General features: G+C 36.7%; 3 protein-coding genes across 5 annotated transcripts; 2 read left to right on the forward strand and 1 right to left on the reverse strand.

Moving 5' to 3' along the window:
• Positions 1-5,097: 5,097 nt before the first annotated feature.
• LOC133528754 (uncharacterized) lies at positions 5,098-6,780 on the forward strand. The gene has a single exon (XM_061866205.1). It carries the CDS (start codon positions 5,809-5,811, stop codon positions 6,778-6,780), a length of 972 nt encoding a protein of 323 aa, XP_061722189.1. The 5' UTR covers positions 5,098-5,808.
• Positions 6,781-6,842: 62 nt separating this feature from the next.
• On the forward strand, positions 6,843-14,081 carry LOC133528755 (uncharacterized). Its single transcript, XM_061866206.1, has one exon. The coding sequence runs from the start codon at positions 6,843-6,845 to the stop codon at positions 7,353-7,355; it is 513 nt and encodes a 170-aa protein (XP_061722190.1). The 3' UTR covers positions 7,356-14,081.
• Positions 14,082-16,499: 2,418 nt separating this feature from the next.
• Positions 16,500-100,645, reverse strand: LOC133528946 (uncharacterized). Of its 3 annotated transcripts, none has more exons than XM_061866463.1 (13): positions 98,762-100,645; positions 52,028-52,150; positions 37,338-37,485; positions 36,533-36,756; positions 35,883-36,029; positions 35,175-35,284; positions 34,753-34,867; positions 31,344-31,458; positions 26,157-26,291; positions 24,371-24,549; positions 23,902-24,040; positions 22,537-22,642; positions 16,500-21,170 (listed from the first exon to the last, which is right to left on the reverse strand). In XM_061866463.1, exons 1-13 carry the CDS (start codon positions 100,001-100,003, stop codon positions 20,969-20,971), a joined length of 2,985 nt encoding a protein of 994 aa, XP_061722447.1. In that variant the 5' UTR covers positions 100,004-100,645; the 3' UTR covers positions 16,500-20,968. The 3 variants fall into 3 exon arrangements, with proteins under 3 accessions (XP_061722447.1, XP_061722446.1, XP_061722448.1); XM_061866462.1 differs by having other exon boundaries at positions 35,175-35,287; positions 98,762-100,635; XM_061866464.1 differs by lacking the exon at positions 26,157-26,291 and having other exon boundaries at positions 35,175-35,287; positions 98,762-100,634.
• Positions 100,646-144,179: the final 43,534 nt, after the last annotated feature.

Genomic DNA, 144,179 nt, shown 5'->3' on the forward strand with positions numbered 1-144,179 from the left:
CGAGCAGCAGCCATAGTGTTGACTAGACGCTGACGCTCGGGAGACGCTAATGTGGGATACCCCTTAACTGTAATTCGATGGATTTAAATAATCTTAATGAAAGTTAAAACCCTAATATACTATACTGTGTAACAAAACAACGAAGGTTACTAAATTTAATGTGTGAGTTACGATTTTGAAGTATAAGTATACAATATTAAAATACTTATTGCCTTTTTTTGTATTAACAATTTACGTGGCATCTGATCTGACCAATACGGCGTGTTTTTAACCGACTTCAAAAAAGGAGGAGGTTCTCAATTCGACTGAATTTTTAACCAACTTCAAAAAGGAGGAGGTTCTCAATTCGACTGTTTTTTTTTGTAATAAGTTCATCGGGGTTAGCATCATCATTACTTTTAAAGTTAGAGTTAATATTATTTAAAAACAATGAATCTAAAATGTAATAAAACTAACTTAGCCTATGACTCGTTACATAAGTAACTAGCAGACAAAGGCAAAAATTAGGGGGCTGTCCCACCTTTATGAAACAACGCTCAAGATTCTATTAAATTAAAGATGAAAGTTTCCAAGATAGACTTGGTTGTAAATTGTTACATAAGTAAATTGTTTTAGTGATAGCTATAAGGAATTAATATATTGCCATCAAAACCTTGCCATTTAGGGCATGTTTGGGTTGTTTTTAAACACATTGTTTGCTCGGTTAATTTCAAGAAACTGTGACAGTGATTGGCACCCAAATTCCCAAAATTTTGTAGCTCCTGACTTATTTCTGTAGTTTTATCTAAAATAAAGTGTCTATGCCAACAAACTGATGAAATTTATTTAGTTAAAACGACTTATCCGACACTAATTCACTAAGATAACGCCGAAAATGTGAGAAAATATGCTGAAAATTGCAATGAAAGTTTCACATTTGCCTGTCGTTAGTGGTGGACATATGTCAGAAATTATGCTCCGCATGTGTTTGCTAACCCTGAATAATATATTTTTAAAACAATACTTAATAATCTTTGTACTTAATATAGTTAAAATTTAATAACAAAATGTATAGGTACTTCTTATTTGCCCACCCTGTCTAAGCAATTATTAGCAATTGTACAAAAGAGAAAGGGAATAGAGATCCGAAAATTTAATATTCATATCAAATTAAAATTATTACCTATTCAAATTAAATAAAAATAATGGTTACTCCTAATGTTGTCCTCCTACCGATGTTTTTGAAGGAACCTTAGGACACTTTAGATACGATTTTGGATTTCCTTGACAGAAACCACATAGTAGCATGAAACTAAAGAATAGTAAGGTAACAACTGAAATGAAATAAAAACTAGACATGTTTCCGTGATTTTTTTAAGTTTTTGGTTGGACTTTATCCTTGTAAATTATAGGTCCTCAATCTTATTATGACATTTTTCCTTAATTAAAACGTGTAAAATTCAATATAAATTCTATTATTTCCCGTTCGCCCCCGCTTACAACATTTCAAATAGCTACACGAGTTTACCACCGCCGACCCGAATGCTGCATACCTACTTTTATGTAAGACAACAAACCCAAGCTATGTGTCTTTGAGGTTCAAGTTCTTCTCAGAGGCGGAATTGTATAACATAGTCACCAAAGGAGTAGCGTGTAAGAATACGTGTGACATATATGACATTTCAATAAAATTGCTAAAGATAAGCCTACCTACAATTTTATCACAACTAGTTTATATATTTAATTATTTAATAAAAACTGGAACATATCCTAGTATTCTGAAAAATGTAAAAGTAGTGCCTATATATAAAGGCAAAGGGAATAAAGACGACCTTCAAAGTTACAGGCCTATAAGTATTATCCCAGCAATTGCTAAACTTTTTGAATACGGCTTAGCAAACCGATTAAGATTGTTCCTAGAAAATTTCAGTTTATTAAGTGACAGACAATATGCTTATAGGAAAAATAAATCATGTTTAGACGTTATTCGTCAAGCCCTAAAAAATATATTGACAGCTAAGGAAAACCAATGTCATGTCGCAATTATATTATGTGATATGACACGGGCATTCGACCTCTGTAATCATAATGTACTTGAAAAAAAATTCGAGCACATTGGTATCCGCGGCCCTGGTCTTAAGTTAATGCTGGACTTCCTGCGCCAGCGGCATCAATGCGTTGCTATAAATAATGGCCGCACTAAATCTGATAACGGGAATATTGATATCGGCGTGCCCCAAGGCTCGTCTTTAGCAAATTTGTGTTTTCTGATCCAGGTAAACGATTTACCTAAAATCGTAAATGGGGACATGTATATCTTTGCGGACGATGCCTGTGACATTATAACCGCCAGTGCAATTCCGTCTCTAGAGAACATTATAGCCTCAGAGATATTTAGGCTACAGAGGTGGTTTTCTGCAAATGGTTTAGTTTTAAATCTACACAAAACCCAAGTGATGCACATAAGCCTAGGGGGTAGGCCCCCGCGCCCACTAAGTGTTAACGTGGATGGCCACGTCCTTCCTCAGGTACATAGCACTAAGTTTCTTGGCGTGACGTTAGACACGGCCTTGAAATGGAATGCCCATATTGATGTCGTGTGTGGCAAATTATCTGGTGCCTGTTTCGCACTGAGCAGGCTGGCGCGTATATTGCCGCACCAGCAACTAAGGGCTAGCTACTTCTCGCTGTTCCATTCGGTGATGTGCTATGGTCTAGAGTTCTGGGGCACGGCTGCGGAATGGCAGCGTGTATTCATTTTGCAGAAACGTGCAGTACGGATTATATCATATGCCCCACACGGAACACCCGCTAGGCAACTCTTCGTAAATAGTAACATAATGACACTCACATCACAATACCTATTTTACATAATTAAATATATTAGAAGTAACATACACCTATTTCCAATAAAGACATTTAAAAGTTCACGGATTACACAAAAACACAACAATATGTTGGACTCGACATGTTGTCGACTTGCGAAATCCAACAAAACGGTATATGTTGCGGGGCCAGGTATCTATAATAAACTACCCGGCAACATAAAGAATATTGAAAATGACCTGATATTTTACAATCGATTAAAAAAATGGCTGACTACAAATGCCTTTTATGACATGTCAGAATATAATGATTTGAATTTTAATTTAATTTAATTTATTGGATGTATGAATTGTGTTGATTATTAATATTTTATATTGTTATATTTTATATTATTTAATTTGATAATTTTGACATGTCAGAATATTATAATAATAATTTAATTTAATTTATTGGATATTTGAATTGTTTTGATTATTTTTATACTGTTTTTATTTTACTGTAATTGAATTTGATTATTATTATTTATTATCTTAATTTGTACTCTTAATTGACATAGACCTAATTATATATTGTATTACCTTTTGACTTGTAAAATTTGCAATTTTATCAATAAAGGAATATGAATATGAATATGAATACCAACTTCGTAAATAACTTTAATTTTATTATCAAGTCTAAAATCATCACCAACTTCTACAAACTCCCTTAAAACAACAAACTAATTCAAAGCCTTTAACTAAATTCAGTTTTGTATTTGCGTATTGTTGTTTATGTACATATTACGTTTATTTGTTTATGTATTTAATGCAATTCAACACAGTTTCTCATACACTAATGTCCGACCGAAGGTTCGAATTCGGCTAAAAAACTGCTGGGATTTTCGACCGCACGATACTTACAACTGTCTACTTAATTTCAGATCGCGATCAGCTAGTTTCAATAATGATAAGTGATTTCTAATTAGTCTTTGTTAATAAATTCGTTTTCGATTGGACACTATCATACACTCCTCTGTAAAGGACCAATTACATCCGCACTTCCTGATATCGGGCCCGAAGTCAGTCCCGATATCGGGCCCGGTAATCGTTTTCCGTTTCACGGAATATCAGCACATCGTTAACAATATTAAAAAAGTAAAAATGGTTCATATGGAAAAATATCAAACATTGAACATTTTTGGCAATTAGAGATACTTAAACTAGCGCCTTTTGAGCTCCACACTAGCGTCTTTTGAGCGTCGGCGTCTAGTCAGCGCTATGAAAAATGGCGTCGCTGCGCAGTGGCGCCAACGTTGCGTCGAGCAGCAGCCATAGAGTTAGACGGCGACGCTCGAGAGACGATAGTGTGAGGTGGCCCTTAATATATGCAAGTATGTATATTTAACGGTCACAAACTCATAAAGTATGACCATGAACCAACACAACAAATTAAAATCAAATAAACACCAAATTCAAGTTCAGAGCTTACCATTAATATTCAACACGCTCAACAAGTCAAGCGATACACCTTCGTATACCCCATCCCAAAAACCTTTGAATCTCAGTTCTATCATCAAGAGTATACAGTCGAATTTTGACTGTGTTGACTAAGTGTGATACGAGTTTTGAGAAGTTACAGCATTCCCAAAGCGTGAAATGTGTAGTTTGAGAAATGGAATCGTAAATGAGCGGTTTGCGTAGTTCGCACCAGTTCGCACCTACCTTAATGCATTCAGTACTAACCGAAGGTACTTTGAACTGGAATGTCAAGTCATTTATCATGATTTCAATTAATTATCGTAGTTGGCAGCTATGGTTCGTAAGTAGCTTCGATGAGAAAAAGTTCAATTTGTCTGTGTTTTTTGGCAAAAATTTCATTTTTGGTATAAGCTTATATCACTGACTGTACTTTTCTTTCCACGGGCAACTTTATCACAGAGTTCCCTTAGCCACCTCCTGTCTCCTTCATCAGATCAGCTTCATGTCATCATAATATTGCATTATCATCCGATTTACTTAAGTGTGCGACATTTTAGCTTAATCGAAAGTGAGTTAAATTTAGCTTCCAAGAAGTGACTCACACTAATTAACATAACAGGGCAAGTTAATGAAGTTAAATAAAAGCTTTGTAATAAAAAAAATTAAACCAGGAGAGGTCTTTCGAAAATTCACGGATAACTATTGAAGGCCAAACAGACACACAAGCGTTTGTATTTGTAGTATTGGGATCGACAAATTCGTGTTGTACAGACAGCATTAAAAATAGCGGATCAAAAAACGCTTCATAAGTATCTATAACAGCTTAACAAAAACGGATTTCTTTAATATAGAACTACTGAGACTGTAAAAGATATACTTCGGAACGTGAATTTTATAAATTTATCTATACTTGGAAAAGTTACCTGAGATGTCAGATACTTTTGGCGCGTTGTTTCATCCGCTACTATTGATGCTGACTGTACTTATAGCGTGATCAACTAAAACTATACCAATAAAATGTAAAGTTTTATGTCAAAGTACAAAGGTACCGACGGTACTGTCTAACATTCGCGTCTGAAAAATTCATAGCATTGTCATCCTCACGTGCAACCAAGGACATTTGGCAAATTTTATGCGCATCTTTATTTAGGCGGTCCGGAATCGATCGAGTAACCCAGCATTGCACAAAAGCTTAAGTACAACCCCACTCCACAACCCATACGATGTTTGGCTCGCGGTGGCGTCTCAACATGCCACAACGATAAATTAACTTTTTACCGATACGAATACGGTACAACAGTCCACTGACGACGCTCGGAGAGCGCGCTTGCTTTCACCAGCTCTCACCCTAACCTAACTCAAACTGGCCGCTAAAGAAAGGCCTGAAGTACCCTTCCGAGCCCAGAGCGTCAGCCTAGCTGAGCGACCCAAGTCTAACTATGCACGTACCGTTCGTAGTGCGGACACTAGACTTAGGTCTGACAAACAATTCTTCCCACATCGACCCCCATCCGTCGATAAAAAGAAACCAAAACCAACCAAAGTCATGGTCAAACAACAAAAACGAAAAACCATCGAAAAAATCCCGTGCGCAATTTCTGTACAAACCCTCTCTATACCGATGAAATACGCTGACACCCATTCAACCTCCACGCAAAACAGAATCGATAGTCACAACAAAACTAAGTCTTCTAATCCCCCTAAACAGGTCGGCGAGAAGAGGCTGTGTCAAACGATCGGCGGGAAAGAGACAGAGAACAAGCTGCTGGTGCAGATCAGCGAAGCCGAACAAGTGTCGGACTTTGAAAGGATTCTTAATTCTAATGCAATATTGTGTGAGCGCCGCGGACACGTGTGGCGCAGTGTCGCCGCGCCAACGCCTGCCTCAGCCCACCGCCCGCGATCTTCATACTCCCTCCGCGCTGTGAGCCAAGCCTACCACTACCTCTTCAGGCAGCACGAGGACTCCCTCCAGCCGCTCATCGATCACTACCGGCAGACTCTCGCCGCCGACAACGAAAGCTTAGGGAACAACTTAGACAACCTTAACGACTTGCAAGAGTTCTACGAGGACGACCACACCTTGAAGAAGGAAATCGAAACCGCGACAGATCAATTTATCACAGAGGAAATCCAGGAGGAGCCGCGTGGAAAGCGCGGAAACTTTAATGTTAACTTGGCCGGTCTCATCGATCTTCACGTGACTGGGGAAGCGTGCTCGCCGGTGCCACACGAGATCGATCCGTTGCCGGACGTCGACCGGGGGACCGACGACGAGGAGGAATGGCTCGCACTGAGCATGAGCGCGTCCGATGACCAACAGGAGAATCGCGACTCCGTCGACTGTCTGGCACAAAACTTGAACAGCGTGAAGCTGAGCGATGCGAAAGTCCCTACGATAACGTTTAGTAACTGTTCAGACGGAGATAGAAGCGAGCTGCCGAATAATAAGGACGTCGTCATCCATCTGGCCGTGCCCTCCATTGATTGCATTGATGAGACGCGCCCGCCGATGTGACCTTAGCCCCGCTTGATTAAATCGTTGCCGACGCTCGCGCTCGCCGCGCGTTTCTATTAATCATGATTGCGATAGAGTCCGAACAACCTATCAAAGAGGTGCCGAAGCCCGAGTCAACAGGCACGCAAAAAACGCTGACGCGATCGAGTGCCGTCAGCCAGAAGTCTGTGGAAATCATGGTTCATCCAGAAGGTTCCAATAATCCTCTACACAGGTCTAAACTCGCGCCCCAGCGTTCGACGTCTGAGACCCAGTCTTCAGGTAAAAAGATTCTAAATCTTCGAAAGACGAAGAACTCTTCTTTAGAGTCGACGATGAGTTTGCCGAATCAGAAGAGCTTAGAGAAGAAACAAGGAAGTCTTCGGCATCAGAAGTCGATCGTGGCGCATTCTGACATAACGTTGAGCACTCAGCCGTCGATGTCGGATGACCGGAAGGCGCTGAGAGAGGCGCTGTACCAGGGTATCTTCCACAGACACAGAAGGACAATTTTCGCCGTTGGCTCCTTCCTCAGGATGCTAAGAAGTAAAACGTCCAATTATGACTCTATAAGATCAGACTCTGACGAGATATAGCACCAGTAGTGGTCGTAGACTAGTGAACATTGGTGCCACGAACTAAGAACGCTTTTGTAACCAGATTGGAGTTACTATGTTGATAGGGTACTTTGTAAGATTTTTATTTTGTATTAAAAAGTTCCTAATTATTTCTGTTGGTTTATAGTGATCCCGCTTGGAATCGTTAGGATTGTTGTTAAAGGATGAATTTCATAAGAATATACAGTTAAGATTCACTTTGACTGTTAATAGTTTAATTAATTCAATTGTGTAATGAGAATGAATTTCGTTACTCAATCGAATTCATTAAATAAAAACGAATTTAGCTCCTTAACTGTGTAGGGGTAACGTTTGAAATTCGTACTTAAACGGGTTTATTTTGCTTATAATGGACTGAATTATTAATATTTAGCCTAGAAAGCAGACATGGAACTATGTGCATGACTAAAGTTTGCAGTCGGAGGTGCTTCGAGAAGTTGGTTTTCTAAGAAAATATTGCACAAGGGAAAATTCTGTTGAAACTTTAAAGTAACATTACAACGCCTGCATTATTCGTCATAAAAAACATAGAACTAAACTACTTAAAACTTAAATGCTCTCAACTTGCAAAGAAAATAAAATACACTAGATTTTCTTTCGTTAAAACATCGACATAAAAAAACTTATTTTATTCGAGCGAAGAAAAGCTATTGAAGTACGACCGGTAAGGACCTCATTATTTGAATTGAATTGAATATACAATGTAAATTATATTTAATACGAGTAGTGTACTTGAATACTGCCTTCATTCTAACAAGATTATTCAGCATCATTCAAGTTAGCTTTAAAATTGAATACTATTTCAATATTTTGTCACCCTACTTACGTTATAACAAAGAAAATTTGAAATAGAGGTGTATTGTCAAAGAAAACTTTGTAGCCACAGTAAATTTACTGCCATCTTTCGATACATGACAGCGCTCGAAACGATGCCGCCATAACTATGGTATAGACCATTAGATGGCTCTATTAGATGGCGTAACTTTTTGATATTTAACATATTTAACACATATCAGTGAAAGACTAAGGATCATGTGTCGAAAGATGGCAGTAAATTTACTGCGGCTACAAAGTTTACTTTGACAATCCACTTCTATTTCAAATTATCTTTGGTTATAATAACGTAACTTGGGTTATAAAAAAGTAAATTTTGTTATTTACTTTACATGACATATTATACAGCACTATTTGACTTTTCAAACAAAACAAAAAATGTCCTTTAATATGTGCTAATCTGTTTACATACATTTCATCAGTGACAGCTTGCATGCGTGGCGCACGCAATCCGCAAAAATGCAAAAACTTGACATGTCATGTCATTTCTCGTGACTAACACGCAACTGTCACATGTCAACACATGAATCTCGATACAGTCAACAAGGACGTGTACACGCAAATATGTCGTTAGTAAAACTTGGTAGACTCAACGCGAAAAATACGAGTCGAGTTTCTTTGGAAAAAAAGAAGTGCTCGAAAACGTGAACTAAGGGTACTTATAATATGATAGAATATATTGTAAAAATAGTACCCAAGTATAAAGGACTCATTTATCAACAATTTGATGGAATCCATTGTGTTACAAGAGTTATAGGTAACCATATAAATGTATGATTATTTTTCATAATACAAATATGTGTAATTTAATAAGGTTACAAATGCATAGGTAAAAGTTCAATTTTTACTGCTTGATTTCAGTTCAGCAAAAACACTTTCCTGGTTAATAATTAGGGGTGAAAGGTGAAATATTGCCCTTGACACGCGATGGGAAGTGGGTTCGACGTTAACACTTCATTTGCGAGGTTTGTTTTGGTTTTTTAAGGTTATGCAGAATGCTAATTGGTTCAAGTAAACTTTTTTAACTTATTTTGGGTTAAGAACGTAAATCGTTTCTATTTGTGATTTCTCAATATATAACGTTCTGAGAGTTAGGTCATGCAACCTAAAATAAAGAAAATGGTTCGGTGAGAAATAATTTTGTAAAAAAAAAACAGTATAAAAATACGATTGAAGAAGGAAATCTTTACAGAAATATCCCCGGCCTAAAAAACACTAACAACGGAATACAATACTGTTAGAAAAGTTATTTTGTCGTAGTCTCGTTTTTCTAAAGTCGAGATACCTACTTGATTTCAATTCATGTACGAGTACATGTTATGTATGTTTTATTAACGTGAATTACCCCGAATTATTTTTTATTTGCGTCGATACTTACAACAAACGGAGGTTTTTAGCGTAGCTACAAAAACCCTGCTATGCGCTACGGCGTAGTACACGAAGCGTCGCTAATGTTACAAAAAATATATACCTAAGAAAACTAATTAATTAAGATACCTTTTCCAAACTAGCCTAACTAAAACTAGAAACGTCTCACAAGACATAAAGAAAACATGAGGTCATGCTTTTAGGATTTAACTTTAGATCATTTGATGTTATAAATACGTACCTACAGTCCTACACACACTTAAGGGTAAATTATTAATTATTAATTTTCGTGTTTTAATTTAATAGATTTTTTATGTAACGATAATTATAATTTATCACAAATATATTTGAGCATTTTGAGGTATCGCTGGAGCAATATCGTGGAGGCGGATCTGCGCGAACTTCGAGTTGACAATTCGAGAAGTCGCACAGGACCGAGAAAAGTGGCGCTGTCTTGTGTCGGAGGCCAAGTCTCATTTTGGGTCGCTGAGCCAACGGAGTAAAGCTGGCCATACACACTAGGGGTAGGGGTAGGGGTGTGTTGTATTATTTGTACTGTTTCTGTATTGAGGTGTGCAATAAAGTGTATTTGTATTGTATTGTATGCCTGCGCAGTTTTACCAATTGCATAGGTAAAACGGCGCGTGTGTGGTATTCGACTGTGCAGTTTCCTATACAGCTTCGCCTGTGCAGTTGAACTGTACAGGCAAAACTGCGCAAGCATACCTTAGTGTGTATGGCCAGCTTAAGTAAGTAAGTAAGTATTTTTCGTTACACAATGTATGGAATCCCTTACTAAGTAAAATTAAATGCAGGGTTTACTAAGGAAAGATGACATAAAGCATTACAAATAGAAACTACAAGTAAACATCGCTCAAGGTCGATCTCAAACGTGGTTAGATCATCGTTAGAAATATTTAATTGGTAATGTTACTTTAAAGTTCCACGATTACATAATAGGTATATTAAATAATATTGGTACTCTCGGTAGCAGATGTGGATAGAATAATTTGTGCAAATCGATTTGCGTCTTTATTGCAAAGATAACAAGGCTTCGATAAGGATCTGTCTGCTCGTTTGCCTCCTATATCATAAAATAATACGCTAAAATAAATTTGGTACTGATTGTATTGATTTTGATTACAGATTTGGAAAGTTTCCTAAATTTTGGATAATTTCATAAAAAAAAAATTACAAGAGATAGTCTGACCAGCGAATCGTGTGACAAAAAAATACCAAAATAATGCGGGAATTTTAGCACAAGCCGCACCTGGCCTCCTGAAATTAAATGACATCTTGAAACTGACAGCTTATTTGATAGGAAAATAAAAAATCGGTCAAGAGCATGTGTGTGGTCATGCTCAGTGCAGGGTTTCGTAGTTATTGTTCTGTCAGAACAGGCCATGTACATTTTACAAGTATAAGCAGCGCTTTGTACGTCTTTTTTTCATATTTTTTGGGCGCATATTTTTTTCTTTCTGAGCGATTATTTCCTAAAATATTAACTTTATCAAAAAATGACCGTTGAAAACCCGTATTCGTATTAAAATGCCTATCCAACGATACCCCACACTGTTGGATCAAAGCAACAAAAAAAAAATCTAAAAACTTTTCTTGAAAATTTTATTTTAAAGTTTTATTGCCATGCATGATTTATGTATCCATGCCAAATTGCAGCTTTCTAGCACTAACGATCACGGAGCAAAGCCTTGGATGGACGGACAGACGGACATGGCGAAATTATAAGGGTTTCTAGGTGACTACGCAACCCTAAAAAATTGTCATAACTATAAAGAATTTCGAAAAATTGCTTGTGACACCACTCTCTAGTCAGCCTCAAAATGGTATAGATTTTTTAAAATGGAAAGTCTCAGTCTTAACATTATTAGAAGGTTACGAAGATTCCATGTGGAAATTATGCAAATTTGGGAAAAAAAACCGACATCACACTATATTGAAAACGCATTCCGTCATTCTGGTTGTTTAACTTTAAAAAAACATAGTTACATTAAATGCACCTCCGATTTCGATGTTTTAAAAGGTTTTTGATGTAGTATACATACGTATATAAAGCGGTTATGTATATATCCAATATTTGGTATGTTATACAATTCCTTTGGGAAAGTGATGCTTCGAAAAATCGAATAGTGAGCTTATGTAGTTGACATTTTTATTAATTTGCTGATTACTTTGTGTCCTTGCATTTAGTCAAATAATTCGCGTAGAACATTCGCCAATTGGCTAAAGTTAAAAATGTTATACTTAAGATTTTAATTCTCTAATATAAACTCTGACGAAAATTATAATATGACTAAGTTTCGTTACACAAAGGAGTCATTTAAATTGTACCAGGCGAATTAAAGCTTTAAGTATGTACCTTTTTATTTTGGCCAAAATGTTCTTTGTCGATATTTTTGTAAATGTCGGACACGATTTTACATGAAAGTAGTCATTTTAATAATAATGTACGTAATCAAATCCTGGTCGAAGTTAGTCGAGCGCATTGTACGGGGTCTTCCGAATGTCGTCCACCCAACGAGCCAACGGACGCCAGGCACTCCTTTCGTCTGAAAGCGGCCACCATTCCGTTAGCATTTTGGCCCACCTGCCATCACTCTGCCTGGCAACATGTCCCGCCCAGCTCCATTTTAATTTGGTAATGACGTGTCCGACGTCTTGCACCTTGGTGCGACGTCGGATCTCGACATTCCTCACTCGGTCTTGAAGTTTGATGCCGATTCGGAAGACTGCGGGTCACTTCTGGATGAGATTGGCTCGGGACCGGGATAAGTGGCGTACTAGAAGAGAGGCCTATGCTCAGCAGAGGGAGATAAAAGGCTGATATGATGATTTATGATGATTGTACGGGGTAAGTACCTTCTCTGGAGATGTCTCCTGGTACAATTGTGGCTTGTGTCAAACTAAGCCGTGGAAGCCATAGGTGGCCTAGCCAAGTTGACGAACGAAAATCTAAAGTGTATCGGGGACAGATGCTACGAAAAGTCTCGTGACTGTCCATGTCCATAACTTTCATTATTGAATGCATTGAATGACTACTTTTATGTAAAATGTAATGATAAAAGTAGATAATTAGGCGGAACAATGGATTGTTGAGACACGTTTTGGAACATTTTATGCACTTTTTATATATTTGTACATCCTAAGGTTATTATAAAACGTGCTGTTGTGACGTAGATACTAAATAAACCATTTTATGTATAAAATATATGAAACATGAGCTTCGTAATATAGCTTTTTATAACAATAGTAATTTAGATTTTATTTTAAAACATTACTTTAATTTTATAAGCGTTTGAATGTTTAGTCAGCTATTTTGATCATAAAATGTCAGCCATTTGTAAAAATAGGAGATGTAAGGGAAAGTACGAATTTCACTTTAGAAACTGGGAATAAATGTCATATAAATGTTTGCAAGTTAAAGATTAATTAGATTACCCTTGTTATATTACGTACTTAAACTAACATTACAATTACTATATATATATTTTTTCATATGTCATATATTTTGTTTATTCTGCATTGGAAGTAAATTTTGTTCGGTAAATTTACATTACAAAGTGGAAATGTACATTTTGTTCGGTGAATTTACATTACAAAGTGGAACTAATGTACGTCCCAAAATTAATTAAATAATGAAATACAAACAAAATAGTTTTATGACCTAAATTTGTCAAAAATTGTTTTTTTTTTTGTGTAATGAAAAAATCTAATAAATGCATTTGATACTGGAATACAGTGAGTTGTTACCGAGCTAAGTTTTTTGGTACGGTTTTTTAAACCAACCTATTATACATATAGGTACCTATTATTTAATTTTAAGTTTAACAAATATTTTGTTTTGTTTAACTTACACTCGTTATACGTACAAAATTAATACATGGAAAATATAAACTTTTGAACAATTCAATGACCTTGATGAAATTAATTCCTTATTGTTGAATGTAAAAAGTAAACATGATGCACCGGGAAAGATTCTTCACACCTAATTTTGGTATAACTTTTTTTTATACTATTATTAATTATTTACTTATTTGATGGCACTATTCAAATACTTTTGTATGTAGGTAAGTAATTTTAGTTTTAAATTGATCACGAATAAAATATTAGATTCTGATTCTAAATAAACTATTGTAGGTACTTGTTAATACCTACTTTGTTATTTGTTAATCAAATTCAAATTATAATTTAGATATTTTGTAAGCAATATTATTGTTAACTCGTTAAGTTTATTAATTTTAGTGGTACTTAGTTGACGTAATTCTATTACAATAATTAAAATCATAAATCCAACCGTGAGCGGAATATTTGTTTAAATTATAAGTTCATTTTCTAAGGTTATAATCTGCTTATTTTTAATAAATACATTCCTATTGTTTTTGTACAAATAAAATATATATTTGATGAAAAAAGACTGCGAAAATTTAAAACAGCTGACGAAAATTTTATATGTTCTGTGAAATAAACAATGTTTCTTAGTACTGGCATGATGATTCTTTTTTACCCTTTGTCTCTATAGGTAAATTACTTCTATTTGATTACGATATAAGTGCAAAAAATAGGAAATTCACAACGAGTGGCGATAAATTAAAACATGGTCAAAGGGAGTGTTATAAATCGTCACAAGTTGCCATTTGCCTATTCGCACTTGTATCGTATAACATTTTACAGTATACACCGTGATTTTATTGAATTCTGTTAACTCCGGGGTATGGGTAAGTACGTTTAAGGAAACTAAATGCCATGGTAAATTAAAAAAATATTTTTTTTTTATAAAATGTAGTTAAATGTTGCATATAGCGTTCTTGTAACACGGGCATTACCTTTTAATTCAACTAAACAATTGAAAACTATGACATATCAATATCAATGTCATTTCGAACATCAATCGTCCGAGATAGTATTTACGTTTGGTAGCAAATGTACACACTCGTATTAAACACTAATTAATATGTAAAGGCCCTAAGGCAAGTTTATACGCTCGTGAGAGCCTTATAAGATAAAAATAAATTATTGATTATCTCCGAAATGGAGTTAATTAGAATACCGGTGTCTTTGAGAAAGTTACTTAATTTAAGCTCAAGAAAGCACCCTTGAAATTAACGAAAAAAAAAAACGCTGTATATCGCTTTTTAAATATTCCACATAGTTACAGTATCACCATACCTATGTACTGTAAAACTTTATTTCAGAGTCATATCCATAAGTTGGCGGCAGATCGTAATATCAGGGAGATCGTAATCGTTCCTATGTAATGTTTTGACGGTAATCACATTAACCTTTTTGAACGCCAAGAACACCTTAAGTCATCGAGTCATCGTTACTACATGCCCACAGCGCCAACGACACCTATAGGTGTTATGGCGGACGCTGTCAAAATAACCTTTACACTTTCGAGTGAGGTTTACATTAGCTGCCTTGCGTCCGGGATCTTGGCGTTTGAGTGATGTTTTCGTTTAAGTCATAAAGCATTCAAAGGTAGGATAGATTCGTTAGGATGCTTCCATGTCCGAAGGGCAAACTGTCCAGAAACAGCTACGCATTACGTGGAGCTCCGTCAAATCGGGGAATGAGACAAAGAGTTTCACGTTTCACGCCTAAGAATTTCACGAGCTGCCTGATCTAACGATCGCCCGCCGACACATACGTATAGTATATAAGTAATTGACTCCCACATACCTGTATATGTAGTATATATGTATGTTTCTCCATAATAGCAAGCTGAATTGGCCGCCGCACCCTGGAATGATAATGGTATTGTATACACTGGTAATTGATTATATCAGTATTACCTTCTGCTTCTAGCCTCGCAACTTGATTTCCTGTGGGCACAATATTATGTAAGTATCGTAGTCCAATTTTACTTGTTCAATGCGCAATTAAGTATGAATACCAATGTTGTTTTTGATTTTCTTCTGGGGTTTTCCTCCCAATTATGAAATTGTTTACCTCAGAACTCAGTCATTCAAATAATATTCATACCTAAATAAAGATATAGAGGAAAGCGGACGGTCGCTTCTCCAATACAAACATAGTTCCCATTTTGCTCTCTGAATATTAACATTATGGGAAACATTTTCGTATATTTTGATGTATGTTAATATATTAATTTATGCCTCTACCTTCCATAATTCAAATATTTAAATGCTTCTAACTCTTATAGTTGAAAATTAGGGGCATAGCTGTCGTTGATATACAGCAAATTGTGTCAAAATATTTTCAATTATTTTTTTGTATTTGTTTGTTTTTTTTATATATATTTTTTTAATTCAAAATTAAGAGACTTTATACGTCTTTAAGTAATAATATTTTAGTTCGAATTGATATTTTCAGTTATGTGTATTTTATTATTGTTGATGGGTTTTCTTGATTGTATGTAAATTCCATATTGGCATGTAAAACTGTCCTTAAACATGTCAAAGTTGAATGTTGACAATTTCTTTTAACGATAAATTTACAAATTAATTACCTAGATCAAATTTACCACCCAAACACAAAATAACTCTGTCATACTATCATAAATGATACACTAGCCTCGGTAAACAATGGTAAATAGCAGGTTCCTAACCAAATGCTGATTCCCAAATGAATTAGTTAACGGATTGACGTACTCTAATAGTTCAAGGTCACCGGTATAAACCGCTTAGATACTGGTAATTTATTATGTAAGAGACCGAAAAACTACTGGCAGTAAATTCAATATTGGTTTTAATTTTAACCAAAGAGTTATTGATTTTAAAGTAAGGATGCTAAGCACAAAGATATGCCTTCATTGAGCCGTTGTTGTAGCGATGATATATGTTAATATTCGTATCTCATTTTCGTAATTATAATAGGTATAACTTTGGGAAAGATATAGTTTCAGAAGCAAGGCAGTAGTAAGTAGGAATGAAACAAAACAAATAAAATAGGTGAATTTTTATTTTATGTAACTTCATTCTCTAGTTTAAGCATTGGCTTTCTAAAACAGTAAATATAGTCATATATCACCTATCGGCCGAAAATATAAAACTTTGGTACCTAGCTTAACTTCAGTATTCGATCTACATTGGTGTTACATTTCTGAGTATTTCAGATATACAATCACTCGACAAATATCCTTAAATATATAATATACTCATATACATGACAATCAGTCCACATAGGATCAGATTACTGTAATGGCTCCTTTACACGATGGGCCATCATACTGGCCCACTAAGATGGGCCAGCGTGTAGAGAGGGTAGTGGATGTCGCGACGGGATGGCGATGGGATGCCACGGTGTCGGGTTTTCGTCCGCATTTCAAAGGTAATGGGCCAGCGATGCGTACGTGGCCCATTCCATAGTGCGTGCTCTCAACCATCGCATGGCCATCTAGCTGGTCCAGCGCTGGGCCATTGTGTAGAGGGGCTATATAACTATAAATTGACACTTATTTACAACTTTGATCCTTAGTGCTTTCGATAACCAGTATGATATCGGAAAAAAATGGGTTTGAATTTTAAGAACGTACCCTAAACCTATTTTTAAATACACGATGTATTAGTTACTTTTGAATCATAACATAAATAAGAATCAATAGTTTTTTTTTATAATACAAAAAATCTTAAAAGTGACGTATTCAGAAACATATATGCTGAAATATGTTTGAATGAGGCTATTTTATGAAGTATACTTCGTTTCAAATAACTAAATATTATACAAGACCACAAAATCTGTGTCCAGCGAAAAACAAAGAAATATAAGACATACCATTTTATGACGGATAATATATATATACTTATACGATAACATGTACGACGGAGAGAAAGCATAAAAACATATTTTGTGATATTGAAAAATCACTACAACTTATAAAAAAAGTCCCCCCTTCGCGTCTGTTTGTCTGTATGTTCCCGACAAACTCAAGAACGAACGATTTTCATAGGATTATCACTTATTAATAGAGTGATTCTTGAGGAAGGGTGCATAATTTGTTAAGGTTAACCCGTGCGAAGTCGGGGCGGGTCGTTATATATTATAACATGATGAACATCAAAAATAATGTAATACCACTGGTATCAACAACATAAAACAGACAACAATACATATGAGTTCTATAGGCACAGTGTACAATATTGTGTTAAGTGTGTAATAGTAATTTTATTCAGACAGTAATTGTTATTTTAATTTATTGTATTGTAATTTTAATCTATTGTTTTGATGTATTTCTTCTTTTTAATATTCTTGTTTTTGACATAGTATTGAATTTTCTTGTAATTAATGTTTTTTTTAGTCGTTGACATGTATTTTTATTTGTATTTGTATCTTATCTATGGGCATGTACTCTGAAATAAATAATTTTAATTGATTTGAAATGAATAGTTTTTTTGAAACGATGTATACTTCCTTTACTCTAAATGACTTAGACTAGTTAACACGTTCTCTCCCCAAAACCAAAGGGTTAACAAGAGGGTTACAACATAACCTTCCCAAATTAATCATGAATAAACAAACAACATCCTTTTATCACATAAGATTTCATCCAAGATGAATATTTACACATGCAGCTTAAGGCACACGATACAGATTGGCTTCAAGCCTACAAGTAATAATGCCAAGGTCATAAGTATATATTTTCAACTTAACAAATCCATAGATTAAGCTGAATAAATGTATAGATATTTATGACTTCGACTATAGGTACACTGAGAGCTAGTGGTACGAAGATAAATAAATATAAATAAATAAATATATGGGGACAATCATACACAGATCGACTTAGCCCCAAACGAAGCAAAGCCTGTACTAGTCGATGGTATACATACGTATATACATAAATACATACTTATATACATAAAAAACACCCATGACCCTGCTTCAAATCCCGGTAAGGGCATTTATTTGTGTGATGAACACAGATATTTATTCCCATGTCAGGGGTATTTTCTATGTATTATATATATCGTTGTCTGAATACCCACAACACAAGCCTTCTTGAGGTTACCGTGGGACTTACAAGGAAAGGTACCCAACTGTCCGGTTCCGACTTGATTTATATTTATGTATGTTATAGAGTAGTCTAAAATAACGGACACGTATTTTATATAACAAAACACGTTTACATTTTTTTCCTGTACCCCTAGTGTAACTTTGATCGACATCATAACGTGACGAACGCGTTTGCGTTAAGTCTCATTTTGTATAGGATTTTGAGGTTCCAAAACGTCCCGCTTGGCGCGCTCTTTCGAAATCCAATACAAAATGAGACTAAACGCAAACGCGTACGTCACGTTTGGAAATCGAATTTATTTACACTAGGGGTACTGTTCTTAAACATATACTCAAATAAGCCATTAACTAGCAAGTTGCTCGAGCATCACTTTCTATAGGAGTTAGAAGATTTAGTAACTTTTTAGTACTTTGGAGGACAATTTCTCCCAATAGGTTGAGTTTGGGCAGCTAAAAAAAATACGTGTCCGTTATTTTAGACTACTCTATAACATATATAAATATAAATCAAATCGGAACCGGACAGTTGGGTACCTTTCCTTGTTAGTTAATTTTATTTATATTTGCTGTAAAAAATGACCACTTGCTCTAAATATAATAATGGATATTTACAGGGTTACCCAAAAATATAAGTTTATGTTAAATTAAATTGTTCCATATAATTATATTATCTTTTCAAGTCCCACAGTCTTTGAAACATAATTATTTGACGATTACAACACCGCATCGACAGCAATGACCACACCTTAGTGGAATTCAACTTTCCTTATTATATGTTTAGCAGAGAGAATTTGAAATTGAGGTGGACTGTCAAAAAAACTTTGTAGCCACAGTAAATTTAGTGCCATCTGTCGATACATGATTAAAACATTTAGGACGCCATTTGACTTTGATCCTTATCCTTACTAATATGCGTTAAATTTGTTAAATATCAAAAAGAGGCGCCATCTAATAGACCAAAGGTCACAACCTTTAGCCGATGCCCGGTAAGATGGCGCCACTTGACGGTGAAAGAATAAGGATCAAAGTCAAATGGCGTTCTATAAGTTTTAATCATGTGTCGAAAGATGGCAGTAAATTTACTGTGGCTACAAAATTTTGTTTGGCAATCCACGTCTATTTCAAATTCTCTTTGACGTTTAGTAATGCTTGAAACTACTACATTACATTTCATAAACTATATTTTTTGTTCCTTAAACTTTCATATAACATTATCCAAAACTATACTTTTCGTGAATTATATCTGATTACAAGTATCCAGGGCTTTTTAAAATCTCTTTTCTAACAGTCTAATTGAAAAAGAACTTATATCCCCGTGATTGTAATGCCTGTCCCTGTTATCATATTACAGAATCAACGTTTAAGCGGAGATCAATTGAATTTTCTATCAATCATTTTAAAGGACTTAAAAAAGTTCATCTTCTACTTTGTCGTATCAATAATTTAGTTATTTATCAAGGCCAATATCTAGTTCACAGTAAATAGCTATATCACATATATATACATGTTTAGACTACGTAGTTTTCTACATGCATTCAATATGTTACATAAAGTTGAAACTATTGATATTACATCAACTAGAGATATTTAATTCATAAATAATTGTGACGTTATGACTAACTTATGGAAAAATCTAATACAATATAGGTAATGTATGTACGAGTAATTTAAATAATATATTTTTATATTAACACTCGTTGTAATTACTTGTATTTCGCATAACATGCATTGAAAAACTATCTATCAATTATGGCAATTAAATTTTACTTTGGACGGCAAATAATCAATAAAGAATTCAGAGTAAAATGTGACGTTCCACGAGTAAAGGTACCTTTATGGCAGTCGGCGCTTATGGTATTAATAACGACGATTATTGAAGCGCCGACTACCATAAAGTACCTTTACCCGTAGAAGGTCATACATAATCACAAATTAGCCATAACGCCACTTTGATCAATCGCTTTGGTCATCAACATTTGGCACGTTGACCTAAAGCTGACACCATTTTACAAGTTATAGACGGCCCATTTCAGTCCATATCACATAGATTTTGCAGGACCACTTCCAGGATCCTACTGTCTATGAGGGCCTAGTATTTTTTCTTCAAAGAAAGTTTCTAAAGTTATTTCAAACTGATCATCAAGCCCTTAAGACTTTTTCATTTTAGATGCACTATCTGCATTTTAGATACCGATGGAGTGACGATACTTAAAAGACCTGAGCCTCGGAATACCCAACTGGAAGTGGCGTAGAACATGGCAGAGTGGCGTTCTCTTTTATCAGAGGCCAAAATCCTTTTTTGGTCACAGCCAGTAAGTATCTGAATAGATAGAAACAGTCCATAGTTAGACCATCTAAAACTCAAAGGGCTTTCAGACTCGTTTCCTATAAAGTCCGAGTCACGACTTCCTCCTAGCCTTGCCTTCTTCCGCGAAGATCTCGTTGAACTCGGTGAGGAGTGTGTCGACGACGTTGTTCTGCTGGATGCAGTCTATCGCGATGTTGTGCGCCTGCTCGGCGGGCGCCCAGAGTAACGTGGGGCCGAACACTATTGCGAGGTTCGCTGTGTGCATTCGATTACGCTCGCTGTACTTTGTTACTCTAAAAATAAAAAGGAGATACATTAGATTCAGATTTGGATTACAGACCTAGCTGCTAGCATGAGTTGCTTTCTCTCGCGCGTCTCCATACATCTTGTTAAACTTCAAGTATAGACTCGCGCGCGAGAACGCAACTCATGGTAGACGGTCAAGCAGGTAGATAGATGTTTTAGAAACCAAACCAAGTGAATATGTCACTGTCTGAAGACAGATTAATAACGTTTCTGCTAGAAATTAAATCCATAGTATAAAAAGAAAGCAAGGTATTTTCTAATTTGAGAGAAACTAACGAAACAATTCGGGAGTTTTGAGACAAGTTACAAGAAAAAAAAGGTTAAATGATTTTATAGAAGTTATTAATAAAAAGAAGCTGATATTGCTGTCACAACTTTTTAAAGACCAAGATTATATAAAGAAGATAGATAGATAGAATACTCTTTATTGGCACACCTCAGTAAAAAGATACAAGAAAAATAAACAATTGATTAAATGTAGAGGCAGACACCAGGCGGTCTTATCGCTAAAAAGCGATCTCTTCCAGACAACCTTTGGGTAGCGGAAATAGAGAAGTTAATCGAATAAGTAGGTGTTGCTAAACCGTTATGAAGCCTACATTCACACACACAATTACAGTGAATAAACATACACATATAAGGAATACAAAATAGACATACATAAACATACAGATACATATATATATAAAATTAACCGAAACATAGATAAATATGACAGCAGCATGTCAGCCACAGACTAAAAATAACTATGTACTATATAAACACTAAGGGAGAGATAAATAATGTTCTTTGAGTGATTTTTTAAACACAGCAAGAGATTGAGCGCGTCTAATGCCAACGGGTAAGGAGTTCCAGAGTCGGACAGCTTGAAAAGTAAATGAAGTGTTGTAAAATTTTGTAGAAGAAGATGGGACGGAGAGAAGCAGGCTGCGCGACAGCCTCACAGAATTTAGATAGTTAAAATACTCCTTGAGATAGCGGGGAGTTGCTGGAAGGAAAAGAATAGAATATAGGAGAGACAGAATATGAAAGTTACGACGAAAACGAATAGGCAACCACTTGAGCTGTGAGCGGAAAAGAGAAACATGGTCATACTTGCGTAACCCAAATATAAACCGGATACAGATATTTTGGGTGCGCTCAAGTTTATTAAGTTGCTTCTCCGTTAGATCAGGATATGAAACGTCAGTCAAAGCGTAGTCCAAAATGGGAAGAAGAAGGGTTTGGGCAAGCGCAATTTTGGTCGGTATTGGTAGAAGATAAATTTATTAAATCTATTCCACTAGGCATGTTACAAGAACATAGGTACTTACATTATAGTGACAATAATACAATAATCAAAGTAAAAGTTACCTTAATAGATGTTCCAGAAGGTATTTCAGTGTGTCTCGGTTGCACGGCGGTAGTGAGTTCACTATATCACGGAACTCTTTGATTTTCGCTTCTCTTGGTTTTATTGCTGTAATAAACAAATAATCATCATTAACAAAATGAAGAAGTTTAGATACCCTGTATATATTTCAAAAATGTCTTTATTTATGAATTGTGAAGGTTTATGTGCAAGATGTTTTCTAGATATTAACACTTAAGATAGACCATTTTACTGCAGTTTCGTCTAAAAAAAATAATTTTATGAAAAAGGTATGAAGATGATTTTTGGATTATTGTGAGATATTTAGGTATAGCATAACTTAAACAATTTGCAGGAGCGATTCGAAATTCAGCAAAAGAGCTAATTCTCAAAATATCAAAAGTTTATCTAGCATTTGTGACAGACAATCTCGATTGCGTTATATTCATATTCATATTATAAATCGTATATAACCTGTATCTAATCAATGTTTGCATCTCTTTCCAATATATGGTTATTCTAAAGACACGTAAAAAGTTAGAATAGAACCAAGCTAACTCTACATGGTTTTTGCAAAGACAGTGGGGATATGTCATCTCATTAATGTCTCTTTTTTTCAAGTCAGTGCATACTTAGTTTAGACTGAGCTTCAATGATCCGGTCAGCACGTGGATGTCTGCGTTCTCCTCGATCGACGACAGCTTGTTCTGATCGATCTAGAATAGTGATACTTACAGCAAGCTGCCAGCACCCTGTCGAACATATTGCAGGGTATCAGCGGCTCCTTCAGCTCCCTGAAGAAGAGCTTCAATGATCCGGTCAGCACGTGGATGTCTGCGTTCTCCTCGATCGACGACAGCTTGTTCTGATCGATCTAGAATAGTGATACTTACAGCAAGCTGCCAGCACCCTGTCGAACATATTGCAGGGTATCAGCGGCTCCTTCAGCTCCCTGAAGAAGAGCTTCAATGATCCGGTCAGCACGTGGATGTCTGCGTTCTCCTCGATCGACGACAGCTTGTTCTGATCGATCTAGAATAGTGATACTTACAGCAAGCTGCCAGCACCCTGTCGAACATATTGCAGGGTATCAGCGGCTCCTTCAGCTCCCTGAAGAAGAGCTTCAATGATCCGGTCAGCACGTGGATGTCTGCGTTCTCCTCGATCGACGACAGCTTGTTCTGATCGATCTAGAATAGTGATACTTACAGCAAGCTGCCAGCACCCTGTCGAACATATTGCAGGGTATCAGCGGCTCCTTCAGCTCCCTGAAGAAGAGCTTCAATGATCCGGTCAGCACGTGGTTGTCTGCGTTCTCCTCGATCGACGACAGCTTGTTCTGATCGATCTAGAATAGTGATACTTACAGCAAGCTGCCAGCACCCTGTCGAACATATTGCAGGGTATAAGCGGCTCCTTCAGCTCCCTGAAGAAGAGCTTCAATGATCCGGTCAGCACGTGGATGTCTGCGTTCTCCTCAATCGACGACAGCTTGTTCTGATCAATCTGGAATTGGGAAAACAAATATGAGATTTTTTATTGTAAAATCATCACCATCAATAATAATACCTATTTTCATCCACATAAATAATACCAGTCAAGACCTCAAATGTTGGATAATCTTTATTTTACCTCAAACGCAAAGACATAAAAGACCAACAAGTTTTTGACCTCTCTATTAGCGTTATTGGACCAAAAGAAAGCCATTCGTTCGGTTGAGGCTTAGCATTTCGTAGTTTCTTCTGTGGTCCGAACGTGAATTTGAATTTAAGAAACTTTCCCTGGGATCCCTTTGCTTTGAGACGCTGTAAATCGACTAGCTATAATAAAACTCACATCCAGCCGTATCTTCTGCACCTGACTCAGGTTCCCACTGGCCCTGTACAGCCCGTCGGTGCACATGTTCTCCTCGTTGCTCTCGATCTCCTTGATGCAGGCGACCACGAACAGCGGGACGCGCGGGTTCGCGTCCGCCGGCACCACCTCGGAGAGATTGCGGCCGAAGACAGGCTCATCTGGGGAAAATTTACGTAAAATTAAACTCTGTGTTTTTTTTATTTCACCTGTGGGTAATTTCACGAGACTGTAACGTCAGCTACCAATTCTTTCCTGTATTTACATTAATTAAGCAAATTTAAGTATCCAGATATCTACCTGTAGGGCTACGCCAGACATACAGACACTTAAATTTGCTTAATTAATGTAAGAACACACGAAAGAATTGTTAGCTGACGTTACAGTCTCGTGGAATTACCCCTATGTGCACATTATTTACATGTTTTATATCCTAGATATTAAAGAAACCATTTTTTTTATTTTTTTTATTGATGCCCATGCCCGATCTACTGCCGAAACTGATTTTGTATAAAATTGTTTGATAGGGCTGATTAGGTAGTAGGTGGGAAAATGACATTGTATTTTTTTAATTCCACTGTGTAAGTAATTAATTATCCGTTACGCACTTGAAAGAACTTAATTGTTAATTGTGTAAGGCTTAATAAAGATCTCTATTTTAGATTTTTTAATACAAAATCCACACAATAGAGGTCGCATTATTTTAAAAATAAAATAAAAAAACATTTATTAGATAATTATGATGACAGTAGTAAACTTGAAGGAAGCGGTCTTAGCTATGTAATAGATAAGGTGATAAGTGGGTCAGGAAAACCGAAAAAAACCAATCATATTTACAATTAACATTAGCGATCAGATAGAGAAAACTTGACAACACAATTATAATTTGTTATGTATAGTTAGTTATATATAAAATTAAAATTAAACTAGAAATAATTGTATTAATAAAATCAACCACTCACCGTAACCCAAAGGATTATTGATCCTTAGTTAATTAAGGTTTGGATAATAAAATAAAACACTCGCACCAATAAATGCTCTTCTTTACATTCCAACTTATAATACAAAAACAATGAAATAATGCTATTAAAATACACCCAAAACTGGTTAAATGATTAAAAAATCTCTACCAAAGCTCTACAAAACTCGATAGACGATAAAAAATTGTTTTAAACATTCCTAAACTAAAATGATATTATAAGTATATAAATTGAATACATAGGTAATGAAGAAGTAAGGAGAGTACATATTATATATTTGGCAATTAAAATGTTTTAAATCATAGTTTATAGTAAAATGGATTAAATACGAGTAAATAAAAAGAAAGATTATTACCCTTAAGGTTATATCTCCTTCATAATCAAATAAGTTTACCAAGTTCCTTAACTTCTTCATATTTTTGACCATTTCTACAATTTAATTGAATATCTTCTACAACACCAACTACACGTAGCATCCAAATAAACAAAACATTCACAACTTAAAATTCGTCAAAATATAGAACACCTTATATTTTCTGTTGAATTTAAAGTAGGTACCTATATTTTAAGTTTTTTTTTATTAGGATGTCTACAAATACTAATGCATTGCATCTATCACTAAATCACCAGTAAAATTTACACTACGTAACCTAAACCTATATTTTTGTTCCTCAGTGGATATGTATCAAACACAATCAAAAAACCATCAACCGAGATACAAAAGCCAGTGCAAACTGATAAAAAAAAGTGCAAGCTCCTCACACCAATTTAATAATTCTGATTCCAACCTTTGTAGATCCCTTTTTTGACAAGTTGCTCCATGGACGGGCGTTTGAGAAAGAACTTCTTAAGTCTGCTTCTGACGTGACTTTTATTCGGTGGCTCTGTGCAATCGCTGAGATCTTCGTTACTGCTACCGCCGGCTGAAAACAAAGAATCAAGGCCGTGTAAAAGAAAAAAAAGAAAGCATAGACACAAATGGCGGGAAAAATCGACGATTCTGTTCACACAGAGTTAGAATATAATGCATGAACAGATGTGAAAGCAAAAAGTCAAGAAGATAAACTTAAGCTGATGAATGAAGATGCGGAAAATAGGTATGTAAGACAGGTCCCAGCGTAAGTTAAAATTAAATAATCACCTTACTAATTAGTTTAAGATATTGAAGACACTCATATTTCTGAAGTAAGTAGGTAGGTATCTAATAACAAAAATGTGATGTATCTTTGTAGAGCGGAGTCAGGTATAGTAGAAAAGTGCTGTATCTTTCAAAATAGAATAGATTTACATTTTATAGTGTAAGATAGTGGGCATCATAAAAAAAGTGTACATTGCAAATATCAAACATAACCAATACTGTACTCATGACTGCGAAAGGCTGGTAAACAAATGTAGATGATGCTTGTCTAATAGATTTCGAGACAGTCATTGACTTGCCTTCCCCATTAAGAGTGCATAAAAACATTTGGTAGACCAATTCTGACACTGATGGTTGATTGATTTTCGAAACCTCTATGATTTCAATGAATGATTAAAATAATAAAGAGTATCAATTGAATATAATCACAATTAATTTCATAATTTAGACCATTATGATCGAGACATAATTTCAGTAAAGTTAGCAAGTCAACTGAAGAACCCACCACCACAGAAGAAGTGAAACGAACAATGTTAGAACGAGATACGACACAGTATTTGAAGATGTTTCTGACGAACAATATAAATTAGAAACAAACAACAGTCTAAGAAATAATAGGGACATACACAGTATCCAGAAATATTTGTAATAATCTATTTACCTTATGTTAATCCTGAGAACACTGTACAACAATGTTTATACATTTTGCAACCAACTGCAGAATTGCTAGAGAAGTTATTGAAGGCTTAGAAAAATAATGAAAAATAGAATCATTGGCGATGAAGGTTTCTTTTGCCTAAAGTTAACTTGGTTAGCGAATTGACGATTGACCTGAAATATACCTGAGTTGGTAAAACATAAGAGACTGTCTTTGAAGATATCGCTGTTATTGATAAAGTTCTGATAGATGATTGATAACGGTATCTCAAACGTAAACGTCAGGTTAAGGGGTTTTTTGATCTTGTGAAAGTGAAATATTAACATGCTAAAAATGCTCCTTTAAAAGACGTCATTATTATGGGGATGGTAAATGCATCTGCTAATTATTATCTTTTTCTAGCAAACAATTGTAAAAGTGTCGAATAAGAAAAATATATTCCAACGGTATTTTTTATTATAAATTGTGATTTCATTGTTAATAATATTATTGACAATTATTTATAATTATCTTTTGAAAATATTTGAGTATATGTACTAACATGTAGCAATAATGAACTGTACCTCGTTTACTAACAATTTTCTATGGAATGTAATGTTCTGAAATAAAGATATTTTATTTTTATTTTATTTAATTAATTTATTTATTTTTAAATTCAACAAACGTATAAAGGCTATTAATCATTCTAGGCACATTATCGTAACTAAATAATGATAATATTGATACCAACATAATCTATTTAGAATTTTGAACGAAATACGAGTTATAAATCAATCTTTCAAAAACAAAACGAATATAAATAGATAATAATTACCACAATGAGGTACCGATGTGCCGTTTTTATTGTATATTTCAAAATAGTTATATATAAAATAAATATAGGAAACAAAAATATTTAATATAGATTAAATCACGAGATAAATAAATAAAAAAGAACACATACGCGATGAACGTTTGCTGTCACTTCTTTTGTTGTCTTTGTTCTTCTTTTCTATTTTATCATGCTTATCACGTTTCTCGCTCAAATTGTGGGACGACCCGAAGAAATCCTTCAGTTTGGAATAATTCCCTTGTTTCTCTTCTGGAATTTTCTTTTCTGTAGGGCTCTTCTGCTTACTTTCTGTTGGACTCCTTTGGTTCTTATGCGTTGGACTCTTTTGATTCTTTTCCTTCGGACTCTTTTGGTTCTTTTCCGTTGCACTAATCTGGTTCTTATCTATTAGAGTGTTTTGGTTCTGCTCTGTTAGACTCTTTTCGTTACTACCCGTTACATTTTTATGGTCCTTAATTGTTAGATTCTTATGATTCTTTTCCGCAAGGTTCTTTTCCGCAGGGCTCTTTTTATTTGTACTCATGACAACATTTGAACCGCCATTGTCACTATAGGCCACTGCTAATATGACTTCGCATTCCATTGCAAAATGGTAGTGTCATTAAATAAACACAACTAATTCATCTATCGGTCTTGTGATAATCATTAAGATTAAAAATTTGTCAACCAGATAAAACAAAAAGGGGTTTCCGGATAAAAGCACTACAATTGAACTTTACAGAAACTAGACGAAAATGTATTATAATATAAGATCGAACCATAAATCATTAGTCTTGCGGCATTCTTTGAATGTCATCTATGTATCATTTCACTAATATAATTTTAATGTCACTTATTCGCCACTTCACTACTACAATATGTCTATGTACTGAACGAAAACCCGAGTGTTTTGGTCAGTAAAATAAAAGTAAAATAGGTTTTGAAATTAATTGTCCAATTGTCAATACAGAACTGATATACAGGTTTAGCACAGGATCTTTTAGTTATCGGATTGATAATGGGTGTGATAAGGGTAATTGATTCGTAATATGTACATGAACTGATAAGAGAAACGATATTGGTCCGACAATATCACGTTTTGTATTTCATTAGGAAATGAATACAGAAGTTCATGTTATTATGGACATATTCTACAAACAAAACGTATAAGACTATATGCATATAAAAACTTTACAACATCCAGTACATACAATAAAAATAATACATAGAGTATGTATCGTTCCAAATGACAGACTTGAAATAAGTCATCGAGAAAAGAAACAAATCCAGTAAATATTTGGCCTCAAATAAACCAAAACAAATAAATTATGTACAAAAAACAAATGAGACATTAATATCTTACAAGAATCAGTCCGCAGAAGTCCATTTGTAGGAATACAGCTGCACATTTTTATTAACGAAATGGCTTCTACACTATAGTTACTTTCGACCCAAGAAAACACAAATATTAGTAGGCATTTTCTTATAATTGACTTCAATTCACAAAACAACAACAATGAAATATCAAACGATAATAAGGTTTATGAACTCAATTATAATAAACGCCTTACCACTGTTAGGAAACTAGTTTAAACAACAATAAACGTTATTAGGAATTCTTCGTATAAGTAAATAAAAACAATCGTATAGCAATTAAAGACTCAGATAATTCACCGTTCACAGAACCGCCTACACTGTCGAATGGTTATAAATCGAATTATAAAATTCGCAAACCGCTATTCTACTCATAGGAATTAGACAATAAATACTTCTGAACTAGAGAATGACTAAATATGTCAATTAAACTGAATCTACTCACTGAATGAGGAAAAGTTGACTCAGTCGACCACAAGCATAATATATATCGTTCGGAATATGTACCAAGTACCAATTGAACAACAAAGCTGATGTGCTAATATCGTTTTTCCGGTTCAGGCAGATTGGTGGAGGAAAACAATGCATTTATCTCAGGCTTCGACGATAATTTAGGCAAAAACAGAGACTAGTGCAAATTTACAGAAAATTTACATATTATAGGCATAGGCAGTGGACCTAATTATTATTTAATTTTAACGTAAGCTTTTTCCGTAACTCACTAAACGTATAACTTCTCATCTCACAATGAATTGGCAAAATAAATACATGCATTAGTATATGTTTTGGTTCTTCTATTTATTACATAAATATTAAGTACATTTACAATTTTATGTCGAAAGATTTAATTGTCATTTATAATAATGATGTAATGACTCTGAAATCCAAATCTTACGAGCAAAGGCCAAATCTTGACGTCATTTATACCGATTTCTATCATGAGGATGTACTTATAATATTAGTGGATATTTTTAGAGGATGATCAAAGCTCAAAATTATTATTGTTAAAGATAACATAAGGATAATATAAAACTAATAAAAGACTTTCCCAAAGAATGTCTGAATAATTACGTTTGTTTCTCATTTTTTGAGCCCCTGATGTGTCATAAATTTCATCGACATCGTCAAACCAGTTTTCGTGAACTAATCGGTGAATTGCTGTTGGTATGGATGCTCGGTGGATGGCTGTTTGATGCGAAACGTACGGTTGATATCTTTCAGTATTGGAAAAAATAGTATTTCAGTATTGCAAGGAGGAGTTTTGGCCGAAGAGTGTCAAGTTCGGCCGGCTCCCTGACACTGCGGGGTTGCGGACTGCATCGCAGCCATAATTGTGTGTTTTTAGTTTCAAGATATATTTTATAATAGGCCAATAGTTGCCTGAAAGTAAAGATGTTCATTTCAATATCGATTGATTGTAAAGTCTAAGACAAATTGGTATCATGACTTTAACTGCTATACACATATATGGCGCTGCACATTATGCGATAAATCTGGTAGAAAAAAAGCTGATATTTGTCAATTCAGTTACACTTCTCTACTTCGTCTACTTCAGCTGTCATTAATTCTTAGACTTTCCATCATTATTTATTTATTATTGTAGTGTTTTGGGCCTTTTGGACGAAACAGCGATCTATCATGGCCAGTATAACTTTATTACTAATGCCCATTGAATCTAGGAAAGTCCATAATGCCCGTAATGTTCTATAGCTTATAGGGTTGAAATACTTGCCGCCCTAAGTAGGTACTCCTTTTTGACATTAGTGGTCCGCAGGAACAGAGAATGTGCATTTCTGTCTGCTCTGACTCCTAGCAGAACCTGCATGCCGCGTCTTGTTTCTTTCCAATTTGAAACATGACTTACATGACTGATAGATTTTAAATCATTGCTGCTGTGTTAGGTGGATCTGGGTAGATTGTTGTGTTCGGTGGAAAATTTATCGCAGTATAGGACCAACACAGGGGGGCAGTTCAAAGTTAGTTTTATAAAATACCTTTCTGTTTGCTCCTGTTGGAGTGTCTCGATGCCGGTGGCGTGCGGCCCAGGCTCTCGAGGTCCGTGTTGCTGCTTTGGTTCATGATTGACAGGTTGTCGTCGGTAGGTGGGCCCTGGGGAAAAGAGATGTTGTCAGTTTTTCATTTGTACAGATATAAGACAGGATAAGATAAAAGACATTTATTCGTGACAGTCACAAACATGTGAACAGGAGAATAGGAGAACAGCATATAAAGTGCGCATCGCGAAATTATATGATAGTGGTATTTATCAACGTAAAAGCGTCATATTAACAGGTTTTCGTCTCTTTCAATCGAGTGGTGTTAAAAAGTGGCACTTATTTTATCACGTGGATATAATTAAATTAAATTAAATATCCGTTTATTTCAGGCCGGGGCCCATAAAGAAAAATGTTAGTTACAATTCCTTAAATTATGTTAGCACCTACTCGTATACAAAAAGTAATTACAATGAAATTCTTAATAATTATAAATTAGAATAGATAATACATAACAACAATAATAATTATAATATTCCACAATAACCAAATAATTAAAATAATCAAATTAATAATTCAAAATATAATACATAATTTTTACACAAGGCCGAGCATTATTTGCCTCCATTTATCATAAATGGGGCAGTCAAACCTATAAGCAAACAGGCCCAGGATGCTGTTGCTGCTGCTTCGAACGCGACTGAGTAGGGAGGCCACTTTCTTGCGGATAATTGCGTGGAACCCATCTGTGTGCGCCTCCGCGAACATACTTGACGCGCTACAGAATCGGGGCAGCTGCATCAGCATCCTGAAAATATTGTTATATTGGACGCGCAGAACACTGGCAGCCTTACGAGTGTATGTCACCCACAGACTGCTCGCATAAAAAGATTGGCAATATGCCTTGAAAAGTGCCACTTTAACCAGTTTAGAGCATCGAGCAAATCTGCGAGCAATCATGTTACCCCTGACTGCCAGCGCTCTACGCTCCCTTTCAAGATCACTGTCATCTTTCAGGTCTTCGGTGACTACATGACCTAAATACTTAAATTGGGTCACCACCTGAAGTGCGCTGCCGTTCAGCTTAATGGGCGGAACATTCATTGGCTTCACTTTACCGCTCTTAAAAACAAGCAGTTCACTCTTGTCCGAGTTATATTTGAGCCCGTGTTCCGTCGCATAGGCTTCACAAATCGCGACGAGATCTCTGATTGACCTCACCGACGGCCCCAGCAACACCATATCATCAGCATAGCTAATGTTGTTAACGCACGTATTGTCTATATGACAGCCTGTATGTGTGTTGCTGAGCTCGCCTATGAGGTCGTTGACATATAGGTTAAAAAGCAGAGGAGACGTTAGTCCCCCCTGCCTCACACCACATTCCATGCCATACGAGTCTGACAAAGCCGAGCCCCACCTCACTTGATTCTGCTGATTACCGTACCAATACCTCAGGATAGATATACATTCAGCCGGTACACCCGCGCCCTCAAGTTTGTCCCACAGTTTGTCGTATAATACGGTGTCAAAAGCTTTCGACAAATCTAGAAAGCACGCGTATACCGGTGAGTTCCTATTTGTGTAGTATTTGACAGTCCCTTTGAGACACAAAATTGCCGATTCTGTAGACAACCCAGCCCGGAACCCGAACTGGGCATCATGCAGTTTTATATGCCGCAAAAGAATGTCATTTAATAGGGCATCAAACACCTTAGCGAGGATGGTGGCAAGTGAGATAGGTCTGTAGTTAGCAATACTGGCTACATCACCGGTTTTGTTCTTTATTATGGGGACTACAATCGTCTTCGTCATCTCATGAGGCAAGAAACCATGTCCCAGACATAAATTAAATAAAAGAGCGAGAATTCTAGGCAAATGCACCCCCGCATGTTTGAGGTGCTCAATGCTGAGACTGTCGTGACCCGGTGATTTCCCGCGCTTCATTCCTTGGATAACCTTTCTAACCTGCTCGGCCGTGAATATGACAGAACGACCGGTCCCACTCATCTCAGCACTGACCGCCCGAACCGTTGTGCGGGTCGTGCCCTGCCCGTGCGTGTCGGCTCGGACGCTAAAATGCCGTTTAAACAAGTTAGCGATATCATTAGAATCACTTATTCCTTCTATATCAGTAGGTTGGCCCGGTTTAACATTTAACTTGTTCGTCTGTTTCCAAAAGTTTTTAAAATCCTTACTGGCATGCAACGACGCTAGACTATCCATTTTTAGCTGTTCCTGTCTATCTTGGCACCATTTTAACTTGCGTTTAAAAACCTTTCTACTTTCACACATATTGCGATATACTGGGCCACACGTAGGTTTCCCAGCTTGAACCCAGATAAGAAAATGCAACCGAGCCTCCCTGTGATAACGAGCGACATATCTATTCCAGCCAGAGATATAACCACCTCTTCTCTGTGGCCTTCTCTGTCTGTAACACGCACTTGCCGCATTTGACAGTATTTTTATGACATCACTGTACATAATACGCAGTAAGTTTCTATGACCTTCACAAGAACAAACTCCATCAGCACAGTGTGTAAGTTCACATGGGAAATCAATTTTCTTCAACCCTTTATCACACAATCTCTGATATAGTTCCACCTGTTCAGATTTTCTTTCGCCCCAAATAACTCTATTACTTTTATTGTTAATAGGGCAACTCAACTTCGCCTTAACTCTAAACAAGTTACACTGTATAAATAAGGGCAAGTGATCTGACCACATAATGTCTTTTTTAATCCACACATTTTTGACTGTCTGTAAGGCAGCGCTAGTAGTAATACAGTGATCTAGCCACCTGGTGACTTTGAGATCCACCGCAGCCGCTTTAAATTTACTACTCGGTCCGCACGACGCCTTTCCTTGCTTACCAACATATTTGTTTACCTTCCTCGATTTTTTTGAACGTTGCTTTTCCCATACACCTTCTTCTCCGTCACTTTTAGATGACCCAGTTTCGGCTGCTTGAGCATATGATAGTAAACCAGAGATATTTAAACCAGTTTCCGCCGTTTGTTTTTCAACCGTCGTAATTTGCACCAGTGGGCACTCTGTGCAGTTGTTATCTGCCGTATATGCTGTCTCGCTCGCTCGATATAGCCATCCATAATGCGCCTGGTGATGATGTCTAAACGAATCTTATACTTTATTGTGATGAGAGCTAATCTTAGAAATCTAATGGACTGTCATATATCGCGGTGTCCCTTTGACGCCATATCGATATCTAAATTGAACATTTCATGGGCGTTTTAAAAGTTGAAGGTAGCCGGGAAATTTTAATTACTGGGAGTTAGGAGTCAATAATAAGGTTCAATGACACTTTACCCACCGTTTATGTTTAAGTACCTACTATAATAAATAAATTACCATAGGCACCAAGAAAGGCATTCGTGAAAGTACTTACAAGTTTGTATATGACGTTCTGTATCTCTCTGAGCCACCGTTTGGCGCCTTCTTCGCTGTCGTCTTGGAGGAGGAAGCGGTCGTGGCTGACCGTCAACTCGATTGATTTTGTGTACCTGAAATATGAGGGTGATTAGAGCTTAAGTATAACCAATCAGATTTAAGTGGAGGAGACTCGAGAGTGTTCAGAAATAACCTAATTTAAAGGATTTTAAATAGGTTTTCTTGAGACTAAAATGATTTACAGTTTTAAAACCCTCCGAATTCATCCTGAGTACCTACCTTAAGATGCACATTTTAAGTAGCAGTTAATACAAGGTTTTCGTGACTTGTTTAAAGGTCTGGACGCGGTGAGTTGGCGGCGTGCCAGAAGGCTTTAGCAACTTCTGTGGACACAAGGTTACCAGCTCCATCATGACTTACCTTCTGGTCTGCGTCTGGACGCATTGTATGACGTGTGCGTTCTTGAGGGGGAGGATGAGCTCCGGACGCGGCGCGGTCGGGCTCGGCGGTGTGCCAGGAGGCTTCAACATCTTCTGTGAATACAAGTTTATAAGCATCACTTTCAACATCATCTTCAGCTTCATCCTAAAATGATTGTGTAAATATTAAGCAGAAACAACTGCTTTTGACAATTATAAAGTTACGAATGAGGTTTATTCATTCTCCCTTTGTTTCTAATATTCTATATTCATCCTCGTTTTCTTAGTGATTTTCCAATTGCATCATAAAGGTCCCGGGGTCAACTTTTGGCCTAATCCCAAGAATTTGAGCATTCATTTAAGAAAGCGGGCTGCGGGGCGTTCTACCTAAGAGGGTAGATAATGAAGGTACACGATGTTTTCCTTTCCCAGAGAGCAACTTTTAAATATCGAATAACATTTCGTTCAAACGATCCACTCATAGGTACGAACCGAAATATCAAGTTCAACCGTCTGGGTTGAAAGCAGCATACCTAAACGCTGTGTATTACTTGCACTTTCCAGCGCTCATATAATAAATGGCAAACGGTAACTTAGCAGTAGTAGTAAAACACTTTATTGTAAAAAAGAACATAAAACAGGAAATAACGGACATCATTTGTACAAAGGCAAGGTAACTTTGTGATTATTCCATAAAATAGATACTGACTGAAGCCTGATACGTCCTGAGATCCTTGTAACTGAGCAGCGCCGACGGCGTGAGCACCATGTAGCAGTCCACCCAGTTTTTCTTACTCTTCTTGCCGCCCTCGAAGTATTTCGTGCGCTTCACCGGCCCTTCGTGGATTACGGTGAACTGGGGAACAAAAGATAGGGCCTGTAAGCAATACATTGAGAGATAAAAGAACCGAAAATATATTATCTCATTATTACCTATTTGCTATTCAAATGCTGCCTCCACTTAAAAGTTTTTTAACTGGCGTTAACATCCTGACGACTGGCGTATCTAGGTAGGTACGTACATATACATAGGCCTCAAACAAGGAATAAGGGTTTGTTAATTTGACAGAGATTAAACTGGTAAAATCAGCAATGACATCACTCTAACTGGATTTTTATTAGATAAAATCACATAATAGAACGGCTAATGTATTTACACGAAGTAAGGCTAAGGGTGAGATTTACTGTTGCAGCAGATGTTCTATTAGTTGCAAGAAGAAATCCATATAAAATATTTCTTTTACAATTGACAGGACCTTGCTGACTGATCGACGATGCGGATAAAAGCAAGTAGACTAATACATCCAGCGCAATAGGTATTATTGGTGGAAAATATTACAGAATTCTTGAGGTTCTTACCCCATCATTAATCATCATGCTGTCCGGCAGCACCGTCCTCGGCGCCGGCACCGGGGACCGCAGACCCCTCTTCGAAGGCACCAGGCTCTTGGACTTCCTGGACCTTCCGTAGCCGGAGCCTCCCCTGACCTCCACGTCCAGGCTATCTCCCGAGGAAGCTGAGGAGGCGGGGAGCGGCAAGTGGACTGGGCGACGAGCAGCTAGGAGATTCTCGGAGGAGCCGCCTGAAGGAAATATAATTTTTTTAAGTATATTGCTGCACCTTGTTCATAAAATTTAGCCAACCTCAAGTTCAGTTTTGTCACTTTCTACCAACACACAAATTTCAAAATGACAGTGACAAAAGACTATCAAAAAATATTTGTTACTGTCGTTTGTTCAAAGAGGATTTTGGTTTCAATTTAATTGCTGACAATAATGGGAACAGAAATGGCCGTAAAGCAAAAAAGTAAATGAAAAAAATGTTGTCAAAGAAAAGTCGGTGGATAAAAAAGTATTACAACGATTTAGAAATTGTAAAAAGGTCATATTTTTATGAAGCCTTTGGAGCAGTTTTGCCGACATGCTTAAACCACGGAGAACTTATGTTTCACCAGTGTGTTTTGATTCATCACATGGCTAATCGTAATGTGATATGCAATAAACTATTCTATTCTATTCTATTCTAATCTGTTTGACCATTTAATAATGATGCTTTAAGCGTTCAAAGTAAAGAGCAGTTGGGTCGCGCCGAAGCGAAACTAATCACGTGTTCATATTGGCTTTAATATGAAAATAGAGCTTTTGAAGTGTTTTTTGCACTTACTCATCTTTTTATGTAGCCTCTGGAACGGCGGGCTGCCGGCGACGCCGTAACGGTCGTCCATCCGCCGCGGCTCGAAGTTCCAGTCTTGCAGACGCTCATACTGACGCACTGACGACTTCACTGTCACTGGCTTGGATTCGGTGCACTCCTGGAATGATAAAATATGAAGGTTAGAAATTGTGTTCGATAATCTAGATATAAGTAGTATTATGTTTGAGAAGTTTTATATAAACAAATCTCAAAAAAATGTTTTTCTCGGGTCTATTTTTGGTTCTCTCCAACGCAATATCGTGACGATTTACGATGCTAATGAAAATTTTACTTAAATTCTTCAGATTTGGTGAAGACAATAATACATGTAATAAACAGAAATGACCTGATGATACAAAATCAATGCACCTGCAAAAAATGACCTTGTAATAAATTTAAAAACGAGTTTATAATCGTTTTATAATTTGTTAGTTAATAAAGTTGTTCCTATTTTATATTCATATAAGCAATTAAGAAACGACCATTTTTTTTTCTAATTTTCGCTTGCGAACGTAAAAGGTATTTGAACATGAACTTGATTAGACTGACGCAGGGGAAGAGGCTGAGAGTAAAGGGCCCCACTGATAACCAGTTCGCCGGACGATATCGGCCGGTCAGTTATTCGCAATTGTTAGCTTTTGCGAATAACTGACAGGCCGATATCGTCCGGCGAACTGGTAATCAGTGGATCCCTTAAGTCTTAAGGCTTAAGAGGTTCGTGTAGTTAATACTTATAGAGTCCATGTTTATGTCTAAAAAGTAAAAATGTAAGTGGCTATTTTAAAATCTGTCTGTTTCATACCACTTTTCCTTGTCGGTATTTATTTATGTATGAAGATGCAATAATAATAACATTCTAATTCAGGTATATAAGGAAATTCAGGTTTGTAATTTCCCAGCAATGTGCATATTTTAAAACCGATTTGATGCTTACATTATGTACCTATTTAAATAACAAACATTTAATAAGGAAAATAAATAATTGTCAACTGACATCAGGTAGGTATTAAGTTTAATTTTATGCTTTAATAGCAAATGTGGCATGATTACATTAATATTGAACATAGGTATTCGACAACTAAACGGAAGAACCTGAGGGCCTACCGCGAACCACGTTCGACGTGTTGCCTCTCTGTCGCACTTGTAAATTCAAACGTAAGTATGATAGGGAGGCAACACATCGAACGTGGTTCGAGGGTACCTACCTAAGGAAGGAGATCGGCATTTTTCCCAGAGGACCTCCTCTGGGGCCGTGGAGTCGTGACGCCCATAGACTTTTTCAGGGCCTAAATAAAAGCTTTATGGAGACTTCGGGTGAACCTAGGGATGGCTTATTCCTAGACCAAAGCACAGACCAAAGAATAGGCAACTATTCAGTGTGGGAATGTGGCCAGCCTTATAGGCACCCTTCCGCAGGGGACAGATCTAGGGGACCTAAGATAGATGGGTATAAGTTAAAATTATTTATTTAAGTAGTTTTGTTATTGTACTTGTTTTTATTTATTAAATAAAGTATAACTGAACATATTGAACTCAAATATTAAGTCATAAATAAGCTACTTGCCACTTATCTAACGAATAAAGTCATGGTTGGCGTTTCACAATCTTTCCAAATAAGCTTAACTGGGTAGATATAGTGCTAAGTTTTGCAGGGAGTTTTATCTGGGAGTTAATTTATTTGTTAATTAGCTATTCAATACTTACTTGGTCATTGTGAAACAGGCCCTATATACATATTATATGTTTATACTTAAACGACGATTCTAGAATATACATTATGGTTACGGTTTACGTTGTAGATGCTAAGAAATGGTGCATCTAGATTGCCTAGATTTTATTTTATTATATTATTTATTATACTACTTTTTGTGATGTCTTAATATGCCATGTGTATATCAAATTATTTGTAAATTCTATATCTTTTCTATGTAAATATTTAAGGATTTCTCTATATCTACCTATTATAAATATCGTTGTCTAGTACACATAACACAGCTTTATTGAGCTTACTGTGGGACTGGATCGATTTGTGTAACATTGTTCAATAAATAAGTTCATAATTCGACTGTTCCTTTCAGTCCTATTATATCAATAGGACATAAAGTGGAAACTATGTAAAGCCGTTTTTTATCACTGCGGCATTTTTCATCACTGCGGCATTTTTTATTACTGCGGCATTTTTCCTTAAGAGGGATACCGCGTGATCGTCCATAAAAAAAGAGAAAACGTTTTTCCACTTCGAAATATTATCCATTCTCCATGATTTTTAAGTATAGATATTATTGACACAATGAAAAATTAGATTTATAGGCTTTCCTTTCTTTCAAATATTGCAAAACAAAAAAAAAATGAAAAAGCGAAACCGAATATATTATGTTGAAGCGATCGACATCAAAATCAAAGTGATTTGTTAAGATTTAGTTAGTGGAAACCGTTTTATCCCGAAAATGGAATAGAAAAATTACCGTTATTTCGTTAGATTCGAAAAGATATTCATCCCTCTTAAACTTAGTTATCTACTCTGCTACAGCCTTTTCATACGCGTTGTTTGTTGGATAGCGCGCCATATGTTGCCATAATGTACCTACATTTCGTTCTTCTTCAGTAGTTCCCTCAATGCTGAGGATCGTGACCTGTTGAAGACCAGGTTCCTCCATAGGCTTCTGTTCTTCGCTAACCCCATGGCCTTCTGCACTTTTAATTGCATATGTGCAGTAATTTGAGCACACTCTATTAGAGGGAGGTCTCGTGCCTTCAACTATGCCCTTATAACGTAGGTGTTCGTAATAAGTATCTTTGTCAATCGGCGTTTTATTCGTAGCTCTTCCATTATGGTATATGTACATTTTAATGCTCGTTTTATTTTAAAACATATCATGCTTTTAACGGTTTTTATGAATAACTAACACATTTTCCTCTCCCTCATAAAATATTATCTGACTGAAATGTTACCCTTAATTCACAAAAACGATAAACTGTAAGTTTCCTGTATCATATTGATTAATAGTTGAAACATATACCTGTATTTAAATGTGCCTTGTGTTACGTTGAAAACGTAACTAGATATGTAAAGGAGCTACACAGATAGTATAATATTAGCAATAAATGATGCGTAATAAACACAGGTAAATAAATAATATTATAGGACATAATTACACAAATTGATGAGCCACACAAAAAGCTTAATACCTAAGGCTTGTGTTGTGGGTACTTAGACAATGACATAATATATAAATACTTAAATACACAGAAAACACCCATGAATCAATATCCGTGCTCATCACACAAATAAATGCCCTTACCAGCATTGTACCTGGAACTATTGGCTAGATAGATAGGGTCACTACTAAGCAAGACATGTCGTCAGGACGTTTGTAGGAGGTATGCCCCAAGGAACTCTATTGGGGCCTACTGTGTATGTGAGTATGATAAAAGACAGCAAAGTGGTGCAGTGGCAAAATGTGTGTTTGTGCGGATCAAGTCAGTTCAAAGTTTTCTTAGACGGACTCTATAGTTCGTGTCATCCACGATGACGTGCAGATTTGTCAAATCTAACCTTTATCAACATAACAATACGCTTCAAGGCACGCGTCTTCGTGAATGACACGATCTATACTTATATAACCTAATAAAAAGAAACGAAAGATGGACGATAAGTAGTTTTAAATTGCTTGTTTATTAATTTAATTGTAAAAATGTAAAATTATAATATTTTAGTATTTCCTCTTCTTATAGGCTTTAAGTATCAATTGTATAAACTCATTTGAGTCTGGGTTACCTACGAGACAGGCTGAGCCTAGTGTAGGAGCCAGAGCAAACTGACTAGTATACTTCCTAGCCAAGAATTGTATTTAATTAGGTTAATCTTAACACCTCTGTAAACATATTTGTGTACCTACAAAAAAAAAATTGAAGTTTTTTTTGAAGTTTTTTTGATATTTTTCTAAAGTTTAGATTAGAATAAAGCCTATAATTGAAAAACGTATAAAATGGGATTTCATAAATGATTGTCCTGTTGGCTGACATGCTAAAAATATTGTAATAATTATTTACTTACCTAGAGCAAGACGAAACTTTTTTACTTATTAAAACCGCCTTTTACCATATATTAAATACAAACTACAATTTAAATGTTATTTAAAAACATACCCCTCCATACCACGTCTTCTCTCGTTTAAATCTAAACATTTTCACAACACTTCACGTCAAATCCATGATTACACTGTTTAAACACTGCTTATTTGACTCCAGTAGACAGCTATAAGGTAAAATATAGAGGAAATCGAAATGAATGTATCACAGAGTGACGAACGCTTCAAGCTACAGCGGCACAATATTGGTTACAACAACATTACTATAGTGTAGTAAAACTATCGATAAACTAGCGGGGAAACGTCGATGAAAACTGAGGCGTTGACAGAGGCGAGCATGAGTCTGCGGACTGTGTGCAAATGACATTAATATGCGTAGCGTATGGGTGACGTGGCGTGGTGACCGTGAACTATGCTTACAATTGACAATTAGTGTGAGATGTGCTTTGTTAAAGCTTGTACCCACCGCAAAGAGCTAGATGCTCTTATGTACCTCTTAGTAGTCAGCAGAAACTAAACGGTGAGGTGGACAAAATATTCTGCATTAATTTTACACCCTTATCATTAGCTCCTCTCCCGCCAAGCAACTTGTATAAAAATATTTAAGAATTTTTTCCACTGGTTTTGCAATATCTTTACAAACAAAATTTAATTGAAAAGGAAGTAAAAGTGGAGGAAAGCGTTAATATATACCGAAGGTATTTCAAGGATGCTTTTGTGTTTAGACAGATGTGGTAAAACCAAAAAGGGTTTTATCTACTTTTATTGAAGCTCGCCGTGACCAACCTCATAGTTCGTTTTCATCGATAAAATTCATCGACTATCGTCGACACCGGTGCAGCCCTAACCCTTATCAGAGCCGACAGAACGCGACTGTTATCTCGCTTGTAATAAGTATGCACGTTACATTAAACTATATATTTCCCCACAGTCTACTCACATCAACAAAAGAGGAATCGACTTCAAAACACGATTATAAGAAGTCATCAGTTTATGGTCTTCATCAGCAGTTCCACTTTCCCAGAAAATGTTTTCTGTGAGCAAATTCACAAGGTTATAAATGAATATTAAGGGATATTCTTACACAAATCAACCCAGTCCTAATGATGTTGTATAACTATAGATAGTTTATACTCATACATAAGGAGCACAAATAAAAAAACCGGGCAAGTGCGAGTCGGACTCGCGCACGAAGGGCTCCGTACCATTATTTATAAAAACGGCAAAAAATATATGTTTGTTGTATGGGCCCCCCTTAAATATTTATTTTATTCTGTTTTTATTATTTGTTGTTATAGCGGCAACAGAAATACATCATCTGTGAAAATTTCAACTGTCTAGCTATCACGGTTCATGAGATACAGCCTGGTGACAGACGGACGGATGGACGGACGAACAGCGAAGTCTCAGTTATAGGGGTCCCGTTTGGCCCTTTGGGTACGGAACCCTAAAAATACTTCCATATTTATTTCTATACCTACGAAGAAACCTGTTTTTTTTCATGTAATATGCAGAAAACGAGCAGACGAGCCGCCTGATGGGAAGCAGTCATCGCCGCCCATGGACATAAGCAACATCGGAGAAGCCACTTATGCGTGGCCAACCTTGAGAACCCTAAATACCTGCTTTTTAACGAACCCCATGTGAAAACGCCTCAGAATTTTCGCATTCTATTCATTATTGTCATACTCGTTGTTAAACATCAGCTTGTCTCTTTCTCTTTCGGTGAGCGGGAGCTCGTTAGCACATCCACATCTCTCGCTTGCCCAGGTGCGACTAAAGGCTTGGAATGCTTATGAATGACCTATCTTGAGTTACAATAAATCATTGCCCAGTCCCACAGTAATCTCAATAGGGTTTGTGCTGTGGCCAGGTAGATAGGCCGGCGAAATATTTCATATGTAAATATATATTAATGCGGGTATAAATAGAAAACATCCGTAACTCTGGGCACAATGGGTGTTAAGCACACAAATATTTGCCCTTACCAGGATTCGAACCCAGAACCCCTGCCACATAGGCAGGGTTTGAGTTGAGGCTAAAGGAGCCCACTGACTACCAGTTCGCCGGACGATATCGGCCTGTCAGTTATTCGCAAAAGCTGACAACCGCGAATAATTGACAGGCCGAAATCGTCCGGCGAACTGGTAACCAGTGGGCCCCTTATGTCGCCGTTTTTAGAGGCCGAGGCCGTTGGACGAGTTACTTGTAAAAAATACCGAGACCATTATAAATATGCCCATAGTATTTGAAGAGGTATCTCAATTTCCTCAGAATCCCATCGTAAGATCTACTAAATGAAAATGGAACAAGAATTCTGATCAATTGAGTTAGAAATTTTGAAGTCGGTTAAAAAGAATATGGATTAACATTATAGATATTCTCATTTTAAAATGATATTTTGCAGCGGAAGGTATAATTCTGAGAATAAAAGTCTGCGGTTATGCGCATTTACGGATGGTACAGTTGAAAATAATAAATATCAAATAACATAATAAATAAGGAAACGTAGCCATAAAGACAATATATCGATAAATTCCAATCGAAAAGTAAAAAACGTATCGCGAAAGCCGATGACAGATGCGATAAAAAGTGACGTAATAATTTCTGTACTTTATTTAAGCATCTCATTAGCCCTTCACCAAAAAGTTATCTCTCTGTATCACTCTTCCATATTTCCATATTAGTGCGACAGAGACAGTTGCGTTTAGTTAGCTACGGAGCATTAACGATTGTTATCTTGTCTACGCACCCTGTAAACAGCAAATTTTGTTGAGGGTCTGTGCAGTATATTATTTTGGACACCTGGACTTGGCACTTCTGCTTCTAACTGTAGATACAGAATCAGTAAATATATGACTGAATGACCAAAGGCTAGTAAATATATGACTGACAACCTCTGCAATTAAATTCATACTATCTTTATTTTTTCTCTTCTGAAGTTAGGATTTTTTATAGTATGAATATAAAAATAAAATACAAAAACAAGTACAAGAAGAATAAAAAATACATATAAACATATCTTATATTTTTAGTCCATGATGTGCGCCTTCTACCACGACCACGCTTGCCTTCAATTTTTCCTTCAATTATTACTTTCAGTAGGTTGTATTTATTGTTTCTATATATATGTCCAAAATACGCTGCTTATAATATAATAATAATACTTGCTGCTTGGTAATATAAGAGACTGGTTAAAAGTGAAGAGCATAGATGGACTAATTCGCATGACTGAACATAGAGAGACATATAGACATATGGTCGCCAACCTCCTGGACGGAGATGGCACGTGAAGAAGAAGATATAAACATATTATAACAACCGGACAAGTGCTAGTCAGACTCCCCCACCGAGGGTTCCGTACTTTTTAGTATTTGTTGTTATAGCGGCAACAGAAATACATCATCTGTGAATTTCAACTGTCTAATTATCACGGTTCTTGAGATACAGCCTGGTGTCAGACGGACAGACGGACGGACAGCGGAGTGTTAGTAATAGAGTCCCGTTTTATCCTTTGGGTACGGAACCCTAAAAAACCTAGCTTAGGGTGCCGCCAGCAGCGGGGCAGGGCCCAAGCTGCCGGTATTCAGGGCCGCAGAGAGGAACCGCCGGACTATCCGCGCCGTGTTCAAATTATTATTTTTATTCCTTCAGTCAAACCGTACTAAACCTACTAGACAAGACTAAAGTGTTTCAAAATTTCCTGATGGTAATCAATTTCGTATAGCATAATATTATGTTGGAATAACAGCGCCATCTATGCGTGACACCAAGTTACATATACGATTAGTGTATTGGTATTTCAAGTAAGTATCGGACTATTGACACATCAGACATTTTTCCTATACAAAGTATTGGCGTAAGGGGAAATAGTCCGCTAGATGGCGTTGACATACAAAAATTGTGCAAAAACTAAACGTACAGCGCTTTGTATTCTCAAAAAAATCTAACGTTACATATTTAAATCTGTGAACGTTACACTGTTCAGCTTTTTCGCAGAGTATTTAAATATTTGGCGCCCCGGGCCAAAAGTGATCATAATGTATTTCATTTAAGGAAAAAGACCCTGTTTTGCCGCCTTTTGCAGCCTGCCGCCCCGGGCCATGGCCCCCTTGGCCCTAGTGTAAATACGCTCCTGCTTTGTCGGTTTCTTGAAATTTTAAACTTGATGTTACTAAAACTTTGTCAATGTCGTCAACTTAAACAACATCGAAAAAGCTATAAAATTAAAATAAAACCATACATATTTTACTTAAGTAATTTACATTATTTCTCTTCATATGAATCTCTGAATGAAGAATACATTTTATAATACAAAAAGGATTTTACACAATAAAATAATTTTACACTAAAAATTAAAACCTATTTCTAACTATAAAGTTAAATACAAATTGCCTCTGAATTAACCTATGTAAGTGAAAGATTCAAAACAGTAAATAAAATAAAAACATTTCAACGCACGAGGAAAAAAAAAACATTTAAAACAATTGAAGCTGCATTAATGTTTAACCCCCTTATTCAAATAATTAATAGAATCAGGCGTTACTTTGCGGAAATCCATGCTAATTAAAACAAGTAATATTACTTTGCTAATCCGCGAGAAAATAACGTGTTAGTCAATCAGTGCTAACCCGTTATACTTACTTGCGTATTTTTACATGCAATCAATGTTCCCACCCTCCCACCGCAAAAATAAATACGCAAATAAATATAACAACCCACCACCAAAAGTACAAAACTCGACACGTGTTTCGCCTCTCTACGAGGCATCCTCAGGAGATGCTGGAGATGTTGTCGGGTGTCATACCGTCAACATCTCCAGCATCTCCTGAGGATTTGCGTATTTATTTTTGCGGTGGGCGGGTGGGAACATTGATGTAAAAATACGCAAGTAAGTATAACGGGTTAGCACTGATTGACTAACACGTTATTTTCTCGCGGATTAGCAAAGTAATATTACTTGTCTTAATTTTTAATCCCCCTTATTCATAAAACTTTACGGGCCTGATTTAGTTAAATTTTGTTTTATTCCTTTCTGACAAATACAGAAATCAAAATGACAGATAGAGACAAACGATTCATAGCTAATTCAGGCCGGTAACGTTTATTAATAACGCCATAATGCTTTAAACAATTCCATAAGAGCCTATCGAACAAAACAGTAAATTGTACTGTTCCGAAAAGACAGTAAATTTTACTGTTTTGAGTAGTTAAATTTCGTTTATTTCTATCGTTTTTAGGTTTCCGTACCCAAAGGGTCAAACGGGACCCTATTACTGAGACTTCGCTGTCCGTCCGTCCGTCCGACCGTCTATCACCAGGCTGTATCTCATGAACCGTGATAGCTAGACAGTTGAAACTTTCACAGATAATGTATTTCTGTTGCCGCTACAACAACAAATACTAAAAACAGAATAAAATAAATAGTGTAAATAAATTCGATTTCGAAACGTGACGTACGCGTTTGCGTTTAGTCTCATTTTGTATTGGATTTAGTAAGAGCGCGCCAAGCGGAACGTTTTGGAAACTCAAAATCCTATACAAAATGAGACTTAACGCAAACGCGTTCGTCACGTTATGATGTCAATCAAATTTACACTGATCTATAAATTGAGCGGTTGTGTTGAGCCTACACTATCGAGAGTAGGACCATGAAGTATAAAACAAATCCTTCATAATATCTACCTATGTTGTGAAGGTTTACTAAAAAATATTTTATCATCACACTTGCTCGAAAAAAATCTTATATCATGCAGGTGTACTGAAGAACAAAGGCATATTGTTCCCACGGGAGTTATAGATTGTGAAAAAAATAGCTATAACTCCCTAGGGAGTTAAGGCTTTTTTTAAATTATGTCACTAATGCATACAAATTAAGTAGCGGAAATAAGTTTTACTCTTTAAGTACTGTCTTTTATAATTTAATATTTTTGTTTATGTTTAAAAATATTTAATTTTATTAATTTATTTTTACATAATTTTCAACCGTGGCTGAATGCCGAATAGATAAAATAAAAACAACATGTATTTATTATGTCACATAGTTTTGCTTACTATGTGACATAATAAATACCTCGTTACCTAATCTGTCAAGAAATGACAACATGGCGGACGAATGTTAAGAATTATTTCGTTTAAAGTTTAGTTTTTTCTTCGCAAGTGTGATAAAAAACATTGTACGTAACTCCGGGGGTAAGAATATTGCAAACTCGGGTCATTAATTCCCTCCAGCCTCCGGCTGTCAGAAATTACCATCCTCGCTTCCAAAATTTCACTTACCCCCCTCGTTGCACAATGTACTATTTTTAATTCAACCCTACGAACGCTAGTACGCAGACTAATGTGCGAGCAGAGGTAGCTAAAGGTAGCTAACATAATAAATATAGTATATGTATCTCAAAGAGCTTCAATTTTGCATGTAAAAATAACTTCGTTTTATACGCAGACTTGGTCAGGTCTTCAGGTCAGGTATTCTTTAAAGATGTATCTTACCTAAAAGTTATAGTTAAACTTCTCATTTAATATTACATTAGCGGACTGACAAAGTTCTAATAGATTATTATGAGAATTGAAATGTGTTCACTTGCTACGCAATTTACGATTTGTCATCAAATCTTCCATTCGAAAAAAAAAAATAAGTTGCCAGCCCTAATTTACCAGCGCATACTATGTGCGCAGCGCTTGCGCATAATTTAAGACAACGTTCGATGCAAATTCACCGTTGACTCACGCGCCCATAGCGTGGACAAATTTGGTACTGAACACAAGGGAACATAAAACAATTGAAAAGGGTCAAAAGTTTCGGGAAAAATAGCGTCTTTTCTGTAAAAAGTACGAAAGTTAACGATTTAGATACATTTTACCATAGAAATATAATATAAGTAAGCAAATAGTTCTAACTCCATACATCAGTTTTCTTACTAAAACCCGGGTTATTTCGCAGTAATACAAACTGTAGGTACTATACCATTATTTTGAAATAATAAAACAATGGCATGAAACAAAAAAAAAATGATTACTTAAAGTGAAGTTCAATAGAAAAGACAAATAATGTAAACAAATATGACAGATTTTGTTAGCATTTGACGTATAATCTAAAAGTTTTATTATGTAATAATGGGTCGAATTTTTCCCTCATATATGCAATTTCTTAAGGGCTTATTATGTAATTTGTGTCCGCTAGTATTTCTCAGTAAAATACTAAATCATATATTTTATGTAGTACCTGATATAAATATAAGGTGTTGTTATATAAACTGTTGTCCCTAACATAAAGGTAAATGCGTTTGTTTACATTATTTGTCTTTTCTATTGAACTGCACTTTACTTTTAATTACGTTTAAACCATTTACGTAAAGACAGGAATTACGGGCACCACTAATGGTGCCAACACAGCGGAACGCATCTAGTTGCGACCTTTGGCGCGCGTGATGCGAACTCATCAACCAATCGCCTTGCAGCATTCCATCGAGGCACACCAAACGCGAATGTTCAGTCCAAATTATGTGATCCGGGCCTATCTAGATTTTAAAAGTAAAAATCTTTGGTTTAAATCCGATGCAATAAAGAGTGTTATAAGATAAACATGTGTATGTGGGTTAAATAAATACTAGAACGCGTAAAATAAAATGTACAAAAAAATTAACAAGTATTTTTTAATTTACTTTTGTTACAATAAAGCAATTGTCTTTCCTAGTAATTGACCGTTTGATGTCTGTTGTAAACGCAATCGCGCTGACTAAATAGCAAGAATTTATTACCGTTGAACATGTAATTCAATACCTACGCATTTTATAGTTTATCTTGCGAAACTTAAGAGTTAAACAAACCCACCGTCAATAAACCGCTTATGTACATCTTGCTCAGCACAGGGAGGATTGGAAAGCTAGAGAGGAGGCCTTTGCCCAGCAGTGGGACACACAAATAAGCTAATAAATAAAAAAATGTACATATACAAGTTACGCTCTCAGTTTAAATCGACACCCTAAAATTACATAAAATTTAGCATAAACTATTATTAGCGGCACGAGTCGTAAGACATTTAAAAGAAAAATTGGATTATTTTTGTTATTTCACCGACACCTACAAAATTTCTACCGCTTTATGTATTAAAAGTTAAATGTCCTATTCGTCCTTTATGTTTTCGATGTATTTAATTACAATTAATGCAGTTTATTTCAATATTATTAACAAGTTAAAACTATTTTTTTTCGCTCCAGCCAGGATGGCGCCATTAATTTTAAAACTATCAAAAATCAATGAAAAATAAATCTCAAGCGTCTCCATGGGTCTTGTTTATGGTAAAATGTCGCCAGTGTTTAAAAACTGATGATAAATACTTATTTTTCAGAATTTGTCTATATCTATACCATCCCGTTACTGGTGCTACGCCCATTATAGGGGCGTTTACGATACCTACGTAACATATATCTATGTCTGGTACAGTCGCCATCAGATATATCAGAGCGGCCAAGCTGCTCACAAACATCTGAACACGCCTCTATTGTCAAGGCGATATCTATTGGCAATTAGAATGTGTGTTCAGATATTTGTGAGCAGCTTGGCCGCTCTGATATATCTGATGGCGACTGTACTACTAGTTTTCGTTGTAAAAAATATAATACAAATAAATTAGAACGAGTTGAAGTTTTACATAAGTAAAAAACTTCTTCAGATATAAGTAAGTAAGTAAGTAAGTAAGTAAATAAATATTCTTTATTGTGCACCATACATTTAAAAATAGACAGGAAATGAAAAAACACGTAAAATTTAGGTAACAACAGGCGGTCTTATCGCTAAGAAGCGATTTCTTCCAGACAACCTTTGGGTAGCAGGAAACTATGAACTTACAACATTGAACGGGTAGTGCCGATATACATATAATTCAACAAAATGAAGACGCAAACAATATAATACATACCTACATACTAATAAAATAAATACATATATACATACATACATTATATATTATACGATAAATAAAGGCAAGTTAAGGCAGCGAAAGGTAGATGTATGTTAAATACTTGAATGTTTATGTCAAATTTCATGTTATAGACGTTTTAAATACTATACAATAAGAGCGTAGGTGTTGCTAAGAGAGACAGGGAAATGACATGTACCTTACTCTGTCTCAGCGCAATGTGTCCGACGAAAAGGTAAATTGAATAACCCCTTTAATTGAAACTAATAGGGTGTGGCTACAAGACACCCATTGGACACAGTAATTGATTCGTTTAATTTACGTGCATACCACGATTGTCGTGACGGCTGCATTAGTAGCTACCTTGAGGACAACGATTTGTATAACATATATAAAAGATAATGTTTTATTGTTACGGTGGATTTTGAAAATTTTAATTATGAGCTCTGATTTGGTTAAAAATGTTTATTTTTCTGTTGGGGGATACAGGCCAGTAACAAAAGATTATAAAATAAGTTTTTGGCTAATATTTCATTTTTGGTACAAGCTTTTATCGCTGACTGATTTTGTTTTTCCACAGGCAACTAATACTCACGGAGACAATTCTAAAAACCCCAAACATCACAGAGTTCCTATGGCTACCTCCTGTCTCCATCATCAGATCAGCTTGATGGTATCATAATATTGCATTGTCACCCGACTTACATATGTATGCAAATTTGCTGTGGTGTTGTGTTGCAGTAGGCATTTTATATAGATTATGCAGTTTTCATTGGTATTCTGGAGCTGGAGCAAAATAGAATCCGGCTTCGGTCGGAAACTAGATATAAGAGGTATGTAACTTTCACGGATTTTGTACTAATACTGTCAGTAAATCTCTCCTCGGCGCCTTGTATTCTTTAAAGCGAGGGATGACCAATGGTGGTCGAATCTCTCGAGAATACTCTGTAAACTGTTCCTAACTTATCTAGTGTGATAATGTAGCTCATAGTTAGAAGCGACTGTGCGAATATCTCTCCTCGATGCACGGTACTGCGTGATGCGAGGGATGACCAATGGTGATCGAAACCCTAGTCTTACATGAAGGATTATTATCAAATCATCTATAATAACATACCTCATAGTTAGAGTCGACGGTGCGAGTATCTCTCCTCGGTGCACTGTACTGCGTGATGCGAGGAATGACCAATGGTGGTCGAATCTCTAGTCTTACTGGAAGGATTATTATCAAATCATCTATAATGACATACCTCATAGTCAGAGGCGACAGTGTGAGTATCTCTCCTCGGTGCACGGTACTGCGTGATGCGAGGGATGACCAATGGTGGTCGAATCTCTAGTCTTACTGGAAGGATTATTATCAAATCATCTATAATGACATACCTCATAGTCAGAGGCGACAGTGTGAGTATCTCTCCTCGGCGCATGGTACTGCGTAATGCGAGGGATGACCAATGGTGATCGAATCTCTGGTCCTACTTGAAGGATTATTATCAAATCATCTATAATGACATACCTCATAGTCAGAGGCGACAGTGTGAGTATCTCTCCTCGGCGCATGGTACTGCGTAATGCGAGGAATGACCAATGGTGATCGAATCTCTGGTCCTACTTGAAGGATTATTATCAAATCATCTATAATGACATACCTCATAGTTAGAGGCGATGGTGCGAGTATCTCTCCTCGGCGCACGATACTGCGTGATGCGAGGGATGACCAATGGTGGTCGAATCTCTCGAGAATACTCCACGGATTTCTCTGGGCTGATCCACTGGAACAAAAGAAAGGGTAATTAGGATACTGAGTAAGGAGTCTTTGCAGGGTTTGTTATATTTTATAGGGCTTATATAAGTAGCAACTATTGTTATATAAGCCCCATAGTTATTTTTGCAGTAACTTTAGTTTGTTAAAGTCAAAGTTTGTATATTCTTGACTGACATGACATAGTTACCTAAACTATATTTTAATAACTGTTTAAGCAACGCAGTAAAACTGGGAAGAACTCACACAAGGCAGAAGGCGTGGGGTCAAACCGTATCGACGGCCAAGACCCACTTTGGGTCGCTACGCGAACAAACTCTCGGCCTGATTCGAAAAATGAGTAAGACACGATTAAGATCTGGGAAAAATCTTAAAAGATCGATAACTAAATGACATGACAAAATTGACGTTTATTTCGATTCCGCAGTGTTCCCAATAAGATCTATCTACGATATTTCTAACGTCAAAGTGACATTGGTTGCCCGAATCGAGCTGCTTCTGTCAATTATACGACACACAAACGATATCTAAATGAGAACTTATCTAAACCAGAACTTATTGTTATCGTATCTCATTCTTCGAATCGGGCCGTATAGGTACCTAAGTAACAGGGCAAAAAACTTGCACTGATGTTGATATTTGATGTACAATTCGCTCCTAGGTACGTGTCCGTACATGTATTGACGCGAGCGACTCTAATAATAATATGATTCAAATATCATTCCATTCGTCAAAATTGGCTTGTAACATTGGCATTGGCCAACGGAATAAGTAAGTTTAGGCACACAAGATAGATACTATTTGCCTTGGAAACACATTAATATAAAGCACGGTTCAGCGCATGCCCGGCGCGGCGCCATGTTTCAGGATGCGCGCGCATAATGCGCACTGTGTGCTGAAATCTGAGCAGAGGAAGTTGATTCGCAATCCGCGCAAATGTCTGTTGGGCTGATGTGCGCAGGAGCTTGATTTTAAGATTACGATTGATTTTGTAAAGCGCTACGTTTATCTATAATATGGCCGCAGTGGATTAAACACAAGAAAAAGGGATAATAGTATAGTTAAAATTAGCGACCATCTTTGAGTCTCAAGATGAAAAAAAAAATCTTGCCTGCGTTTTTTTATACTACGTCGGTAGCAAACAAGCATACGGCCCGCCTGATGGGAAACAGCCTCCGTAGCCTATGTACACCTGCACCTCCAGAGGAGTCACATGCGCGTTGCCGACCCTAAACCCGCTCCCCCTCGTTGAGCTCTGGCAACCTTACTCACCGGCAGGAACACAACACTATGAGTAGGGTCTAGTGTTATTTGGCTGCTGTTTTCTGTAAGGTGGAGGTACTTCCCCAGTTGGGCTCTGCTCTAGATCTGGCGTGATAATTAGATTTTGATCCTTAATTTAACTTTGTGATGACTACAGGAGGCACACAATAAAAAAATTATGACCCACGCGATCATCGTAATTATAGATAAAGATAGTTTATTTTCCAAGTAGGCATATTACAATGCGCTTATGAACGTCAAATAAAGCTACGCCGGCTCTAATTAACCCTACACCTCTGACCCGAGAAGATTTAAATCCCTCCTAAATCGTAGGAGGGTATCCCAATATGGGACCGGCAAGAAACTCGGAGGGACACATCTTTTAAAAATTTTTGTTTAAATATGGGAAATTTATTACTTAAATTTATACCTTTTGAGTGACAAAATCAACGGCATAAAATTTTGGTCGAGATATAACTTTTTTGTAAACAAAAATATTTCAATTATGTATGATTACCTAGGGTCTATGACTACTTATTACTTATTCTGTGACCTAGATACCTAGATACTAGATTGTTGCAAAGCTTACGTTACTCTTGTTACCAGGAATTTAATAATAACATTTATTACGCACAAATATTGCATAATAATAACAGCAATTGACATTTTAGGGTCTCCCCAAACCAGTCGACGCGGAGTCGGCTTTCGCCGAGTGTTTTACACCACACTATTCGCATTTAGCCGATCGACCGTCTCCGCGGTCGGACACCTGCGTTTAGCAGTCTCATCCTCCTTGCGGCCGTAGAGACGCCCGATCGCCTGCGACTTGCTATCGCAACAGTTGTAAAGCGACGGTCGGCTCTCCCGTGCTCCGTCCTGCCGTCGAGACGTCAGACAGCACACGTACAGCCGTTGAGTCCGACGAACAGATGTAGGACAGCGGGTGATCGGCAATCGTAAATCTCATTTTTGGAGACTGGTTGTTAGTAACAAACAACCTGAGTTTGAAATTGAACAGACCTGTAAGATTATTTTCCTTGGTAATTGTTACATATTATATAATAACCTGTGATGATGGATATTTTACGTAGACGGGCATGGAAAAAAAGGCTTACCAGCATTTTTACCGTCATCGGCTCTGTTCGGCCGTCGTCAGCTATGTTCGGCCGTCGAAGACGCTGAACGGCTTCCGCCAGCTCTGACCGGTCCATATCGTAGGTACTCGGCCGTGATCGGAGCCGTTCAACTCTTTCCGGCACCGTACGGCAGTATAAGGAGATTTACGAATGCGAACGTGTGCGGTAGGCTGCAAACAGCGTCGTACGAATGCGAACAGCTTTACGGCAAAACGCCGTTTTCCCGTCGAAAGACGTCGTTTCGCGTGGGCCGAGCCGATTTACGACTTATTCGCTCTTATTGCGTTGACATAAAGCTTTTTCCGTACGCGATTTGCCGAAACGGCGTCGACTAGTTTGGGGAGACCCTAAATCTGCGTACCACCTCAAACAAACGGAACTTTTCACATCACTTAGGCGCCACTTTTAAAGAAACCACCAACATTTGTATGCAAGTATTTTAGTTCCGTCGTTATCCGACGGCAAAATTAAGTTTGTAAACAGTAATGTTACGATCATGGTAAGTGAAAACATATGATTACATGCAAAAAAAAATACAAAGTTTAAAAGGTTATTAGAACTGTTATGTAGGCTTTGTATAATAGTATTTTAACGAGCTGTTTTGTGTGGATTAAGAACTTTCGTAAATTTGTAGCTTTCCGTATCTGACTTTCTTGTTTTATGACATTTTCTACAAAACAAGTAACTGGACAGCTACCTCCAGATTGACACTGACATATTCGCTAGCGTAAGCGTGTGCATAACTTACTTCCTATACTTCTCGCTCGTGTAGCGTTAATTTATTTCTTATTTATATTTTTCTCGTCGACATGATAAATAAATATTAGTCTCAGCAACTGATAAGTATCGATGTCGATATTATCGACTTTCCCATTCCCGGGAATGGGAAAATGTTTGAGTCAAATTTCAAGAAAATTATTAAGTCAGTTCGATCCCCAGATGAAGCAAGTATTTCTTAGAAAATCTCTAAATGCAGAATTACAATTTTTTTAAAGATAACTTAAAGTCTTCTTTCAGAAAAATATCCTATCTACGATATTTAAGGTACTTTCCCTTGATGTCCCATAGTCTTGGGACGTCCTATAAATCATGCAATAACATAAATCATTTTTTTTACTGAGCATGAGCTCTAGAGAGGAAAGACCATAACGGATCCTCATAAAAAGCGAACGTGATTCACCCATTCATTCACTGAATGATTGAACTGTTTCGCAACCTGTTCACCTTGCGCGGGCGTTGACGTTGCTTCTTGACCACATCATTCATTTCATTCACATTCTTAATATACTAACAACCAAAACACTACATTTGATTATCAACTATATGTTCATTCGTATAAGGTGCTTATTTCATAAATCTTGTTTTCCTTTTATGACTTAATAAGTAATAAAAAAATATGGTTCTTTTTTTTCGATAGATTTTTGGAAAATAGCTTTTATTACTGATAAAATAAGGTCCCTTTATTGTTTTTCGTTGAGGCTGAATGGGGATTTTCACTTATGACTATTTCCGTCCGTTCCGTTTTACGATGACACGTTTTTTAGGATCGTTAAGGTGTTGCCTACGAAATGCGAAATGACGTCACTCATTGTTTCTTTATGTTTACATCATAGAATACGCCCATTAATATGGTAAGGTCGATGATAACTTGCCGCCCAGAGACTATGAAAGACGTTTTTTTAAAGATTTGAATTTTTAACAAATCAAAAAAGCGCTGGGGGCCTAGCGGTAACTCCCTAGGTAGTTATAGCTTTTTTTTTCACAATCCATAACTCCCACGTGAGCAAAATAGGCCTTTGTCCTTCAGTACACCTGCATGAAATAAGATCTTTTTCGAGCAAGTGTGATGAAAATTATTTAAAGGGGTTACCCCCCTTTACATATAGAGTTGGATCAAGTTAACTCTACATAGCGTTTCCTATACATTTATTGAGTAAGATGCATAAAATGTAAGACAATTTCGTGCTTCGAATTCGACAGATAAACGAGATGGCGCTGTACAGCTCCATATATTTTGCGGTAACTCTTATTATCAATAGTTGATGATTGACAATTCAGTGACCGCAAAACATATATAGACGACCGGTCTGGCCTTGTGGGTAGTGACCCTGCCTATGAAGCCGATGGTCCCGGGTTCAAATCCTGTTGAGGGCATTTATTCGTGTGATGAGCATGGATATTTGTTCCTGAGGCATGGGTGTTTTCTATGTATTTAAGTATTTATAAATATTTATATATTATATATGTCGTTGTCTAAGTACCCTCAACACAAGCCTTATTGAGCTTACTGTGTGTGGGACTTAGTCAATTTGTGTAATAATGTCCTATAATAATATATAATATAATATATAATATATCTGTTTTGGATGTCTAGCTAAGGGGTTTTTTCTTAGACTTTAGCTCTCTATTACAATCAATTGTTTGTTTGTTTGGTTTCTACGAAAACATGACGTTTATAATGACACTCCCTTACTTTGTTCCGTTTAAGTCGATACAAAATTAGCATAGTTATAGTTCGTGTCATCCACGATGACGCGCAGATTAGTCAAATCTAACCTTTAATAATATGACCATACAAGTCAAGACACGCGTCTTCGTGAATGGCACCATCTATAGCTCTACATGCAAAATATGCAACTCAGCAAGACATTCTATTTCCCTTAAACGTTAAGAACAAGACAGAAACCTTCAATTACCCTTCACATAGCTAAAGTATCTATTACAAGGGAAAGCACTATTGTCTGTGCGTCTGTCAATGCGCAGTACGTCGACCTAGGGCATTGTTCAACGATGAATGCTGACATTAGCATTTTATCGGTTTCACTTTAGCTGGTAGCTGGAGGGAGTTTGTTAATTATTTTAATTAAGAGGCTTGACTTGAGTGATCTGTCGATACCCCCCGTCGGGGGGGTATGAGGGGCCGCTACCGCCTCACGGCTGCGGCGGCTGTTGCGGGTCGCTTCCCCACCGACTGGTGGGGTGGTCTTATGGCCGTCGTTTTGGAGACGGTGTGGGTAGCTGGTGTAGGCCAGCTCTTCGCTGCCGATCGTTATCCAACCCTACGGCCCCTAACCTGGTGATACCGTTTGAGCGGGGCCAGATTATGGAGCCGCGGTGAAGGCGACCGGCAGCTTAGCTGGCGTGTGTGGCGTGTTGGATCCGAGTGTGGTGTGGTTAATTAAGAGGATTTTTAGCGATAGCGATACCGGATTAACGAGGTTCCGAATAAGCGAGGCTCTACTGTATACTCGTAGTTACCGGCAGTAACCAATCATTTAAAATCAATTACAAATCACACGTTTTAAAACCTACCAACACATTCCCCGATTTCGGAACTCTCATTAACACAGGAAGGTCAGTTTCGTTTACGTATGTAGGTCGACGCCCTGAGCACACTAATACTGACTCATAGATTAGATAATCAAGTGTTTTACAATGCCGTAAACGTTAGTGCCGGTAATCGTTAACTACCGTTTAAGAATGAGTTTTGAGAGATGTTAGATTTGAATCGATACGCGATCGAAAATAATAAGCGTTTTGGTAACAAAACTGATGTATGGAGTGAGCAATCTATCTTATACCTTTAAACGAGCAATTCTTGTATATATATATATGTATATATATTTCTGTGATCTCGGAAACGGCTCTAACGATTTCGCTGAAATTTGGTATATGGGGGTTTTTGGGGGTATACAATCTATCTAGATTAGTCTTATGTTTGGGAAAATGCGTGTTTTCGAGTTTTCATGCGTTTTTCTTTCGACGCAGAATATGGTCGCTAATTTCGTGTTGCCGGTCACTGTCCGTCTGGTCTAGCGGGTTAAGACGCGGACTGCTAAACGAGTGTTACGGGTTCGAATCTCGCCCGGTGACTGACTTTTTTTTTTATATGTTCAAGTTTATATATAATTTTTTAATTTTTATTGTTTTAGACAAGTTTAATTTAGTAAAAAAATGTAGTTAAGATTATCACCTATAGACCACCATATTAATAAATAGTTATAACCGAGCAAAGCTCGGTCGCCCAGGTACTGCTTATTTATTTCTCTATGGTTATACGTACAGTCAGCCAAGAAACTGGTTTACCACTTTTCGACTCCATTACTTGACAAATAGAGTCGAAAAGTGGTAAACCACATTCTTGGTTGACTGTACATTTATTAAAGTAAAAGTTAGAATCAGACAGAAGTTTTTGTGCCAATAATGAGTGCTTTAGAAAATGAAACATCGACAAATATGTTATCGATAAGTCAGTCATAGATTAATAATTAAAAGATGTAACCTCTACTTGCTGTAAATTACCAAGAAATTTCAAGAATGCAAATCAATTCCAAATCGGACCATAATTTCTTGATAACATATATTTGGTACTTACTTATATGAATAAAAACGTTAACAGTAGATCACAGTGTCAAAAGATAAGAAAACTACCAATGGGTGTATCGAAGAAGATATTGAACGTGAAAACTACCAATGGGTGTATCGAAGAAGATATTGAACGTGAAAACTACCAATGGGTGTATCGAAGAAGATATCGAACGTGTTATGGATTTCGCGGTAGCTATCTTTTTATACAATGTTAAAAATAAATATAACGCTAAGGTAACATCGTTAATAGACATGTCGATATTTGATTTTGTCAATCACTTTATTTTGCCATGAAAATGTCATCCAGAAAAAAGAAACAGTGGCACTCCGGGAGTGCCGACAGAAGTGAAAACTTGAATCCCATCTAAACAAATGCCAACGGGCATTTGTATCTATGTACATACATAACCAATATATGTACATACTTATATACAGTAACATAGTCGAGAGTTCTATGGTTTTTAGGTTTCACTTCAAAAATCAAATTTTCTATATGATCGTTGGAAATAATAGGCATGATACTAAATTATAATTGTAGTGTTTTCATAGGATTTCACATTTTTATAAGAATTTACGTGAGTATTAAAAAAAAAACGGTTTTCATTATTATATATTTTTTTTCTTCCAATGTTATTTAAGTAAAGGCTACAGTTAATCTTGAAATAATATCGACAAATGCAGAAGAATACTAATAGAATATTCAATATAATTGATTGAATTGAATTGATGAAAGTTATAGATTTCCGTTAATTTTCATTTTCTTATTGACTGCTATTAAGTATGTTGCACACACCTAGCCTTCAGTTATAAGCATGGTAAAAACGCTGTAGAAAAGCGCCAATTGCCGTTTGCTATAGGCAATACGTTGAATATTATGCTACTATCAGTTCTTGCGGTTCAAAGATGTGTTGAAGCGGCATATGAGGAGAGCTCATATAGAGCCAACGAAATGGAGTCTAGCCAGTGACCGTCCATGTTGGAGGCATGTTGTGCAGACGCAGGTGCGTCAGTTTGAAGCTAGGCGGCGCGCAGCGTGTTCCCTCTCTGTCGCACTTGTAATATGGTCCGTAAGTGTGACAGAGAGGCAACACGTCGAACGTGGTTCGCGGTAGGCCCTCAGAACTCGACGCTAAGCGCGACGAGCTGAAGGCCAAACCACCTGCGGCTAGGGCTGCCATCTCGAATTTCGCCAAACCCGGACTATAAGATTCAAAAAAACCCGGACATTTGGCGTAAATCGCATTTTTCCCCGGACGAGTCCGAAAATAATATTTTTAAAAAACAAGACCTTTAATTTTACATATAGTTTTAATGTGCTTCCTTACATGAAAAGTGTTCGGGTTTTCCCCGAACGGCCCCCGGACGGCCTCCAAACTAGGACAAATCCGGGAAAACCCGGACGGATGGCAGCCCTACCTGCGGCCATACTTTACAATTATGTCGGAGGGGTGCTGACCTGCAGCGAGTGTGGTCGCACATTTGCTGCAAAAATTGGCTATATCAGTCACCTGAGAGCGCACTAGTGACGCTCTCAGCGGTAGAACGCAGTCGCTGTGGTCGAAAACGGCTAGGAGATAGAGATGATGACTATCAATCATGGTATAAATAACTGTAAACGAGGTATTTGTGAATATAAACACACAATTGCATCGCGTTTAGTTAGCAGCTCGCTAAACACTGCTACCGTTAGAGCGGCGAACCGAACAATAGTGGTCTTGTAGTTTTAACGTTTTGTTACTAATCATCGTTTTTACGCGTTTGTACTGCCCAAGCACGCATAACAGCACTAACTCTATACATCTCTAAGGATAATTTGATAAAAGTCATTTAGTTCTGACATTCAGAGATATTTACACCTCTATATAATTTTAGATTGTTTTTTGTATCTGTAAGTTTTTTTTATTATTATTATTTTAGTTATTTTTTTGTAATTGTATTTTATACTTAATTGTTGATGTACTTTTTTTTTGTTTGTATGTAAATTCCATGTTGACGTGTGTAAAAGTGCCCTTGTGGCCTATTTGCTGAATAAATGTTGAAGTTGAAGAGGTTAACATATTACACATAGGTACTTCTTTTTTTTTAAATGGTACTTTAGACTTTTTTTAAAGCTTTTATTTAGTTTCACCAGTTGTCTGTCTGTGTGTGTCTGTAATCAAATATTGCAAATTACATTTTACCTCGTTTTCAGTTACCAATGAAGCTGAAAATTTCCATATGTACAGTCAGATGCAGACAGAGGTGACAATGCAATACGAGTATTAAGCTGTAACTCGTGTCGATTTAAAACACTCCTTTCGGTCGTGTTTTAATTTATCGCCACTCGTTTCGAATTTCCTATTTTTCGCACTTGTATCGTAATGTACTATTGTGTTATATGGATCATTTTGTTATCTGCAATAAATAATTTAATATTAATATAAATTGAATACGAAAACTTTATGAAATTATTCAAACACTTCTTTTCTGCTATTATGATCGAAAGAACTCGTAATTCTGAGTAGCAATAACATAAACAATTCCCAAAACTGAAAAAAAAAACTGTAGTGTACATCTTTAAATTCAGTCCGCGTACAGTCGCCATCAGATATATCGGAGCGGCTAAAGCGCTCACAAATATCTGAATGTGCCTCTATTGTCAAGGGATTAAAGTGCTTCTTCAGATATTTTTGAGCAACTTCGCCGCTCCGATGTATCTGATGACGGCTGTACCTATTGTATTGGTTTAACTCGAATGTAGCGACAGTCAAGTACGTCATCATTATCGCAATATGGCGTCGCGCGCGTCATATTCAAATTGTACCAACAAGTCCAAACAGATAACGCTATGATTCAATAATAGGAGGAAGCCGGAACTATCTGATCAAAGTCAAACACTGATTCACTGTGGAATGTGATGATGATGACGTTTTGCAATCATACCTATCTTATTATTTTTCATCATCGTGATGACCTATATCAGCAGATAGCTTTATAACAGTCTAAGCGTATAGAATAGCTTTGCGATCCTAATCAAACGTTGGTACGTACATTGCAGGAGAAAACGTTTTCCACTAACTAAATCTTACCAAATCACTTTGATTTTGATGTGGATCGCTTCAGCATAATATATTCTAGATTTAAAGGAATCACTTTAAAAAAAAATGTATTGTAATTTTTAATTATTATAATTATTCCATTGTGTAAATAACATACTAAAATCATGGAAAATGGAAAATATTTTGAAGTGGAAAAACATTTTCTCTTTTTTTAGACGAGTATGTGGCCAAGCCAAGCAATGAGTAATAACTACCATAGTTTTCAGATTGATATGATATCCGAGGGCTACCTACTTCATAATGTAGGTACAGTCAGCCAAGAAAGTGGTTTACCACTTTTCGACTCTATTACTTGACAAATAAAGTCGAAAATTGCTAAACCACTTTCTTGGCTGACTGTACCTACATTATATAAGATGTGGTTACATTACTAATAAACAGGAGCATTACTAACATTGTCACCATCTTGCCATTCGGACATTATCACGAGTTGATTCACCTTATTAACCCCTGACTCAATGAATGGGCTCCATTCAGCGTCCGTCCTACTCTAGCATTCAATATATTATAGAGATGGATGATTCGAGTTAATGAAGCAATTATGATTTAGGATCCATGTGGGATGTAGCTAAGTTTTGTTTTATTAAGAGTCTTGTCATATTAGCGCTTGCGTGGCTGTATTAAAGCTTTTTAATCAACGCTATTATAGCTTTTTCCTACTCCTCTACTGTTACCTGTCATTTATACATCCATTAACACGAATGTAAGAACATACATAAAAGGTTTCAAGAAAAGTCTATATTGTCTATTCCTCATAACAGCACTTGTGCTTTAAAATCGCTATAACTTTACTGCGATTAATGGCTACCACCCTAACAAAATCAAAACGAATACAGTGTCAAACTAAGTGTATTGCTGCAAACTTACAAAATATTCATTTGGTTGCATAGTAGAAACAATTGCTTCATAAGTCAGAAACACCGTCATCAATACCGCTGCAGAATACCTATATAGATGATCATAATCATATTTGTTTAACCACCTTCTTTCCTCATCTACTATGTGAGTTAAATTAAGATTAAAATATCGGTAGCAAATATGTTAGTACCTTATATATTTCATAGAATCATTCTATTATATGGACAATGTGATGGCGGATTCGTCGTTCCTAAAATTAGTACTTCAGCTACTAGACACCTACTTAAAGCCGGCCAGAAATATATGATCATTGCCAAGAGGGCGCTGTTATTCTCATGTATAGAGTGACAGTTCAGTTTAGTATGAAAAATTTAGTTCCAATGAAATTCCGCAATATGGCGTGTGATCATATTGCTGATCAGGCTTTACATAATTGTGCATCAATATCACGCGTAAACTGACTACACGACAAATTATGACAACGTTACACTCTACCGCAAACCAACTTATCTTATATCAGATTTTTTTTAAAGAAAAAAGTTAAACGCGATATTCATGTACGCGCAAAAAAAAACAATAGTTAGCTGCACGTCGGTAAACAATTCCAATATACATTCCTCAGTTAAACAAAAGATGTTTAAGCTGCGATTTTACAGGCATCTGCTGGAAATAATAGCTCACTCCGTAAACACGATTCTTTCCATTCAAGCAGTAATTGGTAGTTAAATCTTTGTGAGCCGCATTATCTAGTATAATATTGACCAAGCATAAGTCTACTTAGGTATTTGTACTGTACGGCTCCTGTACACGCACGTTTTTTGTATTGTGCGGTGTTGTTGTATACAGACGTAAAACGAAATATGCATGCTTGACATTTGCATAGAGAAATAAGTAAGCATAGAGTGCTCACTCCATACATCTGTACCCCTAGTGTAAATTAATTTGATAGCGAAACGTGACGTACGCGTTTGCGTTAAGTGTAATTTTGTATGGGATTTTGAGTTTCCAAAACGTTCCGCTTGGCGCGCTGTTTCTAAATCCCATACAAAAAGAGACTTAACGCGTAAGTCACGTCAGGCTATCGAATAAATTTACTTTAGGGGTTCTGTACCGTACTGTGACGTACGCGTTTGCGCTAAGTCTCATTTAATATGGGATTTTGAGTTTCCAAAACATCCCGCTTGGCGCGCTGTTTCTAAATCCCATACAAAAAGAGACTTAACGCAAACGCGTATCTCACGTTTCGCTATCGAATAAAATTACACTAGGGGTTCAATTTTATTACCAAAACGCTTATTATCTTCGTAGTCGACATCTAGCATCGAGTAGCGGAATTATCAGCCCGCGTAGCCAACGTGCCTATCGTTCACGCTGCGCTCCGTGGCGAACGAAACGCAACTGTCACAGTCGCACCAATTAAGAAGAGTTATGGAGAGAGATGACTACGCTACGCTACGGAGCGTTAACGATTGTAACGTTGGCTACGCGGCCTTTACCGCTTTTTTTTTCGATGTCCGCTACGAAAATAATAAGCGTTTTGGTAACAAAACTGATGTATGGAGTGAGCACTCTTTGTACTTTGTTCAGACCCACTAAGAGCCAGTTTAACAAACTAGATTTCACAGAATGATCAACGTCACTTAGTACTTAGTAATGAAACTTCCCACACAATAATAGGTATATCGATGAGCATGTGTTGGCTGGTAAAAAAAAAATATTGTTATTTTTTTTTCTATTGTTATTTTTATTGTTCTTGTATTTTCGTAAGTTTTGACATTGTAAATGTATATTTTGGATTTTGTAAGTATTTATTTACCTTCTTACTGTTTGTAATTTTATTGACAATCCTTATTGGAGCAATAATTTTGTTTTATTAGTATTGTTATTATTTTCATTTTTATTTTATTTTGACGATCATGATATACATTCTTATAGTTTTGACATCAATGCAAATTTATTATGTCATTGTCTTTCATGAAATAAATCATCTAATCTAATCAAATCTAATAAACTACTTTTTGATGTAATTTACTGGGCTTGTGCACAATTCACGCGAGGTTTTTTCGGCTACTTTGTTGACCCCCCCTCCCCCTTGGTGATATTTGGTGAGGTTCTGGGCTAACCCCCCCCCCCCGCCCCCCACATAACCTCACGTGTATTTTAAGATAAATAGAATTATATAGAGTAAATCTTGTTTATACTAGCTATTTTGAAATGACAAGTGAAGATTTATGTTTAACGAAACAAAGAAAAATTATGTGGTAAATATCAGGTCTCCTTATACCCCCCCCACCCCCCCCACGTGATCTATCGTGATTTTTTCGTTATCTCCCTCCCCTTGCGTGATTTGTGCACAAACCCTTTGATATTTTGAATAAAATTTAGCGAACGTTTTAAAATATCATTGACAGATTTATTTATTTATTGGTGACAGACGCATTGGTGTTTGGCTTTTTCTGCTAACATTTCTTCAACACAAATCAAATGAAAATATTGAAATCTGTTATTCTGTTATTTCATCTGTCAGTTACGAAGAGCATTGTCCTAACATTGGGAGCAGCGGACAATAACACAAACATACACCGTGTCATAAACTCGGGACGGAAGCGGCCCACTTGTGGTTAAAATTAAAGTATGTACGTGTTACTCTGTTGTAGCTCGTAAACTTAAGGGTCACGTAACTGCCAGTACCTAGTAGCTAAGCCACCTATTACACACCTGACTGCATGACCGTTAGTAGAGCTTATGTCTTTGTAGTAAGGTTTAGGAATTGCCGTAACACAACTTTACCATAGCCTCGTAAATTTTGCGATTTGAATTTGGAACTTTCTTTTGTTTTTATTATGGAGGGTAGAGGTAAGGAGAAAAATCTATGTATATGAAAAGTGTCCAACAAAAAACCTTAAATAGGTGGCGTCACAAGACATCGCGAACAAATTTTTTACTTAGATAAAAAAATCAAATCACTGATAGCGCACTTCACCCCGTCAATAACGTCTTATATCATGTCGTTGTGCTATTATTTACAGCTGCCAGCTGAACACTTTAGCAACAGTTCTCGCATAAGAGATTGTTCTCCTTACTTCTACCCTCCATAGTTTTTAAGAGTTCAAAACAATTGTGTACGAAAAAGCGTAACATGCATGAGACGTCACAAATGCATTTACCTGAGTTTTTACTTAATTTTTATGTTATTATACGAGTATAGCGATCCAAAGAGGAACGCAGCCTGCCTCGTGGGAACCCTAGCGCAGGGATCGAACCTGGGTGATCTAACTTAACATAAACATATTGAACTAGGTCACCCAGGTTTTTTTAAGGTATACATTTTAATTTTGTAGGTAGTTTTAATTTTAGGTTATATTTTATTCTGTTTGTTATTATTGAAGTATATTTTTGGTTTTAATTAAAATATAGCTTATTTTAAAAATATTTAGTGTGCACAAATAGATTTGGCCTTTTTTTTTTAGGGTAGGTATAGGTAATTTAGCTTTTCTGTAGGAATCTCCTGTGCTATTTATATTTCAATTTCGTCATGATTTGCGTGAGTAGACTAGTGTTGTTGCGTCCATTTGAGATACTGAATTCACATTAAATAGATTAAATATATGTATGATTTACGTATTAACATCTAAATATGTACATATGTCACACAACTACAGGGGTTTGTGTTTGTACATTGTATAAAATTAAATCTTTCATTTGTAGTTTCTTATTCCATTACTGCTACTAAAACTTTTTATGGCACTATACGGTAGAGCATATCAAAACGGTAATCTATTAAAAATACTTCCCGATAATCTGTCTAAACACGGTACTTTTATTACCCGAATATAAATAGCTGTTTAAGAGATCCTCACTAACTAGTATTATAGCTGCATTATAAAACCTTTATAGCACAGTAAAGTTGCGTAAATACAAACTATGTTCTATAAGAGTTGGTTATCTACAATCTACCATGCCACAACCTAAGTGCCATGAATTTGTAATGTAATTTACCTACTTTAAAACAAGTTGCTGACAAAAGAATCGAATGTGAAACATGTTTTCAATAATGTATAAATTTTTATGAAGTCTAAGGGGACAGAAAAGTTCTATTTATTTTCTACCTAAAATACTGATATAACTTACTACCAGCATTGGCTTCTGTTTAAACTTATGTTGTTGTTAATCTTGTGGTTATTTTTGTAACTTTTAATTGATTAAACACAGATATCGGGACATGTGAAAGTAAATAATTATGTATGTTATTCTAATGTAATAAACTAATAAAGCTATTTGTGTCACATTATCACACATTTCTTCAATTAAGTACTGCGTGTGACACAATTTAGGTAAACACTAACATCGTATCTGTATTTTTATTCGTTGAATGAACAGTTTCATTCACTGCATTCATGTACTGTTTGAATTTAATCATTCATATGTCAATGTTTATAATATTATTTGTATTTAAACGTAGGAATACCATATTGAACGAATTGATATTACCTATTATTTAAGTAATAAATACTGCACTTACTACACGATACAAAATTGTATTGGCGGACCTAATGCTTTTCGACATTCTTCATCAGTCAACCATTATGCTCGATTTGTTTAATAACCTCTCGTGACATTTCCGTTCATTAAAGTACTTTTAGTAAATAGACAATTCAATTCGAAAAAAAAAACGCCGGGACTATAACTCTGTCGAATTATTTTATACTCTTAAATACTCTAAACTCAAATTCTTACCGAAATCATTTTGATTAATATATCTACAATGCAAACAAGGTATTAATTAATATAAACCCAATCATACTATATTCTGCAATAATACAGAGACAAACATCTTATCCGGGCATTTGCCAGGGTCCTCTTTCCTACTTGCTTTCCTTCACTTTGCGCGATCCTGGGCGTCCTCCCGTGCGAGCCCGTTTACGCTCATATCCGCTTTCACGACATCGAGCCGTCGCTTTTTTGGTCTGCCATGGGGTCGGGGCCTCGGGGGCCGTCAAGGGATAGGTGAAGGCATATGTTTCCTACGTATATGGCTGACCTGCGACAAACGTGGCCGAACCACCGGAGGCGACATACAATACATACAATATATCATCCTCACAGCATATATTACGCACAATGTATCTGCAAACAGTCACGTAGGCTGATAGACAGACAGACGGACGCCCTAACTAGCTGTTAGGCATAAAAAGAAGCCCCTACACCACCTTTATAAGGTCATGCGCGAACGCAACCTGCCGCGCAACACAAACAAAGAACGTTCGTCACAAGCTGTTTTGATCTCTATCCCTTCACGTTAAGATTGATTTTGAAATGGCTACTTTATGAGTGTTACGTTCGTTTGGTTGTAAAGAACAAAGATGACAATTAGATTCTCTTTTTGAATACTAAGTCGTATAAGTGTTATGTAAATTAGTTATATTAGCGTTATAGGCTTCCTAAACAGTGGGACCTAAATGTTTGAATGGGTTGAATGTCCGAAGTTTCACTACTTGTATTTTGATTTTTTTATACCACGACGGTGGCAAACTAACAAATCGCCCACTAAGAAATAAGCAAATATAAGTTATTTATACAATACTTTTCTTTGTGTAACGATGTTTTTCGCTCGATCCTATAGGTACTTATGAAGTAGGTATCTAATATATAAGGGGGACAGTACAGTATTTACCATTCGAATGCCTTCTGGTCAACACATTTTGCCATATCGAAATGCAGACTTGATTCCGCGAAAGGAAGTTACGACGAAGAAGGCAAAACGAAGAAAAAGGTCCGCGCTCTACAATCTGACCGGGAAATCTCGCATATGCACGATGACATCTATTGGTATGTTATAGAGTCTGTGGACTCTGTGGTTCCGTACAATGGACACTTGCTGTTTTTTTTTTGACAAAAAAATATTTCACCGACTGCACAAAGCGAATGTAACAAACACAAATTCTATCACTAATTTGGTCTCCATCATCAGACCAGCTTGACGGTCACTGATTAAGTATTTCTTTTGAACGCAAGGACGAAATACCTTAATTAAGATTTATTTTAATAGTTGCATTATGTATCAGTCGGAGACAAATGTATTTTTACACTATGGCACCTCACCCCCTTATAATAAGGCGAAAAATATAATCAGATAATCACAATATTATCTTCGGCGTCGAATTTACAAGCATTCGTGGGTCGCGACTGATTAAATAAAACTAAGTATTAAACTAGTCCGAAAAATGTTTGAGATTCTGTGTACTTAGTTGTATTTATATCACCTTGCACTTGCCGTCATTTTCCTTCAGCCATTTTAAAACAAGTACGTCAGTACAATTATCCTCAAAGGTGAACTGGATGGGATGCCTTTAAGCGATAATGTCGTTTTTAATCGTCAGTCGTCACCTTTAAAATACAACTTACTTTATGTTTACGTACAAACTTTGTATAGAAAATAGTGTAATTACCGTAGCGAGTAAAACCTGCTTTAAATACAAGTTAAAAGATAATGAACTTGGTTGTTAAAATTAACATTTACATTGCATTGCTACCGACAGTCATTCTTGAGCATATCATCGTCGCAGGTTATAATTATAACAAAAATAGCACTCATAACTAAACGCTGTCAGTAAAATAATAGTTGTCGAAGATAAGAAATACACTATCACTAATATCACTATGTATTTAAAAATTAGAAGTTTTATCGGTAATAAGTTTTCGGCAAAAATTTCATTTTTAGTACAAGCTTTTATTGCTGACTGTACTTTTCTTTCCACAAGTAACGAATACTCATCGAGACAATTATAAAAACCCCAAACACAATTAGGTTACGTTGTTTTATCACAGAGTTCCTTTGGCCACCTCCTGTCTCCATCATCAGATCATCTCGATGGTACAATAATATTGCATTGTCACCCGACTTACATATGGATGCAAATTTTCAGCTTCATCGGAAACCGGGAAGTGGGTCAAATTTAACTTGAGATGTGATTACAAATAGACAACGATCAGGTGAAAGTAAATAAAAGCTTGTAAAAATAAACGTTTCCCCTTTTAAAAAAATAACACGAATAAAAAAATTAGAAGTTTTATCGGCAAAAAAAACGTTTCCACGTATAAAAAATAGCACGCATCAACTAAGTTATAGAGTAAGCGCCATTTGTACCATCCCACTAACCGGGGGTTAACCGGTTAAACAGTTACATCATAATACGAGTAACATCATAATAATATGGTTCATGGTCAATGCCGTCAGGAGATGAAGTAGGTACACATGCCAGCTGTTCTGGAATAAAAACCGATCTTGTTGAACAATTTATGTATTCACGCAAATTTTGTTTAAACTTAAACTTATTATATGCAGTTTGTTCTGTACTCTGTAGGTACCTAATATAAGGCACAGAGTATTACTTATAATAATAATTGAGTGAGAGCGCACTATTCGCCAACAAACTGTCTTCAGTTTGGCGAAACTTTTGTATCTAGATAGACATAAGTATTTTTAGAACAAAAAATTAAGCCAGTGTCAAATTGTACTGGTAACCATGGTGAATCTAGGTTTAACCGGTTAACCCCGGGTTAGTGGGATGGTGAAAGTAGTCCTAAGAGAGAGAAATCAAAGTGTATATACTAAATTTACCCATTTTAGTATTACCATGACGAAAGTTGGAATCGGGAGGAAAAGTTAGCATGCTGATTAGCGTAAGACTGAATAAACTTAGATATTTCCTTATACTAAAACAGGAAAAGATACATAAAAGCAGGGTGCAAGTTTCTATTTATGACTGAGTATTGTGCTAAGTAAGTTTGCATAGTTTGTTATCGGTATCGGACAACTAAATGCCACTTGTTTTGTCTACAAATGACACTCATTACCTACAAGAACTTTTTAACCCTTTGAACGCTTTGTCATAAACACAAACATCACTCAAACGCCAAGCTCCCGGGCGCAAGGTAGCTAATGTAAACCTCACTCAAGTGAAGGTTACTTTGACAGCGTCCGCCAAACACCTATAGGTGTCCTTGGCGCTGTGGGTAGTAATGATAACTTTAGGTGTTCTTAGCGTTCAAAAGATTAAATATAGGTGCCTTAATGTGTCCCGTAAACTCACTGTATTTACAGATCATTCAAGAGATTAATGATTCAACTTAGTACGGTCAAATTAACTCAAATTTCATTAAAGTCAGGAACTAATTCTAAGGACTAATAAAATCACTACGGATTGTTTTGTATGGGCTAAAAATCGAACTTTATACAATCGTTACTAAATTCACCCCCCCGGAAAGGGGTGAAATCGGCTGAAAATAATGTAATGGTTATAACTAAGAAGAGAAAAAAGGTGTACTCGGTGTAATTTGGCGTACGTTTTACAACACTTATATCTAAATTCGCACGTGTTATTTATGTTAATTTAAGCTACGGAACAGGTAAAAAAAAAACAACATTAAAAAAAATCTATTTTGGCCATTGCGGGTCTGGGAAAAGTAATGTACTCGGTGCAAATTGAGTAAATAATTAGAAAAAATATCTAAATCCAATGTCACATTCGCACCATGGTGCGACACCCGGAAAGTAGTTTTTCATGTTTTACTGTCGTTGTACTTCGGGGGAAATTTTAATGCTATTGGAAATTGATGCAATCATATTCATTTGATTTTGTTTACATTCGCACCCCATAAAAAATTGGCATTTTTATACGGAACATGCAGTTTTGTAATCAAGTATCAAAACGTAGAGCAATAAATACACAGAAGCGACAAGCGCGTGATTAGTGGCAAGAAAAGGAACGCGCGTAGATGCACCGACGAAGCACGGCTCTTGAGGCACGAGTAGTGGCATGTACTGCAAAAATAGTAGGGTTTTTTTTATATACCACGACGGTGGCAAGCAAGCATACGGCCCGCCTGATGGTAAGCAGTCACGGTAGCCTATGGACGCCTGCAACTCCAGAGGTGTTACATGCGCGTTGCCGACCCTTTAAATATCTGTACACTCCTTTTTTGAAGAACCTCATACTGTAGACCCTCGGGAAAACCTCGGCAGGTAGCTCATTCCAGGGTTTCTGAGTATGCAGACAGACAGTCAACAAATTAAATACAGGTACGCTCAATGTTTGTTAAATTCGAAAAATCGCGTTTTTCCATATACTTACGAAAACGTTAGACTTAGTTCACTCAATGATTGTTTAAAACAATAGTTCCGTTTTAATGCCAGAAGAAAGATTTGTGCTCGTTGCCCGTCAAAAGTGTCAAACAAACTGTCTCGGAACAATCGCTGCGCGTATGGTTTGAGATCCGGATATCCGAAATATCCGGATATCGGGTCATAAGATCCGGATATTACGGATCCGTTAAATATGGTTATTGATCTATAACCGGAACAATTTTCTAATGAAATTTATGAATAATTTCATACCATTTTGTCATTTAAATATAGTATTTTCATATATTTAATCAATTCAAATACTAACAGCACATCAATTTTGATAGGTACATCATGTCACACAGTAACTTTATACAATGAATGCGAATGTTGCTTAATGCAAACATTAGATCATTGGATATACTGATGACTTGGGGCTATAGGCTCAAAACAAAAGCAACCTGAAGGCCAACGCTGGAATAGTAGAGTAGGAAGGAGAGAAAATTGGTCTGATAATCAACCACTAGAATATCTCCAAATGAATAGGGCTAAGATGGTCGGCTCTTTATCATTTGTCATGAAGGGCATAGTGACAAGTGATAAAAATAGAACCATGCTGCCACCGCAGATCGAAAAGAAAAGACCTACCTGAAGTAATCGGGAAGAGGAGATAGATGTTCGAATCCAAAATGCCCTAAGATGCTCAGCAGCGCTTCGCCGAGTTCTAGTGTCCAAGCTGATCAGTAGACTGTCCATGATTCAAGTCTATAAGACAATAATTAGATTTTGATGAATGACATCGGTAAGTATTACACTTGGACTCTGAATCAGAAAAAAAAAACCAAGTTCTTAGTGAAGAAGACGAAATTCTGGCGGAATATTCTGGGACCTATCAGAGATGAAGATAGAGAAGATGAAAGCGTAGGAAAAATAGGGAGCTAGAATAGCTAGTTGCGGCACCCAATATAATTAGCGAGATTATAGCCGCACGACTTCGCAGGCTTGGTCACTTGGAGTGGACGGGAGAGAATCGGGCTGTGAAAAGATATACCGCAGGAGCGATGTAGCCCTAAAACGCCCTCGGAGTATCCAACTAGCGTGGAGTGGTGCAGAATAGAGCAGAGTGACGTTGTTCTTGTGTCAAAGGCCAAGATTCTTTTTGGGTCTCTTCATAGTTAGTATTTCATGACGAATGAACACGAGGTGAGGCATTGGATGTATTTCCAACTATGCACCAGCTAATCCAGATATAAACCCTCCTTATTAAGTACGGTTTTAGAGATAACATTATGTTAGCTATTATAGTAATCAAGTAATCATTTAAAATTAGTTGGGGTGATATCATTGTATTAAAACATAGTTAAAAACGTTATTTCTGTGTTATCTAAATCAGTTTATTCGGATATTTATTTTGGTGGATATTCGAATAATTAGAATATCACATAACTTCCCAGTAGGGACACAAATAGGTAATGTAAATACTGCGAGGAGGATCTTGTTTAGGAAAAACCAGAGCGATCGAGTATATTCCTTCAACAGGATGCTCTCCTACAGGGGTGCCGTTCAATTTTAATACAAACTTTTAGCATAATTTCATTTAACTACTATTGAAACTCATAATAAAAATTATGTATAAAAACAAAACATATAAAGTTGTTAGTCATACTAATTTAATGACAGAATGCTCTATAATCATAAAAACATTCTTCATAACAATCCTTAGGAATAATTTTACTTGTTATAACATACATTTCGTATAATAATTAAAATATAGTATAAATTTTGACGAATGGTGACATAGTGTTCTATGATATAAATAAATATTATAAGACATTATTACACAAATTGACTAAGTCCCACAGTAAGCTCAATAAGGCTTGTGGTGAGGGTACTTAGACAACGATATATATAATATATAAATATTTATAAATACATAAATACATAGAAAACACCCATGACTCAGGAACAAATATCCATGCTCATCACACGAATACATGCCCTTACCAGGATTTGAACCCGGGACCATCAGCTTCGTAGACAGGGTCACTACCCACTAGGCCAAACCGGTCGTCAAACTATACTTGGTGTCAATCAAACTATAAAATTATACAACAATCTACCTTTTCAACTTCAAAGCTGGTCGCCGTTAGGTACGACGACGAGCGAAGCGAGGAGGAGTGTTAGGTAGAACTGCGACCATATGGGCAGAACCATATGTCTCGGAAATTGTATTTTTGCTTGTTCATTTTCACTAGGCGTTTATATGAAGTTTATCTGAATCCCTTAGGAACCACAGAGGTTCCAACTCACACTGGCCGCTGCTTTGCGGTAAAATGATATATGTCGACAGACGTAAAGTACGGCTGTAGGTCAGTTTGACGCTTAGAAAAATCGACTATGTTCCATGCAAATATAATGTTTAAGTTTTTTTTTTATTAATTAGTAATTCAGTGTGGTTAAACTTTCAGCAAACTCAATCAAATAAATAAAGTTTATGAACGATTTGCCGTGGTTTGATTGTGAAACCACACCTTCAATATTATGCTGTTGGTTTTCATGAATAAAAAACGTTCTGAGTATAAAATAGTATACAGAGTGAACATTATACTGGTTGCCTGTTATGCAAATACATTACTATGCTACTAAACTATAATTACTATCGAAATTATGCAATTCGTTTTTATTGTATTTGTTTTTATACCAAACGATAATTTCTGCATATCAAAATTATGCAATTCAAATTATGAAAAATGAAATTTCGCAAATTGTTATTATTAAAAACATTACACACCCCTCCTACAGCATATAAAAAGGGCTTAACAGACCCACATTGGGACCAATTTACCTGAATAGCGACCCACAAATGCTAGATTCTTGCAACTAGGCTTGGCGAAAGAAAAATGATGGACCAGCGTACACCTCTGCAAGGAGCTATTGTCTTGCAAGTGCAAAGAACGCTGTACAGGGTGTGGGTGAGTAAAACACGGATTTAAATACACTATGCTTTGCGCATGCGAAGGTGCATGCTCTGGGACAAAATAATACGTAAAAAAATAAATATTTTTGTTTAATTAGTGTGTAACTTTAATTAGCTAGATCCGGAGTAAATTACAATAAAACGATCTCAGTATTCTTAATTTTGATAATAATATTTTTATCGAAAATATTACTTTACTATAAATATCGTTCAGCAAGTTACCTTTACTTAAACATCATTTGCCTTGCAAATTGTATTGAAACAGCCATCCGACTCTTGGTGGTGTCATCCGGTATGGAACAAAAATAGTGTAATTTGCTTGTTTATAAACCGATTTTCAAAATTTTTATGGAATTTTATAGCTTATTAATGTAGCATTCATATCTTGATACAATGTCTTCCTGTAAAGTTACTAGTAAAGTTGATGAAAACAAAAAACGGATTTTTTTCGGGAAAATTTAAATAAAACTTAAAATTTCTCGCAAACTATGGTATTTACAAGGTCAAATGTATAAACGATATTGTAGCGCATTTAATTTTGCTTTTTATGACACCCCATACAAGCTTACATGTGATATACTTGCTGTGGTATACGCAATATTCTGAACACGGCACCGGCCATTATGATAACGTCATAACTGGTGACTTAACCACGTTAGAAACTGTCTCCCGATGGTTTTTTAGTCAGAATAACATGCTTAACAACATACTAAAATATGATGCTGGTTTCATCAAAGGCACCTTTTGGGCCCTATATGACCATAAGGGTAGCGACTTCATACCTACTCGTATAACATTTTTTTATATAATCAAACACATTTGAATAAGTAGTCGATAAAGCAGTCAAACACCGAGAGATTATTAATAAGTTGTAACATGACATCACTATTTTTGATCTCACATAGACAATTTACGCACAAACTTGCATTTCATTTTTGGTCGCACTTTTGAAGTTTGACAGTCGTTCTTGATATCCTATTTCTATGTATCCGGATCCGAAAAATTGACGGATATTGCAAACCCTAGCTGCGCGCTGCGCTATCTCCCCGCCCCGCGCGCCCCGCGCGCCCCGCGCCGCGTGCTGCCAACCACCTTCGCTTGTAGTTCGTTGCGATTAATTCTATTTTCTTTTTGACAAACTTCCGGTAAAAAAAATCTATTTTTTATTTAGTGCAAATGTAGTGTCTTTAGATAAGTACCGTTTTTAAAATTTTCACGTCTCTCTTAATTTTCCCCGAAGCACAATGTACAAAATAATTAAAAATACATGTTCCATAATTTGCCCAGGCGTGCAAAGTTAACTGAATGTTTATAATGCTTTAAAAAGCTTAACTTGAGATTGCACCAACCGACTGACTTATCCTCGAGCCGCAATCGAAAAATATATTTTTTTTAGGGTATCATACATTGCACATCTATTTAATTAAGATATACTATGCACCAAGGTGTTCTCTATACACTACTTAGCTTGAACCTAATAGCTTTTAATTTACTCCAAAATTACGGCACTTTATAGTTTATACCTACAATTTAACGGTCTTCCGTACATAATAGAAACGGTGCAACTCGGGGGAAACAATCTAGTTGCGCCATCTAACAAATCCAAAAAAAGCACGACTACACGACTTACTTCCATACTTTTTCTTAACTTGACTATACTAACTGGCCAGTCTGCTCTGCTCTGCGCGAACAAAACAGCTGCGCCTACACATGCCGGCTACGATATGGTATAATCTTTATGTGCATATCTGTCCATTCAACACGTGTTTCTTTATTTATTCATCTGACATCTGCGTGGAATTTGCGCGAAAATCTCGCGCAAATGTCATGCGCTGTCTACGTGTCTAGTTTCATGAGAGAATTAGCATAGCGTTTTTACAACGTACAGTCACGTCTGAGGGCTTACCGCGAACCACGTTCGACGGGTTGCCTCCCTGTCACACTTACGTACGAATTTAAAAGTGCGACAGAAAGGTAGCTCGTCGAACATGGTTCGCGGTAGGCCTTCTGATATCGATACGTCACGTCGTATATACATATTATTGGCACTTTGTCCGTATCGATATTTCGCGAGTTATTCGCTCACGTAAGCCGCTGCGTAAGTATGGGGTTTATAGGGATGTAACGTATGTATGCATTCTTACTGCTAACTATGTGCAAACTTAACATGGCCCGAGTCTCTAACTTATCTGCATTATTTATTGCATAATCTCAAGGACCCGTTGCATCTAGATAAGGTCCAATAGCAACATCAAATGCTCGAATTACGACCAATAGAAGTGGACTATATATTACGGAACGTTGACACCACTTATCGGATCTAGGGCGCATCTGGGGCCCTATCAGAGCCATGTGTCTGTTATATACGTGTTGTATATATATAGTTTACAGACACTTATCGCCAAGCTAGAAAGCTAGAAATATCGCAAAAAATCGATTTAATAAGTGGTTTATGAAGGGTAGAAGAAATTTAAAACTTTGGATAATAGAAACAAAAATATTATCCGCACAATAACATGTGATATCACTAAATAAACTTTGGATACCTAAAAGACAACATCGTTTTATTTTTCATAGGAGAACGGTACGCACCGATTAAAACAGCGAAAAACTAAATTTTCAAAATACAGCGGCTAAAGCACAATATTTCATCCCCTTAACATTTTATGAGGCAAAACGTGTATAGTCATATAATGGTTATATAGGCTAGTCTATAATGCGATAATATACCATTATAATTTATAGTATTGTAACCCTGAATATGGTATTTTATTTAAGCATTGTTATTTACTACAACTTTATCCTTTTTATAAATCATTATAATCTCCAAATAACATAAATTTCATTACTGACCCTCAACAAGAAAGATTATACATATTTAACGTCGACGTCAGCCACCCATCTTTCACCACAAATATAACATACACATAACGATGTCGCCACTGTCTTCTTAAACTACAATACAACTATAAAAAATCTGTAGTTCCGTGTTCAACCACTAGTAAAAAGTAAGTTGGTGATAGGAACAAAAGATCACAAATCAGTCGTTATCGCTGCCGTATCGCTAGAAGATGAATTATACTTCGTATCCAAATCCAAGACAACAAATATAATTTACTAGCAGCAGTACACGTTATCGTGCAGTCCAAGTCACACATTTTAGAGATTATAGTATTTAAAAAACAAGTTCGCGCTGTCCCTCTCACTCGCTACGCTGCGTTCCTGCTTCGACATCGCTCCTCCAGTACTCATTACATGTTTTTGTGTTAGTCCGAGTCACACGTATTTTCGCCAAAATAGTGTTCCTCTAAATATGTGTACCTAATTGTGTTTCGATTAATGTTTATTGTGCGCTGAATAAGAAGTATAGAATCAAAACATTATTTGAACTGCCGACCGCCGTACCCTCGAATGAAAAATTGATGTTTATTCAGCTCGGCAAGTCTAGTCTCGTTTGCCATACTTACATGGCAGTTAAACTTTCAATTTGAAATTGTAGGTATATTCGTTTAGCGTAATAAACTTATTACCTAAGAAATCAAGTAAGTAATTTTTACGTTCATACGAAATCACTTACTACAACTACCTTCTTTTTTGAATAAATAAATTACGGAAAAAATAAGTATGGGGCTACAAATAGATTACAATTTGAACTTTAAATAATTGTAATACGTACTATTATAGTATTATTTACTAATATAATATTATTTAGATTTCATTTTATGATTGCATAAAATGCAATGTTCACTCACAATTTTTTTTTTACGAGATGCTTTCGCGTACAGATTTAAATATACAAACCATATCTGAATAAAGTTAATATATACTAGGTAATCGTTTCACGAAAGCGGCTTTTACCATGTCCGATCTACCCTTCCATACAATAAAACAGATAACAATGGTAATCCTTGCCGATTGGTAATAAGTGCCTATGAATGATAACAAAACGTGTCTTTATGCAAATGTACATACACAGTACCAACAAGTTTAATGAGCGTCTTATGAGGATACCTATAGGTATAAATATACAGGAGTAATGTCAATCAATACACAATCTATAAGACATTGGAAGACTATTTAGTCTGACTGACAGTTTAAAGTGTTTAATGCCATTAATCGACGTATACAAACGGGATGTGCTATGCGTGCTCCGATACCGTGCGCCCCATGCCCCATATGAGGGCCATAGTGAATCTATCGTATGGATCATGACAGATTAGGTAGTAGGCTTTAATCGGACATCGCGGTATCGTCGAGTCTTGGGTCCAATCGATGTGGTCGCCTCCTAAATTTGATCATCAGTTAGTTACCCGCTTTGTTATTATTAGACAGCTTTGATTAACATAATATAATATAATTTTAAAATGAAATATATTATGGAAAGATATACTTGATTTGTGTAATATTGTGGACTCCGTCTAATAATAATTCTCCTTTCCGTGAGTACTTAGAAGCTTAGGTTTACTGTGCAACAAGATATTCATCAAACAGAAAATCGGTATTAACTGTGTTGATTAAAGTTTTAATGTAATTTTATAATGCACATTAATTAATAGTTCAAAATTAAAACACATATTAAATTAATATTTTCTTATAAATGAGATGTCGACATGGTACTATATTTGCCCCACTTTAATAGTGAAGAGGCTATCATTACTCCACAATCATTGTGTCGAGGGCTCCGCTTTCACAGCGTCGAGGTTATATTTGCCCCACTGTAATAGTGAAGAGGCTATCATTACTCCACAACCATTGTGTCGAGGGCTCCGCTTTCACAGCGTCGAAGCTATATTTGCCCCACTTTAATAGTGATGAGGCTATCATTACTCCACAATCATTGTGTCGAGGGCTCCGCTTTAACAGCGTTGAAGCTATATTTGCCCCACTTTAATAGTGATGAGGCTATCATTACTCCACAATCATTGTGTCGAGGGCTCCGCTTTAACAGCGTCGAACCTATATTTGCCCCACTTTAATAGTGAAGAGGCTATCATTTCTCCACAATCATTGTGTCGAGGGCTCCGCTTTAACAGCGTTGAAGCTATATTTGCCCCACTTTAATAGTGATGAGGCTATCATTACTCCACAACCATTGTGTCGAGGGCTCCGCTTTAACAGCGTCGAACCTATATTTGCCCCACTTTAATAGTGAAGAGGCTATCATTACTCCACAACCATTGTGTCGAGGGCTCCGCTTTAACAGCGTCGATGCTATATTTGCCCCACTTTAATAGTGATGAGGCTATCATTACTCCACAATCACTGTGTCGAGGGCTCCGCTTTAACAGCGTTGAAGCTATATTTGCCCCACTTTAATAGTGATGAGGCTATCATTACTCCACAACCATTGTGTCGAGTGTTCCGCTTTCACAGCGTCGAAGCTATATTTGCCCCACTTGAATAGTGAAGAGGCTATCATTACTCCACAGTCATTGTGTCGAGGGCTCCGCTTTCACAGCGTTGAAGCCATATTTGCCCCACTTTAATAGTGAAGAGGCTATCATTACTCCACAATATTGTGTCGAGGGCTCCGCTTTCACAGCGTCGAGGCTATATGTACCCCACTTTAATAGTGAGGAGGCTATCATTACTCCACAATCATTGTGTCGAGGGCTCTGCTGTCGTAGTGTTGAGGCTAAGTTTGCCCCACGTCATAGTGAGGATGCTATCATTACTCCACAATAATTGTGTCAAGGGGTCCGCTGTCGCAGCTGTCGCAATGACGAAGATATATGCCGCACTTTAAGTTATATGTACTATACAATTCCACAATAATCGTATCGAGGCCTCCATTTCCGCAGCGTCGAGGCTATATGTGCTTCATTTTAAGTGTCGAGGTTATAATGCGTCGGTCATTTGGTTCTTCGGTTGCTTTGCTCCTTTCGGTCGCTTCGCTCTTCGGTCGCTTCGCACTTCGGTCGCTACGCTCTTCGGTCACTTCGCTCTTCGGTCTACAGTCGGTCATTATACATATCTCAAAATGATATCGTCAAAGATATATAACGTTGCTCTACTATAACAGTGTTGATGCCAATGTAATGATTGAAGACTTTAATAGTATTGGAAGAAGCTTTACGCATGTAAATATAAGGGACTAAAGAGCAAAAATATTTAAGGTTGAGCTAAAGTTTACAGGACTTGTAAAAATAATGAAATATAAAGGAGGTTCTTGTTACGCTGAGGTAATTTAATAGGTGTTAATGCGGCCTAAAATACCTTAAACAAAATGTACGCAATGTCATTGCCCTTACAGACAAAGAAATGCTGTATGTAAACAACATATAGGAAAAATTATATCTGTAAACCCTTTAACCCAAATTTATGATTCGTACTCATATCACGCTGTTATATACTCCTAATAACTTCAAACGTCAGCTTTGATATGCTGTCAAGAATATACCATATCAACGAGCCTAATGTAATAAATCCGGTACAATACAATTTACTTACGGATTCTCAGCTCCAAACTTCAGGGGAACATCGCCGCATCAAACAAGAGGTGAACCGCCGTTGATGCACTATCCCGCGACGCGAAATAAGTGCTGTAAATTGTGCAACCATGCAACTAGAGTTATGCTGCCACGTGTTGCAGTCGCTTGCGCTAAGTAGCTAGATTAATAATCGCAATAAAGGGTTGAAATCCTTTAACAATAACATTATTATTGTCTGAAATGTAAATGCTCGGGTTGTCATATTGTCTTGCTGTAAAAGAAAGCTTAAATAGTTTTCATTTTTCGTCGCAATGCACACTGTACAGTTTTATTGTAGGTAACGTTAAAAAATGTTACTCCTTAAAATGAAGTACAAGTTACAAGTCATGCCAGATATTTTGTTCACAAATATATCATAACTCAACACATAATCTACCTAAGTTCCTTGCCACTTGTTAGCGTAGTAGCCATCATCGTTCAGATACGCATAAGCAGATGAGATTAGCTATTTAGTTATAAATAATATCATATTACTATTTCTTGATCTGTGGTAATAACTAAAATTAGTCCATCTATATTTTCAAAGTGATAAGTTTCAAATACTTAATACCTACAGGATACTCTACTAGTAATTGTCCAGACTTAGTTTTAAAGTACTTACATATAGCCTTGATATTTATGGTAGCTTTACAATGAAGAAAATTCTCCTTTATCTACCTCACTCAAAGGCTATTTACCGAGGAAAGTATTGATTGCTGTATTCAAAATTAACTTTAAAGTGTCGTAACATAAAATTAGATTATATTTTAGGGTCAGTAACGCGCATGTAATATACCTCTGCAGTAGCGGGCATTCATAGGCTACGGTGATTGTTTACCATCAGGCAGGCCGTATGCTTGTTTGTCTCCGTTGTAATTACATCCAGAGAAAGGTTGGTAAATTCTAAATTATACAAAATGGTTTGTTTATATGGTTACAGACAGAAAATGCCCATCTAAAACTTATTTAGAGCCAACTAAAGCTTGAAAACACATTTACACTTAATGGCGCCCTGGCTTGTAAATGACATAAAAATAGTTGTACCTTGTGAATATTAAGATATATACAACTTTATCAATATACTACAGTGAAATCAAAGAAAGTTTTATACTTTTTTAATATTAACGAAATGAAATACCAAGAGCAATTTCACTCCTTAATTTTATTATGCTATACATACATTTTACATTTATACTATGTGGATACATAAATAATTATTTAAATTGGATATAAATCAATAACTTCTAGGTGGTACGTTGTTCTCTTTAGTCAAAATCAATAATATCAGTATGTTCGTAACATACTGGTTTGATATCGATATTTTATTTTATTTTCGCATTCAGGATTTGAATTTAAATACAAAGCTCTGAACATCTGCTAGTAAATTATATTTGTTGTCTTGGATTTGGATACGAAGTATAATTAATAATCAAACGAACTTACCTGTGAAGTTTGATTACAATTATGCGAGTATCCAAATCCAAGACAACAAAGACCCGCCCCCCATCCCCAAAAATGAAAATAAAATAGTCTCTGTTAATAACACAAAAATAACTCTGAAATAATGAGTACTGGAGGAGCGATGTCGAAGCAGGAACGCAGCGTAGCGAGTGAGAGGGACAGCGCGAACTTGTTTTTTAAATACTATAATCTCTAAAATGTGTGACTTGGACTGCACGATAACGTGTACTGCTGCTAGTAAATTATATTTGTTGTCTTGGATTTGGATACTCGCATAATTGTAATCAAACTTCACAGGTAAGTTCGTTTGATTATTAATTATGGGTGATTAGAAGAAATTACAACCGCTTGTCAATGTAGTTATTAATCGGAAATAGGGTTGCCTATGAAGAATTTTTTAAATGTGACTTGATAATTTATACAAACTATATTCGATCCTCTTAAATTGATTGACAAAACGCGCATATTATAATAAACCTTTTAACACATACGCTATCAACTTTTTCCTAGCGCTACGATCGTAGCTGATGATCTGATCCCAGCGTTTTCCCGCTTTGTAGAGGAAAGCGACTACGAACAGAGAACCCGCCGAGTGGGTTCCCGGTACTCAATGTGTTAAAGAAACCGCGAAATGCACGATTTAAGGAATTTATGAAATTATAGCTATAGGCAATTTGGTTAAGTTACACTGAAAGAAATAATAGGCATGCCAAACCAAAATTATGAAGTAAATCAAATAATTCAAAAAACAACTTTAGCAACTTAAGTAATAAGAAATAAATTGTAATAAATATCCTAAATTCGCTGTGTTGTTACAAACAAACCTGCCCGGTGTACCTACCTACCTATACATTAGTTCGCGAAGTCCTATAAAAATATACTCTGGAAAACCCACTTTGTCAGTAGAAAAAAAAGAGAAATTCACCTACATTTTTCAAATTAGGTAGCCGATTTTTCTACCTGCTGAAATGGTAATGACTCGAGTTGCTTATTTGCCTATTAGCACATGTATCGTACAACATTTTACAGTACATACGGCCCTTAAAATTTTCGACATATTTACGTAATGTACTAACTATCGCACTAGTGCGGTAAACCATGTGTACTGTAAAACGTTGTACGATACACGTGTGAAAAGGCAAATTCGCAACTCGTTTCGATTTAAAACACTCCCTTCGGTCGTTTATTAATTCGCCACTCGTTGCGAATTTCCTACTTGTATCGTATTATTTGGTACTACGTTGTCGACATTTATTTCAGTGCAGCTCACTCATTCCTTACAAACTTCCGAAAAATACTCGTATTTAGACTTTTTCTAAACCTGGCTCTTTCGTGCCACTTTTCCTAAGTACGATAACGGAGGCCAAATACTTATAAGGTGCGTTTCGTAGGCGTGATTAATTACATACTAACATAACAAGGTATTCGACATTGAATACGTGATATCATTTAGTTATACCAGGGTCATATGTCCACTCCAACTGAGTAACGTCTTAATTATAAAACATTTACACAGTTTCATATCTTGGGTACTGATACTGACAGACACCGCACAGCCTAAGGGCATAGCCTAAAGGTCTTTTACTGTGTACTCTGTCAAATTATGGAAATCCTTACCGTCTTCCTTACAGTGTCAATCGGTCGCATCGCTAAAGGCAAATTTAAAAACTTATGGCTTTCGGACGGAACTTTATCTAAAATATGTGCCGTTTTTTACGCCGTTTAGTACAGTTCTGATAACCGGTTTTGATAACATGTCTACCGGTCTCCAAATTCTCCCTCAATTGCTCAAAGGTTAACTGAAAGAGATCCCTGTAAGGAACAAGTTCACCTTTGTACAAATGGTGTGTTTTTTTTCCTGTTATATGTTCTTTGTGTACAAAAAGTGTTTTACTACTACCACTAAGGGCCACCCTACACTAGCGTCTTTTGAGCGTCGGCGTCTAGTCAGCGCTATGGAAAATGGCGTCGCTGCGCAGTTGCGCCAACGTTGCGTCGAGCAGCAGCCATAGAACTGATACCACCCGACGCTCGGGAGGTGTGGGGTGTCCCTTGAAATTTAAAACATATATTCCTCAAATATTTTAGAGTTCCACTAATAAAGGCTTCTTTGAAACTCTCTAAGGAGATGAAAATTGGACTGCAATTTTCGAAAGTATCTATGCGCCACTTGCACCATCCCGCTAACCCGGGGTTAACCGGTAAAACCGTTAACTTAGTGTCAAATGGTACTGGTAACAATAGTAACTCCAGGTTTAACCGGTTAACCGGGTTAGTGGGATGGTGCAAGTGGCACTAAGGAGGTGAAAATAGGGTTATAATTTTCACTTATAATCTATGCAAATTGAAAGAGAAATAAGCTACTAGATAAACGATAAACATCATACTCTGTACGTGTAATTAACGTGTAATATGTGTGTGTATTATGTATATGTTATTGTGACTATTTTAATGTATAAGTACTTAATTTCAAATACGATGTACAAATTGCTTATGAATAAATGAAATGAAATTAAAATGAAAATGTATTGTACACCTCAGTAAAAATTACAGTTTCCGGAAAAACAATGGATGAAAGATAGAGGCAGACAACAGGCGGTCTATACGCTAAAGAGCGATCCCTTCTAGACAACCTTTGGTAGCATTTTAATTACACACTATTACATTAAATACACATACATAAATTTGTGTCGATAAATACCAATTATTTAATTTTATACAAAAACAGAGATTGTTCAGTAATTAAATGAGAGGTTATTGGACACGATTACCATCCCTAATCACCCTGCTCATTGCCGTACAATTTTGAACTGATTAGCAATGTAAATGGAAAAGAAAACCGTATATTTACATGGATACACTTCGTCGGTTTCAGTAAAAAAACTAACGTGTCATTCCTAACAGTTGCAGAATCTAAGGATTATGACCAGTATACACAGTTTTGTTTGACTGGTCAAGGAAGATGATGTATTTAATGATAATAGGGTTGTTTCCATCTACAAATCTTAGGGCAGATTTGTATCCCAATAAATTCTTTTGGATTATAAGAACATGTTAAACTACTTTTAGGGGACCTGTAATGACCATATTTTTGTAAATATTGAATTTAAAATATCTTTTGGCACACGTCACGTGACCAAACTGGAAACGTCATTGAAGATTCTGATGACGTCACAACTCTCGGATTGACACTGTTGACAGTCAGGTGATAAACAACAAATTACAAATGTCCGTTGACAGTTTGTATCTTCTACGTGTGTATGAAGTTATGTGTCAAACCGTAAACTGTGACGTCACACAATTTTCAAAGAGCGTTTTGGGCGCGAAAGCATCTGTCAAAATATATTTTGTTAATTTAACATATTTAAAGCCGTTTTTAGTATAAAAGTTGAATTTTAGGGCAACTTTTAGTTAATATAGAACGCAATACAAGCGTTTCAAAAAATTGGAAACAACCCTATTTTATTGTCCCAAAATTTGCACGTGTTTTTTAGACCTATCAACGTCATATACAAATAAAAATATCTTTCCTGTTACGGAAATTTCTGATTGAGGTTGTATCACGCAAAAGCGGTCCCGATATTTTCGGGAATATCAAAATTGTGAGCATTTTTATTGCCAATTTGAATTTTTTTGTCTTGAAAAGTATAAAAATAATACATTTATTTAAAACTTTATTGCACCTAAGAAAAATCAAAAGGCACACTTAATATTTACCTTAAGTGGCAAACAGTAATTCGTCAAGATTGGTACAGTAAGAAATAAGAAATCTATACAGTGTGTTCCTAGCCATTGGACAAAGCCGAAATGTACATAATTATGCATTAGTGTATTTAGAACCAAGATACAAAGTATCATAACAACCGGTGTAGCGGTTTCGAAGAAATTAACAAATTACCATTTTTTTACTTTGGAGCAGCCTGTATGTGTTAGTAGCTCCTAAACTCCTAAGGTAATATCCTCAAACAAAAGTTAGAATAGATTTTTTTTATTTCGAACAAATTGTCAAAAACACTGCCAAAGATTAACACAGTGTGTTTCCTTTGTTGTCGATTATTGCAAATAACTTTTGTTCGAAAAAAATATTTTTTTATCTTTTGTTCTAATTAAAAAAATATTAACGTCATATTCCTGAGAAGTAACCCTACGTGGGATTTCAGGGTTTGTCCAATGGCTAAGGTCACCCTGTATAGGTACATTTACGACCCAGTAATATTTCCCGAGTCAGATTGGCCCTCTTACTGACCCCTTTATTTATAAAACTTAACAAACCTTTGTTAATCTTGTCACTTTCTAACACACATAAATTTATTTATTTAATCGTATGGCATTCTATTGAGGGCAATCAGAGTGTAGCCTTGAGGTTGCTAAGCCAGGCAACTAAGTCAGGTGTCACGATGTTTAGGTCCTCAGGAGGCCCAGGATATGAGTGGAGTGGGCAGCGCTGGAAAATATGTTCGATGGTCTGCTCTTCCTCTCCGCATTCGCAAAGTGGGGAAGCCGTCCATCCCCATTTGTGTGTGGCTGAATTGCAGCGGCCATGTCCGGTTCTCAGCCTGTTCAGGCGGCACCAGATTTTCCGAGGAAGGTCGAACCCTTGTGGTTTTTTAGTCGGGTCGGATATATGGCTGTTCTGACACACACACACATGTTCTGACACACATAAATGACAGATAATGACAAATATGATTAGGGCTTGGGGCTTGTTAGACTTGACGGGCGTGAGTACCGTTTATAATTTTTTTTGAAGAGAATTTAGTAGCTATACTTAGAGTAGAGGCTGTCAGAGTGTTGTAAAAGTAAATTTTGTAGCCAACTAAATTTACTGCCATCTTTCGATAAGACTAAAACTCCTAGAATGACATATGGTTATTTGATTGATATGGTTAAATATCAAACGGTGTTGGCATCGCCTCGAATTTTTTCCTGACGTTTCGAGGCACGTTTTTTTCTTAGACTATTTATCTATACGGAGTTGTATATATCTTTGCTATTTTAAAGGCCATTTTACACTGGTACGGTTGATTCGGCTCGCATGCGCGCGCAGCCTACCGGCAACCTGGAGCGCACGCGCCGTATTCGCAATGAGCTTTTTGCTCCGCTTGCGATATCTCGCAGTTACGTAATAATAGTGTAAAGTACAGTACCCCTGCGGCAGGAGTCGGTAAACCGTGCGCGAAAAATGTAAAGTACAGGACCCCTGAGGCAGGGGTCGGTAAACCGTGCGCGAAAAATGAAAAGTACAGGACCCATGCGGCAGGGGTCGGTAAACCGTGCGCGAAAAATGTAAAGTACAGGACCCCGGCGGCAGGGGTCGGTAAACCGTGCGCGAAAAAAGATGAAGATCATGTGTAGTTTGTAAAGTATAGTACCCCTGTGGCAGGGGTCGGTAAACCGTGGCGCGAAAAAATAGACGGGGCATATTAAGTTTTAAATTCCTGAAAGTGATGGGTTTTGCTCTGATGTCTTTCAGTGTTGGTATTCCAGCGACGCTTACAGGTAAGTACTTGATTTATGGTTGCATAAGTATAAAAATGGAACAGAGAATGACTCGTCGGCCACTCAATCAAAACAATAGGTAGGTACTATAATTGGTTTACCTACCAACGTTTGTTTTACCTCCAAATAGGTAGGTTTATTATTATTCTGTTCATCCTTTAGATAATCTCGGAACCATGGGGTCCCGGACATTTGGTAGGCGTGCGTGGAGTCGAAGCCAACACGCAGAGGCCCCTTGTAAAAAGACAATTTACTTGCTCTAATAGCCCAAGCCCTCTCGCGCATGAGATATGTACCCAGCAGTGGAACGTATAGGTATAGGCTTTTTTTTTTCATTACCTACTTTTATATTATTTATTAAAGTTCGATATATTAAATTAACCACAGAGTTTTATATTTCTTAACTACTAAGCCAAAAAAGGGTTTTTTACAGCCAGAGTTCTGACTACTTAAAACATTACTTAGTTATGTTACAAATGTTACAATAGATAACTACCTACACTGAAAAACAACTGTAATTGCCGTTTTTTGAACTGATTTCAATGTTTTGCCAGTATTGTATTAACACATACCTAAAAAAACTAAATAGTCCAAAATTATGTCATCATTCTTAATTTCTTAGTAAAATCAAGAAACTATTTATACTCACATAAGATATCCTCAATAAATTATCAATTTTAGGTTAACATTGCAACACTAATGCAGCGTTGGTCAACTGTTTCCACACTGCCACGGAAAGGAGGGTAATGTTCGCGTGTAATGTTGAATTTAGTTATTGCAACTAGACATGTAGTTAGCGATAGAATCAGTACATTTAGGCACTATATGAATACATAAATAGGTATTTGTTTCCTGTCAGTTTGCAAAACTTGAGTTTTGTAACTTTGACTACCTAAGGTTTATAAGTTTTTATTTGTAGGTAAGGTAAAAACTAGTGCCTACGCCAATACTTGGGATTAGTTGCTAAGCGGACCCCAGGCCCCCATGAGCCGTGATAACGCGAGGAAGAAGATTAGTAGGTAAGGTACCTGCACCAAATAAGGCCCGGTTCTTAAAGCTGCTAACTTCGAAAAATATTTTTTTTCTTAAGTTTAGGGTTAAAATTTTGCGTCCTAGTCCGCTAGTACCATAGACGAAAAATCTAATATTTAACATAAGTTAACATAACAATAATAAAAGATAGTCAATGTCCCCATAGTCGTTTCAGCGAACGGTCTCATAGCGAAGAGTCCCGACCAACATCTTGAGAGACTCGCTGTGTGGCTGGATCAAGGATCAGATGCAGAAGACGGTGATCTTGGACACGGCGCGTATAGTACGTCGGTTCCTCTCTCGGCGGCCCTGACCACAGGCAGCTTGGGCCCTGCCCCGCTGCTGGCGGCACGCTAGGTTAGGTTTTTTTTTTATAATATGTATATATGTATTATTTTTATATGACTTTTGTATTTTTATATTCATATTATAAAATGCCTAAACTGAGAAAAAATAAATAAATGGATAAAAAATAAAAAATGGTTGGGCCTTATTTTGTGTACCTTACTCTCCGGAGAGCTTGGACTCAAGAAGTCAAGCGATAATCGTTGATATGAGGAAATTACCACGTAAATTTTCGTTATATTTCATTTGTCATCGCAGTACATTTTGCTTTTCTTTCAGCGTTCCTGTGTCACATCTTCTCAAAATGAATTAAATTAAAATTAAATAAATAGTTAAATTAATGAGTAAAGATTGTGAAACAGCGCGGAAACTCAAAATCCCATACAAAATGAGACTTAACGCAAACGCGCACGTCACGTCTCATAGCGAAGAGTCCCGACCAACATCTTGAGAGACTCTCGCTGTGTGGCTGGATCAAGGATCAGATGCAGAAGACGGTGATCTTGGACACAGCGCGTATAGTTGTGTCCAAGATCACCGTCGGTTCCTATCTCGGCGGCCCTGACCACAGGCAGCTTGGGCCCTGCCCCGCTGCTGGCGGCACGCTAGGTTAGGTTTTTTTTTATAATATGTATATATGTATTATTTTTATATGACTTTTGTATTTTTATATTCATATTATAAAATGCCTAAACTGAGAAAAAATAAATAAATGGATAAAAAATAAAAAATGGTTGGGCCTTATTTTGTGTACCTTACTCTCCGGAGAGCTTGGACTCAAGAAGTCAAGCGATAATCGTTGATATGAGGAAATTACCACGTAAATTTTCGTTATATTTCATTTGTCATCGCAGTACATTTTGCTTTTCTTTCAGCGTTCCTGTGTCACATCTTCTCAAAATGAATTAAATTAAAATTAAATAAATAGTTAAATTAATGAGTAAAGATTGTGAAACACCGCGGAAACTCAAAATCCCATACAAAATGAGACTTAACGCAAACGCGTACGTCACGTCATGCCATCAAATAAATGACCACTGACACAGTAGTCTAAGTTAGTATAAGTTTTCAATTGCTACTTTAGGATTTCTAGGAAGGAAGTGAGTGGACAAATGATAAATTCTAAACAATTTACAATCCAAACACTTAGTAATTGTTTAGTATACTACTTTTGTATAAACTACATTGGTGTATTTATCATGGCAAAACCGGAAATATAAAGTTTTATTGTAATTTATTAAACAAGTAAACATCTAATTTAGTATTTGTCGCAATTAGGTTTTTTAGAGAGACAAATAAATATTGTTTTACTATGAAAATACTCGAAGTTTCCGCGTATAGTTACCTATATTGTATGTATGAATGTTTGTATGTATGTCACTATATTACTTTAGATACAAACTGAACGATACAATAAAAACTATTTACAACAAAAAAAAAATTAGGGTCGCCTTCCTCCCATACAAAATGTTTTTTTTTTTCTGTTTAACCCAACGGTGAGGGGTATCGTTGGATAAGTCATTCAAAACGAATCACCAATAACCATTTTTTCATAAAATGTATATTTTCGGAAATAATCGCTCCGAAAGAAAAAAATGTGTCCCCTCTCTCTAGCTATTGAACCATGGATTCAAAAAATATGAAAAACATCGTAGTACATAAGCTTGATAAATACTTTCAATGGAAACTAAGCGAACATGATTGATCCAGCCGTTTTTGAGTTATTGCAAAAAATCTTCTTTTCTTAGTAAAAAAACGTAGAAAGCGCTGCAAAAAGGCACTCCCTGCTTGTAATGTAGGTACTAACATGATACTTATTAATAGCCCTCGTTTTGCCTGTTCTGACCGAATGGTATCTAGGGAACCCTACACAGAGCATGGCCCAACATATATAAAATAAAAAAGCCTTTTATTTCTTGCATACATTTTACAAAAAGTACTAAAATTTAAAATCTAGGTAAATACTTACTCTATTTGTATATATCTATGTATATGATTTTTTCTAGGTTTCTTACACTTGTTACAATGAAATGAAGATTAGGGACCGTGCGCGTTGGAGGGTCTGCCATCTTGTGGCTTGAATCGGAACCGTAAACATGTACATTTACACGTCACGTGTTTTCTTGTGCATAGTAGGTTCTGCCATCTTTTGGGCGACATCGGAACAATAAACATCACATTTACGCCTCGCGCCAAAAATCTGACGGCTCCTGTGCTGCCTCCTACAGTTCATGCACGCTCCCTATATAATTTTATTTAAAGTTTTCCAGTTTGAATTATGGCCCAACATGCTCTAACTTGATTAACTAAGACTAGGACTATCATTTTAAAAGAAGGATGACAATATTTTTTATAAGTATTCTATTCCTAATACACTTCGCTAGCTAAAATAAACGTTGTTGTTGTATGTTAATAGTAATAACAATCACTTAAAATAAAACCGGTTAATGATGCCGTAATGACAGTAAATCCCTTCGTAATGACAACTTCCACACCCAGAACCAAAAGGACATAAGTGCTTTTATATTACTAACACAGTTACGTTGTTTTTAATTATTTGTTTTATACAATTATACCCAATTAATAATATGTAGTTTTTTCGATCGACTTATTTGGCCACAAATTGCTCTAGCGCGTAAAATTCAATGTTTCATACACTTCGTATTAAAATTAATTAAGATTTTGGTGTGTAATTAAGATTATTAACGCTCACAGAGAAGCGCAATATTCCAGTACAGCCATTTTAAAATAAATCTTAAAATATATTTTAATCGCGCAATGACATAAAATTGAATAATTTTATACCAATAGAATGAAGAATCGCGTCAAACCATTTTGGTTTATCGATGCTTTTGATCAAATACTATGTAATTGTGATTTATCTCTAATAAAAAAAAAACAAAAATAATCGGACAGACAGACGGACATGACGCATCTATAAGGGTTCCGTTTTTTGCCTTTTGGCTACGGAACCCTAAAAAAAATAGAGTCATGGGTATCAGATATTTTAAACAGGGCGCCAAGTATGATTACTTTATCTATTTAGTTTACGTTTAAACGTATAAAATAATAAGTGTGTTGTTCAATTTAGGTTAAAACTATGACATTCACTCTAAAGTATCGCTAGAGTTCCTAGAAAAAATCGAGTAAAAAAATCTATGGCTAATAATTAAATCAACCATTCATTTACTACCTATTTTTTTAATCTGCCGTCTTTGTTTCGTGAAATGGTTAAGGCATAAGTATAATATTTTAATGTCACAAATCATTAATTATTAATAAATTATACAAAAAATTCACATACACAAAATAAACAAAAACTCGGTTTAAAAAGTTTCATTGCGGCTGTGCGAGTGATTTATGTGATATTTGCCTTCCTGTTAAAAAGGAAACGCAATTCAAAAACAATATTTATTGATATAATTATAAAAGGACATTGGATAAAACGACTTTAAATTTGATGTTTATTTTTTATTTATTTACTTATTTTATTTATTTAAACTTTATTGCACACATAAAGAAAAATGTACAAATGGCGAACTTAAGAGCAATTCCTAGCTGAGCAACTTTTCAAATCTCGAATTTTTGAAGCTATGTTTCTGTCGCGCTGCGGTGGGCGGGAGCCGAAACTATCTAAGTGTGAGTGCGCGCACACAGACGCGAGACTCGTGCGCTCGCTCATTGCGCGCCGTTCCGTCGACATCGCCCGCGAGCCAGACGGAATTTATTCTGCGCTGCCCGACGCAAGTTGTTTTTGTTGTTACCACGTAATATTGTTTAAATTTTTATATTATACTGTATCTATTACACCCTAATACCAAACACCCTATCACCTGTACTAAATGTATTTTACACCTATAATATAATATAAAAGATATTAATTACCATATAGGTAAAAACTGCAAAAAAGAATGATGTCTCAGCTTCGGTTGTCGTCGTACAGTCAAGTGCAAAAATATGTATCGAAAGAATCGTCTCATAAATATGGTACTACGCTCTTATTGCACTGGAATAAGATGCTATGGGACATATTTTTGAGTAAGATGTGTACACCCATATTTTTACACTTGACTGTACCTATCCGTATCAGTAAGTTGGGAGTGATCACGGTGTGTTGTGAAATTTTGTAAGTAGGTATAAATATACCTATGGTTAAACTACAATCTATTTAACTTGTAGTACGATGGGGCTAAACTTGGGCCGCCTTATTGAAGAACGTATATATCGCAATGACAATCTGTGTAAAGTATGTTGGGATAATGCCGGACAATTTTGGGACTGATTTTTTTATTTTTTATTTAATTTATTTGAATCAAAAGAAGATTACAAAAAGCCTTAAACTACTAATCTGCCAAACTGCAGTACAGTTTGTTGGCAGGAAAAAAAAAACTAAATCTACCCTCCATCAACTAGTATTGTAAATATTAATAACTATAGCCGCTTTTGCATACGTATGTATATTGAAACCTTGAAATATTGAAATTGAGAGAACTCGTGAAAAAATGATTTTTCGAGATCTCAACACGTGACAGATTCTTGAAGTACGTAGCGAATCGTTAAATAATAACCGTAGATTCGGCCTTTTTTGGTAATCTTCAATATAGAACGGTTTTAGTTTTGTACCTGTGTAAAGATAAGAAATACTTTTTTTTAGGGTAACGAGTGTTTTGCCATCAAGGGAGAACATTGGATGGTGAAAAAAAGTTGCTTCTAATGGAAAGAGAATAAGGTATCACAAAGAAATAGGTCCGGTGTCTACCCTTTTGTATCCGATCTTAACCCGGATACAAAAAAAGGCAATTTGATAAGTAAACAATGTGCTAAGAAACCTCTTATTGTAAGGTTTACCCGAATTATTAAAAAAAACCACTAAAATAATAGATACGTTGCGTAGTTTTGACAATTTAAGATTTCGTGAACTGTACAGGTTTAGGGAAAGTGTAAATGTATTGTTTATTGAATGGAATGTACTGGAAGATATTAAGTACTTAAGTAGGAGGGACAAAAATCAAAATAAAAAATAATCGTGCCCAGTTATTTTTAATGAAGGTCGCCAAAAAAATAAGAATCAAACTTAGAAATCAAAAAGACTAAGTAGTTCTTTAAAAAGGTCAAGGTCACTGAGAGCCCATCTTGAAGTATGGAAAATAATTAAAATTTCGATTTCGTTGGTTTAATTTTGCAATTATATATAGTTGATAAACCATCTTTTTTTTTTGATAAAATTTAAGGATCGTATGTAAAGAGTAAAGTAAATATATAGGAAAAGAGAGCCCTCTTGAAGCATTTTAAGGAAACTAATTTCGAAGCCCTATCTCTATTTTGTATCCGAAACTAGCAATGTATGTATGCGTGCACATCTACTTCTGCATCCTTATGTATGTGTAGATACTTTATTGCGAAAAATTGCTCATTTGCTATCTATTTTACTCGATTTTGTTATAAATTTCAACATGTATCATCATCCCTATACAATATAAATACTCTTTATTGCACACCTCAATAAAAGAAAACAATACAAAAGAAAACATACACATAAGCTCAGGTAAACAACATGCGGTCTTATCGCTAAAAGGCAACCTTTGGGTTGCGGAAATTAAAAAAAATTACATTGTCAGTAACCGTCGCGCTGGTAGTGGTACTGGATAAAAATAATGGTACGAAAGTGTGATCAAGAAAACAATAAATGTGATAATTAAGGTCAGTAGGTAAATTGAAGAAAATTTAAAGTTTGATAATCACTGCTGTTTTTTAAATAGGTAAAGATCTGATTGTTTCTGGTCCGATCTTTACCTGGAAGGGTCAAGATCGGATATCGGTCTACAGCAGTGCTAGGTCTGTTAACACAATTACAAAAACAAACAGTTTCATCACAATACGAAAAATAAATTACAGAGCGAAGATCGGATAGAAGGAAGAATTCGCGAAATTTACCTTGCTCTCTGTGATTGCACATAGCACAAGCCCGACTGACTCCCTGAGCGGCGCGGGGACACTGACAGTCGAGGCGCAATGAAATGGCGTCTTACACAATTTTGCCAACATTAAAAAATAAAGCCAAATTAGGGGGAAATGAATGTCCTACGTTCTTCACCCGTATCCGGTATTTACCCAACATACCTTAATCGTTGAACCGCCGCATTTCAAAATGGCCCTTATTTTGATATCGACTAGCCGTAATGTAATACGGCGGATTATACAATACGACTGCGATACTTATATATAAATCCCCTCGTCAATGTAATTTCATTAAATTTGCTATCTAGTGGCAAACATCAAAGTAGTTATCTTTTACTTGTGACGCACAAGTGTGAGCAATGTAAAATACTATATTTCTAAAAAAAATTGCCTACTACGTAATAAAAGAAAATGTGATTATTAAATTATAATACGAAAGGTGGTCAAATCGCAAAATGCTGTCGTTTTATTTAAAATAATGAAATAATTAGATCAGTTCCGAAAGTACCGAGAAATCCCGGTTCTTTAAAACAGTACCGGTTCTGCAATCCCTAATAAGGATGTTATGCCCATCACTATTCCTTCTGTGTACGTATATTTAGAAACTGTCTCCGCCTCCAATTCGTGCGATAAGGACAACTGCAGCTCGGACCGAAATTCACTCGCAAAAAACTCAAAAATCGAGGTTTCGCTCTCGACTGTTTCCTCCTCCAAAACGCAACTAATCATTATGAAATTTTGGAAATTGCAAGAGGAAGAAATAATCTATGCCGCTATGTTTTGATTTTTTGGATATTTTTTGTCATATTTGTATACTGTGCCTTTTTTTACAGCCAATTCAATTTAGCCGTTTTTGCGATTTTCGAGGCGCTGTATCTTTCTTCAAAATAAAATAATCCAAAAAAGCAAAACATAGCGGCACAGATATTGATGATATTGATCTTATTTGAAAAAATCACTGCTCTAGGTTAAAAATCCAGGGAGGAATCAGTCGAGAGCGTTTGTATGGAAAAATCGCAACTAGGAATTCCTCTTAATACCAAAAGGCATTCTCTACCAGTCAACCATTGGGTCAAACAGAGACATTTGTGTATGTTGGTGCAGGAAAAAATAATAACAAATAATAATATATGATGTTAGATATAACTATTTTAACTTTTTATAAAGAGCACCTAACTGATTTAAATCTTTAGGACACTGAGAGCCTACCGCGAATCCGCTATCACTCTGGCATATTCAAGCGATAGAGGGGCAGTTAACAAAATTCCGATTTTCACGGTAGACCCTCTGTCCTATTAAATAGATAGGTATTCGAAAAACTAATCGCAAGTTAATTCTCAGAACAGTTTAAATTCCGTTCTAAAAAAACCCAGACGGCTATCCGTTATGTCCTCCGGGTTTTTAGGGTTCCGTAGCCAAATGGCAAAAAACGGAACCCTTATAGATTCGATGTCCATCTGTCTGTCCGATTATGTCACAGCCACTTTTTTCCGAAACTATAAGAGCTATACTGTTCAAACTTGGTAAGTAGATGTATTCTATGAACCGCATTAAGATTTACACAAAAATAGAAAAAAAAAAACAATAAATTTTGGGGGTTCCCCATACTTAGAACTGAAAAACAAAAAATCTTTTTTCATCAAACCCATACATGTGGGGTATCTATGCATAGATGCTATGGATAGGTCTTCAAAAATGATATTGAAGTTTCTAATATCATTTTTTTTCTAAACTGAATAGTTTGCGCGAGAGACACTTCCAAAGTGGTAAAATGTGTGCCCCCCCCCCCTGTAACTTCTAAAATAAGAGAATGATAAACCTAAAAAAATATATGATGTACATTACCATGAAAACTTCCACCGAAAATTGGTTTGAACGAGATCTAGTAAGTAGTTTTTTTAATACGCGTCATAAATGGTACGGAACCCTTCATGGGCGAGTCCGACTCGCACGTGGCCGCTTTTTTTATTATCTTATTGTTAAACAGGAATATAATGACCTAATTTAAGGATGTTGGGCGTTGGCCGATGCATTTATAATCGTAATCTGCTACCTATTTTAAACACGAGTATTAAGTAGTTTCTGGAGATTGTTTATCTTGAGTACACAATTATTAAATTGACACGAGGAATGGTAATATTGACGTGGTATTTACTATCCAGACAGAGACACCTAAATCAATTTAAAAGTCATTTCAATTTGGTCACTTGAGCGCATGAATGGGAGTTACGAAGTTAAATTTAGAACGAAATTATGAATGGAACGAAATGGCGCCGTAAAAGAGTTTTCTGTTTCAAAGACGTGTGAATAAAATTATGGAGGAAGCGATAATGTTTACGATATTACGATTGAAAGGCCATCACTAGTTCCTGTGTCTGTGGTTGACATTGGCGTTTTCGCGCCAAAATGAAACGTCAGAACGTGCGAGCAAACTTTTTAAATTTCAATATGCGTATTGCTTCCGAAGCGAATAATGCAAATTGTTTTTGATTCCAGTTAGTCGTTTGATTTGTTATGCCAATGTCGTAATACTGGCAAGTTATCAGGCAGTAGGTAAGTCAGGATGCATACTATGTAGAAGGTGGTTTGATGTTATGTTAACTCGATAAAAAACTTTATGTAACTTGAAAACAGTGTGGAATCGATTATATTTTTTTTCTAATAGGATGTTATTATACTTATTAGGCACATTGTGGTTGTGGTTTATTGAGTTTTTATATATATTTACTCGCAATAAAGTTGCATTGCAATGTCCATTTTGTTTTGCATTTATTTAGCAGGCGTTGTAATATTATTATTTGTGTTATTATGATTACAGGGACCTTACTGCTGTTCTCAATTAGTCATTGTTTCCGTTTAATTAAAACTAAATTGCTCACTCTTAACGCTAACCGGGATCAATTTATTTAACGAAACTAATGACACACACAACAGGAAACGCTGTACATATAAGAGGTGTAGACGCAAGCCGCCTTATATACAATAATTAATTCAACACGCATTGCAATATTTGCAATGATCTAACCACTTACCTCATCTTCTTCGTCTTCGTTGTAATATGGGTCCAGTAGCAAAACGTTTCTCCAGTAAAGGACGTCTGCGGTGACCGCATATGCATCGTTGTCTGTTAAATTTGCGTACACAGGACTGTCTCTACCGACTCCTTCGGAGCTCGCACTGATGGAACAACTCTCTACTTCAACACTGCCGCCACAAGAGCACCCCTCGTCCGTAAAACTGTATCCGTACTCGATCTCCTCGTAAATGTTCTCGTCGGTGGTGATCGCGTCGCGGACCGGCTCGTAGCCGCCGTCGTCAGGCTTGTCCGGCGTCATGGCGTCGACTGCGCACCTGTCTCCCACCTCGTGCAGCGCGTACACCGAGTATTGCGTCGGCGTGAAGTCACTGGCCGTATCGAAAGACAATCGCGATATAGTCGCGTGGTTCTGCGATAACACCCTTCGTAAAATCTCATCGGAATTGTGGAACCCAGTGGACTGGGACCAGACTGTCGCGTACCTGTCTTTAGAATCGTCAGCGTCGCTACATTCTTTATAACTCCAACATGTACTCTCTGAATCGCTGTCGCTATCTCGCTTAACCCCATTGTTTACACTAGTCTTTAATTCCATATTGTCGTAACAAGATGAACTAGACGATGGCGTTTTTAACCTAGACCGCCTCGGCGGGACCGGCGTGCCTTCACCTTGGTAAAAAATAGTGTTTACAACATTCACTTTCTCACACTTAGCCGGCGTGCTAGTAACGAAAGAGACGTCAGATAAAGTCGATTCACAATCGCTACACTCGTCGCCGTTTGCCTTGGCCTTGGCCACACCGTTTTCTTTCACTGTAACATCACAGTTTTCACTCGGCCCACATATTTGTACCGGAGTCACTTCAAAACTGTTTCCTACTTCTTTCACTTCGAAACCGTTTTCGAATCCCTCCAAACACTCGTCGAAGATATTTAAAATGCTCAATGATACTTCCTGTTCCTCTGGACCTAAGATCTTCTGATATTCGTCTAATTTATAAATCTCTTTTCCTAACTGCGAGAGTATTTCATCAAATGCGCTATCCGGTGTTGTAGTTGTGGTGGACTCCGAGTCTTCAGAGTCCGATAAATCCGTTTTCACTGTCACTAAAGGATCGTATTCTTCCGTGGAATCGCGTATAGTTGTTAGCCAAGCGATTATTGGCTGTGCCGTGCTGTCGGCCCGCAGTATTGTCGCGACGGCGTTCGGAATCCAACTCGCGGCCTGACACGCCATCCTGCATTGATAACCGCTTAATGATTCACTGTTTGTTTACTTATTTCCAGTAACCGTGTGCTTCGCTCGCAGTTACGAGCAGCTCTGTCTTTTGAGACATTTGCACCCGTTATCGGTCCGAACGAAACAGCGGAGATCTTTAACCTTACTGATTAGTTATTTTTGCACAAGTTTTATCTCGAAAACACTGAAGATTGGCACAATTTTTAACATTTAAATTTAATTACTATTTATCACAAAACTTTTTAACAACCGACAAAATTTAAAAACAAAACGAGTATTATTGAAAAAAATTAATCCATAAACAATTTCAAAATGTTTCCCGCCTTCCCGTTCGCGGGGTTTCGTTCGAAAATCGAACGAGGCGTCCGCGCGCGCCGCGGCCGGTGCGATAGTGCTGCAATTAATTCAGAGTCCATGATGTGAGTCGAGTCTGTGTTGACCGATATTCTACGTTATTTCCGACACGATCCCGCTCGATCTGAAACGGTGTTTCATCCCTATAATTACTCCGCTCATACGCCGTTGTTTGTATGGGAGCGGCGTGGCGTAACCGCACTAAAAACTAAAAGCAAATGCAGTAGATAAATGAAGCAGATCGGCGCCACGTTACCTACATGCACACAGATAGGCAATCATGCAATGCATCAAACGAGAGACCACCGTGGCTGATTCGATGAATGATTGTTTAAATCGAGTTTTCTTTGGGTTTTTATCACGGGTGTAAATTTATGCGTGTTTCAGCATTACTTTTCAGATCTAACTTAACTCCCTTATAATATCTTATAATATAAGGGAGTTAAGGGAGTTAAGATAGCATATTATGCTATCTTTACTACGGATGAGTTATCATCTCATGCATTCATTAAAAACAATAATTTACTCATTAATTTTGTGCATGACGACGATTCTTATGCATGACTTTCATGAATAAGTAAATTACACAGTAGTTTTTCTTTTATCTGACGTCATAAACTCCACAAAATAAGTGAACTATTTATGACTCACTCGAATAGGTAATTAAAAAACCCAGTCCTAACCAACTAAACAAGGAAAAATCGGGTCGCTAAATCCTATTGAAGTTTACAGCAAAACCGAACTCAAACGATGTAAACCTTTCATGTGGCATTCGGGCTTATGCATGCAACAATTTTAGCTCCCATAATGAATGGGCAAACTCGACATGCATTCCTGTAGATTTACAAAAATAACCTATTAATCATTGACGACTTTAACCCATTGCCAAAAAGACCATTTTGGCATAATACAAGCCAAAGGTAAATTGGTAAATTTGCACAACGGACTCGTTCAGAATGCAGTATTTACACATTGCAAACGTCAAATATAGACTTTAAATTTCGAACCACAGATACGATAATCATTCGCGAGCATTTTGTTACTCTATGGTTTTGCAATAGTTGTCAATGGACAGTGTTCGTTTTGAAATTACTTTTAATAGCTCTTATATTCAGAATTCGACTTTGGAATTTAAACTCTATATCAGATATCATAAGATTGTTTATAATAGTGACTTGTTTTATATAGTTTAGGTAAGTATTTTAGATATTGGGTCATAATGTATTGGTGTTGCTAAAAAACTTTTTAAATATGGCGGACACAAGGAAATGGTGTAAAATGGGTTTCAAACTAATTAACACACAATCTTAGCTGTTGCTAATTAAAGGTTATTAAGGAAAACAATAACATGGTGTTTACAGATCCACGTTATAAAATAAACTGTTAGTCCACCTAATTATAGTTTCTAAACTTAAGAAGAGGCGATTAGAACAAATAATAAATGTAACTGATAGGTTAAAAATTATGGAGAAATAATTAAGGTCAATGGGGTGAAGATCGGCGTATACAAATTTTGATTGGGGAGACCGTAATAGGGTAAGAATGCTCTTGTTTGTGTAACATACTTCACCAGAGCACTCACTCACTGAGAGTACTGACGGGTATCTTTTCTGGTCATAACACTCTCAACAGACACCTCAAGGCAATGGAAATAAATAGAGACGCCTCCTGTCCACACTGTGGTAAGGAGGAGACTAGGGGCCCTTAAACTTAACAGTATTAGTCTAATATTATATTAGTCCACGAACTGTCAAGTCGTATGGGTTACCATGGCAACACCCTATTATTAGTCTAATAGGTACTGGGGCCCATTTCTCGAACGGTTTTAGTCTAATATTATTAGTGTTTACCATGGTAACTCATACGATTTGACAGTTCGTGGACTAATAATATTAATCTATTACCGTTGGAGAAATGGGCCACTGTTCGAGAAATGGGCCCCAGCTTACACTTACTAGCAGAATGTATCATGTGCGCGCCATTGCGATATAAAACATTCGGTTTACTAGAAGAAAACAAACTAAAGGATGTCGAACTTAAAGATGTCCTTCTGTTCTGCAGGAAAATAAGGAGACAGTCAGAAAGGAAGGGAGCTTCGCTCCTCCTGCTCTGCCGACCTTCTGTGACTTCTGTGAGTGCAGTATACGTAACTACAAACGAAAGAGTCAGAAGCGACGAAAGCCTTATCTCCTCGCAATAAGGCTTATGAATGTCAAGTGTGTAACGTGACACAAAAGTGACTAAGTGTCAATGAGCCATGTGGCGGGGAAAAGCACTAATTGGTCTACATTGGGCCAATGGGGTACAATTAGCCACGATTAGGGCAATTGACTGAATTGACCGTGGCGCACAGCTGTCCAGTCTGTCTTGTCGAAATGTCTACATACATACTTATGTACAAAATGTACATACATTATATGACTTAGTCTGAAGATAGTGACCCGATTACTCAATATAAGTAATAATCTTTACTGTAAGAACAATGTGAGGCTGTTAAGGGGCCCACTGATTACCAGTTCGCCGGACGATATCGGCCTGTCAGTTATTCGTAAAAACTGACAATCGCGAATACCTAACTGACAGCGTCCGGCGAACTGGTAATCAGTGAGCAGCTTTAGTAATAAATCTCTTTAACGCGTCATTTTAAGTATAAGCTACACTTTTTAACAGGAATTCTCCCGCGGATGCTTCGGCTGTGGAATGAGCTCCCTGCCAAGGTTTTCTAAAGCGACTACAGTATGGAGTGTTCAAAAAAGTTCAAAAAAGGAGTGTTCAGGTTTTTTAAAGGGTCGGCAACGCACATGTAACTCCCCTGGAGTTGCAAGCGTCCATAGGCTACGGTAAACGCTTACCATCAGGCGGACCGTATGCTTCGTTGCGACCGAAAAAATACTCTATCCAATTCATCGGGTTCTTAAGTGCCACCCACTCTTCAGCGTCGGCGTCTAGTCAAATCTATGGCTGCTGCTCGACGCAACGTTGGCGCAGCTGCGCAACGACGCCATTTTCCATAGCGCTCACCGGACGCTGACGCTCAAAAGACGCTATTAGTGTAGGGTGGCTCTTATCTATGAAAATACCTAAACTAATACTGTTCAAGAGAAGGTAAGTCTCAATAATCTCAATATTCACAATTCCACAAAATATCTTTAATATGGCAAAATAAAAATCACAAAGAGAACTGTAGGCACTGTAGCTGACGATGACTTTTGACCCGCGTAAAAAAACAAAGATAAGATAGTATTCGCTATGTGCGATGTAGCGAAGCTGAAAACGATGCTTGCGCTCAACGAAGCAAAAAAAAAACAACATATTATTTCTGGATTTAATACTTCCAATGACATTTAACATCAATCCAATTTTGGTCCATTGACATATATCAAAGGACGGGCCTTACGCGTAATAAGAATGGGGCCAGTACAGCGGTGTCACGCACACGAATTCGAGCCAATCGTGAAGTCTAACGCCACAACGCGATTGGTTGATGAGTTCGCATCACGCGCGCGATTGGTCGCAGCTAGTTGCGTTAGACTGCACGATTGGCTCGAATTCGTGAGTGACACCACTGAACTAGCACCATTCCTAGTGCCCGTAAGGACGGCTTAGATACATGTCAATGTTTTGATCGCACTTTTGATATTCGTCAGGCAATCTTGTAGTACGGGGTCACCAAATGGCGGACCTCGGACCGGATCCGGACCGGATACTATTTTTTTATTTATTCAATCAACTCAAGTAGGAACAGACTGCGGTGGTCATTTTATCTTAAAAACCGGACTCCCGAAGAAACTATTTGGTGTCCCCTGTCGTAGTACATTACACTGTAGATCTGAGATTCTGTGCATAGATGTAGGCAATAGGAAATAGAATAGAATAGAATATATTCCATTTATTTATTTCTTGTATTTATATGTGCATGTTATGCCAAAAGTTGTCGTTATCACTAGTCTCACTACGCATATAATTCCATACAAAATAACCCGTTTTACTTAAGTGTAGATTGCATGTTTACCTGTAGCCAGGGTAGGTAGTCCCTTCACTTGTAGACATTATCTTATGTATCAGTCAAAAGATTTAATTTGGGACCCATTTCGTACCTTGTTATAGTGACAAATAATATGAAAGTGGCTAGAGACCTTATACTGTTATCACAGTGACAAGGTAGAAAATGGGTCAAAAATTAAATCTTTTGATTGTACCTATACTACCTATTGTATTAATATTCTACAATTAATTATACCTTTGTAATAAAGTTAATAACGAACGAACAATAAGTCCTCTGATAAGGGTCGTTGGCCTTATTGGTAACAGCGAATATTATCTAACTAGTTGTGTGTCAACTGCTTACCGAGCGAAGGCTTCCCTAAGAGCGCTAATCTGTAGAAATATGTCTACAAATAATATAACAATTTAAACTAGCCAAGTGTCAATCGTACATCGACGTACGCCAATGGAGATGAAAAACAGGTCAAGTGTGAGTACGTTTGACTCGCGCACCGAGGGTTCGGTACTAATTTTCCATTTTCTCATTTTACTATAATCACGAAAAACTTGAACATTGCTGCGCACGCTATGTACAGTCAGCGTCAAATACTTTGTAGCAACCAAAGTAGCCAAATAGTTCGGTACACCATCAGGGGCGGATTAAGAAGGCGCGGGGCCCTTAGCACAATAGTTCGCGGGGCCCCCTGGTTTGAAAAAAAAAAGATGATGGGATGCGAGTCGGACTCGCACCCCGAGGATTCAGTACCATCACAAAGTTTTTACGATGTCTTAATTTTCTTCGACTCGTTCCCGATTTCTTTTTAACATGTTATGCAGTGTATTTTTTAGGGTTTCGTAGTCACCTAGAAACTCTTATATAAGTAGTTTTGCCATATCCGTCTGTCCCTCTGTCTGAGGGTTTGCTCCGTTATTTTTAGTGCTAGATAGCTGTAATTTGGCATTTATACATAAATCATGCATGGCAACAGAACGGGTAAAATAACAACTATAAAAAAAAATTAGGGTACCTCGCATACAAAATGTTTTTACTTTGTTTTTTTTCGCTTTGATGGATGGATAAGGTCTTTCAAAACGAATAACGGTCTCCAAAAACCCTTTTTTTAAAGTTATTATTTTCGGAAATAATCGCTCCGAAAGAAAAAAAAAATGTGTACAATAGGCCCAAAAAATATAAAAAAAATCGTGAAACAAAAGCTTAATAAATACTTTCAATGAGAACTATAGCGAAAATGATCGGTTTAATCGCTTTTAGGTTATTGCAAAAAATCGTCTCACTAAAAAGACGTACAAAGCGCTGCAAAGGTTACTTCCCTTATGCTTGTAATGTAAATGATACTTACAAATAGCCTCCGTTTGGCCTTTTTTGACTGAATGGTAACAATAATAAATATAAAAAATGAATAAATATAAAATAAAAAGAAAAAATAACGGAGCCCATACACAAGAAATGTTTTTATTTTGTGTCTGTAGTTCGTGTTATCCACGAAGACGCGCCCCACTCCTCTTCCCAATCGCCTATAGTACCTACAAGTGTGCTGTGCAACCTTTTACTAGTAGTTGGCAATGTAGTCGTTCTGTTTATACACATTAATTAGTAGACATAACTACTACATTGCCAAAAAGTTGCCAATTTGTACTATAAGCGATTAGGAAGAAGAGCGGGGCGCGTCTTCGTGGATGATACGAACTATAGGTATATGACGTCATTTAAAATCCGAAGTATTTTCCTTATTTATTTATTTTAAGGAATTTTTTTATTTAGCCATTTTAAAATAGCCTAATCTTAATGAAGTTGTGTTATTTTATCACAGTTCCTTTCTTTTATACAGGTTTCCTCCTTAACTTCGGTCTTCATCATTTTGCCAAATTTTGATAAATGGTCAAAATAATAGTTTGCAGATGGTTTGCAGATTTTGAAAAGAACTTACGAGTATTGCAAGTTAAATAAAAGCATGTAGGGATACTATTTAACAACATCAATATTATTAAGTTTACAAAAGCTTGTAAAAATAGGTGAAAAGTGAGTCGGACCTAAGAAGTGGGAACTAATGGCTAAGTGAGCCATAAAACAAGGCCGAAGGCTGAGCTCCACGAGCTGAATATCCGGACCACCCGATTTTGTAGCGTTCCCGTGCGAAGCTGAAGGCCAAGCTGCAGGAAAGCAGAGCCTAGAATGAAACCAATGCCATAGTGTGAACGAGGCTGTAGGCCGAGCTCTGTATAAGGGCGGAGGCCCAGAGCGATCTATCGCGGCGTGCAAAGGCTGAATTGTAGGAGAACAGAGTTTGGAATTGAACCAATGTGATCTCGGCTCGCCTGCTGCTCGGCCTTAGTTCTTGCTCGAAAGTGCGACTTGCTGGGATGCTTTGGGTATCGGGCCCTATGTAGGGCTTTACATCCGGCATATGCGAATGCAAAATCCTGCATAGGGGCCCCGCTGTTTTCTTTTTATAACATTTTGACAATTAGATCATATATATCACGGCTTTGCAGCAACTCGGCATATTTTGGGCGCCCGGCCAGCTGTAGAGGAGCGCGTCCTTTGGCCTACTACGGGCTCAAAGCTGATCATAATTAGGCATTAGCTGTAAGGTGCAATTTGAAATAATAATTAATAAAGAAATCATCCTTCATTGCTTTTCACTAATATGTTTTTAAACACAGTATCTTCTTTTGTTCGTTTCCGAGCTCTGTTTCCTGCAGCTTAGCCATGCACAAAAGTTTTAAGACACTCTGCACCTTCGGTTTTCTGCTAAACTCTGCTCTTGGTCTTTGCGTAAGCCTAAAAATTCTTTAAATTTGGTATCGTCATAAAGAAAAATAGACAGGATAATAAAATAATAATAATTGATCAATATTGTTACTGGCTTACGAAAACAAATACATTGTTAATAAAATGTGGTAGTACAGGATCCACGGAGTGCGAGTTCTACTTGAACTTGGCCGGTTCCGCGTACCGAAATCGCATGGTCGGGGTCGGAGCGCGGGGCCCCCCTAGGCGCGGGGCCCTTAGCATATGCTTTTTCTGCTGTTCGGTTAATCCGCCACTGTACACCATATATTTAATATGGTGTACCGAACTATTTGACCACTTTGACTGCTACAAAGTATTTGACGCTGACTGTACACGACCCAGGTTCCTATGCAAAATTTCGTGGGCTTGCCCACGGTTCGTATTAAAACGTGGGCCGTGGATGTAGCGTGCGCAGCAAACTAAGTATAATTGGGTACAGCGCCATCTATTGGCAAATTCCGCTAATTAATTTTCGCGAACCGTATGTTTGTTAGTTTTCCAGGGGTCATTCTTTATGATGTGAACGGATTACAACAATTTTTGTTTTGAAAGAAAGTATTTTAGACAACTGGAAAAGGAGTTAAATTACAAATTAAGTATTTTTTTTTATAAATAAATAAAAGTTATAAAGATAGAAGTGTGATATTATTTTTCCTGTACTATTTATGATCATGTTAATGTTACGTAAAAGTTAAGGTTAACTGGTAGAGAATGCCTCGTGGCATTAAGTCCGCCTTTTGTACTATAAGATTGTATTTCTTTTGTGGAATAAAGATTAAATAAATAAATAAAAATTTTCGTCGGTAAACTTCGGAGATGAGGGCGGATGGTATTTACCTTCCTAAATCAATTTTTATTAACTACAAATAAATGTTTTGTAATGTTCAATTTAATCTCTTTGAAATGATACCTCACTTGACCTAGTAACTAGACTTTGAAATTTTGCCCCGTCTGTAGCCATTTCCATAATTAATTAATAAAAAAAATAACACTTTCAATGTATCTGGGTCAGCGTTGTTTATTACTATTCCAAATTTCAAATCGATAGCTTAAGTAGTTCTCGAGATATTTAGCAATAATGTGACAGACAGACGAACGGACAGTGTAGACCATAAGGGTTCCTTTTGTACCCATTTGGTACTGAACCCTAAAAATGTATCGGGTTAATACATGCTACGAAAATTCACGTGACTATTTCCATATATTTAAGTGTCAATTGGCGTTTTCCCGTTTGTTTGACCCGTGAGACCCGATCAAGACCGATTCCATTAACAATAGACAATACGAAAATAGTTATTTACGATACAAGTGCAGAAAATAGGCTCCGGTGACTGCTTACCATCAGGCGGGCCGTATGCTTGCTTGCCACCGTCGTAGTATTAAAAAAAAAATTCTCAACAATCGAATCATTCAAAACTGTTAAAGTGGTATAAATTAAAACACGACCGAAGGGAGTGTTTTAAATCGACACGAGTTGCGAATTACCTATTCGCACGTGTATCGTGCAACGTTTTACAGTTTACAGTACATATGGCTCTGTAAAGTTTCGACATATGCACGGAAAGAGCTCATTCCCGCACGCGTGTGGGAAAGTAGCACCTGTACTGTAATAGTACATTACGATATAAGTGCGAAAAATAGGAAATTCGAAACGAGTGGCGATAAATTAAAACACGACTGAAGGGAGTGTTTTAAATCGACACGAATTGCGAATTACTTATTCGCACATGTATCGTACAGCGTTTTACAGTACATATGGCCCTTTAAATGTTCGACATAGTAACGTAATATGCTAATTTTCGCACTAGTGGGGTAAAGTAGCACCATATGTACTGTAAATAAATGTTTAGTAAAATATATGAAAGTTAATTAATGAAGGCCTACACTAAGAATAGGTCGTATCAAAAATACACGCTATATTTTAAAAGGCTATAATAAGGTCATATACTCATTTTTTAGCTTCGCGTCTTTCCTGTAGGCAACGCAAAGTTAAGGGCACCTAAAGGTAATTTTTACGCGGCACCTTTACGGGCGGGATACATTTTTTCAGTACTTGAGACTCAAATAAGAAAAAGCTGCCAAGTGCGAGTCGGACTTGCCCATGAAGGGTTCCGTACCATTTATGACGTATTAAAAAAAACTACTTACTATGTCAATGTATATCATATGTTTTTTTTAGATTTTTCATTCTGTTATTTTAGAAGTTACGGGGGGGGGGGGGGAAGGGCACATATTTTACCACTTTAGAAGTGTCTCTCGCGCAAACTATTTAGTTTAGAAAAAAATGATATTAGAAACCTCAATATCATTTTTGAAGACCTATCCATAGATACCCCACACGTATGGGTTTGACGAAAAAAAAATTGAGTTTCAGTTCTAAGTATGGGGAACCCCCAAAATTTATTGTTTTTATTTTTGTGTAAAAATCTTAATGCGGTTCATAGAATACATCTACTTACCAAGTTTCAACAGAATAGCTCTTATAGTTTCGGAAAAAAGTGGCTGTGACATAATCGGACAGACAGACGGACATGACGACTCTATAAGGGTTCCGTTTTTTGCCATTTGGCTACGGAACCCCAAAAAACGGGATATCTATGTACCAAAATCGTTGTTTGTGTTTGACCCATAAGGGAACTATCTAACTAGTGATTATTCTACAATTGGATGATGCAAAAACAACAAAAATAATCAATAATTTAGATACTTAATTAATTCATAATAATGTGTAAGATCCATCGGTCTCTTTTTACTGGTTTGCGCGAGAGACACGCTTGCGCCTGCGCACAAACGGCGCACACGACCAGACAAGGTCAAGTCATTCATTCACTTCCTCGTTCACTCGCGAATGGGTTTCGGCCGTACTAATAATTAAACATTGATAATGGTCTAATAATAATGCAAGGCTTAGATTAAACCTTATATCTACTAGTGTTTGCGGTCAGGTCGGAACAAACCTAAACAATTTACTAGAGTTCTTTCTCACTCTAACAGATAGCTGCCTGCTTCTCTGGCACTAGCGAATATGGCATTCGCTAGTGTTAGCTTAACTTACTTTCTATGTATCTTGCTCGCACTGGCATATTAGTGCGAGCGAGATGTATTGTAAGTTACGCAGACGTTAGCGAATGTTATTTTAACACTGATAAGACAGTCGTGGTAATTAAGGCTGCTTGGGGCCTAGCCAAGATGAAAATCAATTGCGCATTCATTCGTTGTCGTACGAAACTTATAATGTACTCGTATCTCTATATGGCACTAATATGGTAGAGAAACAGCGTTTCGTTGTAGCGCAAACGATTGTGCTGATCTTGGCTAGACCCCCAGCACTATAAGCGGTCGGTTTTACAAAATAAAGTACATGTGAAATGTGGATGTTGAAATGTATTATTGTTCTTTTAATGTTTTATTTTTGATATACGTTACGAAGTATAAGTTCGTGTCATCCACGATGACGCACAGTCAAATCTAACCTTTATTAATATGACAATACGAGTCGCAAGGCAGTCAAGGCACACGTCTTCTTAAATGACACGATCTATATCATGTCGATGTACGTATTAACTTCCTATCTAGTATTCATCATGCCACACATGCGTTATTAACTGCTCATATTGTTCATAAATAAAAAAGTCACACTCACTATAAATCCCATCAGTCACCAACTTCACCCTTTACTGTATCAATCAATTTTCAACGCCGCTATAAAATACCCAAACACTAGTAAAAATCAAGCAAAATAACACCTACTTACATTGTAATAAGGACTATGACAGTCTACTGGTTGCCATAGATAATAAAAATTAAAAAGTATAAATAAATGCCGTTGCACACGCGCGCCCGCATATTCTAATGAGTGATTCAGATAGCATAATCGAGGTGGGACCCTTCCCTGGCGTTCTAGCATGAACTATAGTACATTTTTTTTAGCAATTTTGGCGTGTCTTTTTATTAAAAAAAACTTTAAAAAATAATTCACGGCAAATATGTAACAATTATAAATCATATACGATCATTTACATTGTTTTCCTTTCATAAGTCATAGTTAAAAAAAAATTAAAAGCGTTATTCAATAAAAGGACATGTCAAGATTGTTTACCTTTTTTTCTAATGTTAAAAGACGAACTAAAGTCTATTTTTTTTTATCCCGTAGACTAAATTGACATTTCATGTGTTGCTAGGTTTTTACGTCTTATAAATAGTGATGTGCTACAACCGTTACTAACCGAAAATAAACTATTGGGAGTTGCTTATATAGGCATGTAACACCATTTTGAGGCATTTAGAAAGTTTGTATCCAGCTCTATACACAATATTTCTAATATTTAAAAGCGATTATATTGTAAGATTAACAGTCACCTCGAAACTCTTAATGCAATTATTAAATTTTTGAGTGGATTAGTAGTACATTTTATTTATTGTTTACTCCTTACAGTACATTTCATTCATTATTCATTTTGAATCTAAAATTAATTTTAATATTTATCGGTTATTTACAAACCGAAATCAAAGATCAGCACTATTTGTTTTAATCTGGTCACATTATTTCTACGTTTGACATTTGTGGTTGTCATTTTAGTCTACGGAATAAAAAAACAGACTTTATATTTGTCTCGACGACGATATCAAGAGAACAGCTGTAAAGGTTCTCTTTTTATTGCACATAAACAAATTTACACAAAATAGACATAACAAAGTAAAATATGTAAGTATATGTACGAAGGCGAACTTATCCCTAGAGATCTCTTACAGCTAACCTTTGAGAGAATGAGAAATAAAATGAATGCAATGAATAAAATGAATGGAAGAATAAATCCTATAGATTCTATTTTGTTTCCGTTTATAGGGTTCCGTAGCCAAATGGCATAAAACGGAACCCTTATAGTTTCGCCATGTCCGTCTGTCTGTCTGTCTGTCCGAGGCTTTGCTCCGTGGTCGTTAGTGCTAGAAAGCTGAAATTTGGCATTTATATATAAATCAATAAAGCCGACAAAGTCGTACAATAAAATCTAAAAATTTAATTTTTTTTAGGGTACCTCCTCTACACGTAAAGTGGGGGTGAATTTTTTTTTTCGCTTCAACCCTAGAGTGTGGGGTATCGTTGGAAAGGTCTTTCAAAACTAATAGGAGCTTTCAAGAAACATTTTTTGATAAAGTGAATATAGAGATAATCGCTCCGAAAGAAAAAAAAATAACTCTAACTTTTGAACCATAGGTCCAAAAAATATGAAAAAAATCGTGGAAGTAGAGCTTCAGAAAGACATTAAATGAAAACTATAGCGGACATGATCAGTTTAGCTGTTTTTGAGTTATCGCAAAAAGTTTTCCCTTCATAGTAAAAAGACTTACTTTAATTAGGTACTGATTATGCAAATTTGCCTATTTGTTTAACTCGGGTGAAAGGTACCGTTTCATCCCTTGGTTAACAATTTACTATACTTTAAGCTCCAGTTTAGCTTATTGTGACGGAAGAGTAACTACGGAACCCTACACTGAGCGTGGCCCGACATGCTCTTGACCGGTTATTGTTTCATGGAATAAATATGACGAAGGCAGCTGTCAGTCATACAGCACCCTCATACATGTCGTGCATATGGTTTTGTGGTTGGAACTTTGAAGTTATAGTGTAATTTGATCAATTGAGAGGTATGTTAGTTAAAATAATTGCCAGTCCCCTCCCCTAACAAACATCTAAAGACAAAAGAACAAAAAAACGTGTCTTTCCGCACACCCACATGTTTAAAGCCGGCAAGCAGTTTCGGTAGCAGACTGTGTAAAATAAAAATACACACATTTAAACGCCTTAAAAACTCTTCTCTTTCATTCGTGGAGTTTAATTACTTAAATGTTATTGAGTGGATACGTTTAAAATATATAGTAGTATACAGGGGTCGGACAAAAAGTGCGGATGACGTCAAACCACTTATAGGATGATTTCAAATAGTATATTTGATTTTCATAAACAATTATCACTTATCATTTATCAACCTCTTTATTAAACGATATCGTCACTTGAAATGAGTAAGTACGTTTTTGACTGACACATTGTCAATCAGATGAACAATAAATTGACTTCGTTATTGTTTAGCTATTGTATCTTAACGATTATATTTAGCTAAAATTTATATTTACTAATGTATAAGAAAACGCTCTAAAATGTCATCTTTACTCGAATATTGTGGCAATCCCACAGACTTGTTCTAACTAATTTCAAATAATTATACCTATTGGTAACAAGTTTCGTGAAATTTATTTTATTCACTACATCACCCTACCACCTGTATTATTAATTCCATGGATTTATTTACGATTATTTTGTTACTTCATTAATACTACTTTGTTACTACATGTCACACGGAAGTTTAAATACAAACTCAAACATCATCCTGTGTGCAAGATTACTTCATTTTTACGTCATCCGCACTTTTTGTCCGACCCCTGGACTAGTATATATATGTATATTAATTATATACCGGATGTGGCGTATAACAGGAGCAAAAAATTAAACTGTAGGCTGTACTACTGAAATTGACCAACATTTGTTTAGCAACTTTAAAAATAACTTTTTTAGAACACTGTAAAGCTTATTCTAAGACGCAATGCATTGCGAATTTTGTTATGTTTAAAGCGTGACAAATTGACAATCAACGTCAATTACACTGATGACAGCGTACATTGAAGGTAATATTTAATTTTTATGAAAAGTAGGAAGTCTAATGAATTCATAATTTTCAAAAATCGCTGAACAAATGTTGGCAAGCTTGAGGAGTACAGCCTACAGTTAAATTTATTACTCGAGTTACAGGCCACACTCGGTATATCCAGTATTTTTATTTGTGTTAGTATTGTATAATTTGTATAAATAGTTTATTAGAATCTCCAGTTAGCGATAATTCAAATGTAATAAAAATTATATCTTCTTATTTTCTGCTTACACAATTTTTACATGTCTGTATTCAGCCGGATGGTTTACTGGTAGGGAATGATATTAATTATTTTTGTTTAAGTTTAAATCAATAAATAAATATGACGAGAAGCTGCCCATGCTAGGCTCCCCTTGACTCTACAATCTTTATTGACCTATTAACACGTCAATTCGATGCGCCGTTTGAATTGTATTGACATCAGTCCACGACACTACACATACAAATTTATGCACACACACATTTTCGACGAAAATAGGGCTGGGTACCTTTTACGTTTCAAGGCCGATAAGCTTTTTAAAACTATAAAATTGTGCCAAATTTGATGAAAAAAACGTCTCTATTCGACTTATATTATAAAGTCTTATTTAGAATTTGGAAAACTTACCGACAACGCACTAGGCCAGATTGAAACTACCTACCTAAGCTTTTTAATGGGTCGGCAACGCGCATGTAACACCTCTGGAGTTGCAGGCGTCCATAGGCTGCGGTGACTGCTTACCATCAGGCGGGATGTATGTTTTTTGCCACCGTCGTGGTAAAAAAAGTAAAGGTTACGAGTTATTATAAAAAAAATCTTCAATACAAAAAGGAAGTCGACAAGTTTTGGAAAGTTTTACTACGTGAAAAGTTGTGCAAACCTCCAAGCTTGATTTTTGATTTGTAAAGTTAGTAATACAAGTTGAGTTTTCATATTTCCACTACGAGTATAGTAAGGAACTTGCCAAAAAAGTGGAACATGTCAAAATAATCATACTTTTCCTTCCTTTGGGTCAGCCGCATTCGAGGGAAGCCGGTGCTGTCAAACTGGCCTAACTTGACAGACGTTCAGACGACAGTACCCCTAGTGTAAATTTTATCGACATCATAACGTGACGAACGCGTTTGCGTTAAGTCTCATTTTGTATAGGATTTAGAGTTTCCAAAACGTCCCGCTTGGCGCGCTCTTTCTAAATCCAATACAAAATGAGACTAAACGCAAACGCGGAAGTCACGTTTCAAAATCGAATTTATTTACACTAGGGGTACTGTTCGTGGATTCCACCCCACGAAATTACATCTAAAGATCTCAATATCATATCAACCGGTAATTTTCTAATGAACATATATCGTTAACAAGTTTCACCTAAGAGTACCGCACCCCTATTATTACGTGCCCGTATCACAGGAATGTACAAACATACAACACTGTGGACGTACATGAATTATGTATAGTACACGCAGTATAGGTATGGTCAGTACTTTATCTACAAATTAGAGGCTGCTTTAGTTTAGTGCCAATAGATTTGTGCATCTGCAATCGTGCCAAGTCGTCTCAGACCACATTGTCAGGTCGTCGAAACGCCTAATGTCTCGATCACAAACAAAATCAAATCAAAAACCATTTATTTTCAAGAAACTATGGCCATAGACAACTTACTGCATACATGGTATAAAAAAACTCATAAAAACTATAAAATATTTTGACCACGATAGTTTTCTACTGCATCACCTGTTCTGTTGTTGCTTGGGGCACCACGTCTAGTCTACGGATGACCCTGGAGAGGGAAAATTCATAGTCTAGAAATGCTAAGACCATTAAAACGTCATATATTAATACGGCAGCCCTAATGAGTGGAATGAGTTTCGTTAAAATTAAAATTATCCATAGCCAAAATATATTTATGCCAAAACACGAAACGAAACAGGGGAACTATTTATATCAAAGGTGATAATTATCAAACGTTATACGAGTTGGCTGGTTTGGCGAGTTGGTTTAAACCACGCATTAATCTGCGTTCATATTTAAAACGGGTCACTCATGTAATTAAGGTCAAATACGTTTCACTCGAAATGTAAGTATTTTTAATAGTCATGTCTCAGTTTCACGGGAGTTTTCTAGTTAAAATTAACCTGTCAACTCCTACCTTCACTATGTCGCATCAGCTGAGCAGCGAAATTAGTATCTCTTTTTCTCGTCGTATATCGCGATAACATTGTATCATGCGACTTCATACAAAATTTATGTTTTTTTTGTGGAAACTGGCCCATTTACCTATAAGCATAAGCGACATAGCATAGGAAAGATTTTTTTTTTATAGACTTACTCATTTTTTTTTATGATGAGACTTGTCAAATCTCTGTTAAAAAAAAATATGACAAAAAAAAACCAAAAAAAACGAATAAAAAACTAAAATATCGTGACACAAAATCATCGACAATAACGATATAGGAACTTACTACCTAGGTATCGTAAAAAAATAGTCACGGTGCAACTCACATTACTTTTTGCGGCGATCACTTTTTTCACACAAAGATTTGGGACTACCTGCCATAGTAAAAGTTCTACAACTTAGAATACCTGTTTGCCTTATGGTTGACTGGTAGAGAATGCCTGTTGGCATTAAGTCCGCCTGTTGTACTCTTTTTTATGTGCAATAAAGTTTAAAATAAATAAATCATAAATACCTATCCGGTGACATACCGGTTGCCCTTATTGGTCAAATGGTCCAATTAGCCCACCCTTCATTAATACTGTCTTAGGGCCAAAACGACGTCGTATCATGGGTATGTGTGTTGGCCTCGCCATACGGCGCCGTAACATTGCACGACGCCGCAACGTGAGACAACGTCATATCGTGGCGTGGGTATGTGTGTTGGCCCTTATTGCCACATGGATAGTTCTACACGTCACCTATACCGCGAAGTCTAAATACTGTACCTACACAAGCTGCACCCGCGACGGACCGAGGAACATCCATATTTATTGACCGGGAACCATCGCATCCGCGCCTATAATTAGATGCATGTATGCACGTATGGACTTGTTATGGGAGATTGTGATATACGGTGTTAGCTAATGGCGTTTTGACACCGTGGAAGGTAATTGCAATGTGGGTGAGTATGTTTTTTTCTAGTTTTAAGCGTGCTCTGCAAATTGCGTTGAGCTTGAGGATAAGAATGGATGACGCGAGCGATAAGCTCGCATATTAGGCGGAAGTTTTTTTTTAGTTAAACTTTTGCGATATGATATAAAATATATTTGAGAAAGTGCCTTAATCATTAGAAATTTAGTGTTAGGAAGTGCTTTATTCATTCATTACTTAGTTTAATTAAATTATAAGTATGTAATTAGTCCGTAAGTTTTCTAACACAATATATTATTGTTAAAGAAATAAATAAATGAATGAAAGAACGGACCCTGACTGAAACCACCTGAAACTAACAATAAAATACAATACAAATACTCTTAATTGAACACCTCAATACAGGAAACAATACAAAGAACAGAGAAAATCAAGAAGAGATAAACAACAGGCGGTCTGAAGGCTAAAAAGCGATTTCATTCAGACAAGTTTTAAGTAGCCGAATACATTAAATTTGTCAAGGTACATGCTCTTTTCCGTGTCAAATTCTACGCAATATTCATTAACTTACACTTTCTCAACTGTTTGTTATCAGAACCGGGCTAGACTTACCTGAAACAAAACATTAAAAAGATATTTATTTTCAGACAATTAGTACAATCCATATTTGTTAGAGTATCAACTTATAATCTATGTTACGTTACAGTAGGATACAATAAATTACATAAATATGTATAATATACATTATACATAGACTCGCAGGAAACCATAAGTCTATTTCAAACATTTTTATTTCATCGTATTGCCTAATTATTGATTAGTAAACAAATTAGGTTATAATAAGACCGTTTTACGAGGCAACGTGGTTTCCAAATTAAACTGCGGGGAACTGCGTGGGAATTGGTGGGTGGTCATTTTTCATTAATTTTAATTATACTAATACTTTCTAAGTGTTATTTTTACAGTATAGGATCGGCAATGCCGGATTTAGAGGTCTGGAGGCCTCGGGCAATAAAGGAGTGGAGGCCGCCTGGCCCCAAATTTTTTCCAAATAAAATGGTAAATTTACCGAATTCTCTATTGTGGGGGGGGGGGGGGGGGGGGGCCCTCTTTTGTGGAGGCCCGGAGCAGTAGCCCCGGTTGCCCACCCCTAAATCCGGCCCTGAAGATCGGAATGAGAAAGTTTTGGAAAAATATTGGTTTAAATACGCGGTTAAGAGGGAAGAATACTACGTGACCGTCCATACAACAAGCGAAAACCTTTTTCCACTTTTAAATAATTTCCATTTGACACAATGAAAACCTAGGTATGTAGGTTTTCCTTTTTTTTTAATTTGCAAAACAAAAAAAATATATTAAAAAAGCGAAACCTATAAACCGAGAATATATTATGTTGAAGCGATCGACATTAAAATCAAAGTGATTTGTTAAGATTTACTTAGTAGAAAACGTTTTCACCAGAAATGGAATTTCATAGAAAAAATACCGTTATTTCGCTAGGATCGCAAAGATACTTCCCTCTTAAGTTTTACATAAAAAAGTTAGCATATTTCAAAGACCGTAGTCGTACTCGATACACGATTGAAGGAAATCGGCTCGATAGAAAATAATTGCAAAGATTGGTCTTAAAATCACAATTAAATGGTTTTATGTCTTTATTGTTTTGACTTATGGGTCTGCAATTAAAATCACAATTTCAAAACATTTATATCTAAACCGTGGTCGAGTTAAATATTACACTAATAATCCACTTTTTTTTATTTAAATATTTTTCTTATTATTCCCTTGCCCAGGCCCAGTAACATGCGACAGTGCTATCTCATTTACTCCGATACAAATAGATAGTGTGCGCGCTTTAGGTATTGACAGCCTCTTAAGACCAAAATGTACAAATGAACATGATTTCAATGGAATAAATGATATGATATGATATGTTCATGCCAAGTTTCATGTAATTTAACTTTGATTGTATAGATAGATAAATCATTTATTTGGCAGCTGCAAAAACACACAATTGCAATTGCAATTGTATGAGCGCGGCTTTTGTTAGCTAGTTCGTGTGACTTTTAAACCCGCCTTTGATTATTAATTTATTAACCGAATTCAAGATTTCAAAAGGAAGAGGTTCTCAATTCGGTTGTATGTTTTTATTAGTACAAAGTCTGTCAATGATTATTTGCGCTGAGCATTACGTAATACTTACTCTTCGTTCCCTATAGAGTACGTGCAAAATATGGAATGACAAATATATCTAACACAATGCGATGACGCATTTACCACAAGAATGCGAATCATAATTATATTTAATTATGCATATTCATTAACTACAAAAGCCATCTATCGGTAAACGTCAGAACCAAGTCAGAACCGAAATATCCTAAGTACTTATTTTATTGTTCGGAATTGCAATTTAACATTAATCAAAAATGAAAATTAAGAAAATGTAGGTAAACACAATTATAAATTTATTTATAATGCAACAATTTATCAATTTGACTGACTTTAAAAGATCATTTTGTAAAAAAGTCATGTTTAATTACGAACATATGATGCCATCTACCGGAGAGTACACGAACTAAGACAAGACGTAGTTACGTATTAGTCGTCAACCAAAGCGCTCCAAGAGACGATATAGTGTTCTTATAATAAACAACTAGGTGGCGCTATAAGTTTAAAAAGACTATACAAAAATCTTCCGACATTTTATTGTTACAATAATGAAATTGACGTTATAAACAATGAAATTACAATTTATGACCAATATGTTGTGTAGTTCGTAAGTGAAATTGTTTCAGCGTACAAACTTAACATTTCCGATTGGCGAAATATGGAACTAATGGTTCTGCGTACAAACTTCGGACGTCTGCATAGACAGTAGCGACATTGTTTACTAATATGGTAAGTTTGTAACAGTAATGTTATGGGAGGTTATGGTGTTTTTATTACCGAATCGCACGGTCAGTGGTTGCAAATAATCGGTTCGGATTTAACTGCCGTACCTATAGTTCTGACACAGATTTTCGCCATTGAATAACAACAGAAATAACTCTAACGTCAGAATAAAAAAATTTGGTGGAACTTTTTTAAAATGTTTCGTTTACCAACTGCTAGTGTTATTTATTAGGATATGTAGCTATATTGGAATATCTTCGAAAGCTGGGTGTTTTAAAAATGTCAAATAGGTATCAACCAAACTAGTGGCTCTGAGCTTTGAACGCCATTTCTCCGCCATTTTGAACAATTTCGAAAAACTGAATCAACAAAAAAAAACATTTATTGAACCTGCTTACAAAATTTCATGACAATCATTTGAAAAACCGGCCAAGTGCGAGTCAAACTCGCGCACGAAGGGTTCCGTACCATTACGCAAAAAACGGCAAAAAAATATTTACTTTATTCTATTTTGTTGTTATAGCGGCAAAAGAATACATCATCTGTGAAAATTTCAACTGTCTATCACGGTTCATGAGATACAGCCTGGTGACAGACAGATAGAGGGGCAGAGACTGGGGGGCAGTTCTAGGCAGCCTCTAGGCTTCACAAAAGCTACGGATGATATTAGCATAAACAGTAATGGACCGCAAGATTTTGGGCGCCACTCTATGTGCGTTGGAACTCTTTCGTAAATCGGTTAGCGGTCAGCAGTACCTACCCCTAGTGTAAATTTATTCGATAGCGTGACGTGACGTACGCGTTTGCTTTAAGTCTAATTTTGTATGGGATTTTGAGAGTCGAATGGCAGTGCGATGAACACTTGTATATATGTGATTGTCATACATATCTTATACCATACACCAACCACACTTAAACTACCTATGTATGTTTCTCTCACCGACTTGAAGTTATTAAGGCTTCTACAGACCCTGTAACAACGCCATGCAATTTCATTCATTGCTGGCTAAGTGGAGTAACGTATTCAATCCATCGGTGAAATGCCGCAATGTATTGCAAATCGTATGCGATATTTTAAATGTATGTTTAGTCATTAACTTAATAACTAAAAATTATACACTTCCATAAACATTAAACATTATCAAAGATATTTTGAAATAGAGGTGTATTGTCAAAGAAAACTTTGTAGCGAAGTAAATTTACTGCCATCTTTCGACACATAATTAAAACTTTTAGAACGCTATTTGACATTGATCCTTATTATTTCACTGATATGAATCATATTTGTTAAATATCAAAAAGTGGCGCCATCTAATAGATCAGAGGCCAAAGGTATAGCAGCATAGTTTCGAGCGATGGCGCCATAACCTTTATAGGTAGTGCCCGGTAAGATGGCGCCACTTTTTGTTATTTAACAAATTGAACACATATCAGTGAAATAATAAGGATCGAAGTCTAATTGCGTTCTAATAGAATTATGTGTAAATTTACGTCGCTACAAAGTTTTCTTCGACAATACACATCTATTTCAAATTCTCTTTGACATTTACTCCCATGTTATTTGCTGACAATATAAACGACAACCACCACAAAACATTCAGATCTAAATGCTAATAGTTCATTAGTCAACTTTCTTCGGCCTAGATCCGAGTCCTTTCCAAATAAATAAATCATCGACCTTGCGGGGTCAGCTCCACAATGGTCTAGAACTAACGGCTTATTCTGGTAGATTCATCAGAACTGAACCACAGTTGTTGCAGTTATAATACGATTTTACTTATCATTTGGCATGTAGGTACATATAAATAAATCTGCTGTGAATGAGGGCATACTAAAATAGTACTTATCTAATTGAATGATGATTTAACGAACATTAACTTATAAATCCATCATTGGTTTTTGAACAAATCTTCATTCATTCGCGAACCTCGTTCGACGTGTTGCCTCCCTGTCATGCTTACGTATGAATTTACAAGTGCGACAGAGAGGCAAGACGTCGAACGTGGTTCGCGGTAGGCCCTCTGAGGTTGATGAACCTATTCAATGAGAAGACATATTTTTTTTGGGATTTCGAAGTTGATGCGTTGGTGGTTGGTTCGTTTTAGATGGTGGTGAGCCAAATAAGTAGCGGGACATTTTGTAAAGGAGTAAGATATAAACTGGCTATTATAATAGGTAATCTCAGCTCCCTCTTTCTGGTCCCCTTTATTTTTGATACTTAAGTAATTAAGGGGTTATTCCTCGTACATCAATACTTTTGCCAGACACTATTTGCCGTTTTGCTACTAAGAGGCTGTACCTCTTCTTCTTCCCTGTAGGAAACAACCTTATTATAAATAATAAATAATAATAAATAAATAAATATTATAGGACATTATTACACAAATTGACTAAGTCCCACAGTAAGCTCAATTAGGCTTGTGTTGAGGGTACTTAGACAACGATATATATAATATATAAATATTTATAAATACTTAAATACATAGAAAACACCCATGACTCAGGAACAAATATCCATGCTCATCACACGAATAAATGCCTTTACCAGGATTTGAACCCGGGACCATCAGCTTCGTAGGCAGGGTCACTACCCCACTAGGCCAAACCGGTCGTCTATTATAAGGTACCTTTCCCTGTTCCTCTTAATGCGACCCCACACTAGCGTCTCCCTCGGCGTCTAGTCAACTCTATGGCTGCTGCTCGACGCAACGTTGACGCAACTGCGCAGCGACGCTATTTTCCATAGCACTGACAGGACGCTGGCTTGGGGTGGCCCTTTATCTAGCAGAAAGTGTCGATAGATACAACACATTTATATCGGGATTTCCAGAATAGGGACGTGTGTTCAACGCGTCCCATTTAACGCATTCATTAGTAGCATTGCGCAACGCCGCGCAAACGCAGCGTGTGTTTAGCGTATTGAACAGTAACACACTGACACACTGACAAGCGGGCTTTAATTCTGCTAAATCTGATAGATCTGAACGAAAAATATACATTTTAATGAAAAAACTCCCGTTAGACTTTATCATATTTATTTTAAAACGGTTAATATGTTTAATATAAAGGTTCTATTTTCAAAACCAGAATGTAAAATTGTAAGTGAATTAAATATTAATTAACAAAATATACACTCACTACAACATGAAATTTTCTATTTATGTACTTACACACGTTTTTAAAGGAACTCGTAAATTGTATTCACCCAAAAATCACCAAATTCAAGAAAAGAGCGCACTCCCATCTTAAAGGCCGGCAACGCACTTACAACCCCTCTGGTGTTGCAGGTGTCCACGGGCGGCGGTAATCGCTTACCGTCAGGTGATCCGTATGCTCGTTGGCCTCCTCTACCATTCAAAAAATAAAAACCGGACAAGTGCGAGTTGGACTCGCCCACCGAGGGTTCCTTACTTTTTAGTATTTGTTGTTATAGCGGCAATAGAAATACATCATCTGTGAAAATTTCAACTGTCTAGCTATCACGGTTCATGAGATACAGCCTGGTGACAGACGGACGGACAGCGGAGTCTCAGTAATAGGGTCCCGTTTTACCCTTTGGGTACGGAACCCTAAAAAAAACTCGTAAAGCCGTTCTAATTATAGCCTAACATTGTATCGCATCGGATACATGGTCAGATGAGTAATGACTCAAACAATAAAGGGTAGGTTATCCATTTGTAGACAGTTGCAAGTCATTACAGTCGAATGAGGGGCGAAATGTTATGTTAGAAATTTAACCTTGTTTTTTTAGGGTTCCATGACTCAAAAGCGGAACCCTTATATTGGGTCATTACCTATGAAATTGGCGTTTTTGTTCATAAGTATTAGTCATGTCAGAGTTTATTTATTTTAATAGTAACTTCGAAGTATTTTTTAATTTTATTAGTGCGCTACATAACAACGATTTTACATACAATTATTTGCTATTTTTATTGTTTTATGTTTTCAGAATACCACCCTGAAAACAGCTCTTTTCATGTGCTGCCGGTTCGAGTATTTAAATGACTTATATTTTTCTGACGGGACAGATTTTAAAAAAAATATGAGATAGAAAATGTGCCTTAAAAATGTCTCAGATTACTGGCAAAAATTTGTTTAGTTTGAAAATGCCATTACAAAATAATCCGCAAAATTCATTGTATGAATAATCGAATTTCGTTAAAGTTCTCCACACAAAACGCCAATTTCATAGGTAATGACCTAATATTATGGTATTAGAGACAGATGAATCGCCTAAACGTAAGCAATTACGACGGTATTTGCTGCATAGGCGAAGGCCTATGGACGCCTGCAATTCGGGTCCCTGGGGGGGAGATTTGCAATATTTGTGTGTCGAACAACAAGTGTGTCGAACTTTAAGATGGAAGTGCGATCTTTTCTTTCAGGTTTGAAGGTCGTATCGGTCCGGAAACCGTGGGCGACAGTTCATTCTACAGTTTAACTGTGTGAGGCAGGAAGTATCTGGAGAACCGCACTGTTGAGGACTGGCAACTTGCCTACTTTAGGTACTAACCGCTACCCCGTAGTCGTCCAAATAATTCAGAGTTAATTATACGGACAAGATTTTACGAACAAGTATTAATTAAGCCCGAAGCCGAAGCCCTTAATATACAATGCACTGATACATCTAGAAACATAGACATAATACACTAGAAAGATATGTAGGTCAATAGTAGCTACATGTTCTTTCCTTGTACATCTTCCTCATTCCATGCATTATATCCTCGATGGTAATCATTATATTTCCCTATAATAGGTAGTTATATTAAACAGATAAATACTCGGCGTTGTCTCTTAGAAGTGTACCATCATAGAACGATTGCATTTACCAGTTGTTTCCGATTTCTCGCGACCTAATGCTGGAATGATATTCCTCCACCTGTAAGAGCGCTCAAAAATAAGCAAACTTTTAAACACCAGTTTAAAAAAGATATTGCTTGAAAAACAAAAAAAACAGGGATACTATACGGCTTTTTGGTTGCAGATTTCAGGATCGAATACCGATTTCGGAGGTTTTCTAGGTTCTATTTCTTCTTCTTTCTCACTTTTATGTTATGGCCAATTTTTTATTTATTTATGTATTTTATTTCGGAACATTCACACCACTATACCCTTTTTATTACACTGCTGTGGTTTTTTACCATCATATTTAGATTTACCCAACTGTAACGCGTGATCTGGGTTCCGGCAGAATATCAGTGCTTTGCTCGAAAGAGTGAAGCGTATAGCTGAGTCGTCCCTTTGTTTTTACTGCAATACACACATCGTACAGCAAGTAAATCCATTTCTCGTGTTTAGTGATATTATCTTTTCTGTTTGTAATGTATTTGCAACAATCGCTGTCGCTACAACAGCGAAACGCTTTCTTCTTCTTCTGCAAGTATGCGCCCACTGTTGGGGATACGCCTCTCCAAATCTCGCCCAAACAGACCGATTTGCTGCTTCCCTCCTCCAGAGTGGGCCCGCAATCTTTTTTATATCATCCTCCCATCTAGTTTTTTTTTATGGTAGAGGAGGCATACGAGCAGACGGATCACCTGATGGTAAGCGATTACCGCCCATGGACACCTGCAACACCAGAGGGGTTGTAAGTGCGTTGCCGGCCTTTAAGATCTTTCTTGAAGGTTTGAAGGTCGTATCGGTGCGGAAATACCGCAGGCGACAGTTCATTCCACAGTTTAGCTGTGCGAGGCAGAAAGTTCCTGCCAACCATCTAAGTGGTGAGGATGGAAATGTTGTCACGTAAGGCGATGGCGAAAAGAAGCGGCAGGGATTAATCCGAACAATTCCTCGGAGCACTCCCCGTTGTACACGCGATAGAAAATGCAGAGCGAGGCCACATCTCTACGCAGCGCCAAGGAGTCAAGCCGATCCGAAATACGCTGTAGCGTAGTTGGAGGTCTGTGATCTAGTCTTGTTGAACGAGGCCTCCACTAGTGCACACGCTTGCTCCACCTCCCATCGTCTCTGCGATATACTTGCCCAGCACAGGCCCATTTCAGCAATCCGCCGACCGATGTCTACTACTTTTGTCCGTCGCCGGATCTCCTCATTTCGGATTCTATCGCAGAGAGATATACCGAGCATTTTGCGTTCCATAGCTCTTTGTGTGACTTCGAGCCTCTTCGTTCCGCACATCGTTAGGGTCCACGTTTCGCAAAGTCATGGCGGGTAATACACTTTGGTCTTCAGTGATTGAGGTGATTGGGTTGACGAAACGCTTTGTATCTCTTCTATATTAGTGCGACAGTGACAGGAGCGTAAGCGATTTGCTCGTTGGCTACACGGCCTGCTCACCAAATTTCCTAAAAACGGTTTAGAAACGCGATTTGTAGATGAGAACATGCATCCGGACAGACACATGAAAGCATTTTTGCCAGAGTTGAAACGAAACCTTCACTCTCGCTCGGTCAATTATCTAATAACATCTGTAACCAATCCATCATATAATTCAAATGGCAAAACGATTCATAATTTGCGAATATCCAAACAAGTCAGTCTAACGGTCTGATTGAGCTTTTTGCATAACGGAACTGCGCGTGAGTTGGAAACGACAAGGACGTAACTACGCATGCGATACGTGGGGCGTTACGACGTTATGGCTTTAATTAGGTTTGAATTAGTTTCGATGAATGCAAGTATATTTAATTCGTTTATTAAGTCTGCGGGCTTTTTATGGAATTGTTCTTCACAGATCTACAATGTACGGTCACGTCTAAAAAAATATAGATACGGACGATAAAGTGCCAAAGTATGTACAATCAAACCAAGATAAGACGGCAGCGATTTTGATAGCCCAGAAAATGCAAGTGTTATCCTAAACGTCAAACATCTGTGAAACTATGACGTTTACTTAACACTTGCACAGGCTGGGCTATAAAAATCGCTGAGAACTTAGCTTGGTCTGTCTCTATACACCTTAATATATGGGCAATAAATTCGTGATCTTTGGGACTTTGTTCATATCGATATTTTCAGACGTAACTGTACAAGATTGCCTATCAAGTATATCCCAAGACAATATTTGCAACAGTATATTCCAAGACAAGATTTGCAACAGTATTTCCAAGACAAGATTTGCAACAGTATATTCCAAGACATTATTTGTAACAGTATATTCCAAGACAAGATTTGCAACAGTATATTCCAAGACAATATCTGCAACGGTATATTCCAAGACAAGATTTGCAACAGTAGTTCTCTTTTGCATGCTTCTACTACCGACGACCCGTCTGGCCTTGTGGGTAGTGGCCCTGTCTATGAAGCCGATGATCCCGGGTTCGAACCCCGGTAAGGGCAGTTGTTTTGTGTTGAACACAGATATTTGTTCATGGGTGTTTTGCTATGTATATAAGAACGTATGTATATCGTCGCGTACCTATAGTACAGCTTTTGCTTAGTTTGGGTCTCGATCGATCTGTGTAAGAGAGCCCCCAAAAAAATATTCTGTATAGGTATTCTGTTAAGGCACGATTGACTGCAACCTTGTATTCTGAAATCCTATTAAGTAATGTATTGAAAGTAATGAAACGTGGGCCGCAGCCTCGCTCGACGCTGATTCACGATCGGTATCGGGGAAGCCTTCTAAATGTTCATCAATCACGTGTTTAATTAATTTTGCTAAGGATTCCCGGTTGATAGCGCGTAAAGAAATATAAAAGCGCTCGAGCTGAACAAACCAAAGTGCTGTTATAATATCCAAAAGAAAATCAATTTGCCTTCATCGGAAACTTAAAACTGCGCTTTTGTCGATGAAGCAATTTCCACGTATTTCTTTCCTGGGCCTTTTCGATGACAGCCTAATCCCCCCTTTTCACCACCAACTGGTACAGGCCCTCTTGATTGTTCAATAACTAATGAAGAAATTGCTTTTTATCCAGAAGAGTGGAAAAGTAATTTCATGCATATTTTGAGTAGTTTCCTTATGTTGGCTGGTCTGTTTTTTTTTGGTTATAATTTGGATTTGATTTGGTTTGATTTTCTACAGTTAGTATTTTCCTTGCGTTGGTGTGGTGAAAAATGTTATGTATCACTCGGTGGCAAAATTTATTGAACCCTCATGCCTTGATGCCAATTACCAATTTTAGCACGAGCAGTTAAACAACTTTGCCCCCTTGTAAAACAAATAAATATTCCTTGATCCATGTGTGCGGTGTGTCCTTCTTAGCTTCCCTATCTTCATGTCTCTTTCGACTTCCCTTTTATGATGGTCTGTATGAAGATCGTGTTGTAACGGATGTCCCAACCCCAACATATCCCTCTTCTATATCCTTTAACGTTCCCCAATACAAGGCTTGCATTAACATTGAAGTAGATTGTCGATTTTGACCATCTTATTGCATATGAGGCGCGATTATAATATATAAAAAGAAACATATTCCACCAAACGTGAGCTTATAACAAACTGAAATACAACAGGGGGCCTAGGTTCCATACCAAAAAGGTACAAAAGGAACCCACATGGTGCGATTGTTCGTCTGTCCGTAAGTCTGTCTGTCACATCGCTAAATATCTCGAAAACTACTTAAGCTATCAATTTGAAATTTGGAATAGTCAAGAACAACACTAACCCAAACACAACGTTGGTATTTTTTATTATTAAGTATAGAAGATTACCAATTTTAAATAGGGGCAAAATTTCCAGTCTAGCTACTAGGTCAAGTGGGGTATCATTTGAAACAATTCAGATTGAATATTCCAAAACAATTTTTATAATTTTTTTCATTGTAAAAAAATATACTTATCAAGGAAAATGTGGAAAAAATATTACATACTCTACTGAAAAATCATTACTTGTCTTTTCCTTAATTTGCCGCTATATGTTCATGTTATGTATGTATGTATGTATGTATATTTAGATATGTATCTAATATTTATTTACGTATTTTAGTATTGGTATTTTATTTAAATTGTATATGTACTGTATGTACTGTCTTTTAATGGATGTGTAATTTTCCTATTCCTCTAATTATTTATTAATTAATTATGTGCACTACCTGTTAGAAAAACGTAGTTTTCTTTATATCCTGCTACCCTAAGGTTGTTTGGAAGAGATCGCTTACAGCGATAAGACCGCCTGTTGCTGCCTTACTTTATATTCTAAATCAGTTTCTGAATTTGTTTTCTTTGTGCTGCAATAAATAATATTTACTTACATACATAAATATAGTTAAACGTCGCACTTGACCGTTTTTTTTTTCCTTTTTATTTGACGTTTATATGACTTTCTTTACAATCTTAGGGTAATCATTCTCTCCCATATTATTTCCCATAAAGTTTTAAGTCATAATGTATTGTTTGTCCGCATTTTTGTTATACTTGGCACAAAACTAAGTGGCGAGTCAGGTCATAATGCCATCTCTGTCACACTTGGTTGGTCTTAACAAGGGTAAAGGAGATAGTATTATGATCTCAGTGGCCAGTTAGTTTTGCGGCAAGTATAGTCATATTTAGTCATAAACAAACCTAACCTAACCTATCTAAAGGATAACCTTACGAAAACCCTGAAAAATTAACGGTTTCAGAATTATGACTAATGATAATCTGACTATCATTAAATTATGACATTCAATAATTATGTCAATCAAAGAGATCCGGTAATCAATATTATTAATTGTTTTTCTTATTTAATGCATGTTAATAATAAGATGTAATGTTTTGAAAATATGTGTCTCGCCGAGTTTCTTGCCGGTCCTTATTGGGATACTCTCCTCCAATTGAGGGGGGATTTCAATCATCTCGGGTCAGTGGTGTAGGGTTAGAACCGGTGTAGCTTTATTTGACGTTCATAAGCGCCAGGGCCCGTACTTTTCATGCCGTTGACGCAAAGTAAGTAAGTTGCCGGTGAGTAAGGATGCCAGAGCTCATCGAGGGGGGGGTTGAGGGTCGGCAACGTGCATGTAACTTCTCTGGAGTTGCAGGCGTACATAGGCTACGGAGACTGCTTACCATCAGGCGGGCCGTATGCTTGTTTGCCACCGACGTAGTATAAAAAAAAAGACGTAATTTAACATACAGGGAGTTACTACAAATTTAGATAACTTACTTATTGATGGGTATCATAATAAATACTTGTTACGTGAATAAAACCTTGTTACGCTGTTAGAAACCAAAAATATGTATTATTTCATAAATTAATAATCTATTATTTATTTGTGTGACAATAAAATGAAAGTTAGACGTTTCTATACTGATTGTCAAGTATATGTATCAGTTACCTAAAGAGGTTGACAAATGATTAATTATTACGAAAATACTAATTGGAATCATACTCTATGTAGCGTGAAGTCATTTTTCTGTCAACGGCATGGAATGTACGGGCTCTGATTAAGCGCATTATAATATGCCTGCTTGAATAATAAAATATCATTATCTGTCGTCAAGCTCACCATACTTATTAACCTATCGAATGAGCTAATGCTTTTACGGATACTGGAAAGCGATATGTTTATACTACATACATACATAGAGTTATGAAGAACTGCGAAAGCAAGTTATAGTAAATTATATTGTAAGTATAATGCACCATTAAATAAGCTTTTAAATCATATGTACGAATAATAAGGAAAGAGTAATCATAATTATCAGTAAAAATCTTTCTGATAGAACTTTTGGATCGACTAAGTATAACAACATACTATTATTTTAAACATATTTATATTCTATCGTTATATAAATGAGGTGAAGTGTAACTGGAAACATTTTTCTTGAAAATGATCCAAACAAATAACACTTTTCTCGCTCCTAAACCAGTTAGGGCCCTCTACCTGTAGCATCTATCCATTTTTTTTAATACTGGAATTTTTCGGGAAACTGAAAAAAATTGCAATCATGAACATATTTGATTATACCTAGTGCAGTTATTCGAATCGTTGCTAAGAACCTGAATAAAATATTCTTATAGGTATAAACTATAATGTTATAAATAAATTGTACTTAATTAAATCAGTTTATTTTTTGGCTTACCTATTCGATTTTTAATCCAAATTAATAAGTATTAAATTAAATATTAGGTGCATATAAAATAATTGTAAAATTTTACTTGAAAAATAATTACTTTCATACACACTATATCCAAACATTTTTATCGATAACGCTCAAAGATCAATTATATGCACGAGCACCACTCTACTTCGCGGCGTCAATGAAGGGAGCGGTTGGCGGTCGTACCAAGAAACAATAATGCCCCTGTGAATATCGTTAGCGGTTTAATGCATTGCGCCGTTGCTATGGACACTACAAATAGTTTTCCATGCCAAAGCGCCAATGTAGGATGCATAGATAAATTGCCACGCGTTTGAATGACAACATGGTCTGACTCAGAATATATAATATATACAATATGTCACTGGATTTATTTGTTAAAATGTGTGGTTTTATTGACTAATACGTGAAAAAAAATGTGGTATGTAACTCCATGATCCTTATAGTTTTTGGATGCACTCCTATTTCGACACAAAATAACGCTATAATTCGGCATTTCAATAAAATAAAATTGCTACTGTCTTACGGCGGGCCGGTATGGCCACAATGTGGCCATGTCGCGGCGACACGCGCCACGCCTCCGTCAGCCATCTAGTACTTTCTATGATCTGAGATTAGCATCCTCGTTTGCTAAATTTCAATGTATGTAATGTATAATTGTATATACAACGTGTCCCAAAACTCAACGATAAGCCGGCACCAGAGGATGGAGCTGCTTATGATTAGACGAGAAAAAATAAGGAAAAAAATATATCTCAATTATTTTAGAAATTACAGAAAAAAAATGAAATTCATTGAAAATCGACATCCCTAATGGTATTTTTAACGACCATGTCTACAAATATTCAAATATTACTGTTTTTTATTTTGTTTTTGGAAACTTCAGTAGCCCTGCTATCTAACACAGTTCTTAAAAATACCAAAATACATGTAGTTTTTACACAAAAAATAATCAAAATTCATTTTGTCCCTACAATTTTGAAAGATTGTTTCTTACAGTCCACTTTCAATCATCATGGTGTAAAAAAATAGTATCGACACCACTATGGCAATTATTTTCAAAAGTTGACGCAACTAACCAAGATTCCAAAATGGTATAATACTTTGGGAAACCTAGTCACAACAAAAAACAACGAATTTTTAAACAAGAACCGACATTTTTAAATGTTGATATTAATCACTTTTGAAAAGGGTTGTTGTTGCAAGTTTTAAAATTTCAATGGAAAATGTGGGTAGTTAATACAATTTTCAAGTCAGTACACTCTGATCCTTTGTTCGCTGTGCACCGTTCCGTATTAATTGATGTGGCTCTCATACTAACAACTCTTGGCTTTGCTTTTTGGACTGGTGATCTGCAAACTGTACTGACCTGGCATTATTTTGGACTGTGATTGTGTTTTGTGTATTGGACTTTTTCCGTATTCTGGATTGTTTAGCGTTTATCATGCCGCTACCGTACACACCGTTGGAATACGCTAATATGCATCTCATTTATGGAGAATGCCGATGCAATGCTAACGCTGCTAGCAGATTGTATCGAGAAAGGTACCCAAATGTTCAAAGACATCCGGATTATCGAGTGTTTATTAATGTACATCAAGCCTTTGCGGAAGGTCGTTACCATTTGACAGGAGACACACTGGAAGACCTAGATTGGAACGCGATGAAGAAGTTCTCAATGAAATAGAAAACGATTCAACTACCTCGGTACGTGCCATAGAACTAGCTACGGGAATACCAAAAAGTTCTGCACATCGAATTCTAAAACGTCACAGACTTCACCCATATCACTACAGGCGTGTGCAGACGTTACTACCGCGGGACTATCCACATCGGGTCGCATTTTGCCGTGCGATGCTGCAAAAGCACAGGGAAGATCCCCAATTCTTAGACAAAGTTCTATGGTCGGATGAATCAACATGCAAGAAAGATGGCTATTCAAATCTACACAACTTACATGTTGGAGCAATGAAAATCCGCACTTGATGAGAGAAGACAAATCTCAGTATCAATTCAAGGTTAACTTATGGACGGGCATCTTAAATGGAAATGTAATTGGACCCTTTGAGTTACAAGGAAACCTTAATGGTGATGGCTATTTGACCTTTTTACAAAACGACTTGCCTGAATTATTAGAAGACGTGCCTTTACGTGATTTACAAAACATGTGGTTTCAAAATGATGGTTGCCCAGCTCACTATGCCCGTGCAGTGCGAGAATACTTAAACCAAGAGTATCCAGGGCGTTGGATCGGGCGACTTGGTCCTATCTTGTGGCCACCCCGTTCGCCCGACCTGAACCCCCTGGACTTCTTCTACTGGGGCTGTCTTAAAGACAAAATCTACTCAAAACCCATAGCAACATTGGACGAGCTTCGCCAAAAAATCACACAAGCTGCGGATCATATCAATGGTAGAAGATATGCACGACGGATAAAACGATCATTTCTAAGGCGATGTCATGTCTTTATTAATGCCGGTGGCAGGCAATTTGAACATTTACTGTAGTATTAATAATGTAGTAAATGAATTTAAAAAAAAGGAAAAAAAAATTGTACCATTTCTTTGCATTTATTCAACATTTTTCAACAACAAAAATCCTTTTTTGGGTACAGTAAAAGTGATTACCGCCAACATTAAATAATGTCGATTCTTGTTTAAAAATTCGTTGTTTTTTTTTGTGACTAGGTTTCCTAAAGTATTATACCATTTTGGAATCTTGGTTAGTTGCGTCAACTTTTGAAAATAATTGCCATAGTTGTGTCGATACTATTTTTTTACACCATGATGATTGAAAGTGGACTGTAAGAAAAAATCTTTCAAAATTGTAGGGACAAAATGAATTTTGATTATTTTTTGTGTAAAAACTACATGTATTATGGTATTTTTAAGAACTGTGTTAGATAGCAGGGCTACTTAAGTTTCCAAAAACAAAAAAAAAACAGTAATATTTGAATATTTGTGACATGGTCGTTAAAAATACCATTAGGGATGTCGATTTTCGATGAATTTCATTTTTTTTCTGTAATTTCTAAAATAATTGAGATATATTTTTTTCCTTATTTTTTCTCGACTAATCATAAGCAGCTCCATCCTCTGGTGCCGGCTTATCGTTGAGTTTTGGGACACGTTGTATATCTTTGGAGAATCAAGTCGCTTTGTCAGTGGAGCGTAGGCAGAGATAATATTGAAATATACTACATTTATATTTTAACTCCAATAAAGTGATCAGTATTTTTTTTGCTAGGTTCTCACAAGATTGGTTTGTTAGGCAGACTATAGTTTTTTTAATGATATAGGAGGTAAACGAGTAGACGGATCGCTTGATCTGCTTTAGCTTCGCGTCAGTAACTGGCAGGAAGGTGCGCAGGATCGGGACAGGTGGCACGCTCTCGTTTCGGAGGCCAAGATTCTTTTTGGATCACTGAGCCTAAATATTTAGGTAGTTAGTTCAAATCTAAACTCAAAATACTCAAATTTATACCAGCTCTAGTCTATGCCCGGCGGACCGGACGGAAGTGACGGTTTTAGCGCCGTCTATTTCAGCCATTGTTTATGGTGTAGGCTGAAAAGTTATCGGTCGTGGCGTTGGTAGTATGACCATGATTTGCATTTGTGTACAGCTGTTAAAGAGGGGAGCTTAAACTTAACAAATTAGAAGGAAACTAAATTACCTGGGCACATCAGACAATGAGATTCTGTCTGTCAGTCTGAACGTCTGGACTGCCGAATTCTTAAATATGAGGTGAGAACGAAATAGAAAATAAGTGACAGACAATTGTATATTGTAAGAACATTTGAATTTTACTTTATTTTTAGGGTTCCGTACCTAAAGGGTCAAACGGGACCCTATTACTGAGACTTCGCTGTCCGTCCGTCCGTCCGTCCGTCTGTCACCAGGCTGTATCTCATGAACCGTGATAGCTAGACAGTTGAAATTTTCATAGATGATGTATTTCTGTTGCCGCTATAACAACAAATACTAAAAACATAATAAAATAAATATTTAAGGGGGGCTCCCATACAAAAAACATAATTTTTTGCCGTTTTTCGGAATCCTTTGTACGCGAGCCCGACTCGCACTTGGCCGGTTTTTATTATATACCTTTTTTACATTTTAGCTTATTGTATTTTAATATGATATTGTAAATTTGTGATTTGTGATATGGGTACATTGCCTGAAACAAATATTATATTATATATTATTAAAGTTATGGCGCGCTGCGACAAACTTGCAACGGAAAATATGTCCATCGTGTGGGTTTTTACCTTATATCCCAATTAGGTGCTCTTTAAATATCTTTTACTTCGGTTTAAAATTTTGATTATCTAATCCCTCGGTTATATAACTAGCTAATTTATATACTTCTATGGGGCCGCATGTGCAGAGCGTGCATGGAAGAAGAGGAAACAACAAAACACATTATCCTAGACTGCAAACAGGTAGAACTACAGGAGCAAATACCTAGGAATACCGTGCACACTAAAAGAGGCAGTTAGCTACCTGAAAACATTGCTAGGCTTCGTGGAGGAGGTGGGGTGGTTAGAGTAGCGCTACCTCGACTCACGCAAAATAGGCACAATGGTTGTCGATTTGCGGAAAATGCCCAGAAGCACTAACTAGCTAATTACTGCTACGGTAACTATGCAGGGTAACGATATACACAATTGAAAAAAAAAAAGAATAGCATGTTTTCATGGTTTTTTTTCTATTGAGCCAATTTTAAACTTTTAGGGTTTTGTTTGGAGTCTGCCCCTGCAAAATATATTACTGTTGTTTACGTGTGATGTTGTTGTAAAAATTCATTTTAGACAAGACAAGACAAAGCATTTATTGCAATCATATTACATAAATTAAATAACAAACATAATAGACACACAATTATTTCAGATCACAGGCAGTACTTAAGGGCTAAGTTACGGGTACTTCTTTGAGCATTGGTATTATAATTTAATATGCCATCATTAAAAAACTGCTGCAGCGTGTAGAAAGATTTGTCTTTTAAATGTATATTAAGTGCTTTATTTAATAAATTTGGATTTTCTATTTGTTTTATTGACTGCGGAAGTTGATTAAAGATTTTTATTTATTTATTTATATAAAAAAATTATAATTAAAATTGAGAAAGGTATGTTGAGATGGTTTGGACATGTGGAAAGAATGAGTGAAAGAAGGTTAACAAAGAGAGTGTATAAGGGAGAAGTAGAAGAGGGAGCTGGAAGGGGTAGACCTCGGCGGACTTTCTCTGATCAAATCGGGGAAATCCTGAAGAAAGGCCAGGTCAAGAGCACCCTAAACCGACGAGCGTGTATGAGGAATGTCATGAAAGTGAAGGAAGCGAAAGAGGTATGTCAGGATCGTAGCAAGTGGAAATCCGTGGTCTCTGCCTACCCCTTCGGGAAATAGGCGTGATTATATGTATGTTATATGTATGTGTAAATAGAACAATCTTGCGTTAGCTTCTTTTTCTACCTTTTGCAGAATTTAACATTCTCTCCTGCCAAAATCACTCGAGGCTCAAGTTACCCTCCTAACGTTTCACCCAATTGGCACAACTCATACTTCGATGATCGGAATTCCTAAAGTATCCCACAGTTTCAATTTGACTGGGCGCCAAACAGTCTGCCCTACATACCGGTTTATTTATGTCCTTTCCATCCTCCTATCCCATATTATATTCTATTTTTATTACTGTTGTACATTTTCACATACATATATGTATTAATGAAGTCATATAGTAATAGTTGCAATATTATTTTACGAAGAAATTATGGAGAATTGTGTACCGAGAATCACGATCGCTGCTCTCAAAAATACCTTATGTTTTGTTCCGACGTTAAGGTTTATGTATCATCAATTTTGCATGAAACATATAGTTAAATAATACGAATGTCGGACTTAATGGCATAAGGCATTCTCTACTACAAGCCAACCAATGGGATAAACCATTAAGTAGGTGCATGGTGCAGGGTCTTTTAAGTAGGGTTTAGGTTAGGATAGGATCTAAATTTATAAACTAGAAAAATCTACATATTCCAAATTGATCTTGAAGAGCTTGGTCAAGAGTATTTATTTTGCGTTCATAATTAAGTCATATAAAGATCTTCAGTTAAATGTCTCTCTATACCCCTTTTCCAGGCATAGTACGATTTATCGACCACATACGCGCCATTAGAATTTCAACTTTAGCATTCCGATTTAAGGTTCAAATTAGATTACACTTTCAGGGAATTTTACTTGTCTTCAAATGAATCATCAAAGCTGGATTAATTGGAATATATTTGGATTTTTTTGGAAAACCTTGTAGATTGGTGCGGCCTGGAAAAACGTAAGTATATTTTAGCTATTTACCCCCTTATTCATAAACGTGTACTAAAATTACGATGCCGCTATATAATCATCGTTTGTCCCTTTCCGACGTATTAGTTTGATGGAAAGGGACAAACGATGATTAGCGGCATCGTAACTTTAGTACACGTTTATGAATAAGGCGGTATAATGTGTATAATTACATATCGTCTTCGGTCAGGCCTTCCTGCGGATGGGTTCTTACAGTTTCAGTATTTTTATAGTCTCAATTTTTTTTATGTTAATCATAATTTAGAATTAGTCTCTTAGTAATGTGAAAATGTATAGTCTTAGTTTGCAAGAAAAAAAGGTTCCTTTATTTTTATTTATTTATTATTGTCTTCGGTTTCCGCGACAGTTTTCATGATATCGTTCAGTGTTCGACTCCCGTTGACGACGAACGCTAAACAGGGTTCGAGACGCCGAGATGCATTTTTAATTCATTATACGCAATATAATCCATTTACATCTGACACTCAATTTCCAGGCAATTCAACGTAGTAGGTACTACGCGTTGGGCGAAATGCATATTTGACCAAATACGTGTTGGACGAAATGCGAATTGAAATATAATTTGGACGAACTGCATATTGGACGTACAGCTAACAAATCCTAAAGTAATAAAGTAAGTGTGTTTACACCATAAACGCGAAACGCCTGATCTACTTCCGATATATATCTGCGGCCAAAACCGGTATAATTTAATAAGCAACCAATCCAAATAAACCAATACCAATATCCATGAGAACGCTCCGACATTACGTCCTAGTTCCCAGCCTGTCTGTCTGTCCTAAACACGACGTTCGGTAGGCGTGTGTGGGCGAACGAATGGTTTCGATTTTAATTAAACTATTGTGTTATTGAATTTCATAATCTGGATTTAATTTCAATGAGGGCTACCGTTTTTCTGTTCACCAGTTGGCGCCACAGTAGATGTAGATAAAACAGATATCAAAATTTTGCTTTGCTTATTTAAAAAAAAAATCAATAAGTTCTTATACATATACACAATAGTACATTACGATACAAGTGCGAAAAATAGGAAATTCGGTCTATCTGTTACCCCTTCTCACCTAACCTGCTGGGGGCCTAGCCAAAATGACAATCGATCGAAGAAAACGAAACGCTATCATTTCCATATATATCCATATAATATCATGTCCATAGGTTGTCTGGAAGAGATCGCTTTTTATCGATAAGACCGCCTGTTGATACCTGATTCTATTTTCCTTTAAATTTTATTTGTAGTTTTACATGTATGAAAAATGTATAATTGTTGGTGCAATAAAGAATACCTATATTTACTTACTTACTTACATAATTTACGTTTATTGGCGTTTCGTTTTGTTCTCTGCAAACGATTGTCTGCAAACGATATTGTGGGAAACGCCGATGTGGGTTTAATGGGTAGGCTCCTCCCCCTCTTTTCTCAATGTAGGAAGCCGGGAGGTGTGAGCCCCACATACCCCCCAAAATTGGCCCACCTCAGGCCAGGGGGACGATGCGTAACAGCATTCCCACACCTAAAAAAAATATTGAGGACGTATTTAGAAAAGTGTTTAATCAATCATCATCATCGTCCCTATCAAACGAAGCCGCGGGCAGAGTGCAGACAGTAATAAACTCTATTATAATATTTTAGTGCGAAAATAACTGTCTGTTACTTTACGTTTAAATCGCTGAACGGATTCAGATGCTTTTGTTTTTTTTTTTAAATAGTGGGGATCCGTTTAATGTCGTATTCGGTATCGTGTTTTGATTTTAACTAGGAAAAAGTAAAAGAAAAAAAAATGGAGGGAAAATTTTTTTGGCCTTTGTATGGCTGGTCGGCCGTATTGAACAACCTGCCCTGCCCAACTTAAGAAAAAAAATTGCGTCAAAAAAAAATCTATTTTTTCCTAATTACAACACTTTTTTTACTAATCTATCGGATAGCTCCCACAGTGTGAGCAAAGTTATTTATTACATAATTTTTCTGGAAATAAAAGAAAAAGGTAGCCACGTCAATAATACTTAAGCTATAATTTAAGCACCTCCTAACTTCCGGAAACATTTTTTTGACATTTGGCTGCAGACTTTTATAACATTTCCGGTTACATCATAGACGTTATAAAATTTGCTGCTGCAACAAAATTACACCTAAAGACAGTCGCTTAAATTTACTTGTTAGTTTTTTACGATTTTGACTTACTTCACTGGCTCAGTGACTTAAAAAGGATCTTGGCCTCCGACAGAAAAGATTGCCCTATTTGGCGCCACTTCACGCCAGGGGTACTCCAAGAGCGGACAGGTCTTTTAGGACTTTTGTCACTGGGACGCCGAGATGGACGTTTTCCACCCAAATGCCCCACATATGCTCTTCTCACAGCACGAGCCTCTGTCATCCTCTCCAGGTGACCGATCCAGTGGAGTAATGTGGCTTTAAACTAGGCTTAGACGAGCGCTGGCACCAGTCCTCAGACAAGCTAGCACTCTATTCCCGCTATTGCTCTATTCCCGCCATTGCTCTATTCCCGCCATTGCTCTATTCCCGCCATTGCTCTATTCCCGCCATTGCTCTATTCCCGCCATTGCTCTATTCCCGCCATTGGTGGCAGCCAGCGCTGGCATGTCTTAAACAACTGTTTATACGAGGCCAATAACAAACTACACAATAAACATATATATCAACTGGGGAAGTACCTCCACCTTACAGAAAATTGCAACCAAATAACACTAGACCCTACTCATAGTGTTGTGTTCCTGCCGGTGAGTAAGGTTGCCAGAGCTCAACAAGGGTGCGGAGTGTTAGGGTCGAGAACGCGCATGTAACTCCTCTGGAGTTGCAGGCGTACATAGGCTACGGAGACTGCTTACCATCAGGCGGGCCGTATGCTTATTTGCCGTCGGTGGAAAAAAAAAACTAGCACTCGTTTTAAAGCTTCGATTTTAACAGATTTATGATTTACATACCGAATCGTATTTATTAATTTGCTCTTGGTAACTTACCTGAAAAAAGGGAAACATATATATTTTAAAAATTATTGAATGCACGCATAAGCCTAAAAACATCATGTATTGCAATCGTATAGTCATCAATCAAAACATAATGACTCGTATCGAATGCGAATAGAAAAAAATTACAACTTGAATCAATTTCTTGTTTTTATACATAATACCTATTTACGTGAGCAAAAACATCTGGCTATAAGTTTTTGGCAAATGTTACATTTTTTGTACAAGCTTTTATCGCAGACTGTAATTTTCTTACCACAGGCAACTAATACTCATGGAGACAATTCTAAAAACCCCAAACACCCTTAGGTTGAGTTGTTTCTCATCACAGAGTTCTCATGGCCACCTCCTTTCTCCATCATCAGATCAGCTCGACGGTACCACAATATTTCATTGCCACCCGACTTACATATTTATGCAAATTTTTAGCTCGATCGGAAGTCGGAAAGTGAGTCAAATTTAGCTTCCAATATTTGACCCACACTAGCTAACACACTTAAGGGCCACTTGCACCGATCACTAACCCGGGGTTAACCGGTAAAACCTAGAGTCACCATGGTTACCAATACAATTTGACACTGGGTTAATGGTTTAACCGGTTAACCGGTTTAATAAAAGCTTGTGATAACGGTCTTATTGTTACGGAACATATAACCACAATATATACGTCCTAAGAGAATCGGAGAAATAAGTTTACATCCTAATTGTATAAACAACGAACTTGAATTACCTTAGAAGCCAGAGGGCCTACCGCGAACCACATTCGACGAGTTGCTACCTTGTTACACTTACGTACAAATGTACAAGTGCGACAGAGAGGCAACACGTCGAACGTGGTTTGCGGGAGGCCCTCTGACTAGAGCCACAGAATAAGTAATAGTACTACCGTACAGAAAATAAACTTCCTACAAAACCGAAGTTTGATAGCAATTCATGGACGAATCATGCTGTCCCTTTCTTATGTATGGCTCTGTCACTTTCGGCTATTTCGGGTTGTCAAAGTTCAAGTCATTATCTTATCTGTGGTTGTGCCCGCAAAGGGACGGCAAGTTGTGCCAAACCTAATAATTGTTCGTAGCAATACTGAGTCAAACAGAGCTGAGAATGCCCGAAAGGATTATTCGCCCCACTGCTAGATCTCAAAAATGACACCAAATGTATTGTGCCGTGAGCGACTCAACCGTACTGCTCACAATTTGAGTCAATTGGACAACCTCAAATATTATAATGCCGCGCAAGAGGTTTGACATAGGTATAGCACTTAATTTGAGTCAATCAAAACTTTTAGTTAAATAAATAATAAATATTATAGGGACATACACAATATGACTAAGTCCCACAGTAAACTCAAGAAGGCTTTTGCTGTGGGTACTCAGACAGTGATATATATTATAATATACAAATACATAGAAAACATCCATGACTCAGGAACAAAGATCTGTGCTCATCACACAAATAAATTCCCTTACCGGGATTCGACATAACTCGACCCCATGTCTATCTCCCGGCTTAGCCATTTTTGTGACCTCAAATAACCGTGTTCGCCATAAAAGAGCACAATAAAAGAAATGACCGCAGCGCGACATCTATCGCTTTCGGAGCGCGCAACGGGACTTGCGCCGGCGCAACCTGTTCTGCAGTAACGGTGACAATTAGCTGCTAATACTTGTCGCGAGTCGCAAGGGCTTGAACCGATTCAGATTTACAAATCTGTTGTGGTTTTGATCTTAGTTCCAACTAATAAACAAATCAAATAGTTTTGAATTGTGTTTTTAAGCAGTCACACTTACTACTTACTTAAATACTAGTTTGGCGCAACGACCCAAGATGTGTCTTGGTCTCCAACACAAGAGCACGCCATTTTACCCGGTCCTTCGCAGATTCACGCCAGTTTTCACTGACGCCGAGTTCACAGAGATCTACCTCCACTCTATTCACCCACAGGTACTTAGGATGACCTACAGAACGGTGTCCAGTCGGTCGACCCAAATATGCCCTTTTTACAGCACGATCTTTCCAGACCACAAGACTACCCTACACCCACGGCGATACCCTTCCCAATTTGTCTATATTACCTATATGCTATCTTTGGTGGACTGGCCACTTTTTTTAGTATATGATATCTATTTCAGCTTAGTTATTAGTTAGTTTTACTGGGCACTCCGCAACTCGAGTACCATTTTGCCTATTTTGCGATAAAAACAACTAGCGCTACTCTAACCACCCCAGTATCATCACAATCCAAATTGTTAAAACGAATCGGCCTGTTGGACACAGTGTAAGCTGTCGTGACTCGTGACAAAGGGATATGTGGTATGAGCGATTTGTGTGTGTGTGTCTTTTAAATATGCCCTACTATTATGTGTGTATTAAACAGGTATGTGTTCTGTAACTTTAAATAATTTAAACATTATTGCGTTGTCAGTACCACAACGTATTCTAAATGTCATAAATTTGGACAAGTCTACGTCCCAATGGATTTTTTCAACAACTTACGGATCAAGGCAAAACGGACTCATAAATAATGTATCTTAAAAAATGAAGACGCAGGTAGAAGTATATATACAGGAACAAATACCTAGGGACCGTGCACACTAAAGGAGGCAGTTACCAACCTGAAGACATTGCTAGGTTTCGTGGAGGAGCTGGGGTGGCTAGAGTAGTGCTACCTCATTTTCACGCAAAATAGGCACAATGGTTGTCGATTTGCGGAAAATAGCCAGCATTACTAACTAACTAAAATGATGACGCTTTTTTATTTCTTGAATTACTAATACATCTTCTTAAATTATTTACCAGAATAACATCTGCTACAATACTATCTAAATCGAACAAGAACTGCATTCTCTCATTAGTAATGTATTAGTGCATTTTTCTATTAAAAGAAATTTGGTATGAAGATGATAATTTAAGGTACAAGTTAGAACATAGGATAATTATAATCAATCATCATCATCGTCATCATCGCGGCAGAAGTTAGTTTATCTTTATGTTTATAATTTTTATACTGTCATAATGCCAAAGTGTGTAGATGACGAAGCAATTTGTAACGCCTAGCTATAAAGATAAATAAAAATAAGAAAAGCTGAACAAAAAGGCAGCCATTAGACAAAAAGCGGTAAATGATCGTCAGCATTTTTCGGAGCATAATACAATCTTTTTTAAATCTCGTTTCATGGGCGGGGTGTGGAGCACCCTCGTGTGGATTTAGGGTTGACAGTCGTCATAATATTTATTTATTTCTAGATATTCTAGTAATTACCTAACAAAATAACACAATAGACGTGAATGAGTTGTGGGTTAGTATACATTTGTTTATTGCAAATCGTCCCCATCGATTTATGTATTATCTACTCAGGATCGCAAGCTGCCAAGCTTGCTACTTAGTAGAAACAAAAATGTAAGTTAATATCTCCAGGAATGTTTCACACCAATCGTTACGTGAACTTAATTAAAAACGTATGGAAAATGTTAACAGAATGGAAAAAGAGGTAGAGTCAGACCAGAATAAGTTGGCAGCGAGTTTAACAGCCCAGTGCAAGAGTTATTTTAAAAGTAAAACTTCTATGAAATTATGACGTTTACTTAACACAAAATTGTAAGTGATTCGTATAGACACATTATTATAATATACATATGAATGCACAGGCAGCTTATAGCTGATACATGCACATCAATGCCCTGCACTTGTGTTTTGTCCATTTATAAAATAACTTATATAACTATATATACTTATTAAAATACAAAAATTTCACAACATGAATAATAAACTAAATCTAACTACAATTAAAATAACTAAAGCTAAAAATTAAAAATACCTATCAAAATTTTGCGCCCTTGGTAGGGTGCCCATCACGCAGGCAGTGTTCCCGCGCTGGATTGCGATTGCAATTCTCTGCGCGAGAAAGCTGCCCGCGCGGGGGTCGCCCGTTGCCTCCCTCAGCCGCTTGCCCAGCGCCTTGTGGAGTATCTGTGCCCCTCTGCCCCACGAACCAAGTGTCTCGACGCCAAACGCAACGAATTCGTATTGAGCG

Source organism: Cydia pomonella, chromosome 20, assembly GCF_033807575.1.
Source record: "Cydia pomonella isolate Wapato2018A chromosome 20, ilCydPomo1, whole genome shotgun sequence".
Classification (NCBI taxonomy): Eukaryota; Metazoa; Arthropoda; class Insecta; order Lepidoptera; family Tortricidae; genus Cydia; species Cydia pomonella.

Excerpts from the sequence above, each read along its gene's own strand:
- LOC133528754 (XM_061866205.1), top strand. The coding sequence starts at position 5,809 with ATGGTCAAACAACAAAAACGAAAAACCATCGAAAAAATCCCGTGCGCA.
- LOC133528755 (XM_061866206.1), top strand. The coding sequence starts at position 6,843 with ATGATTGCGATAGAGTCCGAACAACCTATCAAAGAGGTGCCGAAGCCC.
- LOC133528946 (XM_061866462.1), bottom strand. The coding sequence starts at position 100,003 with ATGGCGTGTCAGGCCGCGAGTTGGATTCCGAACGCCGTCGCGACAATA. Across the intron at positions 24,550-26,156 it reads CAAAAAAGGGATCTACAAAG|ATGAGCCTGTCTTCGGCCGC; the intron begins GTTGGAATCAGA and ends AATTTTCCCCAG. Across the intron at positions 22,643-23,901 it reads CAGGGTGCTGGCAGCTTGCT|CAATAAAACCAAGAGAAGCG; the intron begins GTAAGTATCACT and ends TGTTTATTACAG.